Source organism: Pelodiscus sinensis, chromosome 2, assembly GCF_049634645.1.
Source record: "Pelodiscus sinensis isolate JC-2024 chromosome 2, ASM4963464v1, whole genome shotgun sequence".
NCBI lineage: Eukaryota > Metazoa > Chordata > Testudines > Trionychidae > Pelodiscus > Pelodiscus sinensis.
This window is the reverse complement of record NC_134712.1, coordinates 145,566,046-145,679,836: the sequence shown is the minus strand read 5'-3', so window position 1 is coordinate 145,679,836 and position 113,791 is coordinate 145,566,046. Positions and strand designations below refer to the sequence as shown.

The window sequence follows — 113,791 nt, the reverse complement described above, 5'->3', positions numbered from 1 at the left end:
TTGCAACGATGCCAGACAGATTTCAGCTATGTACCTACCGGTAAATGTCCAGGTGAGACATATGGGGACCTTGATATGAGCTGGGATGTGGTCTGCCAGCATCACAGAGGCATAGCAGAGAGCTAGTAATCATACTCCCATCATGATTTTTATTGCAAAACACTTTACTTCTTTTGCAACATATTCTGCAGAACTTTGCTGAGAAGCTAGGATTTTTTCCCCCCTTTAAATGCTTGGAAGTCACTGTTGGCACAATGTTGTTTCATAGCTTTAGTTAATTTTTTGCAACTAAGGAGTATGGATGCACTGAGTGTTTGGCAAACTTGGTTGCCTTTCCTGTCCTGCCTCCCTCCTTTTCAAACTGGCACTGACTGGCAGCCAAGCACAGCACTAGTTCTGTCACTAATGGCATGATATAATATGCTTTCAAGCCAGCTCTGGCATTAATCAAATTTGAGGAAAGAAAAATGTGGTGAGCATTCCTTTCAGAGGTTTGGGCTCAACCTTTCAGCAAGTCCATTGAGGGAATGGAAAAGACAAGACTTTGTAGTCCAGGCACCAGGGTTTAGAGACACTTAATTTTTCAAAGAGCCATCAATTGAGAGCTAAATATGAGATTTCACAAGTTTGAATTCTCCTCTCCTCTGTACAAGCGCAATCTCCAGCAAGAGGGGCAGCTGCACCTACAACATTCAGTAGTAGAGGTACCAGCTCCATAGCAGTATCTACCACCCACTTACCCAGGCACAAATGTTACTGCAGACCCTTAACTGGGAATAAGTGCAAGCTGACAGTTAACAGTCTCAAGTAGTAGGTGGGATTCCCTCCTCTATGGAGACCAACACTGTATTATTCCCTGATGTGTGAAAACAGATTCCTTATGTAGTTAAATCTGAGTTTTGAAGGAGAATAATGAGGTATTTCCCATTCCTTCTGCTGAGTGTCCTAAAGAAGTATCTTTCATCTTTCACACTGAGATCTGCCCTCAGCCTTAATCTTCTGCCTTGTTTAGATGGATTTGTGCTTCCCAGTCTCTCAATTTCTATAAAAAAAAGAGGGCTGATACTTTTCTCTGATTTTGGAGTCAGTCCGATAGCTCCCTTTGTAGCTACAGAGGCAGATGCTCTTACAGAACATTCTTTCCTTTCCTTACTCCTGTGTCTTAAGGGTGAGCTTTTGTCTAGGACCCTGAACTACATATCTACCTGAGCAGATCATTGAGGACTACAGGGTTCTGGGTGTAAGGGGTGCTGGTTTTGTCTTTACCATCCCCACAGTTCAGGGAAAGGCCCCAGATAGGGATATGCCCATCCTGGAGATGAATGCATGCTGGTATTGACAAAAGGGTTTTTGCTTCCTTTACTGTGGGATGCTGTCTTGAGGAGAGATGAGATTCACCTGACCAAGAAAGAGAAGAGCATCTTTGTGCACTGACTCACCAATCTAGCGAGGGGGGCTTTAACGAGGTTCAGAGGGGGAAGGTGACAAAAAGCCACAGGTGAGCATAAATAAGGCTAGATGTTGGTGGGGGGCATGGAAAATTACAGTAGGGTCATAGGGCCGCTGACAAGCGTGGGGGGCAAAGGGCAGTTGCCCTGAGACCCAGAGATTTAAAGGGTCTGGGGTTCCAGGCCGCCACTGCTACCATGGCAACAGTGACTGGAACCAGACCCTTTAAATCACTGCCAGAGCCCCATGCAATGTGGTCTAGGCAGCAGGGAGTGCTGGCAGAGGGAAGACGTGTCACGATCCAGGCAGTTCTGAGGGTTGGCAGGGGGAAGGCTCAGCTCGGTCAAAGTGGCACTGAGAGCTGGCTGCCCCTATCCCTGCCCCAACTGAAGCCCCTGAGCAAAGCTTTTGCCACGCTGCCCAGGGCTTGGCAAAGAGTGCCACCAATCCTATAAAGTCACAGGAGTAACTAGTGGGAAATTGTTGGAGGAATCTGCTCAACGGCTTGAATGTCTATACACAAATGCAAGGCATTTGGGGAATAAGCAGGAAGAACTGGAAGTACTAGTATATAAACTAAATTATGATTTATCGCAAAGACTTGGTGGGATAAAATCTCATGACTGGAATTTTGGTGTAGAGGGTACAGCTTGTTAGGAAGGACAAGCAGCATAAAAAAGGAGGATACATTGCATTATACATCAAGAACACATGCATTTGTAAGCAGAAGGTAAGAGGCAGACTAGTAGAAAGTCTCTAGGTATAGCTAAAAGGGGTAAAAAATAGGGGGGTAATGTTATTATGATGGAAGTCTACTACAGACCCCCAAATGAAGAAGGGGAGGTGGACGAGGCATTTTCAGAATAACAAAATGGAAACATGGACAAATTGCTAAGGAGGAATACAACATAACAACACAAGAATCTAAAGACAAAATTGGAAAGGCTAAAGCAAAAAATCAGTTACACCTTGGGGAAGAGGATAAAAGGCAAGAAGTGTTTTCAAATACATTATGGCTGTGTCTACACTGGCATCCCTTCCGGAAAAGGGATGCTAATGTAGCACTTTGGAATAGGCAAATCCACGGGGGATTTAAATATCCCCCACGGTATTTGCATTAACATGGCTGCCGCTTTTTTCCGGCTTGGAGATAAGCCGGAGAAATCGCCAGTCTAGATGTGATTCTCCGGAAAATAAAGCCTTTTCTGGAGGATCTCTTATTCCTACTTTTTTAACTTCACCCACTCTTCAAAAGCTTTGAGTCCATTTATATCACTACACACACCTATTTTGCGGGGAGGGGGGAGGCGATTTTTGTTTTTTTTCAAATTCTTCCTATGGAGTTAAAACAATTCTGTGGGTTGTAGGCTTTGTAAAATCATATTTACCAAATGTATTTGGCACCAGATTTCACCGGAGTCTTCCACTGAAAAAAATGGTGATTACACATGATTCTGCATTTTTCCCATTTGTGCCTTATGACAATAGAACTTGTAGGCCCAAAGGAAGAGAAAATGTTGCACTCAGCCCTAATCTGCACAAGCCCGAGGCGATGGACCAGATTCCACACTCCTTGTTCAAGCAAAATTCCCATTGACTTCAAAGGAATTTGTATCTGAAAAAGGAGCACAGAATTGGATTCAAAACCATGAATTACTAATTCTGTACTAATTCTCTAACACCTCTGGTTTTGTTTTTTTTTAACTTCTTGACATCCTATTATTCAGTTATGTAGGACAGAGTTGTTTTGATCTGCAATGGTGTTTGCTAATATCCATTTTTCCCTTCCATGGAATGATTTGTTATGAAATACTAAATCCTGATCCTACTGTCCTTCAGCAAAATATCAGATATCATCATCCCATGCATCTGGCTTTCCATGCTTCAAATTCTGATCCTGTCAAGTGTGCAAATTAGAGAAGAGTTTAATATGCAGGAACCTGGAACAACCTATGAGTAGGAAATCTGTGTTGCTACTGGTGATATTTATTGTGCCAATATTTCCCAGTATGTGCAGTTTAATCTGTATAAAGTTTCCTCCACCTTTCCTTTTTATCTCTTGTTCTGTTTGCCTGCCATAAATGAACTTTTGGGAGCGTTCCATGGCTGGTTTTGCCAGGTTATGTTTTCTTAACTTTGCATTCTCTCTTTTGTTTGTGTAAATGAGGTGAAGCAGAAAAAAATCTCTCCTGTTTTCCAGCCCATTATAAATACGCAGATGGCTTATGTGTAAAGTTTGCTCGGTTGCAGTCTCCTGAATAAAGTAATTTTTCTGTGTACAACATGATTGCAGAGAGAAAAAATAGCATAATTTTGTCTTTCAAAATTTGGCATCTTACATGTATGTGGATTGTTTAATTCTACATATTTGTTTTCTAGCCATTTGTGTATCGTCATGAGGTGTGCATACTCTACACTGAGACAGGAGGGGTTAAAACCCTGTGGGCAGAGGAAGTCCCACCCCTTCACCCAGACTGGGCATGCTCCAAGTGCTGGAGCAGTATAAAAAGGAGTAGCTCAGCTCAGTCTGGGTGGGACACTGGAGGAGAAGGACTTGTTGTTGGAGTACCAGAGACATAGGAAGCAACCTTAAGCTGTGAGTGCTGGAGGTGCCCCAGGGAGAGGCTGGTGCTATGGAATTAGAAAACATGCTGAGTAACCCTATCCTGGATCTGGTAGGAAGTGGCCCAGGGAGGGTGTGTGAAAGGCATCTTCCACCTGAGTGAGCTTGGTGTGTTACAGTTGGATCCCCTGCTGAGCATGTGGTGGAGCACTCTGTCACTAACCAAGTCAGGGCCTGGTGGTGCAGGGAGGGCCTGGGCCCCCCTATTGGGGCTACTGCCCCAAACCTGTGACTCTAGCCATTAGGCTATGTTGCCCTGAACCTAGGGCTATTGCTATGGACTCTAGCCACTAAGCTGTGCTGCCTCCTGATCAAAAGGGCTATATTACTGTCCCAGGCCAATAGACCTCAACACCTCAGGATGACAGACTGATGGAGGTTGCTGACTGCCTGACAACGAAACAAGTGGCATCCACACCCCTTAGTACCTATATCCCATGGGATGGGCTGTGCATATGCTGCAACATGTATCTTGCAGTAGTTTATCTAATCCCTGTTTCTCTCCACAGAGCGCCTGGGATCTACAACAGGTTGTTCAGAGGAATGAAGGCTCTGGATAGTACTTGGAAATTTCAACCAGGAGACCAGGGTTTTATTTCCAACTCTGCTAATGAGTCACTGTTTGATCTTCAGTAAATGCACATGATTATCTGCACCTAAATTATTGTGGGAAGCACAGTGAGTTGCACCTTAACTTAAAATAATCTGATACTTCCTACTTAAGATACTGTATTTAATTGCTTATAAAACTTTGCTAAACTTAAATTATTCTGACTGATATTTCCATGCCTGGTGTTTGTCTCAGGCTGAATTCTTTGGAAAATTTTTGACCAAAACAGTTCAGCTGTTTCAAAGATTGAGATTAAGAAAACAAATTCTCACCACCCTTTCTTTTAGAAGCTCTAGCACCTCCATGTTTTTGAGAAGGGGATTGAAATTTGGCAGGTTGCGTGCATGTCAGGATGGTGTATTTGGCTTTGGGTTGTGGTGTGGGTATTTTTTAGGGGGGGGGGGGGAGTTGAGGAAAATATGCTCCCTTGCTCCTTTGAAAAAATACTCGAATTTGGCCAAAAGACTTGTTAGAGTTTAGAAATGATCCAGAGATGATCTGCATTGAGCATGCTCCAATGTAGGGGTGCAGCGTCTGAGCAGCACTGTCCCTGCAATTGCTCCTCCCACTCACTGGGGGAATCCACAATAATGGATATGTTTCTAAATAGCGCTTAGGGTTCGAGAACTCCTCCTATATGGTAAGAGCTAGGACCACCAAATCTGTAATGCAGCTTCCTCACATCATAACTTAAAGCAAGGCCAGGGTTTGGTTGTGCCAGGACAATGGGATGTGTATGGAATGTGATTTTTCTCATCAAACAGACAGAAGGGCTGGGATAGTGGGCACAGTTATAGTTTTGAATGACGAGGGGAGGGGCCTGCAAGCAGGGAACAGCCACAGCCAGGTAGCACAGCTTTTACTGCCGTGGCTTGGCCCTGGGGAGCAGCTGGCAAGTGGGCTGTGTGGCCCAAGCTGGCTCCAGGCAGCAGCTGGCAGGTGGGCAGCATAGCCCCTGCCCTGAGGTTCCCATCCCCACCCCTGAGCTCCACATCTTCTTCTCTGAGCGCCCTTCCACATCTCTCAACCCTCTGACCTGAGTCCTCCACATCCCCAAGCCTCTGCCCTGACCTGAAGGCCGTGAACAAGGCCGGGTAAATCTTTTAGTAATATTATAAATAGTCACCCATATTCCATACAGCATCACAAGCAAATTTTAAAATGGTATTAGAGGCATGCCCTAATTCTTCTGGACCCTTTGGATGTTGATGAACTGAACATTATGGCTACGTCTAGACTGGCAAGATTTAGCGCAAATACTCTAAACGCAAGTGTTTTTGCGTTAGAGTATTTGAGTAAGAGAGCTTCTATACTGGCGTGTGCCTTTGCGCAAAATATTTGCTTTTGTGCAAAAGCATCTATGCCTGTGTAGACGCTCTCTTGCGCAAGAAAGCTCTCATGGCCATTTTAGCCATCAGGCTTTCTTGCGCAAGAAATTGATGTTACCTGTCTACACTGGCCTCTTGTGCAAGAACACTTGCGCAAGAGGACTTATCCCTGAGCGGGAGCGTCAGAGTATTTGCGCAAGAAGCACTGATTTCATACAGTAGAACATCAGTGTTCTTGCGCAAATACTCACAGCCAGTGTAGACAGGCGGCAAGATTTTGTGCAAAAGCGGCCTCTTTTGCACTAAATCTGGCCAATGTAGACACAGCCTATGGGTGTCTTTCACTGGATGGGGTGAAACATGACATAGTGTGCTGGTGTGAAAACTGTCAAATATGCAGTCAGAAGGACAGCAGCTGAGCTAAAGCACGATTAACCTCTCTGGAAAACAATACACCACTCAAACTGGTAGGTCTGGATCACTTGAAATTGCAACCCAATAGAAGTGGACTTCCTGTGTATTCGTGGTAAAAGATCACTGAACCAAATTTGCAGTATGTTAGGGATGTTAAAAAGTAGGTTTTGGTAAATACATAAGTGCTGGGGGGGGGGGGGGGAGGCAGCTCTCAGAGGCAGCAGCATGGTGGGAGAGCAGGCAGTTCCGTGGTAATCCATGCTCCTGGCTCTCTCTTGCTCCCCCCCCTCCTGCTGCCTCTGATACAGGCTCATCAATTAACCATTTAAACAAACACACTAACACATGCCTAGTAGCAATGCAAGTAGAGGATGTGACCATCAGACCTATGGCAAAAGTCTTCTGGAGACATTTTGTGCAGGTCTATAGCTATTCTGTGCAGGTGTAGACTGATTAAGGACCTACTTTGGTGTCACAGTTGTTCCATTAATTGTGCAACCTACATAGGAGTCAAAGCTCAGAACTACTGCATATAATCTCCAAACTAATGGCCTATGTGAATACATGAACCACCTTATCATCCCATCATCATGATCAGAAGTCTGCAAGAGGAGCATAACATGGACTGGCCTGAATTGCTCCCTAGGGGTATGTCTACACTACCCTCCTAGTTCGAACTAGGAGGGTAATGTAGGCATACCGCACTTGCAAATGAAGCCCGGGATTTGAATTTCCCGGGCTTCATTTGCATAAGCGGGGAGCCGCCATTTTTAAAACCCCGCTGGTTCGAACCCCGTGCAGCGTGGCTACACGGGGCTCGAACTAGGTAGTTCGGACTAGGGTTCCACGAGGTGTACCGGTAGTTCGGAATAGGAATCCTAGTCCAAACTACCTAGTTCGAGCCCCGTGTAGCCGCGCTGCACGGGGTTCAAACCAGCGGGGTTTTAAAAATGGCGGCTCCCCGCTTATGCAAATGAAGCCCGGGAAATTCAAATCCCCCCCTCCGCCCGTTTTGTTCAATAAAGAGAGTTTCTATTTTTGAACACACGTGTCCTTTATTTTTTATGTCAGGAAGGAGGGCTAGGGAGGGGTACGTGGAAGGAGATGAGGGAGGAATGGGGTACGAACCCCCGATGGTGAGGACTGGGGTGGCTCTGTGGGCTCCTCGGGATGGAAGCTATCCTGCAGCCCCCCGATTGACCCCCCCGGATGGCAGCCTGCGACAAGTGCAGCCGAGCTGATGGCCGAGTGCTGTGATGAGCTGAGTGTGGGCATTCAGGGCACTCCAAGACAGGACTGCTTAGCTGTCTCTTGTCGAGGTAGACAAGCAAGCGGGGAACCCTGAGAACTGTCTGTCTGGGGTGGGGGTTGGGTCCCTTTAAGTACAGCCCTCGGCTAGCCTGAGGCAGCAGCTCCACGCTCTAAGTCCTAATCTGATGTCCTGCTGGCACTGCTTCCGGCCATCCTTAACCCCGGTTCAGGGTCCACTCAATGTGGACATGCTAGTTCGAATTAGCAAAATGCTAATTCGAACTAGTTTTTAGGTCTAGATGCACTAGTTTGAATTAGCTTAGTTCGAATTAACTAATTCGAATTAAGTTAGTTCGAATGAATGCTGTAGTGTAGACATACCCATAGAGAGCAGCTCTTCTCAGTTGTGGTGGGCAGCCAGAGGGGGGGATGTGCCTGGCCAGCTCCTTGCAAATCCCAGCAATAGTCCAAACTCTGAGATGCTACCACACAGGTCAGAGACCCAATGTGGTTAGAGACTACACAGAATTCAGAAGCAGGTGGCAATAACCAATTCCTAGAGGAAGGGGAGAGACAGAGAGCCACCAGTGCACAGAGACATTGGAAGCAGCCCAGGGATGGCAATGGCCACAGGGTGAGTGAGCCACTCTCAGAGAATCAGTGTGTTGTGGCAGGAATTTTCCTGCTGACTCAGTGGCTAGAGTGAGACACTAATGGGGCCCTGAGCTGGGGTCCAGTGGAGTGAGGGGGCCTGGACCCCTCTGCCAGGGGATGTGAAACTTTCACCTATTTATTACCCCTTTAAAACTGACCTGGACCATTGGGTTGCATTAGAACTATGGACTTGTGCTGCCCTGCTAATAGAGGTGAGGTATAGACTTTGACCCTTTGGTTGCCTTGGGAATACTGAACTGAACTGCCTTGCCAATAAGGGTGAGAGAGAAACTGGGATCTAGGGGCCAGGAGTAATCCGACTTGGGCGTGTGAGATTCTTATAACATGGAACCACTGACTTCTGAGAAGGATATTTTGAGGTAGAAGGAGGACTCAGTTATTAATACTTTGGCTTTCCTCTGCCTTACATTTAATAACAACACACATCACTAAAACAAAATGTCACTGTAGTAAATGAACCAAGCCCATACAGGTTTGTAATGTTGTTGACCTACTTTAAACTCCACTAAGTTACAAATGCTAAAACTTGGTAAAGCCTTCCACATTTGTGGAAGTAAGGGGCAGCTTCATGTCAAGAATGAAATCCTGCCTTCACTGAAATCAATGGCACTACTCCCAGACTTCAATGGGGCCAGGATTTCACCTCCTACCTATCTAGTTTCACTTACAGCAAATGGGTTTATTGTATCAGGATATATTCACACTGAAGGGATGAGCCCTAATAAAGCTCTGTTTGTTTTACCTCAAAGGATGCCTGCCGAAAAGGACATTGAAAGGTGGACAAAAGTACGGAACAACCTAGCTAAGAGTTCTGAAGATGGCTGCATGCGATATTTTAAAAAGGCAAAAAGTAAGATGTGACAAGATAGCTGCTCTCAGAACAATGCATGATTTAGCATAGAAGTACTTCCACCCACTTCAACCCATCTCATAAGAACAAAGAATACTCAATAACAATTGTTACCAAATGTAATATTGAAAGGTTAATAATTTACACAGCATTTAGGAATAGTTGTAGAATTCAGTGCCAAGGAAAATCAGAGATTTGAGAGAGAAATTAGTGGGACTGGAAAGAACACTTATTTTGGTGTAGATCTCTCAAAAACAGATTAATGTAGGCTAAAGTTGAATAAAAAGGCAGTAACCACAGTAATTCACTCTTCTCGTGCTTCAGGATATAGTAGCTAATTGCATACAGTGGGCCAGAAAGACTTCTTTCGTCCTCTGGTATAAATGAGTAAGTGCAATTATTTTCTTTTTTCCCCCACCTTCGTTTGAAGTTTCAAATATATAGGTCACTGTTAGAACAAGGTTACAGAATGAATGTCTCCCCTAAGGCAATTGCTGTGGGAAGCTTGGTTTGCTCGTTTACATATGAATACTCCCCATTCATCCAGGTTTTGTCTATTGTCCTAACACAGGGGTACTTATGTGATGTTTTCCCATCCCCCCCCCCCCCCCCCCAGTTCTCATGGATTTGGCAAATTATAGGCTATTTCCCTTTCCAGGAATAGGACTGCAGGAGCAGACATTTGTGGCTTGCTGCTCTGTAAATAGTGCTAGTTTAAGAACTACAAGGAGTCCTGTGGCACCTTATAGACTAACAGATTTATTGAAGCATAAGTTTTTGTGGGCAAAGACCCACTTCATCAGATGCATGTAGTGGAAATTCCAGAGGCAGGTATAAATACATAGGCATAAGAAAAGAAGTTTAAGAACTGCAAATCATAAACTTGGATGAGAATAAACCAAAACGTAAGGGCACATTTGCAAATGTGTGTAATAAATATGATCTAATTCACCACAAAAAAACTACACTGAAAGATCTTTAAGGTTGCAAAGTGAAGCACTCAGATCAGTACATTACAAAGTTAAGTTAGCTGGTGCAAATGTAACTGCTACCCTTTGTGAAATATGATAAGGTCTGATTTTTCAAAATACCTAAGTGACAGGAATACAAATCCAATGGAAAGATATGTCCTCCTAATTCACTAGGTGCTTGTGTAATTCCACCTACAATCTTTAATTACGTAACCACTTTTTCCACACACACCCTTTTACATCTCTCCCCCCCCCCCCCCCGCTCCAAAGGATGCTTGCCATATTCAGAGCACAAGATGAACAATGTTCAATGAATGAGGGAGCTGTTCAATATTTATTTTTTATTCTCATTATTCAGTAGCTGGTCTCATACTCTGCACAATAGTCAAGTCCTTCCCTGAATGAGAGAATTTTCTCTCTAGGACTAGGTTTTTCTGTAGCATCCATGCTGGTAGTATCTGAGTGCTTCACCAACAATAGTAAAAACATCCTCACCAGATCCAAGGGAGATAGGGGAGCATTATCTTTGTATTACATAGGCAAGATTGAGGTCCAGATCTAACCAGGAGGCAACCAGACAACTCTCCAACACCACATTTTACAAACCTCTCTCCTCTGATCCCACCTCGGAATACCAAAAGAAACTACACTGTCTCCTTAAAAGTCTCCCTACAGCTACTCAGGAACAAATCCACACAGAAACACCTTCTGACCCCCGACCAGGATTGTTCTATCTGCTTCCCAAGATCCATAAACCTGGACACCCCGGACGTCCCATCATCTCTGGTATTGGCACGCTCACTACTGGTCTATCCAGCTATGTAGACTCTCTCCTCAAACCCTACGCAACCAATACCCCCAGCTATCTCCGAGACACTACTGACTTCCTAAGGAAACTACAAAACATCGATAACCTCCCCAACAACACCATCCTTGCCACCATGGATGTAGAAGCTCTATACACCAACATCCCATATGAAGATGGATTACAAGCAATTAGAAACACTATCCCAGAGGACACCACTGCTAACCTGATAGCAGACCTATGTAACTTTGTTCTCACCCACAATTATTTCCACAATTTATACCTCCAGATCAGCGGCACAGCCATGGGTACACGCATGGCCCCACAGTATGCTAATATCTTTATGGCTGACCTAGAACAACACTTCCTCAACTCCCGTCCCCTTTTACCCCTTCTCTACTTATGCTACATCGATGACATCTTTATGATCTGGACGCATGGCCAAGAAACACTGGAGACATTCCACAGAGATTTCAACAACCTACACCCCAGCATCAACCTCAGCCTGGACCATTCTACACAAGAGATCCATTTCCTGGACACCACAGTACAAATCAACAATGGAAAATTAGACACCACCCTCTACAGAAAACCCACTGACTCATACAGTTACCTACATGCTTCCAGCTCCCATCCAGCACACACCATACGATCCATCGTCTATAGCCAAGCCCTTCGATACAACCGCATCTGCTCTAATCCCACTGACAGAGACCAGAAACTTCAGGATCTCTACCAAGCATTTATAAATTTCAACTACCCACCCGGAGAAATAAAAAAGCAAATTGAAAGAGCCAAACGAATACCTAGAAACCATCTACTTCAAGACAGACCCAAGTAAACCAACAATAGAACACCACTTGTCATCACCTACAGCCCCCAACTTAAACCTGTCCAACACATTATCAATAAACTACAGCCTATACTGGAACAGGATACTAAACTCCAAGAGGCTCTGGGAGACAGACCCATAGTCTCCTATAGACAACCACCTAGCCTCAAGATGAATCTTACCAACAACCACAGGACATACCGCACTAGTACCAACCCTGGTGCCTTCCCTTGCAACAAACCCCGTTGCCAGCTTTGTCCACATTTTCACTCTGCTGATACCATTATTGGACCTAACCAAGTGAGTTATAAGATCAAGAACACATATTCCTGTGCATCCAGAAATATAATTTCTGCTATCATGTGCCGAAAGTGTCCGTCTGCTTTGTACATTGGACAAACGTTTCAGACACTTCGCCAAAGGATCAATGCCCACAAAACAGATATTAGACAGGATCACAAAGAAAAAACAGTTTCTTGCCATTTGAACCAGAAAGCACACTGTCTCAACGACTTAATTACCTGCATCCTGCTTCAGAAGCCTTTTAAATCTGCACTTGAAAGGGAATCCTCTGAGCTGTCATTCATGCTAAAATTCAACACTCTACGTGGGGGGGGGGGGGGGCTCAAGAAAGACTCTAGCTATCTCACCCATTACAAAGATAGCTTCCCCAATTATCACCTCTAATACCATTAGCTCACAGATATTTACCTTTCCCTCCCCTCCATCCCCCTTCTGTTCTGAAATTTGATTTGTCCTTTTCATATGTATTCATTTTTTTAATTGTATCCTTTGGTATATATGGTTGTGACTATTTTCTTCCACTATTTGATCTGAGGAAGTGGGTCTGGCCCACGAAAGCTCATCATCTAATAAACCATCTTGTTAGTCTATAAAGTGCTACATAGTCCTGTATTTTGTTTCAGATCTACAAAGGTATTGAGGGGTCTAAAGCCCATATTAGGCACTTAAGTCCCAGTTTGGTTCTACTGCCACAGAAAACTCCCACCTGCACCCTGTGGTACTTAAACTCACACAGCAGCTAAGTTTCCACGGTTAACAGATCCCTCAGTGCCTAGGTTTCTGCCATGTTCAACTATTGTGCTTTGCATTACCATATGGAAGAAACAGAAATTCTTCATGGCTCCATCTCCTTCATATGCACCATAATTATTAATGAAGTAATTACTGAATTGTATTGCAACACAACTAAGGTTCCAATTATGAGCAGGGCCTCTTTGTGTTAGCTGCTACAAAAACATAGGAAGATGTAGTCCCAATATGAATTACTTCAGATACTCCAAATCCCCTTCTTATGAAAACTGCAATTATATTCCATTTTGTTACACATGGACATCTTCTGGAATCTGCAGAAATTATTGAACAGAAATTTCCATTCAGTTTACATGCGTATTGCAAACTGTTAGCTTTGCTATTTTACACAGAGCAGAGCTCATGTTTAAAAACCCTTACAACTTGGCCACAACATACCCAATTTTCACCAGATCAGTAAAAAAAAATGCATAAACCCAGGGATGGCTTCTGATAACTTTCAATTTTCCATCACGATGGCCAGAGTTGATATAAATTTTCAGAAACTGATTGTGACACATTTTCTTAGCAGAAAAACTACAAATTTGTTTTCAGTACCTCTGATTTTAAATCTCAGCCATTTTGATTGAACTTGTACAAAAATATGTGCTTCCTGATTCATTTATAACAAATTTTAACTGTAATTGTAAGACTTGGGAGAAAGTTATAAGCAACTGAAACTTAACTCTTCGGAATAGAAATACTTAAGCAATCTTTACTACAAATTTCCCTAAACGTATTGATATTTCTGAAAGATTATTTAGAAGAAAATAGAATTAAAATACTAGGCCAGATCAACAAATCATTAAGTTCAGGTATCTTGAATTGTGCAAGGGCCAATGAATGGTGAGAGCTAAACACTTTGGCTGTGTCTAGACTGGCAAGTTTTTCCGCAAAATCATCTGCTTTTGCAGAAAAACTTGCCAGCTGTCTACACTGGCCGCTTGAATTTCCGGAAGAGCATTGACGATCTCATGTAAGATTGTCAGTGCTTTTCTGGAAATACTGTGCTGCTCTTGTTTGGGCAAAAGTCTTTTTCCGAAAGACTTTTGCACAAAAGGGCCAGTGTAGACAGCACAGTACTGTTTTCCGCAAAAAAGCCCCGATCGCAAAAATGGCGATCGGGGTTTTTCTGCGGAAAACCGTGTCTAGATTGGCCACGGACGCTTTTCCGCAAAAAGTGCTTTTGTGGAAAAGTATCCTGCCAATCTAGATGTGCTTTTCCGAAAATGCTTTTAACTGAAAACTTTTCCGTTAAAAGCATTTTCGGAAAATCATGCCAGTGTAGACATAGCCTTTTAGTGAGCGGGTATTGCCTATGGAATAGATGTCCAGAGGGGATCAGACTAATCCAGGGTCTGAACACTTTTAGGGCATGTTCCTCTTTGATAAAGCATTTCTACCAAAGTAAGTAAATTCTTTCCTGAACAGGGAAGCATTCTTCCTACCTTGCACAGGAGGGGAAAACAGAAAACTACCTGTTTTAGGGACCTCATCCTGTAGACTTAATTTAGCTGAAAATATTTTGATATTAACATTCTTGGTGCTGCAGGAAACCATAAAATACTTGAATTTGCTGCTGGATGTATCTTATGCTTTGAGTTATTTAAGAAATATCAAAGGCACATAAAATTTAGGATAGCAGCCTCCTTATATTCTAAATTGCAAGGACAAAATAGGAAACTGTTTCCTTTGAAATAGTAATAGAGATGTAGCTGTAACTGTTTTCTTCGACTTTTCTAGATTTAGAAAGAAGGCCTCATCTTCTGGCATCAAGGACAGGAAGAGTTAATCTGTTTAAGATGGAAATTATCCCGAAGGTTACATCACTTATTGTTGCAACAAACTTTAAGATTCCTGAAAATAGATTTTCTGAAGTTTTCTATATGTCTTTGGAGGAGGTAGATGACCAGTGTCCAGATTAATAAATGTGGATTAAAAAAGGAGAATAGAATCTTAACCCTTTCCTAACTATGTTATTAATATTACTTGTAAGATTTCTATCCCTTAAGGGTTAGCTATCTGACTAGATGACAGGAAGAGGAGTGGGGGCTAGCTAGGATTAGACTGGCAGAAAGAATATGTTTGCCCTGAGGTACCCTTAATCACTTTCCTGTTGATGACTCAACTATATTCCTCTCAAAAATTGACTGATGGCACATACTCTTAAAATTTGTTTTGTGAAAGGAAGGAGGTTACCTTGTATGGCATTTTGTAAAATCCTCCCTATTTGGGGTGGGAGTCTTAAAAGTATAGTCATAAAGTAAGCTTATTTTTGTTTTGAAGGATTTGAAGGACAGAGAACTACGCAGCAATGACAAGGTGAAATAAGGTCTGTAATCTTAATGTAGATTCAAAAAGAGAGGCTGGATTAGATTCAGGCCTGTCATTAATTTATGCTAGGCCTTAATCTGTCCTAAGCACTACATTTCTATGGTTGAGTCTTGAAGATGAGGCCCTTAGTCTCTGCATGCTGTGGAAAGTCCTATTAGAGAAATATAGTTTACTAGAACATCAGATATAGTGACACCTGACTAGGGATAGGATCAATCCCAAAGTCAATCAAGTAACAAAAGCTAAAGGACAGAGACTAGCGTGGGGCAAACAAGTTCTTTATCTGGCACAGATATAGGGGATTACTGGCTTGACTTCTATAGCATCACCTTCTCTTGCTGTAACCTTTTTGAAAGCAGGTTCTCATCATTATTAGAATCATAACTTCCCTTTTATTATATAGCTAACATTCCACTTTTTTAGTCTCCTCCAAAAGTGGAAGAAAACTTTTTAGAGCAGAATGAGGGTTTACTGGCTCACTTTATGTTCCAGTTCTAGCAAGCTATATACCCAGCCAGTAAGGCAGATTGAAACAGGAAGGGAATCTTTCACAGTAGCAGATGAAGGGAGCGAAGGACTGTGAGGCTGCATTGCGTACTCAAACCAGGTATTAGTAGAGGGGAGAGCTGTTCTGCAGCTGCCCTCCTCCAACACACCTTACTTCAACTCCTGCCTGATCATTGGTCTATCAAAGGAACTACACTGTAGAGACATTATCAGCCAACTGCCTGGTAGGGAAAAGAGCTTTGATCAGCCTTCTAGCATTTTATTAAGCATTAAGAGATCATCTCCTTCAAGTGGTGATTTCTAGGATGCTTTCTGTATCCCATACCACATTTCTCTGTTATTTAATGGTATTTCTATAGAGACCATATGGTTGAGTGTCCCCTCTATGAAGACTTGCTCTACACTTGCCCTTTTTCTTGCCTTTTCCAAGAGCTCCACCTCTGCAATGCTCCTCCAGTAACTTTATTGTTTAACCATACGTATTATATATGACCTCTTGTTACCCTGAGCTAGTGCCTCTGAGACTAGGTACTTTCTGTTCATAATGTGTGGAAGAGAGGTTCAAGCAAGAGCTATCTAGATCCTGCCAAATTTTGGACCAAAATCCTCAAATTGTAAGGTCAAGAAGAGAAAACAAGGGTAGCCACTTTGTGTTTCAACACAGCAGTACCACAACAGCCAGGATGACACTTGGATCCTGCCTATTTTCAGCCTCAGTCTCATAACTTCCACTGCTTAAACAAAATGTTTAGTGCTGCATTTTAAAAATCCCAATCCCAGGGCCCTAACTCCAAATTAGCCCTTTCGCCCCACCTTCCAGGTACCAAAGTATGCTGGGGAAGGGGGACAGGAGGCAGGCAGTGTTTTCCAGAGCAACAAAAGAAGCAACGCTTGTTCTTGAGACTGCTGGTACCACTTCTGCCATGATTTGTGGCCAAACTCCGCCATGCTGCCAAGGCCAGGTCCCAGATTCAGTGGTGCTGAATTCTAGGAGCATCTAGGGTCAGACGGCCAAGACAAAGCGAGCAGCAGCGCCTCGTCAGGCTCGGGGGGAGGGGGCGTGTGAGTGAAACTGGGGAAAGCTGGAGCAAGAACTGTCCGGCGCTGACTGGCCCCATTGGGGCGGGAGCAGAAGCAGCTCGGCTCGCTGTGGGGCGGGGGCGCCGATGCAACTTGAGGGCTAGGATGCCAAAGGCGACGAGGCACCGAGCTCCAGCCCTCCCGCAGCAGAGCCACCGCCCCTCGGCGCTGTGATTGGCCTCCCGCTCGCTGCCTGCCCCCTACCTGCCCGGGCACCTGCCGCCGGGCCCCGGGCGCCGCGGCAGGGCCAGGGAGGCGCGCAAGGGTATAAATAACAGGCGCGGCGCGGCGGGCACCCGGGCCTGCAACCAGCCATTTAAGGCAGCGGCGCTGGCCGCGCTAATTCATTACCTCACACCCGACGGGAGCCAGGGCGGCGCCCTCCCCCCCACGGGCCCGCGCAGCCTATGGGGGCCGGGGGCGGGCGCGGGCGCCGGGCCGCTCACCAATGCCAGCAGAGCGGGGGCGGGCCGGTGGCGGCGCCCGGCTCCCGTGCCTGGGTTTCCCCTGCTGCGCGCGTCGGCTCCCGGGTGGCTGCCAGGCTGGGCTGGGGGACCCGCGCCCGCTCAGAGCCGAGGGGTAAGTGGGCGCCTGCGCCTCGCGGGTGTGGGGGGCGGCGTCCCCGCGGCGGGCAGGCGGGAGCGCAGGGCGCCGGCCCCGGGGAGCTGCTGGTGCCCCGGGGAGCTGCTGGTGCCCCGGGGGCGCAGCGCGTCCAGCAGCAGGAGCCGCCGCCGTGCTCCGGGGCTGCAGCGCTTGGAAGCTGCCGCGGCGCTTGCGGGGAGCCGGGCGCCTGCAGCAGCGGCAGCCTGTGCGCCCGGGAACTAGCAGGATGCGATGGCTGCGCGCAACCTGCCCGAGGCGCCTGTGCCAGAGTCAGGTGCGCGGGTTGCACGTTCCCTTTATATAATCCTCCCCCCCCCCCCCCTGCCGGGGACAGAAAGCGGCGGGGACCTCTTCCTTATCAACCTCGCAGCCTGGCCTCTTGCCCCCTTTATTTGGGCGACGTTCCCGCTCCCACGGGGGTAGGAGGAGAGAGGCGCAGCGGAAAGCTGTTCCCCTTCGCTGGAGCGGCCATCAGACTGGTGCCAGGCAGCTGGGATCCTTCTCCAGCTGCATCTTGTCTAACAGTGCAGGATGGAGGAGCCCGTGAGCGTTGGCAGCTGCATCCCTGATCAGGACTCCTCCTCCCGCTCCTCTGCTTGGGGGACAAGCAGCAGTACCTGCCCGGGAGCGAGCTGGATTCTTGTGTGGTTGATGTTAGCAAGCGCGCCAGGGGTGGTTAGCAGCAGCCCAGCAAGGTTCCCTTCATTCCACCACTCGGAAGCGAGTGCTGCCTTCACCGGGCGCGTTCACCCAAGTATTTCAGATGATATCTGGCTCCGCATTAATTATGTAAATGTTTTAATTGTATTCCACCGTTCTTAGCCCAAACTACCCATGCCTGTTAACCAGAGCTTGGTTAGTCTCGCCTTAGGAAACCCTATTGTGTTTTGATGTAGAACAGGTAGTCACCTTATACAGCCTTTAGTGGGAAGAAAGGGTTCAGTTATTAAAAGCAGTCCAGTGTTAGAGCTTTGTAATATAAATCTACATAGAGCAGATCTGAACAGCCCTCCAAAAATCCCAGCTTGGGGCAGGCAAGAAGGCAGACTGCCCACTGACTGACTGCAGGTAGAAAAGCAAAATGTAGTATAAAAGGAGGAGAAAAAATGTGAGGAAATGCGCTGTGTTGTGTATTAGCCAACTTTTTTGAGCTAGTTAATTATAAACATAAGTAATTGAAATTATTACTTCATGCTCTGGTAAAACTAGTGGCTTGTGAATGACTGCAGCTCTACCTTGGGCAAATAAGATTTTTTTCCCATTACCATTGCAAAATGTTAGTATTTGAATATTCAGTTATAAAAAACAGATTTTTTTTTGTATTCAGAAATTTGGTACATATTTGGTACAGTGCACAACTTCATAGTTATTCCATGGGAAACCTAGTGTTTCACCACAATCACTGGGAATGTCATTGGGGAAGTTAGTACAAAGGCTTGCCTTTCATTTTCACATAAACCAGGAAAACTTTGAAATGTGATTCCAAAAAAGATTTAATTTTCTCGATCTTGCTGCCAGAGAGAATCTTTTTACATAGCTCTATTTATGTCTTTTATAATATTTGCACATCTCAGCGGGACTTCAAGTTTTTTTATGTTAAAATGAAAAATTGAGAACGGAAGGGGAAGCTTCCATTGTAAGTTGTGTTCTCAGGCTTAAAAGATGTTTGTTAAGAAGAGCACAGGAATGAAAAGATTCCATTTGGTTCTTAAAATTTCAGCAATCTTTTCTTTTTGCCACTAGCCAAATGCCTTTCAAGATTAATTACAGCTATTTTCTCTAATGGTTGTACCGAGCTCTTTTATGTCTGTGGACCACAGCCATATGACTGCAACCAGTGTATCACTTGTGACTGCCTAAATGCAATGTTGCCTGTTAAGTATAAAATAGTGTAAGGTTTTATGGAGCCATACATAGAACAAGTTATAGATAATGTATATCCCCATATTTATTTATTACATTTAAGATTATTGTAACTGGGAAAAGGTCTCTATATCAAAGTTTAAGTATGGCAGTTATTTATACATCTTAATACAAGTTATATATCTTAATACAAGTTTCAGCTGCAGATTGTGCTATTCTGATTTATTGTTTTCTAACTACGCTACTTATAGCCAAATTCACTGTGGCTTTTCCTCAACACTTTTTTGTTAGAGCCCTCAACTTTATACTAAAACAACAAGGACACACTAGTGCTCTTAAGGAGAAGCAATTAATTCTATCTGATGGTTATGTGTGTCACCTCTGCACAGACTAACAAACTTTACTGTATGTCTAGGTATAGAGTGACTAAAGGATAAACCAACTAATATTTTAATTTAGGTAACTATCTGGACTAAAATAAGGGTTCTGAGAGGAAAAGTTAGTGCAGTTCCAAGGTAAAACAGCAGTATGCCATCAAAATTCAAGATGTCTCTTGCATTACATAGTTTACTTATCATACAAGTCTAATTTTTCTTCACTATAATGATGTGCCAATATTTGCAAACTAATTCTGGTTTTCTTTGTGGGGGTTCCCATAACAAGAACATTACTTTCTTCAACGTTATGATTGGCCTAACTTCTCCATCTTACTCATGTATATCTGCTGACCCTATTTAAGGAAGATAGTCTATAATGTTTAGCAAAATATTTTTAATCTCTCTCTCTCTCTCTCTCTCTCTCTCTCTCTCTCTCTCTCTCTCTCTCTCTCTCTCTCTCTCTCTCTCTCTCTCTCTCTCTCTCTCTCTCTCTCTTAAAAGATCTTCTAATGTAGTGGATTTCAGTTAAATTAAACCTGTCTATTTTTCACCTGAAATGCCTCTTGTTTGTAACTATCTTAAATGATGGCATGCTTTTTATATTTTGATGGGTCAGAACAACAGTTAACGTTACTTTTTGCTTGTCATGAATAGACAGTTCTGAGACACTTGTGTTTTAAATGCTTGTTTTAAAAGCCATCAAAAGTGGAGAAAAGGTTAATATTGGCTGAGATGAAGACCTACTGTAAAAACATGTCTGTTACTATTGTTCCTTTTAGAAATATGCACTCAGACATTTTCTCAGCAATTGAAAGTTATCTTGTGCCTCATATTGGCACAGGGCTGGAGTAGACTGTGCAGGGGGCTGAGGAGGAACATTATCAGATTAAAAATGGAAATTATTGCAGTATATCTAGGCAGGAGAGATTCTTAGGCACTTCTTCTAGCCAGTTACAATGCTTGAGTTTTAACAAGATTCATGATGGGGATGTGTGTGCGCTAGTTTCCAAGTGGCTCTAACATCTTGTACTCCATTTTTGTTTTGTATTTGGTCCCACCCTTTTTTTTCTTTGAGATTGTCAGCTACTTTGGTCTTGGAAATGAGATCTGCTGATTTTCTGGGTTGGATGTGTAGCTGAACATTGTAATGCGCAAGTACTAGTAGCCCTTCCCAGACTACAAGAGCCTTTTTTTGCCCAAGTACTAGTGATATATTGTGTGTCAGGCTGATTTTGTGCTGATCTTGTTTTCTTGACATGCAGTAATTTAGGATATTTTAACTAGTGGTGTCCCCCAGGGTTCTTATGAATATTCCCTCTAATTTTTCCATCTGTGTGTGGAATACGTTTTGTTATGTGCACCAAGGCATGCGTAACTGTGGGATGTAAAATCCAAGGCCAGTTTCCCTGAGGGAAGTGCATGGAAACAGCATGCCGGATCTTGACAAGATATTAAAAGAAAATTTAAAGAACAGCCTTGAATGTAGTATTTATCCCAATTAGTGCTTTGAAAGTGCAAGCACTAACAAACTCTGCTGACAAAGGGATACCTATATTGGAATGACCTGAGACTTTTTGGTTTTGAAGTTAAATGTTAAGGACTCTTCATCTTGTAAGGGCTTAAAGGAATACCTAGTAGAGACAGTGTCTGCAATAGGGGTGTTAGATATAATGGTTTTTAGGAATCATGTAGCTGCAACAGTTTTTAACAGTTACACGCTTACTAAAATACTCCTCAGGAGCAGGATTGGCAGCCAGTGTGCTCCCAGCCCCACTCCCAGGGAGCCCTCTTCCACCCTGTGCTGGCTCCTGCCTGCTCCAGCACTGCTGCCTTTGAGAGGCAATGGGGAAGGGGGATGGAAAATAGGTGGCTCTGCAGGAGCTGGCATGTGCACCAGTTCCTACCTCCCCCCACCCTTGATGCCTTTGATACAGAGGCAGCAAGGTGTGTGTGTGTGTGTTAGCACAGGTAATGGTAGCATAGACGCAGTGGCATGGGCTAGCAACCAGAGTACATACCAGTGGTTGCTGGAGGGCTTGTACTTGAATTGTTAGCCTATATTGAAGTCTGTGCCAAAACATCTTCACAATGTTGTTATTCTCACTAGCTAGACTAAAGCTAATACGGGTTATACCTTCTCCTGCCATGATCATGCCTTCACTTGCAGTGCAGACATATACCCTTCACTCTCCTAAGCTAAGACAGGTTGGGATGGACCAGTACTTGAATGGCTGACCTTAAAGGAATTCTCAGTTTCAGAAAGCACTACTGATGATTCAGCAATTGTTTTTTCCCCATGTTATTTGGTTCTGAACTGTTACCTGCACAATATGCTGTTAGATGTACTTGCTCTGGTGGATTAGAGGTAAAACTGATGAGGCCATTAATTTACAGGGTTTAAGTCCAAAAAGGACCATTACGTGTTATAGCCTGTCTTTCTGTATGTCATGGGTAGGGTAACCAGACAACAAGTATGAAAAATCAGTAAAAGGAGTGAGGAAACTGGCACCTATATATGACAAGTCCTATGATTGTCCCCACAAAACCGGGACATCCTCTCACCCTAATCATGGGCCATTAAATTTCACCCACTTACATCTATTTTGAGCCCAGCAACTTGCTTGACTAAAGTACAAAGGCATCCAGTCTTGCTCTGAAAAATCCACTGCTTGCCTCGATAGTTTCAAGGAAGAAACACCCTTGTTATTAAAAATGTGTCCGATTTCTAATTTGAGTTTGTCTAGCTCCATCTTCCAGCCATTCTTATGCCATTCTCCACTAGATTACCAAGACCTTTATTTTTCCTCCAGTGATGGTACTTATACACTGTTGTCAGTCAGATACTCCTTGGATCTTCTTTTTGATAAGTTAAACAGATTGAGCTCTTAGTCTCTCACTGTTGGGCATTTTCTTTAGCCCTCAAATTGTTTTTCTCTCTCTTCTGCAACCAACAGGTTATGACCACTAAAATCCTATAGTGCTTATTGTAATAGGGCTGTTAATTCCATTTTCCTGACCAAATTCCATTTTTGTTAATTACATTCTGATTGATTTCCTGCTAGATTTTTAGTTGTTCACAGTGCCCCTTGTGCGAAATTGTTGTATAAAATTGCAGTATGCTTTTGAACAGCTGCTGTGCTCCTCCCTCATTTTAGTGGTGAGTGAAATGATCTCTTACCTTACCTCTTGGAGTGCTGACTCCGACTCCTTGTTAGGTAATGTTTTGGAAAAGTGCTTTAAGATCCATGGAGGAAAGTGCTATAGAAATTCAAAATAGTACAGAAAAGAGATAATGATTGTCTTAGGCTGGTATGGAAGCTCTACCAAGGTTAGTAGCTTGACTTAATTTGGCCCAGGATTTTATCTGGAGTTAAAGGCTATTTTTTCTGGAACTGTGGAGCTGTTTGTTTAATGCAGTATGAGAGCATTTAAGAGGGTTACCAGGTTAAAACAGAGAAGGAATACTTGAAATTATCATTCTGACTATTTGTCCAGTCACTTCCTCGCAGCATAGCAAGGAAATGACTGGGCTGAACAGTTGTAGCTCCTTTCATGCTGTATTTTAATTCAAGTGAATTTGGACCCAGTCTTTTCATTGCAAAGATTGGAATATTGTTCATACAGCTCTATGAAACCTGTGGTGGGCCTGTTGGCTTGCTTCCTTCTTATGCATCGGCAATTGCAGAATATTGTGCGCTTGATTCTTTATTCCATTACAATCCATTGGCACCACTGTCAGCAAATGGCAATCCAGCAGATCGGGGAATTGATTCAGTATCAAAGGAATCCTTGGGCGGTGTAGAGCTACTAGGTTGGAAAATAACTGTACAATTCAATTGCATACAAATGCATTGATATTGGCAGGTTGAAGTAACCATTTTCTGTGTTACAATGCAGTCGTGAGAGAATGTTGGATATGTGTTATGTAAATGCCAGAGATGTATGAGACTTATTTATAGAGGTGGAGTTTAGCAGTTAATGTGTTTTTGTGTTCAATAAGAGTATCTTAACTGGATATATCCTTGCTTTTAAGGGTTTACATAGGGGTGTGTTCTCAGGTTGTTGAAAGGGGGAGGTTTCTGTTTCTTTGTGATGATACAATAACTGAATTTACTTTGCGTATACTAGCAATCTTGTCATATTTATAAATTATGGAGGCAGTTTTGGTTTTTCAAGATAAACAATAATGACAATTTGGTTCTCAGATCACAACCACCTCTCTTTTTGGTTGCTTTAGTCTAAGGAATTCTTTTGAATGGTATGTATAACTTCAGTGCTATTTTGCAAACTAAAAGAAGCATTATGAAAGGCGTGCAATCATTTTATTTTCATTATTTTATTTCTGTGTATGAGAATTGGTGGCAGTGAGCATTTCAGCAGTGATCTTTATGCCTGGTCCATTGTGCTAGACACAAAAGTACACTTTAGCCACACAGTTTCTCATAAATCCAATGAAATTAATGAATTTTGCATGACTAAATCCCTTACAACTCATTTGAAAACTGTGGAAAAGATCTTTAGTCTTCACTCTGCAGCAAACAGCATATAGTCAACCGATAGCATTGCCACTTGCTGACAAGATGAGTGCTCAGCCTCTTGCAGATTTGGGTCCCAACTGAAAGAGATTCAGGCCAGAGCAGAGCTCAAAAAGGAACTGCATTAACTTTGATTCATACAGATAGCTGTAGTGGCACTACAAGGGAAGCATGCACTGAATTGCCTCAAACAACTACAGCTGAATAAGATTTTATTTCTCCAGTTGCTAAACCCTTTACTATTATGAATGTTGACCCAAAATGGGGAATAAATTCCATCTGAGTTCTGCCCCTACTGCTTTAATATGGCATAGCCACTATAAATGTAATTAAGGAATATTTTTAAAACAGGTAGATCAAATTTTGTGTAAGCAAAACATACACGCATGCTGATGTAATCAAGGAAAAAAATGAAAGGGGTTAGTGTTGTATTCTAATGTTGGGGGTTAGAGAGCATAACCTCCCAGATTTGATCTCTGCTGTTGCCCTTGTATGTGCGGTTCACGCATGGAGGTGCATCATGCCCCCTGAGGGCTACTTTGCATATCAAAGAGATACCTGCCTGATTTTTCTTTCTGTTGGACAAGCAAAGTGAGAGGATTGCTAGAAGACCTGTGCTGAGAGGTATGGATTTCAGAAATCAAGGGGGTGCTGGTGACAGGGTTTCTGGAAGAGTTGGAACCCGGAGAAATCGCGTAGAGTCTAGATGTGGTGAGATATGGTAGACATCTTGTTTGGGAAGCTGTCACCATAATGGTCCCCCTTGTTGTTGTACAAAGGGCTCATGAAGGTCGAGAATTCATGCTGATCACACCAGAGGCTCCACTGGAATGAGTCCCTTACGCTGGCCACAGCTGTAGGAGCCCCCAGATGGGAAAATGTGAGAAGAGAACCCTGTGCTTCAAATGGGCTCTCTCAACCTACATGCCCCTGTTTTCATGCCTTGTCATTTTGCCTTTGTGTTGCATAGTAGCACCTTAGCTGATGCCCAGCCGCCAACCTGGATGTTCCTTCGAGGAAGGGCGGTGCAGGCACATGATGGTGTATGATCATTAGAAGTAACTCCATGACTTATAGACTTCTGGGGTACCGGGGGGAGGGGGTGAGGGAGGAAGAACTGCCTCGTGGGAAGCCTGGAGTGACAGTACCCCGCAGCCCTCTGACTGGCTGAGTAGCCCTACTAACCCTAGAGGTTGCCTCAGGAAGTTGTCTGGGCCATCACACAGACTCAGCCCACTGATACACCAGATTTGCCTTCTCTCCAGTCTCTGGTCCCAGTCTGGCTTCGATCCCAATTCCTGCCTCTCAGTTCTAGCCCAGTACAGCCTCTGATCTCCAGTGCCAGACTGATGCCGACCCTGCCATAGGACCTGGCCTTGCCATTCCTACAATTCCTGCCTGGTGACTCCAATCCCTGGTGGTCAGACCTCAGCCCAGATGAGACTTCTACAACTGGATCTACATACAGGATCCCTATAGCATTATAACCTATTCATGGGACTAGAAGGAACATCAAGAGGTCATCTAGTCCAGTTCTCTGCACTCATGGCAGAACTAGGTACTATATAGACTACCCTTCATAGGTGTTGGTCTAACTTGTTTTTAAAAAAATCTCCATTCCACGACCTCCCTAGGCAATTTATTTCATTGTTTTATCATTCTTAACTATTAAGAAGTTTTTCCTAATGTTCTTTCTGCAGTTTAAACCCATTGCTTCTTGTAGTATCATCATAGGTTAAGGAGAACAATTCTTCTCCCTCCTCTTAGAACAACCTTTTAGGTACTTGAAAATGGTTGTCATGTCCCTTCTCAGTCTTCTCTTTTCTGGTGTAAAAAAATCCAGTTGTTTCAATCTTCCCTCATAGGTCATGTTTTCTAGACCTTTAATCATTTTTGTTGCTCTTCCTGGACCTTCTCTAATTTGTCCACATACTTTCTGAAATGTGGCACCCAGAACAGGATACAGAACTCCAGATGAGGCCGAATCAGAGTAGTGGAAAAATTATTTCTCATGTCTTGCTTACAGTGCTTCTATTAATACATCCCAGAATGATGTTTGCTTTTGTTTTTCAACAGCATCACTCTATTGACTTGTATTTAGCTTGAAATTCATTATGATCTGAGATCCCTTTCCACAGTACTCCTTCCTACATAATAACTTCTTATTTTGTATGTATGCATGTGATTATTTCTTCCTAAATAGAGTACTTTCCACTTATTCTTATTTAATATCACCTTATTTACCTCAGACCATTTCTCCAGTTTGTCCAGGTCACTTTGAATTTTAATCCTATTCTCCAAAGCACTTGCAGTTCTTCTAAGCTTGGTATCAGCAGCAAACTTTAAAAAATACTCTCTCTGCCGTTATCTAAATAATTGTTGAAGATACTGAACAGACCCGTTCCCCAAACTGATCCTTGTGGAACTCCACTCATTATGTCCTTCCAGCATGTCTCTGAACCACAGATGAACTCTGTGGGAATGGTTATCCAACCAGTTATGCACCCACTTTATTGTAGCTAGGGATGTGAATGGTTAACTGGTTCCGGTTAACCAGTAGGGACTGGAGCAGCTTGTCCAGCCCCATGAGGCTAGGGTTACCAGATGGTTTCAAAAAAATACCAGACACACTTGATCTCAGATGCGGGGGGGGGGGGGGGAGGCAGAGGGCTTGGCCGGCAGAAAGCAGGGCTGGCTGGAAGGGAGTGGGGAGGAGCGAGGCTGGCCGGGGGCGCGAACCAACTGGCAGGGAGTGGGCTGACCGGGAGGGGGAAGGAGATAGCGAGTGGGGGTGGGGGAGGAACCGGCTGGCAGGGATTGGGCTGGCCTGAGCGCACGCAGATCCCGGGGTGCTGCCCATCCCGCACATAGGGTCCTGGCAGGGCGCATGGGCGAGTCTGGCCGTGGAGATTCCATCCCAGTCCCACCCCCCTCTTCTTTACTGCGTAGTTGCGTACTGCCTGGCTAGTAGACACGCACAGGCAGTGTGAGCATGTCTACCAGCCAGGCAGTACGCAACTACATACTGATACTCATGATAATAATAAACCTTATTTAATTAGAAAATACCAGACATTTATATGTCCAGTATTTTCTCAGTTTGTTTCCCGGACAGAAGGCTGAAATACTGGATTGTCTGGTTCAAAACTTGACATCTGACAACCCTACATGAGGCTCACTGCAGCCCCTGTCTGTGGCAGGCCCAGCCTGGCTCTCCTGCTGCAGGTTGCAGGCTGTCTCCCCAGGAGTTGGGCCATGGGGGCTGCCAGCTGCGCTCCCAGGGCGTCTTTGCAGCAGGCTCTGCAGTACAACTTTATCCTGGGAGTAGAGCCAGCAGCCTTGGGGAGGCTTCGCTGCAGTATAGGTTTTATGCTGCAGAGCCCATAGTATGTGTAATCACTAGGATTTTTAGCAGTTACTGTTACATTTCTGAATGACTTTTTACATCCCCAATTGTAGCTCCATCTAGGTAGTATTTCCCTAGTTAATTACCGAGACGGTCATGCAAGACTATATCAGATGCTTTACTAAAGTCTAGATATACCACATCTACTGCTTCCCCCTTATCCACAAGGCATGCTGTCTTATCAAAGAAAGATATCGAATTAGCTTGACAGGATTTCTTCTTTACAAATCCATGCTGACTGTTGTCTCATTTTCTGGATGTTTTCAAAAGGATTCCTTAATTATTTGCTCCATTATCTTTCCTGGCACAGAAGTTAAGCTGGCTGGTCTGTATATTCATCCTTATTTTCCTTCGTTCCAGGGCTACTTATTTGTCCCCTGCCCATGCCGGGACCTGTGTGCTCACCATGCCACAGTCCCCCTCTCCTCCTATCCCTCTTTTCCTTCTGCCACTTTTATAACTCCTTTTCTGGGAGTGGAATTTGTCATGGTATTAACATGTTAAACTCCATTGGAAGGTTGGGTAGGTATTGTTGTTCTGGAAAGTGTTGATGGCTGCTATCAACCATTTCTTTGATCTGAGGAGAATTACTGAGGTAGTTGAAACTTCTGGCTTTGGGTGTATGGGTATATTGCAATTAAAAACCTGTGGCTGGCTTGGGCTTGGGGGGCTCAGGCTAAGGGGCTATTTAATGAGTGTGTAGACATTTGGGCTTGTGCTGTAGTTTGGGCTCTAAAAACCATGGAATGTGGAGATAGTCTGTCTATCCTGCAGTTAAACAGACCCTTAGCCTTAGCTCCCACAAGCCAGAGTTATCTGGCATTACTGATGTCTAATTGCAATGTAGATATACCTTATGTCATCCTCCCCATTTCCCGCCTTTTGTTTTTTTCTGATTTCCCCCCCCTCCACTGAAATCAATAAAGAGTTCAGCTCACTGATGCTTAGAATATTCCCTAAATATTTTGAATTGATTGAATGTAGTGTTAAAAAGTTGTCATGCTACAGACAGAGAAATGCCATTAAGTTGCCATTCAGCCAGCCGAACAACTATGCATTTATTTATATTGATCTGCATATAAATATTCCCATTTATCCTGTTTGGCTGCCTTTCCCCATTTCCCTGACTGCTAATCAGATGGGATTTCCCCATAGACTAGTTTCCCTCTGCCCTGCATAAACTTGTAGTAGGGTCTGAAAACTCAAAGGGTTGGCATATATAGAAGCAAGTGCAGACCTATGATCTCAGATGTACAGTTGTTTGGGAGGCATAAATTATAGATGGGAGACGAAGTGAATAGTAGGAATCTGTTGCCTCCCAAATTAGAAATAAAAAGATCACCCTGGGATATGACGCTTGGAGGAATTGTTGCAATCTTGAAGTGAAGATTTCCATTCTGTGGGGCAACAGACTTCATTATGGATGTAATCTTTGCACTGTCAGCTAAAATGTTTCTGTCCCACTCTGCAGGCAGAGAAGAGTCTGAATTCAGTAGAATTGCCACTGTTCTCTCCTTTGGGTGAGAAGCAGGCAATGTGGAAGCCAGTCAAAGGAGCAGTGGCTCACAGTGGTTATCCTTTTCATTGCAATTTAGGGTTTGGAGTAAATAGGGGCTGGAGGTGGTGTGGATAAGCTTATGAGAATTCCTTTGCAAGAGAGTCCGTAGCTGGTATAACTGCTGATTCCTTTCTCTCTACATCAGTGGCGAGTCCTACCAGGATTTGTTAATTTATTAGATATATTTGTGGACGAATCAGTGTTTTTCATATACAAGATACAAGGTCCCTTTTTTTCTGCTTCCTAGTGTAATAAAGGATTTGTACAGATTAAAAATCGTGATTAATTGCACACTTTAAAAATTAATTGCAATTTAAACTGTGATTAAACAGTAGAATAGCAATTGAATTTATTAAAATTTCTAGATTTTTTTTCTACATTTAAAAATGTATTGATTTCAGTTCCAACACAGAATACTAACTGTACCCGGCTCACTTTATATTATCATTTTTACTGCAAATATTTGCACTTTAAAAATATAGAAATAGCTGTTTTCAGGTCACCTAGTGCTATCTCTTATTGTGAAAGTGCAATTTACTTTGTTTTGTTTGAGTGCAGCTATGTAACAATGTAAAATTTAGAACCTACAAGTTCACTTCTCTTTCTTAGTCAGCCAATTGCTAAGATGAAAAGTTTGTTTGCATTTACAGAAGATAATGCTGCCTGTTTCTTATTTACACTGTCATCTGAAAGTGAAAACAGGCATTCACATGTCACTTTTGTAGCCAGCATCACAAGATACTTGTGTTAGATGTGCTAAATATTAATATGTTCTTTCATGCTTCAACCACCATTTCAGATGATTGATTTTGCTCAATAACAATCTAAAGCAGCGTGGACTGATTCAGATTCATTACTATCATCCGAGTCAGATGCTACCTGATAAAGGTTGGTTTTCTTATTTGGTGGTTTGCCTTCTGCAGTAGAAGAACATATGAACGGTCATACAGGGTCAGATCAAAAGTCCATCTAGCCCAGTATCTTTTCTTCCTACAGTGGCCAATGCCAGATGCCCCAAAGTATATTCCACACTTTGTCCCCCTCAGATTTTAGAAGTCACTTCAGCTTCTTCGACGTTGGGCTGAGTTCTGTAACTATATTTAGCCACCTCACATTAATACCTTCTTTGTGTTTTGTCAGATCTGTGGTGAAGGTGGTGTTTAAAACCAACAACATGACCTGGGTCATCATCCATGACTGCTATAACCTGAAATACATGGCAGAATGCGGGTAAAATATCGGGAGACCCATATTTCTCCCCAAAGGAGTTCAGTCACAAATTTAATTATTTTTTAGCATTTGTCATCAATATAGAAGCATATTCTCTGGAATGATGGCTGAAGCCTGAAGGGCCTATTGACATCAAAAAGCAGGTAGCATTATCTTCTGCAAATATAAACAAATTTATTTGTCTGAGCAGCTGGCTGAACAAGAAGTAGGACTGAGTAGACTTGTAGGCACTAAAATTTTCCATTGTTTTTTATTTTTGAATGTAGTTAGTTTTTGTATGTAACTTTACATTTTTAAGTTTATTTTTAATGGTAAAGAGATGACACTACAGTACGTTTATGAAGTCAGTTGAAAATACTATCTGTTTATAATTTTTTCAGTGCAAATCTTACTATATATTTTAGAAATGTGTGTCTGTCAGTAATTTGTCCAAGAGCTCCTCCTAAATGGTAAGAGCTAGGACCACCAAATTTAGTATGCAACTTCCTCTTATCATAACATAAGGCAAGATAAGGGTTTGGTTGATCCAGAACATTGGGATGTGCCTGGAATTACATTTTCTCATGAAAGGGAAGGGTCTGGTAGGAGGGACAGTTGTACTGCATAATGACCACAGGGGCAGCAAGGGGACTGGGACAACTATAAAACCATTGGTTAAGCAGGGGGCAAGTGTGGAGAAAGGCACAGCTATGTGCTATATATTTCTGAGATTTGCCTCTGTCTGTCCCTCAGTTGGGGGACATGCACCCCTCCCTGAGCCGTGCCTGCTGTAGTTGCAGCAGCCATGGACATAGACTTCTCACCTGGCCCCGAGCTGCTGTGGTGAGAGCAGGCTGGGTTGTCTCCTCTTCCTGAGGCAGGCTATGTACTGAACTCCTCATCCCCAGCCAGACCCCAGAACAATGATTTAAACGAAGAAAAACAAATCAGATCCCACCTATACCTGAGCAATGCTGGATAAAACTTGTAGAATTTATAATAAAATATTATAAAGGTGAGCACTGTACACTTGCATTCTGTGTTGTAACTGAAATCAATATATTTGCAAATATAGAAAAACATCCAGAATTGTTTAATACATTTCAATTGGTATTCTATTATTGTTTAACAGTGCAATTAAAACTGCAACTAATTTTAAAATCACTTATTAATTTTTAGTTAATCGTGTGAGTTAACTGTGATTGAGAGCTTGATTTTTGATGCTCTAAGCAGGAAGGGCATTTCCATAGAAATCTCTGACAGCCGTGAGAAAAGGCACAACTCTATAAGATCTTGTGTTTTAGATGGAGTAGTTCTTTGAAGTTGGTTTGCTTTTCATCTGAAATTTGACTTTCTAAGTATGCAATTGGAGCCCTTTTGATAAACTTTCTATAGTCACTGAAAATACTGTGATGTGAGGGTGATTTATTTATGGGTGAGAGGAAAAAGCTCACCTCAAAAAGGAATTATTTTAAGTCCATGGATATTCCTTCATTTAGCTATACCAGTAATGTGTTAATTTATCAGGTATATTTTATCTCCAGTTTGCTCACAGACTAATCCCAAACATGATATTCAAAATAACAGAAGGAATCATTTTTATGACTCATTCTTGGAGCCATGTTCAGAGGGAATGCATAAGTTAGTTTCTGAAATGAGTATGTGTAGATTTACTAGTATATGCAAGAGAGTCTAATAATTGTAATAAATATGTTGAAAAAGGTGAAAGTTAAAGGAACACCATCAACTTTAAAAAATCAGGGTGTTAATATTGATCTATGAAATCCTAATTTGGCATAGTCCTGGCTATCTTTCTCTCAAGGAAACCTTTGTGACAGTTATAGTCAGCTGGGGCACTGGTGTTCATAGCTCTGAGATTAAAAAACTACTTTGAACATGAAGTAGTTCTACCAGGGGGGTCTTCCACTCCAGAATTCATTTTCCCACGGGTTTGACCACACTGGAGTTTGGAAACGTTTGGGCTACGTCTACACTGGCCCCTTCTCCGGAAGAGGCATACTAATTTAGAACTTTGGAATAGGGAAATCTGCGGGGGATTTAAATATCCCCCGCGGGATTTAAATAAACATGGCCTCCGCTTTTTTCTGGCTTGGGGAAAAGCCGGAAAAAAGCATCTAGACTGGCGCAATCCTCCGGAATAAAGCCCTTTTCCGGAGGATCTCTTAGAAAGGAATAAGGATCCTCCGGAAAAGGGCTTTATTCCAGAGGATCGCGCCAGTCTAAAGCCCTTTTCCGGAGGATCCTTATTCCTTTCTAAGAGATCCTCCGGAAAAGGGCTTTATTCCGGAGGATTGCGCCAGTCTAGATGCTTTTTTCCGGCTTTTCCCCAAGCCGGAAAAAAGCGGAGGCCATGTTTATTTAAATCCCGCGGGGGATATTTAAATCCCCCGCAGATTTCCCTATTCCAAAGTTCTAAATTAGTATGCCTCTTCCGGAGAAGGGGCCAGTGTAGACGTAGCCTTGTAGTCTGATTTTACTACCCTGCTCTCTTCTTAGGCTGCACCAACATTGAGGTTTGTTTTAAAATCTGCCACCCCTATTCCAGCATCATTGGGAATGTATAGGCTGGTGTCCAGTGTGTTTTTAACGAAGTGTAACTTAATTCTTTACAGAACACATCTAGGCAGCATGGTGGTAAAGCTGCTTGCAAGTGGTCTAAACTAACACTCCTACACATGGAGCTGCAGTGGTCCGAGAACTTCATTGTAGGAAAGATTTTGTTGTGACTTTTCCAGTTAGATCTCAGTCTGGCTTCTGCCATTTTTCTTACCTTATTTGTGCTCAGATAACTTGTAGTAAGGCACATTTCACAAATCAAAAATGAAATGAGAGTAATTAACTTTTTTTTTTAAGATGTCTGGAATGCATGCTACTAATATGAAGAGCTGTCATTTTTTTTATTGTAACTTATTTGGATCTCTGAGTCTTTGTTTAAACTTAAAATATACAGTCGGCAGAGTATCATTTATGGACACGTTACATGTTCAAGTTTATCATGTAATACCAATACAAAGCTCTTTTGTTGTAATAGTCTTTGTTACAAGATTGCCTGTAATATAGGGCTACAAAAACCTAGCTTCAAGAAGTTCATTATAATCTCTTACAATTGAGTGCGCTCTCAGCTCTCAACAAAGACGCTTACAGAGAGGATGCACTCTGTTGGAAATAGGTATAAATATATGCAGTAGTTGTATATAAATTTGTTAACAGAGCCAAAATGATGTCTGGGAAAACTTGAGGATCTTGAGAGTTGTGTAGAACTAACCTAGGTGCTTTATTAAGATAATTAATTCTGCATTGTTCTGCTGGTGAACATGAAATAATACAGTGACATCTTAAAGTTTTTTGTCTGGGAAGCAAAATTTAAGAATGAGTTTGAGTAGAGAATTCACACAACAGTTACAGTATTGTGTAAACAATAACAAATCTGGAATACTAGAAAAAAGGAAACTTGTACTTCTGTTTTCTCCCCCCTTCTGCCTAAGGGTTAGAGATGTTAATCATTGGCAACATTAAATTTGTGTGCCTATTTGAGTGTGAGAATTCCAGTGGTACAGACTTTAGATGCTTGATGTTACGACCTGTACCCACGCAAGGAGACTGAATACCGCATGGATTCTACTGTGTATCTGATGGGTATTGGGGCAGATTGTCCTTGGCACCCAGGCTCTATTCTGGAAAAGGCCCCAAATAGATCAGCAGCTGTTGCACAACAAATTGAAGATGGGCAGCTGCTGTTGCAGTGTGCAGGGCACAGGCTGAGTAGGAAAAAGACTCAGTCATACCCACTTTCCTTCCTCTGAGGTTGCATTATATAATTTGGGGACTGGCCTGAGAGGCGGCAGAAGTTGAGCCAAAATCTAATTTAGGCATTCTATCACATTCATTGCGGATGTGTGTGAGCACTGGGGTCAACCAACAATGACCTCCCATAATTCAGGAGTAAAATCCGCACTCAAACGTGTGGTAGTCGCTACACAAGCTAACTAAACTGTGTTAAAAGGATGTGGTGTCTTACCCATTTCAGAAGTGAACACAGAGTTCAGACATAGAGCTTTCCAGCCCATATCCAGAGAGGGTTGAACTTGACTGGAGTTGTGTATTTTTCACTTTCCACTGATGAATGCCCTGGATCAGTGGTTCTCAAACTTTTGTGTTGGTGACCTCTTTCTTGCATCAAGCTTCTGAGTGTAACCCCTCCCCTCCATAGATTAAAAACACGTTTTAACATTTTTTTAGCACTATTATAAATGCTGAAGGTGAAGTGGAGTTTGGGTTGAAGATTGACAGCTCATGACCCCAGCATAGTAACTGTGCAACCCCTAGAGGGGAGTCACAACCCCCTATGTGAGAACCCCTGCCAAGTGTTGGAAGATTCTAATGGAAGGAAATTATACTGCGCTTTTGTAGTCTTACTTCCACGTGATGCTACCTGCAAACTGGTGCTATGTTAAATAGCATTATGCTAAAATCTCCCCAGAAGGGCATATCAGACATAGGTGCTGGAATTAAGAATGCTGTGGGTGCTGGCTTGAAGTAGTAATAACAACCTAAATACATGGTTTCCTCCTTCAGTACCACCACTGTACAAATTGTTCTAGCACCACTGTCCTATCAAAATTCTGAGAAGTAAAACAGGCGGACTAATTGAAATCAAATCTGAATAGCATCACCTGGAATAGGAATAAGCTTTTATAGTGCTATTACTTCCTGTAGGTGTTGACTGCAACTTACTGTAGCAGGTCAGGTCTCTGACTTTTGCCTCATAGTTTTGCTAACAGTTTAATGAGAACCCATGGCTGTGTGGACCTTGCTATCAGGCACTGAAAGTTCCATAGTGTGTTTTGGCATAATGCTGTTTCAAACATTTAGTGTGTAGAAGTAGGGTCCATGCTTCCATTTAGTGTGTCGCTAGTGTGCTTTAGAGTTGCACTCTGGATTGCCCCATGTTATCTCCACATAGACAAACCCTAACAGAAAGAATCAAGTTACTAACAGTAGGTGTAAGCTCCTTTCACTGACTACAGCATAGACTGTAGCATGTGGAAAGCATATTTCTCAAGGGACAACCTAACAAAGAGAGGGTAACTATGCAAGTTAATCTGTAGGGAAAGAACTGATTTTTTTTTCCCCTCATCTTTGTAGCATGATGGCTGACAATAAAACAAAGTCCATTAAACCTGCCAACAAGACTCCTCCAAAGTCTCCAGCAGATCCAGCAAAAGAGAGAGCAGCCAAAAGGCTATCTTACGAGTCAAACAGTTCGCATGAGGGTGCTATGGCAGCAGAACTTAGTGCTCTAGAAGAGGCTTTTAGAAAATTTGCCATCCACGGAGATACCAGAGCCACAGGAAAGGAAATGCATGGGAAAAACTGGTCAAAATTGTGTAAGGACTGTCACGTGATAGATGGGAAGAATGTGACGATCACGGATGTTGACATTGTCTTCAGTAAAATCAAGTAAGTTCCTTCTCTTTCCCCGCTCCCTTGTCTTGTTGTAATTTCACCCTTTCCATGTTTATATTACCCCCTCCAAACTGATGTGATTCATAGAATTAACATTTTATGAGCAATAGTAGGTACAGCACGCAACGTGTACCTCTGCCATCATTATGCCCTTTCATGTTTGCTTTATGCACTTTGAAAATGTTCTTTAAACTTCTGAGCAGCTGTCCTTAGCTGAATTGTTTCATGTCTTCAGCTACAGTACATTCAGGACAGATGCATGTTTATCAGAACAAACTGCTAAGTTTAAAAAAAAAAAAAAAAAAGCACTGGGTAAGTGTCATGAACGCTTGTACTAAAGGAACTCTGGCTCTGGCTGTAGTTTTGGTAAGTGAGGGGTAAAGCATGTATAGTTCTTTAGGTTTTAAACACACTTGTAAGCCAGAGGGCAGAATCACCAGCTGGGGCAGTTCAAATAGCAACCACAGGCTCTCTTGTTTTGCCTGTTGAAGGCTAAGAAGCCAATCTGATGGAGGTAATAAATAAGATTTTCCTGGTGGTCCTAATATTGTATGGCATGGGATGCATCTGCATCACAAATATGCCATCTGTGTCTCTCTTTTTGTGGCTGAAGCCTTCTAATTATCAGCTGCAGAAAACTGAATGGTGTACTGGTGGTGTAGATGCATGTCCATGCTGCCCATAGATTGGCACCTCCAAGCAAATCTTATTTTTTACTTCAGTGAAAATTGGAATCCTACCTCCAAAAAGGGGGGCGGGGGAGTGAAGACCTGATCCAAAACCCACTGAAGTCAATGGAAAGAAAGTTAGTTTGGTGGACTTTGTATGAAGCCCTAACATTGCTATCTTGCGTTTCCCCTTCAAACTACTCAAGTTTGACCATTTTTGGGAACTCCAGCGTATCAGTTCTTTAGGCCCTTCACCCTTCATTACATAGAAATTGTTTAAATTGCACAACATTGTGTTCTTTTGGGACAAATTTTCAGCAAGATTCCTTAACTTGCTTATAGTTTGGAGGAGTATATGTTTACACGTGCACTAACCCACAGTTTCATGTGCAAATGCTGGTTTGAGGCCATGCAGATTGATACAGCTGCACGTTCAGATAAATAGGCTTGCTAAAAACATGAACCTTGGAGCCCATCAAAGATAAGCAGTACAGAAAAGAAAGGACCCTTTACAGACTGTCCACTGTACATGAATCATGGGACATCATGTAACTACTACTTGAATGTGTCCATTGTTTGTTTGAACAATCTCATCCACTGGCTTTTTCTTAATGTTTGTTGTTTTCTGAGTGGGGAAAAATGCTGTTTGCAGTGTGTTTCTTCTTTCAGCTATTTGTTTCTTGCTCCGTCTTCAGTTGACAAACCACTGTTGACACTCCAATCCTTTTCTTCTTGGGTCAGTCTCTCACCATCTCTGCTCCCATGACAATATCTTTCTGGAGAGTTTGTTGCCATAACCAGGCTCTGTATTTTAATTAGACTCTGTTCGATGAACTCCCCTGGTGTAATAGATGGTGAAGCTTCGAGATGTTTAGGCTTTAATTTTTGTGAATTTTTAATGAATTTGTGTGTTTAATGAATTTAGATGGATAATGTCAGTGTTTATTTTCAAGTATTCCTTGCTTTTATCAATTTAAAATGTCTGTGGCTAGCCTAACAGGAAATGACAAACCCTCGGGCTACTTTCTCAGGCCTTTTTCCATGCAGTAAATGATGTGATAGGTCTTTATTGTTGAAGAAAAAAATAGTCAGTGCACTATGTTGATGGATCCGGAGGACTCAGACCTGATGCCTACTGGTGTGTAGTGGATTCACTTTTGTTGTGAGGGAGTGTAATGTGGTGCCTTTGGAACATGGGACTAGAGAGAGAATGAACTTATATAAACACAAGACACTTCCACTTCCCAGTGATCCTTATGCCCAAGGAGATAACCGATACGATGTATAAAAATAGCTCAGAAACTTGTGATGTCTCAGCCTTTGTTGGAACTACAGATCTGCAGCTATTACAGGGTTAATTGCTTCCCTCTTTAGGTATGGGGATCACTGAGTCTTCCTTCCTTGGGGTGTTGGCTCTTCTGCCTGAAAGAACCCTGTCTTCTGACTTTTCTCCTGGCTCTCTGCTTCCTTTTGGAGCTATGTGGTATAATTATAGCAATGTCGATTCCAGATCTATTCAGTGTGGGTGAAACCAGGCACTTGCTATGCTCTCAGATGAAACCGCACAGAAAAATAAGACACACACCACATTTCCTGTGGGTGTACGCGTTTCAAAAAACAATCGCTTCCTATTTGATCTCAGTTCTCATCCACAACACTTTCAAAAGACAAACCTGTGAGCTTAAACTTACAACTCTGCTAGACACTAAAAATCATGGACTGAACAGAGGTGCTGGATTTATGGTTTATTACACCAATCTATAACTCACTGCCTCTTTTCATCATACTACTACAGAGGTGTTAATGAGCTAGTCTACCTTGAATGGTCCTTTGGCATATTTGCTAACTAGTTATGCTAAATCATCTCTTCCATCTTGCGTTTTGCTGTGACATTCTTGATTCCTTTTCCAGACTAGAAGGAGAGCTCTGTGTCCTTTGAATACTTGTCTCTCTTCTCCCCCCCGCCCCCCAAACAGAATTTGGCTCAATAAAAGATATTACCTTCTCCATCCTGTCTCCTTGGAGCTGTCAGCCAAGGATAGTGCTGAAACAAAGCAGCTTAGCCTCTTATCCTGTCCCCCACCCCTGGTCAATCAATTGGAGAAACCAGTTTTCCATTATTAATGTGCACACTCGTTGCCTCCTTAATGTCATTCTCCAGTGCCCAAGTATGGTGGAGTCGTAGGACGTAAGTGTTGAGTAGCCACTGCTGGCGGTCTGGTTTTCAGAGTCTTCTACCCAACAGTGCCAGGACCCAGTATTAACCTTCAGGTACTGTTGTTTGTTGATATCTGAAGTCACTGCATTTGTAATAGTTGAAAGATGGAATAATAAGCTTTTCTGTAAATTTTCTGTATAAATTATTATTTTTAGCTATGACACTTCTTTTTTGTATTTTATTGGTGGAAATTTTCAGCTGAAATTTTCAATGAAGACAATTTTCTGACCAGCCATGCTCTTAAGGTATAACTGGAAGTAAGTATGTTAAGAAGCGGCTAACTGACAAATTGTATCGACTAAACGATTAGTTGTTAAGGGCCCCCCTGTGGCTCTGCTGTTTAAATGTAGTAGGAGCTGGGAGTGCAAGTGGTCTGGCTCTTACGCATTTAAAATGCAGAGCCACAGCAGGGGTAGGTACGGGACTGAGCAATCCAAGCCCCATCGGGTCCTAGACTGCTGCGCCTCTGCCTCCCCTGCCCCCACCCCCTGCATCATGGAGAGGGTGCTGGGAGGAACCGGCTTTTAAGCCTGTTCCCTGAAGCACCAGTTCCGGCTTCCCCTCCGATCCCCTGTGCTGCCTCTGATACAGAGGCAGTAAGGAGGGCAGGGAGTGAGAAGTCAAGTAATTAGAAGCCTGTGGAATCTGGAAACAATTTAAGCTTAGTGAAATCAGTTTTCAGTCAGAATCACTGTGTCTATATGTATGTGGCTGCTAGTCTGGGATGCAGGATAGCTTCTGAAAATAAGGAATAGATGATCACTGCTGACTCCTTTTGTTCAAAGTCATCTGAATGATGGAGTTAGTTCAGTTGTTCCGAGATACCCTTTTATGCTACAGGAAATAATTCTCTTCCTTCTCCCCCCCCCCCCCCGCCTCCGCAGAGTGCTGGTACTGGTCGGACACACTGGAACTTTCCTTAGGAGGTGCTGAACACCTTGCAGGCTCTGGCAATCTTTCTCAACATGAACAGTATTTATTGGACTAAGCAAACATAATCTATGAAGATTCTAGTGAATCTGCATGGTTTGAAAGGCAAGTTTCCTTGCGACTTTTTAAGGAAGTCCAGCTAAGGTTTATTATAATACACAACATTGATGATGAAATCATGTGATAGCTTAGTTACTGTTAAAATGTAAAATTCAGAGTCACTGTCAGTCTCCAGGTGAATACTTGAATTCAGACTGGATTGTACTTATGTTGGTGGTTTTGTGGGAGGAAGATATACAGGACAGAATATGAATTTAACAGATCTGGGAGTGTCTAGCTTCTGAATGTAAATTAGAGTAAGAGGAACACACAAAAATAGAGATGATTAGAAAAATATGAAAGTGTGTTTTTTTTTTTTTTTTTTTTTTTTTTTTATGGGGAATGTGTGTTTTTTGTTTGATAATCATCTGGATATTTGAAGACACTTAAGACACCACCCATAAATCCCAGATGTTTGATGGATTTGAGTACAAATTACTATAATCTAATATTTAACTCTAGAAATGCATTATTTGCAAGGTCCAACTTACTTTGTGATCATGCAGAAATTGCAGATTCCTCAAAATTTAATTGGCATACTTTTCAGTTTATGGTTTTGCATACACATTGAGATTTTAAACATACTTTTTCCCCATTTGTGCGGTAGAACCCCATTAATCCAAACTGATAGGGGCTGAGGCTTGCACTGTCAGCCCTGTGCACTAATGATGAAATACAGTTGCAGCAAAATGTCTAGTTTCTAAAAAAAATTGCAGGCAGGAAATAATACTTGAGTGTTTATATTGTTCCAGCAAATTTTTCTTAAATAGGCTTTCTCTGGCTTTACCAAATTACTGCAGTTAATAAAATTACATTATTACTTTTCTGCAATTTTTCCATGTCCTGTGTACAACTCAGTTGCAATTATTTGACAGTCATCTTGTGATTCAAGTAGGGCCTTTATTATTTTCTATTTGATCCCTGTTCATTGCTCTTCACTTTAAAAACTTTGTCACCCAGTCATAGAATATAAGCAGAGATTACTAGTTACAGACTGCAGATAGTTGCAGGGTATTTATGCATGAAGCATGCAATTTGGTAGAAATTGGGATTATCAACAAGAAAAAGGACTAAATTAACAACAAATAATTAAACCAGCTCTAGTTTAAAAAGGTTAAATTAACCAGTCTGAGACAAACTGGGAAACCAATTTCTGATTTATGTTCTATGTACTGCAAAAAGCTCATAAAGACACATTTCTCAATACTGTATTGGCAATATCATATGAATATTGAACACTGTTATTTCATTCTTTCTTGCCTGTATAGGCAAGTGGAATTATTCTAAATGAAAATTTTACAATATAGTATGGGATAAAATAATATACTAAATGCAGTAAGCAAAGACTGTGAAACCATTCCTTGCCCCCCACACTTTCACAGACAGAACTGTTAGGTGGAAAGGCTCATTGCCTCCCTGAAGCTACCAGTAAACTATTTAAATGATTGTTTATCAGATGAACATGTTCAACTCGTCATGTAGTCTCAGTTTTGTCATCACAGCCTGCAGTCTTCACCCCCACCCCCCACATTCCTATAGATGGTATACTATGGTATATTGCCTGTGCACTTATTTATATTGCCAGATAATCCTGGTTTTAAAAGTAGCTTTGTATTTCAGCTTCCTTATGTGTGATTTTTATTATTGTTTTACTGTCTTGTATAAAATCAGCAAAAGCAGACCAGTACATACCACTGATAAGCAGGAAAAGTTTACCTTCTGGGAAGCATAATTTTTCAAAAGGTCATCAATCACTCTTTGCATTTTTGATATTATAAGTCAAAGCCAGGCGCAACCGCAGTTAGGGATGTTAAAAATTGAATAATAGGCTAACCATGTAACTACTGAACATTTCATTTACACGGTTACCCATGCTGCGGATTCAGGGTTATCCCGCCCCAGTTACCCTGCAGCAAAGGCTCCCTGGGAACAGGGCCACCAGCCCCTGCTGGCCTGGCTCCCGAGGAGGTGGCTTCGCTGCTGCAGCGAAATGACCTCCCTGGGAGAGTAGCCAGCAGTGAAGCCTGCTCCCCTGGAGTGCAGCAGTGCAGCCCTTGCCCACTTGGCTCCCAGGGAGGAGGCTTCAACGAGTGTAACTGACTGTCAACCGATAAACATGAAACAGGTAGTCGTTTGCACTTCAACAGAGAGTAGTTATTAATGGTTTACAATCCTGCTGGAAAGGTATAACAAGTGGGGTTCTGCAGGGGTCTGTTCAGGGACCGGCTCTGTTAAATATCTTCATCAACGATTTAGATATTGGTATAGAAAGTACGCTTATTAAGTTTGCAGATGATACCAAGCTGGGAGGGGTTGCGACTAATCTGCAGGATAGGGTCATAATTCAAAATGATCTGGACAAATTGGAGAAATGGTCTGAGGTAAACAGGATGAAGTTTAATAAAGACATATGCAAAGTGCTCCACTTAGGAAGGAACAATCAGTTTCACACATACAGAATGGGAAGTGACGGTCCTGGAAGGAGTACGGCAGAAAGGGATCTAGGGGTTATAGTGGACCACAAGCTGAATATGAGTCAGCAGTGTGATGCTGTGGCAAAAAAAGCAAACATGATTCTGGGATGCATTAACAGGTGTGTTGTGAGCAAGTCACAAGAAGTCATTCTTCCACTCTACTCTGCGCTGTTTAGGCCTCAGTTGGAGTATTGTGTCCAGCTCTGGGCACCACATTTCAAGAAATATGTGGAGAAATTGGAGAGGGTCCAGAGAAGAGCAACAAGAATGATTAAAGGTCTAGAGAACATGACCTATGAAGGAAGGCTGAAAGAATTGAGGTTGTTTAGTTTGGTAAAGAGAAGATTGAGGGGGGACATGATAGCCGTTTTCAGGTATCTAAAAGGGTGTCATAAGGAGAAGGGAGAAAAGTAGTTCGTCTTGGCCTCTGAGGATAGAACATGAAGCAATGGGCTTAAACTGCAGCAAGGGAGGTTTAGATTGCACATTAGGAAAAAGTTCCTAACTGTCAGGGTAGTCAAACACTGGAATAAATTACCCAGGGACGTTGTGGAATCTCCATCTCTGGAGATATTTAAGAGTAGGTTAGATAAATGTCTATCAGGGATGGTCTAGACAGTATTTGGTCCTGCCATGAGGGCAGGGGACTGGACTTGATGACCTCTCAAGGTCCCTTCCAGTCCTAGTATTCTATGATTCTATGATCCCTAGTCCCAATAGCACCCCATCAGAAGACAGACACATTTTTTCAATATATTGGATGGTGACTTTTGATGGGAGGACCTCAAAGTAATTTATTTAGCGTGGATGTTCCTGTAATTATGGAAACCGTATGTCTGCCTGTATGCTAGGCTAGTGCTAAAACGCTTTGCTTTAATAGTAGATATTTCACAATATTAGCTCACTTGATTGCTGCTATTTTTTCTTGCATCCTCTATGCTTTATTTTGGAGGCATATTTATTTTATGGTTGCCATACCAAAAAGAGCAGGCTGGATAGTATTGTAAATTTTTTTTTTTTAAAGAAATACATGAAGCTAACGTTCAGTAAAGTTTGGACTGTAAGGTTCCTTAGGCATTTTTCAGCATTGGGGGTCAGCTGCCTTCCTTTTTAGAAGGGTGTTTCTTCAAGTGCTTGCATGTATCCACTCCAGTATAGGTGTTTGCATGCACCATGCACAGCTGCTGGATTTTTTTTCCTCCTTAGTGGTATGCAGTAGGTGGGTTCTAGCCCCTCCCTCCGGTGTTGTGCATTCAAAGCATTGCTATAAAGGACTCTGCCAACCCTGCTTCCCTTCATTTCCGTCTTACCGCTCGTGACCGTTTCTGGAACCCTCATTGCCTAGGCAATTCTTCTCTTAGCGGATTGTCTCTCAATTTTAGTGTGCATAGTGTCATTTCAGTAGTTTCTAGATCGTTTGGTCTCATCCGCTGTTAGATAGTGGAGTTGTTCCTCATCCTAGTGCTAAGCCTTGGTCATTAGGTTTCAAGCCTCGTGCTTTGTGCAGTAAGTCTGTGCCTTTGAGTGAGCCATACTAGAGCGCCTCAAGTGCTATGGGGAAGCTCCCAGAGGAGACAGCTGCCAAATTTGCATGGAGTCGAAGCCCCCGCCTTAGAAGGACCAAGCTGGTCCATTTAAAGGTCCTCCTCATGGAGGCGGCCCTAAGGCTGGCCTTAGAGCCATGCTTGGATTTGCACCAAGCACTTTGGCCTTGGCCCAGATCACGCCTCTATTGACCCAAGTGTCTCAGTGCTGATCCTCTTCCCAGTGTCCAAGAAACACTGCAAGTACCAGGAGAAGAGCAGATCTCTAGTGCCAAGGGAGATCAAGAACAAAACCTATGCTGAGCTGCTCTCTGGTATCTTACCATGAGGTGCCTGCACCTACTACCACCACCATCCTATGATGCTTTCTCAGAGTTAGTGCACTAGCCAGTTGTCAGTGTCATTGACACCTGAAGCCGCCTTTGCAGCAAGAGACCTTCTAACCCTGCTGGTGCTGGGCTCACTGGAGGTTGTCCCCAAGTGGAAGAGCATCTCTGCCAGTTTCGTGCTGGGTGCTGTAACAGCTGGGAAAAGGGAAACTGTTGCTTACAGCTGCAAGATCTCCTTGGCAACCCTCTCCGGTACTGAGTGGCACAGCCATGGCTTCTGCAGCTTAGCTCATTGTCTTTGGATTTGGAAGTGGGATCATAGCCCCCAGTTGATGCAGCGAACCCTGTTGCTCCCTGGGCCATTTTTACCCCCACCTTGGCTCTGAATTCATCAGTAATACTGGGAGCCAGGCCATCGTATCTATGGGTTCAAGGCAACCTTGAAAATCCTAAGACTTTATGTAATGGCAACTTTTATTCTGCAGACTGGCAGGCAGGAACAACAGAGGAGGTGGTGTGAGTCCCTTCCCCGTCTTCCCAGTTTTGACAGGGTCTTCCAAAGGCTCATTTTGACAAGACTCTTGAGGTTGACATTGTGGTTCCTTGCATGTTGGATCCAGCTACTCCTTCCCCCTGTTCTCCAGCTGCCTGGATCCATATCACCTCAAACCACGGCGTTCTGAGCACAATAGAACTGGGTTACATTAGCCAATTCCTTCCTACCATGCCTTTTCCCCCGCCATCTCTCTTCAGGGACCCTTCTGTCAGGGCTGTTATCCGCTCACTCTGAGTACAGAAGGTGGGGCCCGCAAGAGACCTTAAAAATACCTTGCCTCTATAGGCTTCTGCTTAAAAGCTCCCCAAGGTCACAGATTTCCTTGCCTTGGGAGCTAGCTGCTGCCATCAAGTGATTTAATCCCTGATAACCAGGAAGAACTCTTGAATTTCTTCCCAAGGTATATTCCCAAGCTCTTTTGCCATAAGAGAGCTTGGGGAAAAAAAAAAAGAAACAAAAAAGACAGAAAATTAACTACGTCTCTCTGATACCCTGAGTGTGCCTGCTTAGCCTGAGAAGTCAGCTATGTCTACACATCAGATTTATTTTGGGATACCAGAGGTATCCTGACATAGCGACCCTGCGTCTTCACAAGCTATTTGTTACTTCAAAATACTTTGCAAAGTAACAGACATGCTATTTCAGCATGCTGGTAACCTTCGTTTCACGAGGGTTAAGGGATGTCTTGAAATAGCACTTTATTTTGAAATAGGTACGCAATGTGCGTAGCGCAAATTGCGTACTTATTTCGAGTTTAGAGTACAGTGTAGACATAGCCTCACAGGCCTGTTATTTTCAAGGACACAGAATCAAATAATCGCCTTAAAGGTGATTTTATTAACACAACAAAAAGGTGTACTTTATAAAGCATGCTTGGTTGCTAGGTATTAGAGCGACTAAAGAAAGAGCAGATTAAAACACAGAAGGAAAAAAATGGCATGTTTGGCATAGCTCAGATGTGATGAATAGGGGAGGGAAGGTATGGATTCACAGAGAAGTTTAACCAGACAACCAAAACAAAGAAAAATACCCTGATTGTGACTAAATATACACTTTTCCCTTATTTGCTCATGATCCCTTCATGGTCCAGTCTACTTCCATGCCCCTAATTCCTTGGAGGCATGGTAGTCTTGCCTGGGTTTAAATCATTCTCTTTCTCCCAACTCCTGGCTTAAAACTCACACAGAGAAATGGCAGCCGGTATATACTTAAGATTTAAATTTCAGCACTGTATCCCATTGGTGGTTCTTGCTCCCTGCCAACAATACCCTTAGCTACTTTTTAAATGACAGTTTACATCTCTAATTCAGCATGGCATGTTGTCTTTTCTTTCTTTTTTAACAACCAACCAAACTATTCCAAGTTCTACTCAGCTGTTCATAGTGACAATGGAAAGAATGAAATGTTTTGCACAGAGAATCTCATTGTGGATTACTTGCTGTATCAGAGCATGTTAGGAGCTCATTGATACTCTGCCCCTGGCTAACCTTGTGGCGCATTCTACGAGATCTCAAGCCTCCTCTGATGCCTCTTGCCATCTGCAGGGTGGTAACTTAGTCATTAGTACACCAGTGCATGACACACTATGCCATTATGCAACAGGCCAGAGACTGTGCCAGATTTGGCCAGGCTGTTGTATTATAGTTGGTTGGTCCTTAATTTCTGAACCCACCTTCAATGTGGAATGGACATGTGCAAGCACTTGAAGAAAAAACTGTTACTAAGCTTTCTGCAACTGTTATTCTTCAAGATGTGTTGCACATGTCCATTCCAAAAGCCACCCTTTGTCATCTCTCTCCAGAGGTGGTTGGCAAGAAGAAACTGAAGGGGGAACAGGGTCATCCAGGCTCTTTTATACCAACATTGAGTGTGGTGCAAGGGGGCGCTAGAGCTGACCTAACAGCTATCATTAAGGGAAAAATGTTGGCATCTGTGCTTAGGGCATGCTCAGCCCTACATTGGAGTGGACATGTACAAAATATCTCCAAGAACAACATTACAGAAATGTTAGTAAACATTTTTTTCATTTTTTTTCTAGTTTTTTATGTCACTTCCTTGATGCTGACAGCTGATTTTGTAAAATCTATTCATTTGCATTTCTTGTAATGGCTAAACATGTAACTGCAGGGAAAGTGGGATGAGTTGAGTGAATCTTGTGGCCCTAGAGAAAGCTGCCCAATTGACTAGCTAGAAAAGGAAAAATACAAATTGTCTGAATTTTCATGTTAATCCACCAAAACATTGAGGCTTGTGTCCAAGCAGGTCTGGGAATGTTGCCTTTTCATTCTAAGGAAAGCAAAATATCTAAGAAGAATAGATGTGATTGCCCTCTGACCAGCATTCCGACGTGTTGCTTTGGGAACATAAATTTCTTTGTTTATTGGGGTCAGCAACTGCTCAAGGGAATTTGATACAGTAGATATGCCATACACATGCTCCACTTGTTGGATGCAGTTAATGTGGTGGTAATAATAGCCTTGATATAAATATCTTTGCTCTTATTTTAGAAGTGCAAGCACTAAACACTGTAAGAAAATGGTTTATGGATTGCCATAAAAATGCTAATTCTATGACATTACTTTATAGAAAATTCAAAATATTTCTGTTTATACTGGCACGTTACTATGGATGCAGGCAGGCCTGGGTGACGTCATGCCTTGGATCTCTTGTGAGCATTTATTTAGGTAGTTGTCTCCATGGAAACATTTGTTTGTTTTGATGTTACTATGTGTTAAATTTTAAACAATTTTTTTGGTGGTTCTATACCGGTTTGTTACTGAAGACTCCTGTTTAAACTAATGAAATCCTGTAAATAGACTTTACCTCTTCTGCCCTCCAAAAATAGTCTGGCAAAAAAATCAATCAAAGGCATAATTGTACTCTTAAATTCCAGTAATAGCTTCTTGCGTTGCATTAACATGTTTCATTGTTGTTGAGGAAGCTGTGTATGATAAAGGCCAGAAAACTCTCCTCCATGTTTTTGAGAGGGATTTTTTTTCTTCTCATGGAGAACCCTTACAATATTCCTGACCTGAATAGATCAATCCATGTTCTAACATACTTGCAAGTCAACTGTTTAGCCTAATTCTCACAGTCAGGGTCAACTAAGTCTCATAGGGAATGCTTCTACCTGAGGCCAACTGGGTTTTAATTCAGCAGTAGCTTACTGCTGTGGTAAGGTTATGGAAGAATTAAACCAGAAGTGATCAGCCTGCATGGCTACTTAGTTCAACTTCTGGCAAGGATGAGAATATGCTTGTCCCACTTAACAGTCTGAATACAACCCCAGCTGTCATATATTTGCATTGAAAAGCATTACTTCAAACACTTGTAAAAGAGCAGCACTTTAAAACTTGTGCTTATTTAAAAGTCCACCCAAGAAGTTGGACTGGAAGGCATCATGTTTAATAAGCGCTTTCTGATGCCTCTTGTGGGTTTTTTATTAATACATTGTGCAAGGCAGCGAGACTTCCAAATCAACTTTCTTAAATAAATGAAGCATATTATGGTAATACACAATTTAAAATTATCATCTTTCCTATTTGAGAAGAATTCCACATCCTCCAAGTGGCATTAGTATTTTGATTTTTAGAATCCCACTTGATAACTATTCTACCTGCTTTATGGGATTTTTGCTCACTGTTTCTGACTATATGGGGGAATGAATACTAATTGGATTTGGAATGATACCTAAGGAATTACCTGTGTTAATATTGGTCTTTCAGGCTAACCAAGAATTGGCACAACATAAGCCTGAAAAAGCAGGTAAATGACAGTAGGAAGTGATTTAACATAGTCATTTCTTCCTTTAGTACACATCATATATTTGCTTATTAATTGAAACTACAATTCAGATAGGGCTGCTCAATTCACCTTAGTGTCCAAGAAGCCACGGACCTGAATAAAAGTTGGTATTATGTATGTGCGCCAACAAATAGTGAGGTGGGAGGGAGATGGTTGTTCTTTCAAATAGAAACCCAAACAACCGAAGTATTTATAAGTGTAGAAGTGGGAAATTCTGGGAAGGCAGACTAATAATTCAGATATACTCTAATTTGTGCAGATGTGAAATTTACAGATCAATAAAATAGGTTAGAGGATCAACCTGTATTTTTAAAAACCTATTAACTGAGACTTTCTGGTCCAGCAACATCTGTGGTCTGGCCCAGATGATGCAGGACCAGAGGGTCTTGGTGGAGAACTGGTGGCCAGGGATTCTTGCGTGCTGGGAAGCCTGGTGAGCTGCAGTGGGGCTGCCCGGTGAGATTGGGCCATCTGGCAAGCGGCTGTGGGGCAGAGAGAGAGAGGGGTAGGCCTCCGGCCAGTAGCATAACCAGAGGTAGGAGGGACCAGTGGCAGAGGGAGGACAGAAAGACCTCCACTGGTCCACCTAAATCCCTCATTGAACAAACGGACTCCTAGATAGATGCACATTTCTAAAGTATATAGTAAGAAGATTATCTAACAACTTTACTATCCAGTACAGTTTGCATGAAGTCATTGTGGATTATCAGGGCTTTTTTTTAAATAAGAATAGGGCTCTGATATCAGTCTCTCATGTGGCTCTCATCACTTCAAGTAGAACTGCATTTTCATATTATTCCATATAAACTGTAACTTTTTCTTATCTATTTAATCAACCAAATGTTTTTAACTATGAAAACTAAAATTGGCACCCTGTTTACTGATAACAAATATGTATTTTTCTAGATCAATAACAAGGATTGTGCCCCTCCTCTTCTCCATGGAAACAAAACCAAAACAAAATAAGGTATTGGCCAATCTATAAGGAACCGAGCAGGATTAGTCTACCTGTAAGGAATTTGGCAAAACAAACTCCGCCTGGATAGCCTGTCTGTAACATTTTGCTCCTTTCTTAACCACCCTTTCCAGAAAAATGTTGGTTGTTTTATGGATAAAAGTAGGTAGTATTTGTATACCTAGAAAAGAAAAATCCTCAAACTCATTGCTCCTGACTTCAGGTCAGTCTTAATAAGAATGTTTTTTGCTAAGATCCTTACAGATGACTTACTGAGGACCTCAAAAGGTATGACTGTAAGTGGTGAGATTTATTATTATCCAGATTAATGTCTTGCATTTATACTATAATACAGGACCGCTTCATACAACATAGTTGAAACAAAGTTGTTGTGCAATATTTTATTGCCTGTGCAGCCAAAGTTGCAAGTATTCCTGGTTATATACTTGTTCTGAAGGTTTGTACTAAAGACTTAGTATGAAATACTGTATTGAAGTTATAGGAGCAAATTTTTAGAGGGAAAACATTGGTATAAGAAAGAGGTAGCCAATGTTTATACACTACAAAATAACTGGATCAACTAGGAAAGCTTATTACAACCACCTGAAATAGATACAATAATACCATTTAGATCAGTAACGTGGAATTTTATTTAATCTGTCTCTGGCCAGATAATCACTAAAAAAAATTTTTAAAACGTGATTCCTCACTGAGGAGGAAAAGTATATTTACTGTACTAAGGGGAAAATGTACATGTTAATGTGAGTCCGTGGCATAGCTGGTGTTCTGTTCCTGTTATCCAGAGTTGCTTAGAGTGATTATAATAGAATCAGGACAAGCTGCATGGCCAAACTTTGTGAGAGGCTGCGTTTCACCTGTATTTTAAACTATATTTCTGAACCCATCTTTAGATATTGATAGCATTAGTAAAAATCTAGCTTCAGTGATTGCTGATGCTTCTGTGTTGCATGGTCTCCCACTTCCGTTTCTGTCACCAGTGAATGTTAGGTTGTCTTGTGGAAATAGGTTGGGACTTTCAGCTGTATGTAAGCTCACACTAATCATGCTATTGGATCCCTTAGTTGGGATCTTGGGATGCTTGAGAGCAGGAATCTGGAGCTAGTATTACAGAAGAGGAATGGAAAAGTTCATTTGTAAATGCTAACTGTGCAGCATATGATCCAGCCGTTAGTTGCACACTACATAATCTTACATTGGTGGTGTTGGATCCAAGCCAAATGAGTACAGTGTAATTTATAGATTTCAGCATGTTACTGGAAGTGATGCCATCAAGAAAGCACCTTCTTTTCATACCTTAATCATGTCCTAGCTTGGCTATCTATTGGTGAGAGATTTTGGAGGCTGTATATAGAATTACTTGCCGTTCTGAAACACCAAAATGAATGTTACTTGACACCATTCTTCTGAGGGTGTTTGCACTGACTTCAGTAAAAATTGATCATTCTTACCTCTTCCAAGTAATTTTCAAGACTTAACCCTTATGTAGCTGAGGTTTATTTTGAAAAAAGCACGTACATCTTTTGCATGGGGCCCTGATAGAGCTGGTCAGAAATGGAAAACTTCAAAAAGTTTCCTTGGACAAAACTTTCCTCATTTTTGACCAACTCTAGGTCCTAGTCATTCCTAAAGACTCTTAGGTGGTGGTGTAATATATTAAAATGCATATGAGTCTCCATGGCAGCCTCTTCTAGGGTAAAATACAACAGCTGCTAAACAATAGGTTAGGGCAGCAAATGGAGGAAGCTATTGAATTGAAGTTTAATGAGGAATTTAGATAGGTGGGATAAACATAATGATTAGTGTAGTTAAAGTGTAGCCGGGACATCTGGATTAACATCCCTCCTCTTATGGGAAAAAAATGCTATTCATTTTTTTTAATTACTACATTATCAAAAAAACCCAGCATTTTCAGCAGAGTCCTTCCTAGCACTGAGAGATTGTTGTTTAATAAAGCACTGTTCCTGGGTTCAGAGTCATTTTGGGTACATCTACACGGTGCATGGCAGTAGTGATTCTCTCAGCCAAGCTTGGCAGACTTGAGCATACACATCTTAGACTGTTGTACTAAAAATAGCGCAGTATATAGTGCTTTGAAGTTGGGGCTCAAAGCTCACCCTCTTTCTTGGTCTTCAAGCTTGAGCTCCAGCCAAATCTGAAACCTCTATACCAATGGTGGGCAACCTTTGACCTGAGGGCCATATGCAGCCCACTGGGGTTTTGTGTGTCCCATGAGACACTGTTTACCATTGCCCATGCCACAGGATTGCTAGAGTCCACTGGTTTGTCATAGGTGTGTTTTGGTTCTTTCTACAAGCATTACTAAAGTGGCACACACGTGAAGCGAGGTGCATGCTGATTGCACACAACATTGACTGAGAGAGCCATGCACTCCCTCTGCATCCAATCAAAGCGCTACTTTGGTTTGGTTGGCACACCCTGCAAATTCTAAGTACACAAGTGCAGTTAGCAAAACTACCATATCCCGAGAGACCATCTTGGTTACAGCAATCTTGAGGGCCTCTGATGCGGCTCGCTGCTATGGGCTGCATAAATGTACCCTTACAGGAATAAAACCACGTATTGAATAACTAGCATTGCATCCTGCAGCTCTCCTATTCAAATTCTAATTTAGCCAACACTCTTTATACTATGATCATTTTTAATTTATTTTTTTTTGTTCTATCCCACAAGCTAACATTTAAGAAGCCTTTATGCAGTCTACTACTTTGGTCTGACTCATTCTTGCCTCTGCTACCACATTTAGTTTCATTCCTTGAGATTAAAATTACATTAATGGGGGTGGGGTGTGTGATGTCCTGCTTAATTTATGCCAGAGAATGTCTTTTAGTAATCTGTGCATCAAGCCCATAGCTTCTGTTTGAGCTTTGGATTGCTTTGAAAAAGTTTTCTGTCTGGACTTAGACTGCATGACCAAATCTATACACAAGCAACCCCCAAATCCCTTACTAATAGTATTTTATCTGTCACCCAATAGCCATATTTTCTGTTATGTTCATAATCCTGGATGCCCCATCATCTCAGGCATTGGTATACTTCCATTAGGATTATCTGGTTACATTGACTCTTTTCAAACCCTAGGCTACCAGCACTTCTAGGTACCTTCGAGACACCACTGACTTCCTGAGGAAACTATAGAGCATCAATAATCTTTCTGAAAATACCATCCTGACGACCCTGGATATAGAAGCTCTTTACACCAACATTCCACATGAGCTTGGACTACAAGCTGTCAGGAACACTATCTCTGATGATGCCATAGCACACCTGGTGACTGAGCTATGTGACTTTTGTTCTCACCCACTATTATTTCCAATTTGGGAACAATTTATACCTTCAAGTCAGTAGTACAGCTATGGGCACCTCCATGGCCCCGCAATATGCCAACATCTTTATGGCTGATCTCAAAAAAATGTTTCCTCAGCTCTGATCCCCTAGCACCCTTCCTGTATTTGCACTTCATTGATGACATCTTCATCATCTGGATGCATGGGAAGGAGACAGTTGAAGAATTCCACAGAGATTTCAACAACTTTCATCCCACTATCAATCTTCGCCTGGATCAGTCCACACAAGAGATCCACTTCCTTGAACTACAGTACAGTTAAATGATGGTCATACTAACACCACCTTATATTGGAAGCCTATCGACCATTATTCTTACCTACATGGTTCTAGCTTCCATCTAGGACACATTACTTGATCAGTTGCTTACAGCCAGGCCCTAAGATACAACCCAATTCGCTCCAATCCCATAGAGACATACGCAGGATCTTTATCTGGCATTCTTAAAACTTAAATACCCACCTGGGGAAGTGAAGAAACAGATTGACAGAGTCAGATGAGTACCCAGGAATCTGCTTCTTCAGGACAGACCCAACAAGGAAAATAACAGAACACCATTAACCATCACCTACAGCTCCCATCTTAAACCCCTCCAGCATGTCACTGACCGTCTACAACTTATTCTGAAAAATAATGCTTCACTCCCAGGCCTTGGGAGAAAGGCCAGTCCTCACCTACAGACAACCCCCTAACCTGAAGCATAGTCTTTCCAACAGCCACGTGTCACACCTCCGACATATTCACCCAGGAACCTACCCCTGCAATAAACCCTGTTGCTAACTCTGTCTATAGAAGCAACACTATCATGGGACCTAACCACACAAGCCACAACATTACAGGCTCATACAACTGCACATCCTCTAATATGATGCATGTCCTCAAGTTGCAGCAATGCCCCTCTGCCATGTACATTGGCCAAACTGGACAGTCTCTATGACAAAAGATGAATACAAGTCAGTTATCAGACATGGTAATACACAGAAACATGTAGGCAAACATTTTAACCTACCTGGCACTCATTAATGGATTTAAAAGTAGCCATTCTTCTACAAAGAAATTTCAAAAACCAACTATAGAGAGACCTGCAGAATTACACTTCATATACAAATTTGACACTCTATCATGGCTTGAACAGAGACATGACATATTGGATGGGCCATTATAAAACCTACTTCCTTACATTCAACATCCAGTTGATATCAAAAGCTAAGTGTGTGACACTTCCAGCCTACTCTGTTAGCCTCATTAGCACCAGCACTACAATTGACAGGTACTTCCTCTCCCCCCTCTTTTTCTGTTATAAGTTGTGAGGGTTCCCCCCCTTTTCTCTCAACTCTGCTCATCTGAGGAAGTGGGTTGTGCTCATGATAATTATATATATATTTTGTTAGTCTCTAAGGTGCGACAGGACTACTCATTTTTTTAAATTTACAGACTAACATGGCTAGTCCTCTGAGATTTTTCTAATAATCAGTGCATTGCTGATAGGGTGGGGAGCCCATCTTGGAACCCTCAAGGTTCAGGGCAAGTGGACACCCTACACCAGTCTCCATATCAACCTGTCAGAGCTCACGGTGTTTAGGAATGCTTGCCTCCTTTTCCTGCCCTTCATGGGGGAGAAAATGATCAGGGTTATGACTGATGTGTCCTGCATGTTTTACATAAGCAAACGAGAAGCAGGATTCTCATAAAACTCTGGAACTGGAGCATCGAGACTTCAGCAACCTACCTGCCAGATGTCTAGAATACCACTACTGGTGTCCTCATCACACAGTTCTCCCACAGCTACACAGCTGGACTCTCAGGTGCTCCAAGTCATATCCCAATGATAGAAATGGCCAGAGTCCAATCTTTTTGCTATAAACAAGAACAGGAAGTTCAATGAGGGGACCTCGTTCACCAATCCCTGGGAAAGCCTTCCTTCTACCATAGATAAAGTCTGCCTGTAATTCTAAGGGTGATGAATTAGATCAGACAGTAGAATCGCATGGTTATTTATATAATACTTGCTGTGCTAATACAAGCTTGGTTTATCTGCTACACCTCTGGGTTAGGAATGTAAAATCCCCTGTTTAATTGGTTAAGGAGTTTAATGTAATATTTAACCGTTAGCCAATTAGCAGGGTTGGGGGGGGGGGAGAGGAGTGGCAGGCAGGCCTGCCTCGGTGGGTGGGGAGCTGCTCACGTCCCCACCAATTAATCAAGGGCAAGCATCACTGGAACAGGTAAGCATTAAGGGTGATGCTTACTGGTTAACCTTTGACACCACTACTCAGCATGTAACTGCTGGTCAAGCACTTGACCTTTCCTCAACTCCTGCTTTGGGATGCAGATTGTGCTCTTCACCCCAGCTTGGAAGCAGTACCTCTCAAAGCTTACCTCCTGGGTAGAGCTCAGGAATAGAGGTTTCCTGGTCTGCAGTGGTGCTGCAGGTGGTGTTAAATGGTAGAAAAACACCAACCTGTACTGCTTTAGCTGAAGAAATGGAAAAGATTCATCCACTGGTGTGGGTGTCACTATCTCCAGCCTGAATTGGTTCCTTTTTCTTTCATCCTAGATTATTTTTCTAGATCTGATGATATCCACGTTATCCATCAGTTTAGCCAAGGGTCACTTGGCTGCCATATCAACCTTTCATCGCCCAGTTGAGAAATTCTCCATTTTCACTCACTTGGTATCCTCAGACCTATTAGGAATCTGTTTGACCCTAATTTGTCCTGGGTCTTCAGTCTGGTTCACAACCACCTCATAAGACTTTCATTTGAACTACTGACTTCCTGCTCCCTACTTCATTTACCTAGAAGATGGTCTTCCTAGTGGTTGTCATGTTGGCCCATAGGATCAGGGATATTGGAACCTTGATAGCAGATCCCCTCTCTAGCATGTTCTTTCTTTTTACATCCATATACTTTTTCATCTTAGCCAGTCTACCCATCTACCAGTATTCTTTTTTTTTTTTTCTGAATCCACACATTTTTTAGCAGGAATTCTAATTTCCATACCCTGGACATGGGAATGGTCTTTGCCTTCTACTTGGATAGGACTAAGCAGTTTAGGAGATTGCCTGGGCTCTTCATATCAAATTGGAGAGGCTCTCTGAAGTGGTACCTAGCTGTTTTCTCAGCCCCAGCCCCAGCTGTGTATATTCAGAAAAGGGCTCTGAAGAGCTTCCCTGAACAAGAGCATGGGGATACCTATAGGAGGACACAGATTTATTATGAGTGAGAGAGAAATTAATCTTCCAAAGCCATTTATTTATTTCTCTTGGCCAAGACTGTGAACAAGGATGCCAGCAAGTGCCATTTGCGATGGTTAGCAGCACACTGAGGTACACAGGCATCAGTGACCATCGTGCAAGGCTGTGCATCTCATTGCAGCTGTTCATTGCACCCTCCAGTGTTCTAACAAAACAGCTTTATTCTTGTGTTCTACATCTGCCAATATTGTATTTCAAAATAATGTAGGCCAATAAGAGTAGTTGTTGTGCAGTCAATGGATGTATTTTTCCATAAGCGTTATGGATCTTATCAAGGAAGATGGAGATTTCTGACATCAGAGCGAAGTTTGTCACCGCATAATGGTTTCTTGCAGCAAGCAAAAGCAAAGATGAATCTGTGGAGTGGTACTGTAATGCGACAGCTGCTCATTGTGCCATGATTGAAAAATCTGAGTTCTGATTGGTTTAGAAAGCAGACTGGCTGTATGGTTAATAAACAGAAGCAAGATTATGTATGCAAATACAATGGCTTTAGACATATTTATCATGGAAGCACAACTGCACTTTTCACTAATAAATGAATGTGAAATTATTACTTGGAGAGACCCAGCGTGATGTGTGGTGTGAGGTGACCTGGCATGAGTGTAGTGACCAGAGACATTTGGCCTGTGGAGGGCAGATATGGGCGGATGGCTCCAGGAACTATAGGAGAGTGTCGGATTGTGTTCTGTACTGTTAAAATATAGCTGAGTAGTCTCTCCTCCCTGAGTGCAGCTTCTTCACATTGTATGTGTGTTCTGGGTGGACAGCGACCTACCTGCCTGATCACTGCCCAGTTAGAGTGCTGAGTGTTCTTACCGTGCTTGTGGAACGTATCCACCCCATTCTGGCTCCTTTGCATGGTAGTGGGGAAGAGGGGGGACTGGGGAAAAGCCCCTCAAGGTCTAACTTCATCCGTAACCAGTCAGGACAGTGAATACATAGCCTCTCTGCCAGCTGTGCATTCTCAAGTTTGCTGCAATTTCAGAGTGGATCCTGGGACCATGAGTGATGCTGGAAGCACATGGCAGCTAGGAGAGGAGTGGTACATGGGGTAGGTGGATAGGTAAGTGGGACTGGTAGCTGAGGATATCTACTTGGGATAGGGTTGAGGAAAGGTTTGGCAGCTGGGAGGATGTGGTATATTAATATTGATTACTTTAAAGAGTCTCTATTGAGAAATGATTGGCTAAAACAGTAATCACAAATGAGGATTTTAGATCTATTTAAAATGTACTCTTTTGGAGAGGCTGTTTCCTTCAACTTTGCCAAGTTGTTAATCTTGGACCAGTGAAGACTAATTTAATTGAAGACACTGATTTCACTGAGAAGAATCATAACTGCACCCATCCTCCCTTTGAATTACAAACCACTTGCTTGTATCCATTACCGAGGGTAATACCTGTGTAGTGGCTGCTCTTAAGCTTTCTCTCAGCACATCCCAAAGCTGTGATTGTGTGTGTGAAATCAGTCCGTATGCATTGCACAGAAAAGAATACATTTTAAGGAATAAAATCTGTTGTGTGGGGAGCTTCTTGATGATCAGTCCAACAGGGATGGCACAGTATCTTAGAGGAACTAGGAACGTTAAAGAACCAAGTGGAGGAGGATCACTGTTGTTTGGGGTAAGGATGGAAGCCTGCAGTGGGATGCTTGTTCCCTATGCACCTGATTCTGCATTTCTTTGCGCTTTACATGGGAGTAGATCACTTCAAAGTGTATGCAAAATGCTGCTGAAAGAGTGTTACACAATTAGATTAGGCTTCAAGCTAATAAAATGATAAAAATAGTGAGAAGTAGAGCTAATAAAAAGTCTAATAAATTAACAATAAAAAGTCACTTTTCATTTTTTGCCAAAAACATTCTAAATGAAATTTGTAGAAATAAGAAACATCATTTCAAGTTTTGTTTCCCTTTCTTTCTTTTTTCATTTAATAATTTTGGGGGGAAATCACACTTTTTTTAAAAATTTATTTTTATATTTCCATCCCCATTTTTCAAGTGAAAAAGTATGTACATGTATGTGAAGTCTCAAAATACAAGTGGCAAGAGAAAGTAACACACTCTCTCTCTTCCCATTTGGAAATCATTTTTTTAAAAAGCGTGGAGAAATTTTGCACAATTTTCAGAAAATTTCATCCCAACACTTCACAGGAATCTATAAATTAGTAGTAATTTCTTTTTCCTGAGGTGAAAGAATTTTTTTTTTTTTCAACAGAAGTGTTTCATGTGCCTGAATACAAAGAAATCCATTGCTTCAGCAAGGTGGAAACCTTGCTGAAATATTTCTAGTAGGGGAGTTAGTGAAAAGAAAACTTAGAAATGAACTTGCAATACGATATCATAGTTAATTTTAAAATAATTTTTAAAAAGTTAATTATGGAGTTTATACAAAGCTGCCCCTACTAGCCTGGTGAGATTCTAGCTGGAATTTTAGTTATTTCTTGGAACTGCAATATTACACAGAAATTGTAAATTAGAAGGCTGTTAGAGAAGACCAACAAAAAACTGTTGGTGTCTTGAGAGGACCTGAGTTATGAGAATGAAAAGGCTAAGCCGTGGTATTTAGCTAAGGAGATGACTGACTGAAGAGGGGGTGGTTTGGCATTTCAAGACATGTTATACCAATGGTGACCGACCGACGCCGGGCCGCAAACCACTGGTTGCCAGGCCATGGCATGCTGCCAGGACATGCCCATGCTGGCTGCTGCAGGGTTCATGGCTGGTGGCTGCCAGAGCTGAAGCCGGCAGTTCTTCGTTGCTCTGGGGGCCGGGCTTCAGGTACGTACTGGTAACATTTTATTTGCAAATTCAGTTTTCATAATGAATATGTAAATGTGCAAACAAAATGTTGCCAGTTCACCAAAAGTTTTTGTGTATGGGTTTGCTGGTCCACGATATAAAAAAGGTTGGGAACCACTGTTACGTTATCAAGGACGGTATGTAAATTGGTGATACAGAATCACTTTTGTCAAAGAAGACCCATGATCAGATTTGTAAATTGGATTGGGATGAGTGGGTATTATAAAGTAGATCAGATGGAAGGAAATTAATACCCCATAGTTGATAACTGTTTTGGATAATATTCCTGAATGCATCCAAAGATTAACAGGTAACTTTTCAGACACTGTGGGGGGGGGAAACTTTTTTTTAAAAAATAGTGATTTTATGTAAAGGCAGGTGGTGATTTGTCTGTGGATTGGATTTATGGCTTTTTGCTTTGTTAGTTAAAGGCATTAAGGACATTGAATGAATGAATGTGCAAATCTGTGAGGGATGCCAATTAAGTGGTTAAGTAGATGGCAGTCTGCCTGCTACTCACATTAGGAAATGGAAGTGCTGGTATTAGTTGAGAATGTATTGTAGTGTGTGTTTAGTTTGATAACTGATGGGATTTTGATAAAACCAACCAAACATTCTGTTCCAGTAGGTCAGTTTTTACTAGTGTGACCATAAATGGCTTGGGTCTCCAAGCTGTCAGATAGTTTTATCATAATGAATAGAATTGTTGACAATACAAATTACTACTTTACATAAGCAATCAAGGGGGAAATGTCAGATCCTCTTCCAAACTCACATCTCCCTATCATCGCATCTTAAAACAATTCTGAGTAATCAACAAAAGATATCATCTAGTCTATTGAGAAGGCACAGTTGCCAATATGGGGATAACTGCTTTTACCTAGTAATTGCTACTGCAAATACTGATATACTAATCCACCCATCTTCACAGAAGAATGACATGGGAGAAGTTGAATTTGTTAGGAGAATTACACTTCACATCATAAGTATGATGAAGGAGCTGGCGTTTATTAAAGCTTAATATACCCAGTGCAAAATTTGCTTGCTCCTAGGTTCTGCCAAGACAGCCATCTGACTTATTGGCTGTCCTTTAGCCTAGTCAAGAAGGTGATGGCTCTGAGGCCTTTCTACAAAAAGAAGCATCTTTGCTCTGACCTGTCACACTACTCGGAAGAAGTCAGTGTGCCAGTGCTTTGATTTTTCAGCCTGTGTGTCAAGTTTGGCCTCCTAACTTCTTTGGCTCCATCCACAAATTACAACTTGGTCGCTTTTAAACAAAATCATTTTGCCTCCATCAAATCATTCCTGTTAGAATTTGATACTTTAGAATAAAGTGAACCACACAGATGTCCAGCCACTACAGGCAGGTCAGTCATTGTTTGGCTTTTCCCTAGTTCTAGGGATAAGAAGTATTAACATTGAAAGGTTTGGTGAAAAGGACCACCTGGAGAGAGAGGGCAACCTGAATTTTGTTTGTTTTTGGTGTTGCTTTTATGTTTCTGCTATGGGGGGGGGGGGAAGAGTTCACCATAGCTTCGTTAACTGTCCAGGGTATAAAGGTTGCCTGTGAAGAATGGGTTTTCTTTAGGAGGAAGGAGTTCAACATCAGTGAAGCAGCTATAAACTTAGGAGTTGAACAATGATTTTATTTTATAAACATGTCATTAGTGAATGGTCTTATATACAAAATATTTTCATTTTATCAGTTTGACTTTGTGCTTTGTATATGTCATGGCTTTTGCATTTTTAAAGTGCTTTCATCTGCATTTGTCTGGGCTGAGGCACTAAAATGATGGTTTGAAGTGTTAGGGTACACTTCTCAAATGCTTTCTTGTGTGATAATCTTAAATATTGTGTCATTTCCTCCATGCAATTGCTACATGTACTTGCTTTTAATCCTAGAAAAACATGGGCACATTTACTGAACAGCACAGCTTCCCCGTGACAGGATAGGAAATTCAGATAGATATTTTTGGTGGCTAGCTATTCTTTTGACAGGTTGTTGGGTTTCTCTTTAACTTAATTTAAAACTTTATAATTTAAAGTAAACTAGGTGCTGTGCCCCCTACTCACTGTGTGCATCCTCCTTCCCCTCCCCACTCCGAGCCACTATGCCCTACCACCAGCCTGCTTCTGCACCCTCCCTCCTGGACAGACTCTGCACCCTCACCCCCTCCTGTACCCCCACCTCTGGCCCAGATTCTGCACCTCTATCCCACTCACTGACAGGCATGGAAGGGGGAGGCCACATGGCTCCTGTCTCCCAGGAGCACTGGGGAGGGGAGTGGAGGCTGCACAGCTGAGGATGAAAGTGGAGGTGGGTGGTGACGGCATGAGGATGTAGATGATGTTATGACGTCACTGTTATCCTGCAGGAAAAAAATGTTAATACATGAGAGAAATGAGGAAAGTAATGCATGCTTGATTTGTCCTTCCAAAAATATCACTTTGAAAAAATTCTGTTTTGAATTCTTCCACACCCATGTTAGCTAGTACAGGTAACAACTGTAGTGAAAAAGGGGCATCATGGACTTCAGTGTGGGCTACCAGTCCACGTATCTACGCGGGAGCCCTGACTGGCTTGCGTTTGGGTGGTTAGTATAAGTACCAGCCCATAGCACCACATCCGTTCTAGCTAAAGTGAACATTGGTGTGTCTACCTTTGCTACACACATTGCTGTGTAGACCTACCCTGAGAGGGCAGGCAATTTGCCCATATTACAAGTAAATAAAGAGATACAGAGTGTGACTTAGTGATCTAGCCAGGGCCACAGAGGGTGAAATTCATCCATGGTACAAAAGGCCAGAATTAGGTCCCCTGCAACCCTTCATGCTTGCACTGGGGACACATGATGACGATACCAGGGCAGCAGCCACATGAGCGCACTTGTCTACCTCCTGTCTCCATGCAAAGGGATTCTGTATTAGCCTTGCATAGTCTGATCTTGATTCAGGTTTTGCATATGCACTGAACCTAGCCTTCTGCACAACTGGGAAGGTTTGTGGTTGCCACTTTGGCCCTCTAGGTTAGATTGGTACCTCTAGGGGAGGGTGCCTAGAAACATATATAGTCTGGTCCTGGTCTTGCAGGTGTGGGGATTTTATCTTCTTGGGTTGTTTGAGTTCCACCCATGAGTGGCCAACTTACTGAAGCTGTTCAAGAGTTGATATCTCTCCGGGAGCCATAGCAGAGTTGGGATGCTAGATCAGACTTTCAGCCTCCTAAAATGAAGTGACCCACCTTACAATAAATGCTACCAGAGTGAGTGAGTGACCAGTCCAGAATTAGAGTTCAAACTAAAAGAATCGGGAGGTTTGCCATTCAGATAATTTAAATAAATCAGATATTCAAATATGTAAGAATAAAGGGCCATATTCTACTGTCAGTGACACTGGAATAAATACAGAACACTCCACTGATGACAGAGAAGTAATTTCAGACTTACTGCAGTGTAATTGACAGTTTGGCCCAATGTATTCAGTCATTCCACTGGCTATCATTTTATCTCTGACACTCATGTACACAAAGTGAGAATGACTCAACTGAAAAGTGTTCAACTCCGAACAGATATATAATATTAAATGGAATGAAGTTGTAGTGGAAAACTACTGGCCCATAGACTTAAGTGAACCAGACGACTATGGAGTCACTACCTTGGTTAAAAAAGATGCAATGTTTGCAATCTAAAATGAAGTTGGGTGCATTTGGAGTTTATTTTATTAGTGAAAGAAAATGTGTAGGCTTTGATTTTTACTAAACCCAGCTCCCATAATTCCCTGCAAGAGTCAATTCTCAGTCTTGCTCTCCAGTATGTATCTGTATCCATAGACCTTTGCCTTATATCAAAGATCAGATAGCAGTTCACATATTTAGTATCTTTGGATAGAGTGTCTTTTTTCAATTTTTTTTAAAGCTTTTCTTTCTGATTTTTCCTGATGAGGAAGCAACCAAACATTGTTGAATATTGCTTATAGCTCTATGGCAACCAAACAGGAAGTGCCCTTTCTGAAAGCCACAAGTGGAAAGGGCACTCAAATATTCTGTCCAGTTTGGACTAAAAATGTTCTCTTATGGGGGTGGAAACCTGAAGGACAGTTAGTGCTCTTCTTCCATTTTGTTCCTTTGAGCTGAGTAATTCCTGTCTAGTTACCAGGGTTTTTAGTGCTGTTCAGGCCCTAAGAACACTTAATGGGAATGACAATGTAACAAAATGTCTGGGGGGATAAGTGCTCAATTTGAGTCTTGAAGCCTCTGCTTCAAGTCTACCCTGTCTCTCAATAGATTTGACAACAGATGTAACAAGGGAGGCTAAGCTGGTCGGAAATTTCCCATAATAGTGCAGTAACCCTAGCTGCTTCCCAGTGAAGTCACTGAGGTTGTTAGATGCTTCCAAAATTGCTGGAGTCTTTTCTGACATTGACTTGATACCTTCCTTTGATTGCTGGCGTTCTAAATAAGTCACAGAATCCCACAAGAATGTACACTTGTCCTTCTGCAGTCTCACCCCTACTTCCAGAATGCATTCCAGCATCTTCTTGGAGACTTCCAGGTGTTCCATGTCATTTTAGCTCATGATGATGATGTCATAAGTAGATGGCTACATGGATTAATCTTTGTTATCCTTTCATATGCTTTCATGTTCTTCTCAGAGGCTGTATGGTATAAATATGTCTGTGTTTTTAGTTGTGAATTTCCTCAATTCTGTGTCCAACTTTCCTTACAACTGTTCATAGTTCATCTCCAGATGGAATGGTAAACAAGCACTTAATCTAGTGGAAGTGAATTTAGAAATGGAACTAGACCAGAGTGCATTACTGAACTATTAATGCATGTCAGCAGGGTCTATGTTACTGGTGGGCAGCCTCTGGCTCATCGAGGTTCTGTGTGCGGCCTACAAGACGTTTTGTTTACTTTTGCTCACCCATAGGGTTGCCAGATTTAGTTGGTTTCTCTCTGTGTAGGCTTTTTCTTACTGTTATTACTTAAGTGACATGCACAGGGAGTTAGGTACATGCTGATTGCACACAGCATTAACTGGGAGAGCTGGGTGCTCCCTCTACAGCCAATCAAAGAACTGCTACAGTTCAGTCAGTGCACTCCACGTTTTCTAGGTACACCTGTGCAGTTAGCAAAACTACTCTATCCCAGAAGACTGTCCTGGTTACAAAAATCCTGCAGCCCTCTGAGATGAAGGGGGGACACTCATGTGCCCTACTTACTAGTGTAGGTTGCCCATCACTGGTCTGCATAGTTAATCTCCAGTAAACTAGTTCCCACAAACTGTCATTTGCCTCTTTATCTGTATCTGATAAAGTCTGTCATGTCTCACTTTAACTATGCCCAACCAAACACTGTTTGCTCCTAATGAGTAAAAATGACTTGGGGCGGGGAGGGGAATCTTTGAAAGCAGCACTATCCAGGTAATGGTTCTGGTGTGGCAGCAGTAGAGGAGTTTACAGAAAACTATCACAGTTTTGTCTTCATTGAATTGTCAGTCTTATCACTCAAACACCTATTCTTGAAGCGTGTGGGCTAGGTTATACACCATAAGGAAGTGCACCCCGAATATAATAGGATCTGTTTCAGTTGAAGTGTTCATTGTCATCTTTTTATCATTACATTATTTGAAGGTGAAATGTCCATATAAATGAGCAGCTGAATGCTGAAATAAATGTTGTAACTAAGTGGGCAACTTTGTAAAAAGAAATTAGCTAAGTGTTTCAGGAGAAGTGGGCGTCTTGAGAGATTTAAATATGTTGATGACATTGTGGAGTGACTCAGACGGTCATCTGCTCATGCTGCGATGATGGATGAAAGTGTTCAGACAGTACTGGGAGAAGTGGGCAAATGGGAAAATAAGAGCAGCATCATTAGCAGAGTAGAAAGCTATGTGGTAAGTGATACCGACAGATGAATTTGTTAATTTGTTGCATATATGATTGAGAGAGACTGGAAATGCCTCAGTATGAAATCTAAGCAAGTGCTCATTGCTACTTTTAAGGACTCAGTCTTCCACATCCAAAGCCACATGCCTTCCAACTATCCCAAGATCACAGTCATGGGGTTTATACTATTGCCTCTGCAGACAAAAGGTGGGGTTTTTCAAAATCACTTAGAATGACTTCATGCTGTTGTCATCAATGGAGTTGTATCCTCGGTTTTAGTAGAAGCCTTTCGTTGGAAAAGTCCACCCTACATGTGTGTACTGATATTTTGTAATATGGTTCAGTTAAGGTTTTGCAATGAGTACAGAATGTGTCTGAGCTCAAAACAAAGCCAAATTTGCTTTTGACCCAGAAAAGAAAACTGCTGTTTAATGTCTAAATAAACCTTCATTTGACATCAAGACCTTTTTTTTTAATATATATATTATCATTTGATTTGAATGGAAGCAGCCTTGCAGTTTTTATAGACTTCTCTTTTGACAGAATCTTTCAAAGAGATGTGATTTTAACTATATTTGATTGTCCTTTGGTTTGAGATTGTGCAGGTATTATATGATCTTGCTTGAGAAGAATTTGACCTGGCTATTCTGAAAACCTACTTGCTCATCTGTAGTGGTAGCAATGCATTATTCATTATGGTTAGGACTCTTTACACAGCTGATTACAATATCAGTTTAAAGTAAACTCACAGGGAAGAGTTTACAATATGACCTCTCAACTTGGACCACAGCATTACTTACACAGGCTTTGGGGTGCTCAGTGATTAATAGCAAAATTTCACTTATTCCAAAATGTGGAAGTACAGGCAGTCCCCGAGTTACGCGGATCCGACTTATGTCGGATCCGCAGTTACGAACGGGGCTCTCCCTCTCCCTGGTCTCCAGCAGACCAGGGAGAGGAAGCAAAGCGGCGGAACACGCGGGCAGCAGACAGCCCAGACGCGTCTGGGCTGTCCGCTGCCCACGTGCTCCGCGGCTTTGCTCTGCTTTGCTCCCCGTCCCCCTGGTCTGCCCCTGTGCCCCCACTTCCCGCTCCCCTCACCACCCCTTCCTGTCACCCTTCCCCCACTTCTCAATAAATACTATGCACTTGCTATACATAAGGCACTTTTTTATTTACATGGGGAAGGGCATACACTGGGGGTAGGCGGGAGGAGGGGACCCAGAACTGGGAGGGCCTCATGATGGATAATAGAGGCCTCTCCCACTCCCATGGGGGCACCTCTGCCCCTCATGCTGGATTGGGGCAGGCTTCACCAGGAGGTGCCGAGGGTGGGGGACCTCAGGAGGGGGCATGGGCAAGGCAGGGGGAGAAGCGGGCGGAGAGTTGGGGGTGGCAGAGGGGGCCCTGGCATCATTGGGCTGCTGCACAGGGCCCATCTAGTTGGCAATGGTGCCCAGGAGAGTGCAGACATGGTTGCAGTGCTCCAGGTACTGGCCCCACACCCGCTCCCGCCACTCCGCATCTGCGCGGATCTTCTCTCTCTGAGCACGCTCCATGTGCTCAATCGTGCAGATGTGGCGGCGGAGCAGGTGGTGGCGGTCCCGGGGGCGCTGCGACAGGCCCTGGATCCTTTGCACCGGCGGGATGGGGCTGGAAGGTCCCTCAGTGGCAGGGGGTCCCACTGCATGAGAAGCAGAGGAGAGCAACATGGTCAGTGAGCCTGCCCCAAATGGTGTTCCAGAGCCCCATGCCCTCCTCCCAGCACGTCACGATGCCCTGGGGCAGGTGTGGCTGGTGAGGGGGAATTCCCCTGGGGCAGCGGGAGGGGGGTGTCCCAAAGTGGCCCAGGAGCCCCTGGGGGGGCCGCATGTGCTTGGGGGGGCCTGTTGTGCTCTACAGTGTCCCAGAGGTGGCCATGGATGTGTGCTGTGTGCAGCACCCTTTAGGCTGTGTGGGGTTAGGCCTGCAACCTTGGGGCTGACCTACTCCTGGCCAACCCCCCCCCCCCCAAGTCTGGTCGAGCGGAATCCCTGGGGTCCCAGGCGTGTGCTGGGGCTAGCTGCCACTTCTCTGTGCCACTTGGTCTGGATGCATGTAGGGTTGCCAGATGGTTTCAACAAAAATACCGGACACACTTGACATTACATGACAGTCTACATTACATCTTAGTTAAAAAATATCAGACGTGTATATTCTCATTTTTATCCTCTCAATTTGTTTCCCGAACAGAAAGCTCAAAGACTGGACTGTCTGGTTCTAAACTGGACCCTAGCTGCACGAGGTTGCATGTGCTGCATGCCTCTGCGCAGCATGTGGCCAGGTTGTGCCATGTGCCGCTACCTCTCCCCTCCCCCCCTTCTCCAGCACACTTGCGAATGGTAGCCACTGCACTCACCAGACAATCCGTCGCTGGCTTCAGAGGATGCCCGGGACACCTCCTGACTGGTGCTGGGCCGGGATGGTGAGGTCTGGCTGCTGTCCTCTGCCGCCTCCTCCTCGTCCGAGGACCGGACTCCTTCCTCCTCCTCCTCCGGTAGCCTGGGTTGGACCACTAGGCTGGCCACCACAGTGTCCACCTGGGCCAGCAGGGGAGTGGCCCCTTTGTCCCCCAGGATCTGGTGCAGACGGTGATACTGGGGACAGGCAGTGGCTCTGCCGCCCCCACGCTCGCTGGCCCACTTGTAGGTGAGGCGCAGGTCCTTCACTTTGGCCCGGACCTGTTCCAGGGTCTGGGCCGGGTGTCCTTTTGCAGCCAGCTCCTGGGCCAACTGGGCAAAAATATGCACATTTCTCCTCCAGGACTTGAGGTCCTGGAGGGCAGTCACCTCAGCGGCCTCTTTGGGCCTGCTGGGTGCTCTGGGGTGGTTCCTCCGTGGGGTCTGAGGGACCTGGCTGAGGCTGGGCAGCTGCCATTCTTCCCTCTGGCTGCTACCTGGGCTGCACGTGGCAAATGGCTATGCTCCGTGCCTGTGCCTTTAAGGGGGGGCCAATTAGGGGGAACCAACAAGTGGTGATTGCCTGTACGGCGTGTCGGAGAGGCCACCTGTGGCTTTTCACTGGAGGCCCATTCTTGCGCAAGTACGCGCTTGCCGAACGTCCACACTGCCCTCTTGCGCAAGAGCGCCTGCGCAAGAGAGCTTAAGCCTGATAGAAAACAGCGTAGCTCTTGTACAAGGAGTCATCTCTTATCACACCATACTGTACATTTACTTGTGCAAGAAGCCGCGAGTGTAGACATAGCCTAGGAGACTTACCCAGTGTTGCTCAGGTCTTTAACTCAATTTTTGTCTTAATGAAAATGTACATGCCTCACTTAAATCATTACTCTGAGGTGGGGCTGGTGGTGAGGGCTTCTGTATGCAGATTGCCCTGGGGGGAGAGGACTATCCCTGACATCTCTCAGCACAGCAGATTGTGGCCGGGCGAGAAGTGTCTCTCCGTGGCTGCAGCTGCTCCAGTGATCACAGCCCAGGGAGAGGTGCATATGCCCTGTCTAGGGTAGGTCCATGTTTGTCTGCCCCCTGCACTCCCCATCCAGAGTGAGGAATGCAGCAACCTGTGCACTTTTCTCTTGCTCCCTGACACAGAGGAACAGCCAGTAATATTCCCATGTGCTTTGGGGGGCTGGAGAAGCACGGCTTCACCACCTGCTCTTCATGAAAGGAGTCTGGGGGGTGGAAGGTGCAGTCCTGGATAGGAGGGAAAAGGGGGACACCTCCAGTCAGCTCCTTTCACCTGTCTGGTGATTGTCTCTTTTCTGTATGGTTTTGAGAAGCAATCCCATTCCAGACACATGCCATTTTCCTAGCACAACCAAATCCTTACCTTACTTTAAGGTTTGAGATAAGAGGAAACTGAATATCAAATACGGTGGTCCTAGCTCACATATATACACATACACACAGTAATTCCTCATTTAACACTATAGATATGTTTCAGAAAATGATCGTGTTAAGTGAAAACGTGTTATGCAGGGTCAATTTTTCCCATTGAAAATAATGGAAAAGGTGGGGGTTGCGTTTCCAGCAGTGGTGTCTATTGGGACTGGGACATAAGGTTGGAGGGAGAAAGGTGACTGGATTACAGCAGGGCAGGAAGGTGTTTGGCTCTGGGGAAGGAAAGAGGAGGAGAGGGGAGGGGGATTGGGTTGGGAATATGACCGTGTGACAGGTCTTCTGGGACCTGCACTGTGTCCGTTGAGGAGGGATCGCCGGGGAACGGTGCAGCGAGCGGCGAACCCTCCGCCGCTTTGCAGGGAGGTGGGGGAAGCCCTGTGCAGCCGCCGGCAATGGGCCAGCGGGGGAAATCGTGTTATTCCGGGGACTGTTGTGTAATTCAAAAAATGTCCCCTAAAACCAAAATCGTGTTATCGCGAAAACGTGTTAAGCAGACACGTGTTAAATGAGGAATTACTGTATATGGGATGTTAGGTATTGGTTAATTGAATAGTCGAGTAACCACATTAATTCCTATCTGTTACTTGACTATTCTATAGACCCCGGACACTCCCGCCCTGCTATCCTGCACTGCTGCCTCTCTGTTAGAGGCAGCAGCTCGGGGTGGCAGGTGGGAGCTCATCTGAGAGGAGCCAGTTAAAAACCAGCTCCCTGCACAGACCGGCTGCCTTGCACAGGCAGCAGCACAGGATGGCAGCAGCCCGTGTCTGCAGAGATTCAAGCTCCCCACGGACAGAGGCTCCTGCGGGGAGGCTTCCACAAAGCAGCTTGTCTTCAGTGAATAATTTATTTTCTTTACATCAAACAATGTGATTTCAGAGTCAAAATTGGAGTTTTGTTAAAGGCCATGCTGGAAAGGGTTCCAGACACTTCCCCCGAGAGAATGAACTTTGCTTTCTTTCTTTGTGTTGAACTTGACCAGTAAAGCGTTCAAATTGACCTTGCAGTTGTATTTGTCAGGATTAGAAATAAAATAAATTCAATTCAAAATAAATAAATCCTGGCCTTACTTTTCATGTCACTAATTTGGGGAATGGGTTAACACAGTTACAGGCATAATCACCAGTATGACAGAGTCTACATTCTTGTCTCTACTAGATGGGCTGCAGCAATGCAGCTGCAGCTATGTAGCTGTGCCACTGTAGCGTGTATGGGAAGATGCTCTAAGCCAAGGACAAAGAGCTCACCTGTCAATTTAATTACTCCACCTCTGTGAGTGCTAGTAGGTATGTCAGAGGGAGAAGTTCTCCCACCAACACAGCGCTGTCTTCATCAGTGCTTCAGACGATGTAACCTACATCGCTCAGGGTGGATTATTCACACCCCTATGTGATCTAAATTATACTGAAGTAAGTGGTAGTATAAGTAAGCCGTAAGGATCCTTCATGGGGATGTCAGGCTCTTCTGTTGAGTAGCCTGATGTTACATGCTTGAACCTTGTATAGTGACATGAGCCATTTTTGCCGAGACCCTGAAGTTAGATCATCTATCCAAATAGCTCCAAGCAAGGACTTCTGTACAGAAGTGCTGGGAATGCCTCTCTGAAACAGAAGGAGCTCCAGATAAAGATGATGTTCATTAGGGAAAATGCTAGAAAGATCCAGGTTTGGGGAGAAAGAATAGGGTGATGTCTGGGAAGAGGGAGGAAATACTGACTTTGCTGTGAGTGAGTCAGACAGACAGACAGGAATCCCCCTGGTACAGTGCAAAGCAGAATTTCATTACGGGGTGGTTAACACTTATGGATATTACATTGACAGTTTTGTGAGTCCCAAAGTAGACTAATTTGCTGGTGTCTGCTGTTTCCCATGCATTTATGCATGCTCTAACCCCGTGCTTTTTTTCTACCACCTGAAAGCTTGAGGCACACTGGGAAAAGTAAGCTAATGACCAGCTCTTCCTTCCTAGTTCTTAGTTACTTCTCTGAGCTGTATACTCTTCAGCAGGTGCCTGCAAGTGCTGTGATGAATGCATGCTGCCCTTTGAGAAACACTGATTGAACCCTAAGACTGTAGCAGTCCAAGCTGTCCCAAGCCATAGGTGACAGCTTCTTCATTTCCCTAGGAGTGCTCAACCCCATTTTCCCCGGTTCTATTTCAATTCCAACCCTTCTCCTGAGGCCCTGCCCTGCCACTTCCTGCTGCTGCTCTGCTCCCATGCTGGCCCTTCCAGCTTCATTCTGCTCTTTTCCCTGAGCATTTCTTGCCTTCGCTCCACACCATCCCCTCCCCAGCACCTCTTCCCCCCCCCCCCCCCCCCCCCCCCCGGATGCTGCTGAACAGCGCCAGAGGCTAAGGGGAAAGGGCAGGAGCTGATCTATGGAGTTGCTGGAGGGTGCAAAGCACCCACTTTATTTTCCTGTGGGTGCTCCAGTCCCAGAGCTGAAACCTGGCTGAAGTTGGTGGTTGTAATAGCCGCCCTTCCTGCTTCATGATAAACGTGAAAAGCCAATAACCTTGCCTGAAACAGCAGAAGCTGCCACACAATAGGAGCCATGAAAGGCTGGTTAAGAATCTGAGCTATATGGAGGGAGGGTATCATTGTGGGGCACTGAAGGCAAACAGAGATCTGGATATTGTTTGCAGGAACTGTGCCTGTGAGAGAAAAAGATAGAAATACCATAGAAGCATACAGGGAAGAAAGTGCGCAAGCCAGCCTTCTGAACAGACAGCGCTTCTTGCATGGTTTGGAGGAAAAGCTGGGTGGAGAAGATTTTTGGGCAGTGCATTTACTAAAATGAGGTTTTGAATTGTGAGCAAGGGAACCACCTTCTGTTTGATTCCTACTGTGTTGAGAGCAACAGGACTTCTGCACATTCTTTTAAATAGGATTGAATGAGAGAAACACTTAATCCTCAATTTCTCCTTCCTATGCAAAGATCCACTTCAAGACCTCAAATATTAGATAACTGGGGTAAAACAAGCTTTACTGATTGGGACATGGGCAGTTGAAGCATGTAGGTGCTCAGCAAAGAAGCTCTGCATTAAGGTAGATAAGTTCTAATCATTAAAAGCCTGAAGTACTGATATTAGTGGCTGGGGACCAATGAGCTAGGTCTCTTCCAACTCTGACTTCCATTATCTATGAAATACAGAGGTTGATAAAAACAGACGTTATGAAAAACAGCTGATGATCATACTTTTGTGTTCTGGGAATTTTCTTTTCTTTTTTTGTTTGTTTTAAGCTGTTTTCTGTACTCTGTTTATTTGATAGTTGACTGTTACTTGGGGCAAAATGCATTCCTTGTAACTGGAGCACTCAGTTTGATTATTCAGAGTTGGCCTTAGTCAGCCTGTGATGGTATTCTAGCTTCTTTCCATCGCTTTTTGTGTTGAACATATTTTCACTAATATGTCGACTGGGCTCCTTTTTAAACAAATGTTTTCACACTGTTATGGAGAGTGAATCAAAAGGCACTTATTAGCCTGTCTTTATTTTTCACAAGGCTGTGGTTTATCAACTCACATTGAACTGCTCATTAATGCTTAGACAGGGTCCTTATTTGTGGCTACCTACCTTCTGTCCCTAGGCATTCAGTGTTGGAATGCATCTGCTATTTGATTGGCAGACAATGTGCAGATGTTGGGTCTTTAGTCTGTCATCTGCACTGGGATTTCAGTGATTATATGGGGAATGATATCTTCTGCCATGATTTGCTTTGTAGCTCTCCAATCACAGAAAGAGCAGCCAAGTGCATGGAAACTACTAATTTCTGAACTAACTAGTTAGCACAACACTTTGAACTGTAAAGTGCTATATATCAGAGTTTTAGAGTATCTGCATCTGTGGTTCTCCACCATAGTCCCTCAAGGGACACTTAGTGTCCAGCTCCTTGCCATCATCTCTCTTGGGCAGACACCCCTATCTCCTCCTCTTCTGCTGGCGTTTTAAGGCTGCACAGCTCCGCTTACACTGTGAAGTCCCCAGCAAGCCAATCTGTCTACGGCGCAATGCCTGTGTTGTACTTTCTCTCTCCAAGGGCAGTGACCAGTGTTTTGCCAGCAGTTATGAGTTATCACACAGCTCTGCCTAAGCACACCCAGGTGTTCTTAAGGTAAAAGCATTACCGATTAAAAAAAATCATAAAAACAATGAAGATGTAAATCAACACTACACACATCCAGAACTGCCCACTAGTCTTTTAGGGTATAGCATTATTCCAACTCTGACTTCCATTATCTATGAAATACAGAGGCTGATGAAAACAGAAGTTATGAAAAACAGCTGATGATCATACTTCTGTGTTCTGGGAATTTTCTTTTCTTTTCTTTTTTTTGTTTGTTTTAAGCTGTTTTCTGTAGTCTGTTTATTTAATAGTTGACTGTTACTTGGGGCATTATTTCGAAATAACATAGTCTGCATCCGCACAGCAGGCAGTTATTTCAAAATCGTGTTGAAATACTGTCAAGCTGGAGGACGACTTCTTACTCCAACTCCTGTAACCCTCATTGTATGAAGAGTGAGGGGAAGTCGGAGGAAGAGCGCTCTATTTTGAAATAAGTTCTGTGTAGACGCTCCTAATTTTGAAATAAGCTATGCAATTGATGTAGCAGGCCCCGGTCTTTCCAAACCTTCTGCAAGGATGAGGTCTCCCTTGCACAGAAGATCCTATCCCATTTGCTGGGTCAGAATCTTCTTTCTATGTCAGCTCAACCTTGTCATTTTATACCAAAAGCCCTTTCTTTGTGTCCTAGTCTCTGGAAAACAGAGTGAGCTTCTCAGGGGTTAGTACTTTCTAGAGTTATTTAGTCTCGGTGACTTGCCTTAATCACCCCCAGCAATGTTCAATTCCTGGGAGGAACTGTGACAACTCTCCCCCAGAGCAGAACATAATCAGACGTAATTCATATATTCACTCCCAAAGTTACTGAGATTGCAATATCTAAGCACTTAAATAGTATGACATTATTATTGTTAATAATAATAATAAGAAGAAACTAATAACTATTATTATCACTAACGTATGCAGGATCTAGTCAGAACGTGGCTATTGTTTGGCACACCAAATAGTAAAACGATTAGCTGTTGAAAGCAGTCTACCGCTGTCGTTTGTCTGCATAGGGCACTATGACTTCACCCGTTTGGACTTTCATATTTTTGGTGTGTTTAAAGATGTCTCTGGCAGCTGTCACTATGTTAGGTTATTGAGTGTCTGCAGTCTACTAATGTTGCCCTATTTGCATGCAGTTGACATGTGTGTTCCAGGCGTCATGGAGGCCAGTAAAAGTGCAGGTTTTTTTTCTTGATAATAATGAAGGATGACTGTGCTTTTCTCTGCAGTGGGACACAACAAATGTCTGTTTGGCCCCACCCTTCTCCAACCCTGAAGGACCCACCTAGTAGCCCCCATCCCATGGCAAGGTCCTGCTTTGAATTCTCTCTCTCCTTTGTTTAAATCTGTCTCCTTGACAAATGACCCTACCAGACTCTTAGAACTATCAGCCCCTTGGCATGCACACTGATCTAACTGCTCTCCCATTTTCACCAGTGAGCTGTCCCAACCCTCCTTGCACCCACCTGCCAAAGTTCCCGCTCTTGGGCTATGTCTGCACTCGCGGCTTCTTGCGCAAGTAATATGCAAATGAGGCTACGCGTGGAATATTGCCGAGCCTCATTTGCATACCTAATGAGCCACCATTTTTTTTTAGAAGAGGCTCTTGCGCAAGAAGGAGCGTCTACACTGCCCCTTCTTGCGCAAGAAAAACCCTCTTGCGCAATGTCGTTACACCTATTACTTTTCAGGAAGAATGGCATTGCACAAGAGGGTTTTTCTTGCGCAAGAAGGGGCAGTGTAGACGTTCCTTCTTGCGCAAGAGCCTCTTCTAAAAAAAAAAAAAAAAAAAGGTGGCTCATTAGGTATGCAAAAGAGGCTCAGCAATATTCCACGCTTAGCCTCATTTGCATATTACTCGTGCAAGAAGCCGCGAGTGCAGACATAGCCCTGATGTGCCCGAAAGAACATGCTGTTTCCAGGACTCATGCACCAGATACTAGGCGGCGTTTTGCAGATTCAAGTGTTGTGCCTTGACAGTGTTTTGTAATGTTTAGTCTTACAGCTTCCTTATTGTACATGTCCCTCTTGTTGTTCACAAACATGTTTGTTTCTTTGTTTTGGTGCAATTCTTGCATTTCTCCCTCTGGGGTGGCAATTCATGGGAGAGACGCCAAAGTGATGGCAGCCAAACGGTCTTCTCTTCGCTTTTTTTATTTGCTTAAAGATTGATGCCAGGTTTTCTTTTCTTCTCCTCCAACCCCTCTCTCTCCAGCCTTTTGGTACTATCTCAGGTCAACATCTCTTTCCAAATGTAAGTTAGGATTGAGTACAAAACTGGTGCACTAAATTAATTAGCAAATCTCTTTAGCAGCAGAGCTGCATGTATATTCTCTAGGCTGCTTTACATTTAGATATTCCAGTTTTCCAAGTATTCCTTTTCCTCCTATTTATTAATAGCAATCATTACATGATTCCGGCTTCTTAAATTCCTACATTTCTTTTCTGTAATTAACACGAAAAAAAAAAAGATTTCAGCTGGTTTGGAGTCATGAATTTCATTTCCCACCCCCATCTCAGTCATTTATTAACTGTCCTACTTTTCGCATAGGCTTCCTTTTCACTTGATAAGCCCTCCTGGTTCCCATTAATCCTTTTCAGTGGGCACATTCTGTATTTTTTCCCCCGTGTTTCTTAACTGACTGTAGTTTTGTTGCTGCCTTCCCCTTCAGCCTTTCCACTTCCCAACTCTGGTGAACATTTATTTTTAACTTTTCATTTTAATGAAAATTAATTTTGATGGGAGCAAAGCACTAGGGAGGGAAACAGCAGAAAAGTGAGGCAGAGGATGGAATATAGTAGAATCTTCTGAGGAAACATTCACCTCCTGGTTTCCCAGTTGGCATGAGAAGAACATAAAGATCCCTAGAGCTATTGCTTGGGGGACCTGCTTCAACTGTTTCCAAGCTCTTTCACTTCTGCTCTGAGCCTGTGCATGGCAATCCACAAGCCTAAAGAAGTTTTTAACACTACTAAAAGGAGTTAAAATATATGGATTAGTTTGGAATGGGTCTTGTAGCCTTACCATTAGAATGATGCCATCCTGGGAAACTTAACATGTCCAGAGGCACAGTGCTTTTCCTGGATTCAGATGGCGAGGGCAAAACAGTGCTTCAATGTTCTTTGCCTTGCTATATGAAACCTGTTCTCCTGCTTGTACTGCTCAGGCACTGACCACAAAGATTTCTGCATCACTGATTCTATCATTGTAGTGTCTCTCAAGAGCCCTTTGCATCTAAGTCAGGAATTCAATAGATGGAGAAACTTCTTAGTGTACCTGCTGACACCTTTGTTAAAAATACAAATGAGGATTCCCAATCCCTTTGTTATCAGGGATGAGCATTGGACATTTCTCCCACCTTCTACAAAAAGAATGAGTCGTCTTGTGGCACCTTGAAGACTAACGGATTCATTTGGGTGGATAAAAACCACTTTGTCAGAGACATTTCACAGTTTTTACCCAAAAAAGCCCAAATAAAGCTGTTAGCCTTCAAGGCTCCACAAGATAACTCATTGTTTTTGCAGATGCAGACTATCACAGCTACCCCTCTGAGTCTTGCCACATTCTGCAGTTCATTTGGATGCCTCTCTCCTCCAGTACGATTTGAGAGCTGATGGAACTGCACGTGATAATGAATGCAGCCTTTTTATTTCCCTTCCAGGTCACAGCACCTTATCTCTGACTTGGCAGAGAGGCTGGAGCCACAGAGGTGACGTGTACAAAAAAGCAATAAAGGCCTTCTGTATTTTTGGCCAGGTCTTCTGTTTGGCTGCTGTAGGCCAGGCTGTTACTTGTAAAGAACTATACACTTGAGGCAGCTTCTTCATCTTCAGTGACTCATTTTAGTGACTTCACTGGTCCTGGCTTTGTGTACCCAAGCCTGCTCCTGGAATCAATTGTTGCAGGTGCCTAAAGGATGATACCCATGTGTCCCTCCCTCCCCCCAGTCCTGACACTTCTAGACTTCACAAGCCTCAGTGTCCAGGTGCCCAGCGTCAGGAATCCAGGTCTCCAACGCTAGACTGTAGGCAGAGGCTTTTAGGTAGGGGCAATCAATTGGGTTTTGTTTTTATCCTTTTGGATTTCTTTATATTGTCTTCACTGACTTGTTCCTGCCTGCTGATCTGTCTGATGGCCTTGTCCAATCTTTCTAGGAGCAATAAAGAATATTACTAACAGGAGCAAGTCACTGGAACCTTTTCTTCTTTTTACTTTTCTGTTTTTTGTTTTATTGACATTCTTGCTTAGAATGACGCCTGCTCTGATCAGTTTGAACACAGGAGGTGTACAATGTTACTCTCTTTTTCCTTTGGAAATGTTCAGCTTTTATGACTGTGGCCTTTGTACTTCTTTGTAATTTACTTTTTGGTGGAAATACAACATGCAGCTTCATGGGACAGGTAAATAGAGCCGGTTGAGTTAAGTTAATGGAACTCTGCCAAAGCAGCGCATCTGCCTCAACAATCGAACTAGCTAGCAGGAAGTGTGTCCTTGATTCTAGCACTCATAGTTGTTGACCCCACGGGCTGTAAAAGTTCTGAACTACTGACCCCAAAAGAGTTGAAAATGGAATGTGTAAGGCCCACAATGAAAAGAGGAACAAAACGAAGCAGGTCATTGTGTAATCTATTTACTTCTACACAGACAGATTAACCTTGGACTTTCTGCCAGTGCCACTAAAACAAATATCCCCAACATTATCCACTCAGCTGTATGAACCTTTTCTTTCTATTCCATTTTGGTGCCATTCAGTCCAGAGCACTTGCTATGAAGTACTGGTTCTAATGTATTTTGTGTTATAGATGACTTCAAGAAGACTCATTGCACTTGGCGTTTGCAAGCTGGAAACTACCTGAAAAAGGCGCAGTACCAATGAATGAACAGGAGTTAGAGCAGGGGTCAGCAAACCAAAGAGCCAAACTACATCAAAATTCAGAACAAGTGGTCAACAAAGAACCGTATAAGAATGCCCATTTGCATGACTGAAAATATACAACCTAATATTATTGATAATTGACATAATGATTAATAATAGCATAAATGAAACACTGTACTCACAGACTTTACTTAATGGAACTTCTGCTGCTGCATCTTTTTGCCCATTTCTTTGACATTTACATCATAACTGGTCAAATCCAGTTTCATGCATGCATTCAGGCTGTCTTCGGTCAATCTTATTGCAGGGGGCTAGGCTGTGGGAGTGCAGGAGTCTGGGTTGGGCGTATGAGGGACTCAGGGCAGGGAGGTTGGGTGTATGATGGACTTAGGGCACAATCTTGGGGTGGAGGGTGCAGTAGTGTTATGGCAGGGGACCGGGGATGTGGGGCTGTAGGAGTCTAGGGATGTGAGAGTATGAGGGGCTCAGGGCAGGGGGATTGGGTGTACAATGGGCTCAAGGTTGATGGGGGGGGGGTGCAGGAGTGTTATGATGCAGGAGGAAGGGGGCCCGGAGCAGGCTGGGGGCAGGGTGTTTGGCCAAGTGGGGTGGGGGCAGGAGCAGGTGGAGGTGCTGGGTCTCTGGAAGTTTTGAGAAAAATCTCTTCAGCTATTTAGGTGTGTGTTGGTTTGTTTTTTGAGGATGGAAAAGAAAAGCTGCAATTCACTTTTTAAAAAAAAAGGGGGAGGCTCAACTAATAACAATAAAAATAACCCCCTCCAAAAAGCCCCCACTTTTTTTTTAGATGAGGCAAAAACAAAAAGAGCTGAAGTTTTGAATTGGGCTTTAATATTATTGTCCTCACTGCGGACTTGTGCCACTGTTAGTTGTCGTAAGAAACAAAACCAGATATCACTACCTAGAAGTTATACACAATGAGTGCACAGACTGAAAAACAAATGCATACAATTTCCTCGTGGCTAGAATTTCATTAATTGCTGTTAAACTTGCCAATTGCCTTGGATAACTAAATAAAATTACCTAGGCTCTCATTTTGATAAATCCAGGGAATATTCCAAATATTGATGTACCTGGTAGTATGCACAAGGAGGAGGGTAAGCAGGAGCATCCTTCCCCTCACCCCCAGATAATCATCAGGCATACAGAACTTCTCCAGCCCCAGGGCCGTGGCAAAGTCACAGCGCTCCACTGGCCTCAGCTCTAGGGATCATGGGAGTTCTGTGCCCATGATGCAACCCTGGGGCTAGAGGAGCTGTTTCTCTTCTCTTGTGCTATAATGAACTCCTGGCTATAATGGCCAAATGGCTTGTATCCCCAGCGGGTTGTTGTAGGGAGGGTGTGTTGTATTTCCTCATCACATTGTGTGTTGAAGTGCCACCCCAAAAGCAGTCAGATTTAAATGTGTGCATGTCCCCTAAATGAACCTGTATCCGTTTGTTTATTTAGTTACGGCAACACTGACAAAGTTTTAAGAGTGATTACAGAACAGACTTGCAGGGTCAACCACAGTGGTGGATTTAGATTAAATAGGCCTGCATCCAGTCCAAACAAAACTCCCTCCCCACTTGCAAAAGTGACCTCCCAGCTCAACTAATGCTGCTTCCTGGTCCCCAATCTCCATGTCAGACTTTGGTGGTGGTTCCCTCAGAACCACACTTTGTGGGTCAGTGAGTCCCTAATTTTTTGTGGATCCTGACTTTGTAAACAGTGAATTCCTGTTTAAGGGTGTACACAGGTCACCAAATGTAAAAGCTTTGCAGGTTTTGACAGAGAAACTTGTGAACTGTGCAATATAGAAAGTTACAGACTAATGGGATGCTTCTCTGATCCCTGTTTTTCTTTTCCCTCTTAAAAGTAGGAAATTTAAATGCAAAAATTACCATGTATGAAACATTAAATTTTCTAGATCAGACACTTAGGAAATTTTAAAGCTGAGGTTGCACTGGAAAGTGTTTATGCCAATGCAAAATGTATCTATTGGCTTAATTTCTCTCATCTATTGAATTGAACCCTCAAGTAACTGAAATCAGGTTCTTTACTGCAAGAGTTGAGCAGAGAGTAGCAATCCTGTATGAATATTTACAAAAGTTTGAGTAAAAATCTCAGGAAACTTGGAGTGCTCAGGCAGTACTAGTGCAGATACAAGAATTGAATGTTAATCTTGAATAATCACTAAAATACAATGTGCAATTGCAATCTTCCCTCTGCCAGTTCTTGGTCAGAGACTCTGCACTAATGTTAGAGAGCTGAAATAAGATTTTCACTGGTATAAAAAATTTAGATCCTAGAAAACCAGGTGAAGAATCAGGCCTAAATTAAAAGTATGTCCTTCTGAGCTCACTAATGTAGTTCAACCAGTAGGGGATAGGAAAATTTAATGAATAATTTTGAATAACCAGTTTTAAGAATGCATAATCTATTCACAAGGGGATAGAACCCACATTTATCAAATGTATTGTGAATTATGCGCTTAACTATACTTACTATGCACCAGGGTGATATATTTCAGTAATTCAGCTTGTGTAAGAAGCACAGCTTAAAATAGAATGGTATGTAAGAATGTATCCTTCCTAAATATAAAGATTTCCTCATGTCATAAACAAGTGCAGAGAGGTTTTTAAGTTGATAATATTCATGTTCCCTTTCATGACTCTTGTTTTCTGAATTGAACACACCATCCTTACTGTTTCAATATTTTTATTAAAACCTTTGTGTTTTACACACCCTATTGTAAAGATTTTCCTGTTTGTTTCATTTTCTGGTCAGTGAGTTTTAATTTGCATTTCCTCTATCTGATTTTTGTCATTGTGTTTATATTGTAATGGATTGTTTAGATTTTCATTTCAGTAAGTATTTTATCTTCTTCTCCAGACTTTCATTAACCTCTTTGAAGTAAGAAACCAAAGAGAAGAGAGACTGAATAGTTCAGATCTCTTCTTTGGGATACTTAATTGGACTCAGACCATTTGGAGTGGGAAGAGCTGGTCCTATGAACTTGTAACACATGGAAGTTAATACATTTGTTTTGTTATTCCCATGGAAACAAGATAGTTATTTTACAATGGGCTCCTAAAAACAAGTTACAAACACACACAGGGAGTCTAATTCTTTATAACAGTTGCTTAATGGAAACTTTCTATTTTTGTATATTAACTCCTTGGCCCTTGTGCATGGTATGGATGTAAATGGTTTCAACTGTATTGTGAATGGGGCCTTTGAGAAAGAAGGAACCACCCAAAGGCCCTGATTATTTTGTACATCGTGCAGTACTTAACAGCCTCAGAAAACAATTTTTTGAGACTTCAGAACTAAGACTCAGTAGAAAGACAGCCAGTTCTGCTGGGTCATCATGAACATCCTCTGAAATATAAACCTGCAGATTGGGATGACTCATCAGTGTATATGCAATAAGTCCTGTCCAAGATTGTTGGGAGATCTGTTGACCATTCGAGTCTGACTGGTTCTGCTTGATTGGTACACTTTGTATTTCACTCTCTGTGTGTGTGTGTGTGCGGGGGGGGGGGGGGGGGGGGGGGGGGAGGTTGGATCGGGCACACTTGAGCTCCTACCACCTGGTATGATTGGAACCTTTATCTGTAAGGCCCAGAATCAAGTGTTCAGCTTTCTTCTCCCCCCGACTTTCACAAATCAGCATGCCATGGCCGCTAGAGGAGGCTTAGTTCTATAGGATGCATCAAAATAAAAAGTAGCTTGGGTGTTATGTTTGGGAATGAGGGAAACACTATACAAAAGTGTCCTGTTAAACAGAGGATGGGGAGAGTACACCTGGGGTGTGTTTAGCCAACACTAGGATAAAGGAAATGATATTCTGATTCTCAAGGAGCTCAAGTTATTAGGCTGCAGTCATCCCTGGGATAATGCTGTCATGCCTCGATTGAATTTAGACTTTACCACCAGAGACCTCACAATAGCATGAAGCGGCTCCTGCTCAACACTGCCACTGTCATAGTCACTGGTCCATGAGCAGTAACCTTAGCACTGATCTTGTCCTTCTAACACACGGGTGGGGAGCCTGCAGCCCCTGGGTTTCCTGGATCCAGCCCCCAAGGCTTGGGGCCCCCCTAGCACAGAGGAGCCTGTGCCTGCACTCCAGCTTCTCCATTCTTCCACCATGGGGCTGGAGCACACAAAATCTACTTGCCTGGAGGTCAGCAGTCCTGCCCCAAAAAAGGGTCCCCACCCCTTTTCTGACCCATAAACCAGGAGCTGTCCTTGCAGCTATAAGGGCTGCCTGCTGCCACATTACTTGTTGCTTCTGGATGAGAAACGATCTCACAGTTTAAGGACTCAGACTTGCTTTTATTGAAATCAGTGACACAACTCTCACTGAAGCCAATGAGGATAGAAATAAATTAAGCCCTAAATCAGTAAAGAAAAATAACATGTTTAATTTGTTTCTGTTTTCTGAGTGTAAAAATGAGCAAATTTCATGTTAGATCCCATATGTATTTTATTTACAGGCATTGCACAAAGCACCCTAAGATTACCACACTTGAAAAAGATGAGGCTTTTTTGAGGGTTTTCTCCCGCCTGCTTTGAGCATTTGACAACAGTCTGCATTGTCTGCAGGGACTGTTTTTTTGTTCTGTGTTTGTCCCACACTCAGCACAGTGCAGTCCTTATTTATGACTAGGGCTTTATGATGCTACCACCTCACAGATAATGATAATGACACTCTTTCCTCTGTACAGTTGATCCAGTTCACAGAAGTTCAGATTTTTCTAGTCTAAAGTGTTCAGATCTCACTGGGCATCTAATTCCTTTATTTTCCTTTGAAAATACCATCCAGAGTTGTGTTAGCCAAGCTAGTAGCTATAACTGAATGATATTGGGAGTGGTTGTGGGGGGCAGGGGATGGTTTTGCACTGGATGCTACCACTGATCAGCCTTTTTGCCAACTTACGAAAATGTAGAGGAAGCACAAAATGCCTTTCAGAATGAGAAGAAAGCATCATGAATTCAGCCCAGAAGTTAATTTGGTGGGGAGTTCTCTAAAATGGCATCATATCTTCCAGTATTACATAGACAAGGTGGGTGAGGTCATACCTTTAATTGAATCAGGTGAGAGAGACAAGCTTTTGAGCTCAACTGAGTTCTTCCTCAGATCTGTGTACCTCAAAAGCTTGTCCCTTTCACCAACAGAAGTTGGTCCAATAGAAGATATAACGTCACCCATCTTCTTTCCCTAATTGCGTGGGAATAACCTGGCTACAATGCTGTATACAGCATAGTGCGTCATGCCAATCTTGCATTAATTTCTTCACCGTTTATATATCTCTCTAAATTAAACTGTTTGTTTTCAGGACACCAGTTAGTGATGACTCCTGCATGCATTTGGTAGTGAATTAGAATGTATGTTGCGGTTATGTTCAGGTGAATCTTGTTTTGTAATGTGACAGTGAACAGTGTGGCTGGACTTTCTAAGATAGGGTTGTCAATTTCATTGATTGGAAGGAGTCAGATCCGCATATCCCTCTCCCCACCATTCTCCTTTTAAGAAAACAAAGCAAAAATGGTAAATTGGTGTCACACCCTTATCAGCCAAGTGCAGCTGTGAAAACCTGTGATTGATAAGTTTTATTCTGGCATGAAAATAAATTTTGTTTGGCGGAGAATCAACATTATTAATTCCATGGATTATACTGAATGTGTTCAGTCATTCCAGCACAGACTGTGGTTCTGTCAGACCTGATGAGCTAAATAGTATTAGCACGGGTGGATGGGAGTCCTCCAGGTATAAGCCATGTCTAAAAAGTTGTGATGGAAATTCTCTGCGCAGCCTCTTTTGTTGCAAGTCAGTGCCTTACTGTGGCATTATGATGGGACATGCCATCGTTGCATGTGCTGCATTTTTGGATGAGTCACAAGAGAAGGTGCTGACCTCTTGTGCTCATTAAAGGTCCCTTGGCATGTCTGATAAGAATAGAGATGTTAATCCCATTAACGATCTTCGTGGCCAAATTCCGATGGATAATTACAGCACACTCTGCCTGCCTTATTCCCCGCAGTTTTAGTTAGAGATCATATTCTTCACTTCTTGTCTTTTAAAAAAACATGCTGACTAGTGTTGCTGTGTTCTTTTAGCATGTCAGTGGCCACAAACAGCTACTGTGTTCTGTTACAAAGAGGGAGACATTTAAGTACTGCCTGAAGTCATTGAGTGTGTGTGTGTGTACACGTACGTACATACAGCAGTACTTGGCCAATATTAAGTGATTTGAGGTTCTCTTGAGATGATAGGTGCTCTGTAGAAAGCATATGTAAAATATTGCGGCAGCATACATTTATTTGCTCTTTGTGAACAATTTACTTCTTTTTGCTAGAAAACCCTAAGAGTTTTATATGTAGTCAGCAGATAATGATTGGAAGACAGTGTTTAGTCTTTCAGCCTGTCTTTGCTCCTTGCTCTTCTTTCCTTCCTCTACCTCCCTTTTGGAATCTCATGCACAAATCCCGTCATAGACGCTCCTCTTTGGTGACCTCCAGAGGAAGAGCCTCTTGAATATGACCGGATAAGTGAATCATGCTTGACAGATTCTTTTTTTACATGCTTATGCCAGCTACCAACACCTGTTCCTCCAAACACAAATACATTTGAAGGAGACATGTGACATGAAAAGCCAGCTGTCTGCATAGGGAGAGTCAGGCCCAGATGTATAAAGGGGCATACCCAAATCCAGTGTCTAGGTGCCATCAAGCTCAGTCCTCCTGTTCAGCACATGGAGGCTGTGAAGGCTCCTAGCTATGGAGGCTCCTAAAATCCCTGAGTGCCTAAATACCATTAAAGTTTCAGGGGCACGTAAGTGTCTGCCTGTCAGTATGTGCACAACACTTAAGCTCAGGCACCTGGACACCTGTCTCCTGCCTCAGCTCCAGCAAGATCCTCAAGCCATGTGAAACGTAAGCATTGCTCCAAGTTCCCCAGCTCCCAGGTGAGAACTCCAGCCGTTGGGCTGTAGAGTTGTTCTCTCTATCCCAGTGACTGTTTAATTGCTTCTGCACAGATGCACAACATAGCTCGAGGGAGCCCCATGCTTGAATATTCCCGTGCACAATAGGTAAGGCTCTTACCTAAGAGGTGGCTGTTCCCCATTCACATCCCCTCTCATCAGGAAGAGTGGGGAATCTGGCCCACATCCCAGATGAGTTCCCTAATCACTGAGCTAAGGGCTATAAGGGGGGAGTCATTGTCCTCCCTCTGCTATTTTGAGACTGTTGCTGCCTCCTTACAAGAAACTGCTTTGATGCCTCACCCCAAGTGAGGGATACCACATGTGGATCTTAAGCGAATATAGGTGCCTAACTACCTGAGAGGAGGGGACTCCTCAGCTTCTGCTATTAGCTAGCTCAGGTGGCTCCCCATCTAGCATGCTGCCTTTTCTGGATCTCTTTCTCGGGTACCTCTGACTCTCTCCGTGAATTGTATGGACAGTCTGGGCACCTAACTTAGGCCCCACAAACTCTTTGGCCAGGCCCACTGAGAATTTCAAATCCATTTTGTGTCAAATAGTACTAAAGTGCACACACCTGGAATGAGAGTTCTTGGAGTTTGCTGTTTTAACTCCCTTCCAGTGCCCTGAATCTTAGACACTCACCATTTGGGGCGGGGGCGGTAGGGAGGTGTTTTTTGTGTGTTGCTTTGAGAATGTTAGCAGACTGCCTTCCTTCAGTGTCTTTCCTTCTGATGAGAGGTAATTGGAGTGCATGTTTACAAACCTGCTTATGTACTGTCCTCATTCTACTATGTCTGTGACAGGCATGTTGCATAGCAGGATAGTTGCATAGCAAATGACATTTGCAGTTGAGTCTGATATTTTTGCCAACATCTTTTTGAGGTCCTGAAAGAACTAGCATTATTGTTTGATTATGATAACAATGATATCTAGACTAAGTCAAATTAGGTTTCTGTATGCAGCTTCTCTAGCCTGATTTTTCTGTTGCCAGCACACACTTTCCCTGTCCTCACCATCCATCACCTACACCTGTATAAACAGTTGTCATCACTGAAAGGACTTGTCTGGTTTTTTGCTAATTATGTCAAGGCACTTCTTTAAATTGGCACAAAAGAAACACTTGGGCTGCAAACTGGACTAATGCAGTCTGTGTTGCTGGGCAACATGCTACTACATTAAACAGTTCTTTTGACTTTGAGAGCTCCCTAACTTTGTAAGTACTGGAGTGGATCCCTCTGTATTAGAGATGCTGCTTTTTGAGATTAACCTCCCTGAATTTATTTAACAAGATTCAAAAAAGAACTAAAGTCCTAGCCTTCACCCCATCCTCTGTCAAAGAGTTCCATTTCCTTTTGTTGGTTTTAAACCTGCTATCATTTGATGACCCTTAGTTCTTATGTTATGGGAATAAGTAAAAAAACCTTTTCTTTATTCACTTTCTCCACACCAGTCATGATTTTATAGACCTCTATCATATCTCCCCCTAGACTCCTCTTTTCTATGCTGGAAAGTCCCAGTCTTTTTAATCTCTCTTCATATGAGACCCTTTCCAAACTCCTAATCATTTTTGTTGCCTTTTTCTGAACCTCTTCCAGTGCCAATATATCTTTTTGAGATGAGGTGACCACATCTGTATGCAGTATTGAAGATGAGAGCATACCGTGGATTTATATAGATGCAATAAGATATTCTCTATCCCCTCTTAAATGATGCCTAACATTCTGTTTGCTTTTTTGACTGCTGCTGTACAGTGAGTGGAAGTTTTCAGAGAACTATCCGGAATGATGCCAAGATCTCTCTTGAGTGGTTATAACATAAATTAGCCCTCATTTTGAATGTATATTTGAAATTATTTTTTTCCAATGTGAATTCCTTTGCATTTATCAACATTAAATTTCATTTGCCATTTTGTTGCCCAATCACTTAGTTTTGTGAGATCTTTTTGAAGCTCTTCAGTCTGTTTGGGTCTTAACTATCTTGAGCAGTTTAGAACCATCTGAAAATTTTGCCACCTCACTGTTTATCCCTTTCTCCATATCATTTATAAATAGGTTGAATAGGATTGGTCCCAGTATGGACCCTTGGGGGACACCAGTAGTTACCTCTCTCCATTCTGAAAACTTACCATTTATTCCTACCCTTTGTTTCCTGTCTTTCAACCAGTTATCAGTCCATGAGAGGACTTTTCCTCTTATCCCATGACAACTAACTTTATTTAAGAGCCTTTGGTGAGGGACATTGTCAAAGGCTTTCTAGAAATCTAAGTACATTATATCCACTGGATAGCCTTGTCCACATGTTTGTTGATCACCTCAAAGAACTCTAGCAGATTAGTAAGACATGATTTTCCTTTACAGAAAACATGTTGACTTTTCCCCAACAAATTATGTCCATCTATGTGTCTGATAATTTATTCTTTACTATAGTTTTAAGTAATTTGCCCAGTACTGATGTTAGACTTATTGGTCTAATTGCCAGGTTCACCTCTAGAGCCCTTTTTAAATAATGGCATCCTGTTAGCTATCTTCCAGTCAATAGGTAGAGAAGCCAATTTAAAGGATAAGTTACAAACCACAGTTTATAGTTCCGCAATTTCACATTTGAGTTCTTTCAGAACTCATGGATGAATGCCATCTGGTTCTGGTGACTTGTTAACTGTTATCAATTTGTTCCAATATGTCCTCTAATGATACCTCAATCTGGGACAATTCCTCAGATTTGTCACCTAAAAAGAATGGCTCATGTTTGGGAATCTCCCTCACATGCTTACCCATGAAGACTAAAGCAAAGAATTCATTTAGTTTCTCTGCAATGACCTTATCATCTTTGAGTGCTCCTTTTGTCACGGTACCTTTTAATTTCTGTTTAACTAACCTCCTTGTTTTTGTGTAGTTCCCTTTCTGAAATTAAATTGCCATGATGTTGGGCAGTTCATCTGTTGATTGAGTTACTGCCTCTAGAAGGGGTGGATTACCTGCATAGACAGAACAATCTCTTCTGTTGATGTAGGAAAAGTCTGTACTACAGTGCTGCTGCAACACCGATGCGGGGCTGCTCTGCTGTAGGATAGAGATACCTTCATTGCATTTAGTTTTAATATGCGATATGGCTGTCTGACAAAATTCAAAGGCAAGAAGTGTATATTTTGGTCCTAATGTTTGGCAGTATTAAATTAGGCAAGTTGAAAGATGTGTGTCTGTATCCACTTTAAGGTATAGTTTTTGTTATTAGCAAAATTCAAACTTCCATACAAATTAAGCTCTGACAAGTCATTTCCCCTTCCTATGTTAGAATCATTGAATCAGAGAATACTAGAACTGGAAGGGACCTCAAGAGGTCATTGAGTCTAATCCCCTGCCCTCACAGCAGGACCAAGCACTGCATGATCACTCTGATAGGTGTCTGTCTAACCTGCTCTTAAATATCTCCAGTGATGGAGATTCCACAACCTCCCATGGCAATTTATTCCAGTGTTTAACCACCCCGACAGTTAGGAAGTTTTTCCTAATGTCCAACCTAAACCTCCCTTGCTGCAATTTAAGCCCATTGCTGCTTCTCCTCTCCTCAAAGGCCAGGAAGAACAATTTTTCTCCCTCCTCCATGTGACACCCTTTTAGATACTTGAAAACCACTCTCGTGTCCCATCTCGGTCTTCTCTTTTCTAAACCAAACAAGCCCGGTATTCTGATTGAAGTTCTCTGTCTAAAACGTACTTTTCTTAAACTGCCAAAAGTCATTTACATTGTCTAAACACATCTTCACAGTGATTATTCAGATGTACTTGTTAGGAGCATTGAGAGCTCTTCTAAATGGGTTATTATGGTCTGTATGATCTGTCAGGTCTATAATGCACAAAAGTGCCTAAATATATACTGACTCTTTCTTAAAAAAGATATATTCAGAAACCATCATCTGTCCAAGTCTATCCTTAGGCATCTTTGCTGCACACTTTTTCCACTCTAGCAAATAAAAACCAACAAGCAACCATTCTGGAAATGTGGCACAGCTTTCATTTTCACTTTTTATCATGTCTCAAGAGAACACAAAGAATTAACGATAGAGTTTCTGCCTCAGCTATGAATTTCTGTGCTTTTTGTGAATGTCTAGCCCTTAAATAAACTTTTCTATAAATTATTCTTTGTGAATATTGTCTCATAAATGGAACAGAGGGGTGAAGTCCTATTTTAAAATGCTCGTTTAACTTAATAGGACATATCACACATGCATTGCTAGTGGGATATAAGCTTTTTTTTTTTTTTTTTTTTTAAGGAGGAGTTAAAAATGTTTTCTTTATGGTTGGTTTAAGCTTGATGTGCACAATTCTCATATCACAAAACAAATGTATCACTGCAATATTATCTAAAATCATGTTTTGTATTTAGTATGAATGCTATGTTTGTTTAAACCACTGCAGCTGTGCTTCTGTTGCACTTGAGTGTAAATGCCACTACAGTGATTGAAGGGGTTGTGTCCCATCACTGTTTTTAATCTACTTTCCTGAGAGGCATTAGCTAGGCTGATGGAAAAATTCTCTGTTGACATAGTGCTGTCTGTTAGGGGTGAGAACAGTTAACTGGGAGCAGCCCCCCACTTGCAGCTAGTGGTGGTGGGCTGCTCCAGCCAGGCCAAAGTGGGCAGGGAGGCAGCTCCAGTCCAGACAATCTGGAGTGCCCCCTCCCCATCTTAATTGGTTAACCAGTTAAATGCTACATTTTAGGCATTGGTTTAGACAGGTGCAGTTTTAGACCTTGGGTTAGACCGGTCCAAGCATTTTGACAGAAGTATGAGCAATACCTAATTCCTGAAGTTTCTCCTTCATTTTGAAATCTAGCCAAGCAAGCTTCATTACTGCTAGTGACTTTCAAGAAAGAAAGATGAGGCTATTCTGAGGACACACTGCACCAAGGCCTTTTCTACTCTAAAGGGGAAAGTTGACTTAGATACGCAACTCCAGCTACGTTGATTCTGTCACTGGAGTTGAAGTATCTTAAATCGTATTTTGGCTCCAACCACGCAGCAGGTTAATAGGAGCTTGTGCTCCTGTCGACTTCCTTTACTCCTCACGAGGAGAAAAGGCACTCCCATCAGTGCTGATAGTCTCTGTTTGAATTAGTGTGTCTTCACTAGACCCACTAATTCAAACCCCAGAAGATTGACAATGGCAGCTATAATCTTCTCTGTAGTGTAGACAAGCCCTACAAGTCTTAGTGGGATGAAGGGCAATCCCTTTTATGTAGTATTCGTATGTTGGCTTGTTCTTCGCTACTGCACACTGCATCTGTTATCCTTCTCCTGGAGTTCTGTGTATCCTTTTGGTAATTTCTTCTGATTTTTGTGTATGTTTTGCCAGGGGAAAATCTTCTAGGACGATTACTTTTGATCAGTTTAAAGAAGCTCTTCAAGAACTCTCCAAGAAACGATTTAAAGACAAGAGCAATGAGGAAGCAGTTCAAGAAATACATAAGCTAATTGAAGGAAAAGCCCCGATCATATCTGGAGTAACGGTACAGTACTGTTTTAGTAGTGACAGACAGTAAATCTCACCCTTCTTTTCAAAACAGTTTCCTTTTATGAGCCTAAAGACTGATCCATAGACATCAGAGTCAGGAAGGACCACTGTGATCATCTACTTTGACCTCTGAACATTGCAGACCTGTGAACTTCATCCACCCACTCCTCAAATAGACCCCTATCCTTTGGCTGAGTCACTGAAGTCCTCTCATTATGGTTTAAAGACTTCACACGTTATGGAGGATCTATCATTGACTTCCATTTAAACCAGCAAGTAACCATGCCCCATGCTGCACAGGAAAGTGAAACCCCCTAGGGCCTCTGACATTCTGACCTGGGGGGGGAAATTCTTTCCCAACCCCAACTGTAGCAGTCAGTCAGACCTTGATCATGCAGACAAGATCCATTAGTCAGATACTTGAGAGAGAATTCTCTGTAGTAACTCTGAGCCCTCCTGTGTAGTGTCCCTTCTCTGGCCATTGCAGAGATTTGCTGCTGAGGTGAACTAGGCACTAGCAATGAGCCTGCTTGAAATGTTTGTGCTGAAATAAACAGCAACAAAGCTCATGCCATATCTCATTATTGCACTATTGCAAAGGCTGTTACATAGTCCTGCTAGCAGAGCTCTGCTACTCAGTACCACCCACTAAAATGGAAAGTAAAAATCGTTGAGAGAGCAGTAGCATGTGATCTGAGAAGATAAATATTAGTTATAAATTATGCTGCAAGAAAAATGGGAGTTAAATACAAGACTTGATAAACAACTTTAAAAGGTTTTGATTAAACCCACAAAACCAAAAGAAAGCAAGGACTTGGGTATTAAAGTAAACTTAGTGCAGTATATGAGCAATGTGGACAAGGAGATGTTAAAGGCACAATTCTCAATTATTTTTTTTTTATTACCTGTTCTTAAATCTTTCCCCCCCACTTAAGTCTATCAGACCCATAATGTTGTTGGTAAAGATACTGTTAGATTTTGTGCAATAACAAGTTTTAGAAAGCCTAGTGCTGATAGACTTGTTTATTTTTAATGTCAAGTTTGGTTGCTTTCCTCCTCTTCATCCAAAATATTAGCATTTCCCTTCCGTTGTTACCCAAACAATGGAGCAGCGTGTCTAGTTACACTGGCTCATTTATTTTCACTATCAGAGCTGAGTGAAATGGAAAAATTAAATAGACAGTGCACATGGCGAAAAGTAACGTACGTCCTGTTTCTGAAAGAATCTTAAAAACATGGCTAAATTTAAATACCTGAGTACTTCCGCTGAAGTTAAGCCAATGGGACAATTCACTTGCTTTAACATTAGGCATATGTTCAGCTAGCTTACTGAATCTAAGCCTAGGTCTTTTAATTAAACCTTTAATTGTAAAGTCTTTCCAAGAAGAGGTTCTGGGACAAATGCCAGTACACAGTGGGAGTTTCTGGAGAAGAGAGACAGATACAGAGAGAGCAATCTTCATAATCCTTATGATTAGCAGGTTTTTACTGGGTCTTTGAAATCTGTAATAGTTATAATGACACAGCAGTTCTAAGGTTGGGTTTGCTTAATTAAGGGCCAAATCTTGTTTGTTTGAAACCAGTAGTAACTCTGCAATTGACTTTAATAGGATAAGTGTTTCACCTTTGATCATATTTGACGTCTGCCAAATTAAATCCAGCCTTGCTGGAGTTCTTACATTGTGAACTATATTCACTAATTCATTTCTTCATGCAGGGATTCATACTTTGATTTGTACACATTCTATAAAGCTTACTCCTCCATGCCCATTCTAATCTTTGGTGTTGTCAGTAATTGGGTACTTAAATGAGCAATGGCTAATAGTGCAAACATGCCTGCTTCCTGCATGTGTTGAGGGGCAGAGTGATTTGCAGATGTATAGTGTAGCACTATGTAAGTGCTTAGTGTTCTCAACGAGATATGCCAACGTAGCGATGGTGGTAGCAATGGTGGTATGCAGACAGAATGACTCTTCCCTTTATTGCTCCTGCGTGTATCTGCAAGCCATAGCATAGATGGTATGCAGAAGGGAATTCGGGTGAGGAGGGGTTTGGAAAGAAAATCAAACAGCGGGAAATGAGGTCCGATTTGAATTGGAAGAGGTAGACCTGAGTAGTTTTCATTCCTTGCACAGGACTTCTAAATTGATTCATTTAACAGCTATGATCTTATAATTGATGCTCGGATATGTTGTGAGGAGCTCTTCCTCATTGAGTCCACCTTCACCTAAATGAGGGGGACAGAATAAAACTGGGGTTATAGTATGTCTGTTGTTGCTGACCCTAAGGGGTTAATAGATGCAATGCAACAACCTATAATATCTTGTAAACCTTTGTGTAGTAATATTAATTAACTGCAGGTACTTTCCTCAAACATCAAGTGTCTAGAAGAAAAGCTTATTCTGAGAGCTTGTAGCCAGAATGTCATTTAATTGAGATGCAGAGTTGTTGGCAGCGGTATTAAAAAAGCCATTTGGTCCAACTGTCTTTTCATGCCAGGCTAGTTTAATTTGAAACTTATCATGGTGCAGAGAGGAGCAATACATTTTAAGATGTTAGTCAAGAGGGAGGCCAGTGAAATACTTTCCAGTGGCTATTTTTGTTTTGTTTTAGTTTTCTGATACATTTGGCTGTTCGTGTTTTAGTTGATTTTGTGTTTGCTAGCAGCACTGTGCACTCAGTTTTGCTGAAAACAGAATCAGTCTGTATTTCTTGGTATCTGTTTTTTATGGCCCTTTGGGGGCCATTTTTGGGACCCAATATTTTAGGCATATCCCACTATTTACTGGATGATGTAAATAATATGAAATGCATCTTAGCTGTTTGTAGACTTCAGGGGAAGATCAAAGGCTTTTTTATGACTTGCCTTCTTGGGTTGAGTTTTGGCTGAGGATTTTTACGGTGGGGCACATCTCTTTTAAAGGACTATCCATTCTTGCCTAGGGGAATCTCTGCTTCAGCAGTGAGATCTGCAAGTCCTATTATTGTGATTGGAGGGTGCTGGGCACTGGAACTCTTACTATAGGGGATTTGTATCTGTTTTTCTTCTGAATGTTTTTAGAATTGCAGAATTATCTGTTGTTTGATATGATTGGAAAGACAACAGTTAGGCAAACAGATACTAAAATTAGTGGAAATGTTGATCTGTAATCTGGAATGAGAGATGCTTCAGCTTTCTTGCAAAAGATTATAAAATGGTTATGCATTGCAAACAGATGTGTTGGAACATTGATTTTTGTACAGGGGGATTCCCTCATGTTGGCAGAAACACAGAAACTGAAATTGCAACTAATGGCTCAGATGTTTGAGAGAATGAAGAAAACTGAGTGGGGGGGGGGGAGAAAATTCTTGGTAGTCCGACGAATCCCTTACATTAATTCTGTTCTAATTTGGGGGATGAAAGAGGTAACAGGTATTTTGAAGAAGTGCCTGTGACAAATCAAGATGACCCAGACTTTGTCATGGGTATTTGGTGGCTCTCAGTGCTCTAGTGACTCATTCTACCAGCTCTTGATATTTCAGAAAAGGCCTTGGGCAGCTTAATTTGGTAATGCAGAATGGATCCTATCTAGAAGGATTAGGAGTTTAATTCTGTTCTGCTGGAAAATGCAGTATTCAATAACTTGATCAATTTAAAAAAAAACAGAGCTGTATTCAGCTTTGTGGCCATTCCGAGTTGGGGTAATGACCTGGGCAAATAGACATTTACCAGATATAGCCCAGATAAATAACTATGGGTGCGCACATGCTTTTTTGTGATTGAAAATGTTCATTATGGAATGGATAAAATGGGGTCTTGACAACAAACAGTCAATTGTATTGAGAATAATTTGGTTAGAGGCAATGTATACATACAATTCGGGCTGTTGGAGGGGTTGCTAAATTAAAGAGCAGAACTGTTTGCTTGCTCTTCAGCTAAAAACATCCTCTTGGAGGAGAAGATAGACAGGTGCTTGCTAAATGAGTTAAGTAGCACTGTATTTAAAGTAACCACAAAGTTAATTAAAACACAGTGCTGCTACTTGGATTTTTTAGGCACAAGCACAACTTAATATTTCTCTTCAAATGTTATAAGATGTTGTTTACATTGGAAACAAGCATTGACCCAGAGGCTCTTCAACAAGAAGTAAAACTCCTTGAACTTTAGCTAGATGAGGAGATCATTCAGGTGCTGAGGAGATCATTCAGAGGGAAATTGTGATGCTTTGGTTTAAGGGTTGGCTTCTCTTCCAAGTTCTATCACTGATATAAAGTTATTCTCAATACCTTCAGCTACAATCAGAAAAAAAGCGGGGTTTCTCTCAATACCTTCAGCTACAATTAGAGAAAGGGCCTATGGCATTATTCAGCTAAGAGTTTCGAGACCCTCTGTCAGTGTCTATGGATGCTACTTTTGTGTTCCTTACATCTACTTTTTGACTTGCCTGGCACTAGAACTGTTCTCAGTAGAGGGCTCCAGCTTTTAATGGAAATGTTCTAAGATTGTGAAATTTGAAGGGTGGCTTTGAAGCGTTATGGCCTGATTTTTCAGAGAGGATGACCAACTTCATTTTCCAGAGGTTTCACTAGCATCTTCATTGCTTGGTTACTTTTGCACTACAAATGTTTAAAATCATTAGCAAGTTGATGAGAGAGCCATTATAAAGTCCACATACCTGAATTTACTAGAAAACTAGATCATTAGAAACAAGGAAGGGTTGCTAAATTATAGGCTGATGCTGTTTTATTACATCTCCTGCTATCTAGAACACTTAAGATAGCATATTGCTTATGGCACTGAAAGTGGGTAAGTCAGCTAATCCTATATTTATTACTACTAATGATGGGGGGGGGGGAGAAGATGGGAGTTAAAGGAAGAGAAAAAGTTGGAGTATATTTTTATCCATCCAGCTCGTTGAGATGTGTCCTTGCAATGCATCAGAGCTGAATTCTGTCCTGCAGACTAATCTGCTGAGGTTTAAGCAAATTGCCTAAAATGCAGAGGGTGTCTCATAACATGAGAATGTATAACGTGGAAATCTGAATTTCAGCAAAGTTAGCAGAGCTGAAGTTGCAATGAACGCGACACAGCATGTGTTCAAAATAGGGATAGTGATCTTAAATAACTTCACACTGAAAAGATTGTCTTTTGCATGTGGATTAGTTCTCTGTTTACAAAACAAACAATCTTAATCGTTGGTAGCATCCTGTGGAGTGTGGGTAAAGAACTATTTTAGCAACATTACATAAACACATATGGGAAAAAACCTATGTTCACAAGCCTTTCTTTTTGCACATTTCCAGCCCTTGCTTCCAGTGTTGGGGGAGATTGAAGGATACTTTGGCAAGCAGCAGCTTGATTCACTTTTTTCTGCATACTTGGGGTCATTCACTCATCCCATAGACCATACAATCTGCTTTGGCTTTTTTTTTTTTTTTAATGAATGTAATGAGTCAGCACTGTCCAAATGATCAGGAGATGCTTGTAGCAGGAACCTCCTGGTTCTTTCTTAATGAGAGGGACTTAGGCACCTATAAATAAACCTAATTAGTAAATGTCCCAAATGCATTATGTCTTTCAACCTGTCATTTGCTGATATGCTGCTGCAAGGGTTGTTCTACGCTGCCAAGGCAGCGAGATGAAGGGTTCTCCCTTCCGCATCTAGCCTGTGTAACAGATGGGGACACATGCCGTTGCTCCCGGTTGCCTAATTTAGCTGTTCTTTATACAGCAATGTGTCTGTAGGCGGTGGAAGATAGAAAGGAAAGGGCCGTGTGTTTTTGCACCAAAGCCCTGACTAACCCTTTACTCACACCTGTTGAAAGCTCCATACTCTGTAATGATATTGGCATTTACAATTATTTTTTGGCAATTATCAGTAGTTTTTGGCCCTCTGAAATCTTCACAGCAAGTGACATGGGTGGTGTAGGGGAGACTTGACTGTACATAGGAGGCCTGGGTACTCTATAGTAAATTGGTCTTAAACTTGGGAGCAAGAATCTCTTTTCCAGCTGCGACTGACAGGCATACCCTGCTTGAGCATGCTGCATTTGCAGTAGGTGGAATGCATTATGTATGTGCTGAAACACATGCAAACATTCTGCACACAGTGAAAAGGTGAATATGGACACCAGCCTAAAGCTGTAGCCCACATGATCATCTTGTTCTTACAGTCCAATTTCAGAAATACCATGTGTGTTCTGCTTGGAAGAATGCAGAACGAGGTAATTTGCTCCAAAAAAATTAACAAGCTAACTCAGTGCCTGAGGTCTAGTGTCTCTCACACCAGTCAGCTGTGAATTAGGACAGCTGCAGCAGTGGACAGTTGTGCTCAGCATTACTTAATATGAGTAGCTGTAGAGTTTCTAAGCTGCCCACACTCCAGCATGTGATGGTCTATATACAGAGTACATGTCTTGTTCACTACTGCTTTGTGTACATAGTAAGAACCTTTTTGGCATTAGGCCAGGAGTCCAACTTTGTTATCCGAGCTTATTCGTTTTATTACACTTTGGTTTTGTCTAGCTGTGCAAATATGCAAGTGCTGTAGGGGGTATATTTCTAACTGTCACTATAGCTGCAGTGTCCTAGTGATCGGTGATAAATAAGGACAAACAAAATAAAGCACCTTATAAAGTACTGCCACACTAAAACAAAGCAATAAAATATACATATTTGTGAGATTGGCCAGGGGGAGGGTGCAGGAGCAGGCTGTGGGTATGGGTAGGGTTGCCAGGTGGTTTAACCAAAAATACTGAACATCTTCTCCCCCCCCCCCCCGCCTCAAAAAAACCCCAAAAACCCACCGGGGGGGAGAGGGGAGAGTGTGATGTGCCTTTAAATGGCCCCACACTTCTCACTCCCTCACCCCTGCCAGACGCAGCAGGGGAAAATTGATGTATCTGGTGTGTTTTGTTTTTTTACTGGATGGCAGACCCAAATAACAGACAGTCCGGGCGAAAACCGGACACCTGGCAACCCTAGGTGTGGGGTGTCAGTGGGGAGGGTGCATGGGGGGGGCTGAGGGTGTGGGGGGGCTGGGCATGGAGGGGCACTTATTTGCTTTCATGCCTCGTGCCAGTCCCAGGCACGGCCTCCCGCTGCTCCCATTAGCTGGATTCCAGCCAATGGGAGCAGTGGGGAAAGCCTTCTGGCAGCATGTCTGGGCGCTGGTGTCCCCCGGCCGGGGGAGGAGGGTGCAGTGATGCTTGGGGCTTTCTCCCCGCCCCTCAGTGGGAAGCCGAACCTGGCGCTTCAGCCTTGAGGCAGGGCGGCAAGATTGAAGCACCAGCACGAGCTCCCCTGCTGGAAGGAGAGGGGGGCTTAGCTCAAGCCGTGGAGCCTCCCCTCATGCTTACTTGGGGAAGCATGGGGGGGGGGGGTGCATTTGCAATATTCACACACACACCTCTGCATACAGGCCTGGGACTGAGACCTTGAACTTTATTAGAAATTCTCTGGAAGGCCAGTATAGAGGACAAGTGTGACATGCTCTCAATCATCTGAGGCTATGCACTGCAGTGTCCTGTGGTAGCTGAAGTTTTCATGCGTAAGCAAGGCCAGCTTCAAAAAGGGAATTTAGGGGCTCAAGCCCAGGGCCCCAGGCTGGGTGGGGAAGGAGGCTGCAAAAAGATCTCTGGTCTGCCTAAAGTGAAGATCTTTTTGAGGGGGCCCCCTTAGCTCAGGGCTGCAGCCACTAAAGCCCCTGAGTTACAGCCCTGCCTGGCCAGGGCAGGGGGCACAGCACTGCTGTCTCCCCCCTGCTGGGCGGAAGCTGCAAGTGTTGGGAGCTCCAGCCACGTGCTTTCCACACCTGCAGGCTTCACCCCCGTGGAGGGTGGTGCCTGCAGGCGAGGCTAGGGCAGCATGCAGAGCCTACCTGCCCCTTCTCCTCCCCAGTGCTTGTGCCACCGAAGGAGAGCTGCCTCAGGTAAGTGCCCCACAACACTTGCCCAAGCCCTGAGCCTCCTTCTGCCCTCTACTTTTTGCCCAGACCCCACACTCCAGTTTTATTCCCAGTGTTATCAACATTATTCTCAATGTTGGTATGCTAGAAACTGGGTTTAGATAAAAACCAACAACAATTTTTTTTTTTTTTTTTAAAAGTCTTTCAAAAACTGAACAGAAACAACTTTGAAATTATGGAATCTGCAAATTTTTGTTTTGTTTTTAGAATTTTTTGTTACCAACTGTTCCTAGTACAAAGGATAAATCAAGAAAGAAACATAAGACCGCAAACAACTGCATGATAGCTATTACATTTTGAAGGTGCTTTGTCTCCAAATAAAGCCCATTCTTTCCCGTAGCATGCATTGGAATGCACAAAAGTAATATTGGCACTTTAAAATATGGTATAAACAATTCCTAATACTGCAGCACTCCCAGGAGATGAACACTGGCCAAAAATAACTAGTTTATCTTAGTGTCAGGTATATCAACTGACAGCACCAAAGATGTCACCCTCTTTGTCTTCTACCATAAAGTAAAAATCACAAAGCTGTAAATTATGTGCTTATGTTTCATCTCTTGTCCTCTGCCTTAACTACAAATCTACAAAACGGTTAGCAATGAAGTTCTCATGATTGCATTTAGCTTTATGAAACATCTTTTTCTCTCAGCCATGCTATTCAGTAAAAGCCAGGCTACCCATTTCTTGCAACAGCAACAAAAAGTGATTTTGGTGGTACCTCCACCAGTTGTTAGAGCACTTATCCAGGGTGTGGAAGACTGAGGCTTTCCTAGCGAGTCTCGGGTGGTGTAGGGATGGGTCAACCATTTCTCAGGGGACCACTCTGACCATTGGATTATGAGGTGTTCTGGGGCAGGTCTCCCTACATGTGTTCTGCTGAAGGTGTTACACTTTTTATAATTATGTTTTGGGCCAGAAAGTTTGAGACACCTGATGATGAGGGGCACTTACTGGATATTCACTGTAGTAGCGATGTGACTCCAGGCATTCCACCCAAAACTTGGACCCACTTTTGAAAAATTTGGCTTTCATGCCCCAAACCATCCCAGACTCTGTTTTGTAACTAGTGAAGTCATTACATTTAGTGCCACAAAACTAAAATTTCTCATTTTCAGTCTTTTAAAAGGTATCACTACTCTACAGTTCTGATATCAACAGTAATTAACGATGTTTAATGTTACAAGTAGTTTTTAATGAAAAGTATTTTTCTTGTCTTCTTTCTCCCAATAGAAAACCATTTCATCTCCAACTGTATCACGACTTACAGACACATCAAAATTCACTGGTTCCCACAAAGAGAGGTTTGATCCAAGTGGGAAAGGAAGAGGCAAAGCAGGACGAGAAGACCTGGTTGATGCATCGGGCTATGTGCCTGGGTACAAGCACGCAGGCACATATGATCATAAAGTACAAGGAAGCAAGTAAGCCTGGGGGGGTTACAGAGAGAGAGAGAATATACCTGTAAGAATGTTGTAGATGAATCCCACATGTTTCTGTTACCATGAATGCGAAGACTATGTTGGCGAGAAGTGTTTTCAGGAACTGGAACTGATTTCAACATCTGCTGAGATATTTGCAGCACAGCAACACTTCATTACATTCCTCATGTTTCCATTGGCAAAAATATAAAATACAAAGTTGTTGCGCTTTAGACAAGAAACCAAATGCAAGGACTGTTCTACCATACTTTGTCAATACTTGTAAAAGATCTCAAACATTCCTATATGTCCAGTTCTTTCTTGGGCGTAGAAGAAAACTGGTCTCCTGGTAGTTGAAAAGAGGGTTATTGTAAAGCTTCCTGAAATAGCAGCCTTTCCGAAGAGCACCCCAATATTTATATAATTTGATTTGACTACTTATTTATTTAACGGATGTCTTAAAAAGGACCCAGCTGTACCCTCAAAGACAAACAATTCAGCATTGTACTAGTGGGCAGTAAATTGGTGTAATGTAACAGGTTGCCATCCTGAAAAGAAAAATTTCCCTACAGCATGTGTTCACAACAGAAGACTCACTCCTTGCAGAGACTAGGTTCCAGCAAAAAGACGGAAGATATTAGCAGCCCTTCTATCCCTACCTTCCAAAGCCCAGGAATTCTCAAAACCAATACCATACTGCCTGCACGTTGTCATGGATACTGGGTACCATGGTTCTAACAGAATGTAAGATGCGCTAACATACTAATGTGAAATACAAAGGAACTAGATGGTGCTAAGGAAGTATTGATGGAAATGTTAGTCTTGGTTGCAAACTGGTTTTAGGATTGCACTGCCTCACAGTGGAAGTGAAGCGGGCACTAAGATGAGGATTATACTTTTTCATCATTAAGTATGAACTAAACACCACTGATCAGAGCTAGGCACACAGTCTCATGCATATGTATACACATACACCAGCACATGCTTCTTTTAAGTTATGACTGAATTGAGGAAGGTCTGTGAAGCACTGAAATATGTAAGTTCAAGTAAGTAAAACTAAATGATCACCATGAAATAGTAATCTGTTTGTGCTTTATTTAAAATTTGGTGTATCCTACCCCTTCTAAAGGTATATTATTAAAGTTTATATGATTTAAGTGCTCTGTGTTTGAAGCTAGAGGCTCGATTCTCCTCTTATCTGGACTGTCCAATGTAAGTTAGGAGTAATTCATTGATGGCAAGGCATTTCCACTGGCTTAGAACAGCTGTAACAGGAGAATCAGGACCACAGTTCTAACAAACTGGCCACTAAGTACCATCGCTTAAATAGTCAATGTAACAAGTGACATTAATAAATAATTGAAAACTCCCACTCATCTGATGTAGCTTAAAAAGTAAGGAAAATATCCATGTAGGAAAAGTGTAGAGGCTCATTAGTTGATCTCTATATTCTACATGTGGTTACTGATACTCCACAAAGCAGAATAAGCACCATAATGTATAACAAAAAAATGAAAAAGGAGGATTTGTAGTTGGGTATTTGAAAACAGCTGTTTAAAATTCTGCTTTGCTTTCTTTAAATGGAATTCAGGCATTAACTTTAACTTTAATTTCAGATCGTAAAGGTTAATCACCTCTGGGGCCTATCATTGTCTGATTTAGGATTCTAATGTGTGCAGAATAGCTAGGTTTAGTGAGCTATTTACATACAGGATGTTGACCTGCATGTTAATGTTTACTGTATTTGGCACATGTCCAGACACTGAACACAGATCTCACTACCTTTTTTGTTTTCTGCTAGCTTTCTATAGAAGCCTTTTTTGTAACTTTGCCATCACTGACCTTTCAAACCAATACATGAACATGAAACCAAAATAACAATAATAAACAAAAGGAAGAATTTGACTTTTGGCTCTGAGGAGAGAGGGAAGTCTGCCCAACTTAGTGCATGCTTTTAAAAGGTCTTGTTTGGGCTTTGTCCTCTGGTTACCTGACACAATTTTAGAGATAGCCAGGATTGTCCATAGCTACATCTACACGACAGCTAAGATCAGTAGAATGGAGATCACTACACCAGCGGTTGATTTAGTGGGTCTAGAGAATACCCACCAAATAGACCGTAGACTACTCTACTCTGAACAAAAAGAATAAGGTAAATCAACTAGAGAGTGTCTCTACCCTGAGTGGTGTAGACACCACGACTAGTCAGTCTGAGTTACCTTGGCTCCAACTACGTTATTTATGTAGCTGGAGTTGCTCACATTGGGTTGACTTACTGTGGTAGTGTAGTTGTAGTATTAGTGTGTGTTATCCACTTTCCCAAATAACGCAGTTCCTGGAAAGGAAGAGTTAGCTTTCCATTTACATATCCTACTAGCTATCTGCCTTCTCCTTCAAGCAGAGATAACAGCACAAGTACATTTTCAGATGTGTTAGGCCAAATTACTCCCAAAAAGCCATGGAACACAGAGTAAGTGGTAAAGTGTAGAGAATACATTCCTTCCTGAACTGTCCCATAAAGCTACAATTCTGGACAGTGCTCAAGGACAGTCATTTTACTATAACAAACAGATGTATAACAAGCCTTGAACTGTATTATTTGTAAAACATCATCAAAGCTAAATATCACTAATGTTCACATGAATGTTCAGAAACTGACCTGAAGTCAAGTTCAAGTTGAAGGCCAAATACGTCAAGTTGCCGCGTCCCATCAATACCTGTTGACTTCACTGTTCATCACTAGGATGTTTCCTCAGCTAGTATGATAGGCTGTACTTACCTCCTGTAGGGTGAGGTGTAGTATTCTTTGACATGCTAGCAATCCCAGAGTGTGCCAAGTTTCGAAGAATGATGCTGTGCTCTACTGCCACACTGATGTGGCATGGCACAGCCATGACGAGATTAAAAGTTATAGCCCTGGATGTGTGAAAAGCCTTATAACAAAAGAATCTGTCTCTGTTTAGGAGTTCTATGTTTGGAGTGTGTGCAGGTCCGGACCCGAAGGCTAGTCGGTACAGGTCATAGTTACGTGCTGGCAAGGAACAGAAATATTAAAGCATAGACAAGCTTGATAGGAGCAACAGCACTAATAACAGTGTTACCAATACTACTAGTTCGCTACTAGTATTGCTGCTTCTAGCTTACAAATTGGCTTGTCAGAATTAGATTTTTTTTCTAATTTTATCAGATAATATCAATGTTTATTTTAAAACTTTTTCCCAATTTTTATTTATTTTAAATTTTCCCAGTTGTGCAAAATGCTGGGGTGGTCAAGATCATTTTTTAATGACAGTTGATGTTGCAAGTCGAAAACATTAGCTTTGTAAGTGGTAACACACAAATTGTAAACATCATATGTTATAATACACAAAGTAAATATCCTTAAATCAAACTTTAGTACGTTCTCAAATAGCACTTTTCGTATGTTGCCTATTGATAAATTTAAATTATCAATGGAAATATTTTCGTTGGTCTCGGTGTGTAAATGGACCTTTATCAACATTTACAGATAAAACTGTAATCCTTCCCAGCCTAATTATAAAGTTCCTACTAACATGCTCTAAAAGGGCGTTACCCAAAGAGCATTGAAGTCAATGGAAAGTCTCCTATTGACTTTATAACGTTCTTATGGATCAAGCCCTAAGAGAATAACACAAATGCTTCTGTCATCCTATAGTGCTATAAAATATTAAATGCATTTTTAATATTTATTTCAATTGACAACTTTTAAAAAACAAATAGCTCATGTGACTAAAAGTTGCTTTGAAATGAGGGTGAAGAGGGGAGAGGGTAGGAGAGAGAATCTTTTGTGATGAGTCTTTTCTATGCTGCTAATTGGTTGTAAGAATACAACAAAACAGTGACGCTTTGAGATTGACAACCTTTGTAAGCGACAGACAGACAGTGTGGGAAGGAGGCAAAGAGCCTGCCCTTCATGTAGCCTGCATGACATCCCCGCATAGTTGCAGTCCCTGCACTTGGAGAAGAGCAGGATGTGCAGAGGGACAGGATCACAGACGTATGTGTAGAAGGCAACAGCCTGTGCCCCCACTTAATGGTATAGAGGAAGCTATGCTGCTATTGTACACCATTACTGGATAAATAACATGGTCCCTTGTCAGGATTTGTGTACATTGCAGGGCTTGTGCTTGTGATCTTTTTCTGTGCACCTCTATCTGTTCCATCTCACTGCATTTATGTCAGTCTGATTTGAAGCACCCAATGCTTCTCAGTCACACACAAAAGTCACTGTAAAAATTGTGACATAAAAGTCACTGTAAACATCTATTTTCTTTTATAATTTGATATTGCATCCTTTGAAGCTCATGGTATTGAAACATGACAAGATACTTCAAATGTAATATGGTAGAGATCACAGCTTATGTTAATTTTAATATAAATTTCATTCATGAGTGTAGTTTGGAGGGGAATTTGGGGGAATTGCTCCCCTCATCCTGCAAGACTAGGGCAGGCATGGGTGGCCTGACTGGAGCAGCTCTCCCCAAATACGGAAATCCTAGTACGCCTATGAGTCCATTAACACTAAGGCAGGGCCAAGTCTTGCAAAGCCTCACACATGTGCTTATCTTTATGCCCTGTGTGCAGTGTTAAGCACATGCATTATTAGTCTTTGCAGGATCAGGGCCCAAGAAATTAAATGCTGATCTGGGGGGAGGTGGAGGACAAAACAGTGGACTTTTTAAAAAGAGAAGTATCACAAAATCAGATCTGATGCTTGCTTTGGGAAAGTCTGATAAATTATTCTGAGCACATGATGTGCTTTAATGTTTAGTCAGGGTAGGACTCACTCTCTCTAGGATTTTTTCCCCAGTAATTACATTAGAACCTTCAGTAATAAAAGGTTTTTTTTTCCTTTTTATTTATGGCATAGAAGCGATAACAACCTTACTACATCGCATGCATTTGAAGGGGCAATTTTACTTTAACAACTCTTCTGTATGAGCAATTACATGATGAATTGCAATCAAATATTTTTACAAGTCCAGAATAAGTAAATATTTTACGCAGAGTAGACTGGTCAGAATAAAGTCACCAGATTTAATATTTGCAGTTCTCCAATGTTTCCTAGTAACTGCAGCTTCAGTAAGAGTTTTATTGTTGGTTTTCTGTTTGGTATCTGCAGATTCAAAGCCTCTTCAAAGTTCATAGTTTTCAGCAGGTTAGGGATTCCCAACCGAAGATATTTTTGGCTAGAGCATGGCACCAGTGCATTTTATTGACTTGACATGGACAAGAAAAACTGCTGGGGTTATTAAAAGCTTCAACCCTGAATAAACACTTTGAACAATGCTTGGGTTTTTTTTTCCTGCAGTAGCTCTATTTTTTTTTAATTTACAGCATTGGACATTTTAATTTCATGTTTCAGATCAAGAAGTAATTTCTACTGAGTTTTCAGCGCTAGGTGTACCTCATATTTAATTCTAAAGACATATTATCTTTCCCAAAACATCTTAAAACTATAACTTGAACATTTTTTATTTTTAGGCTATTAACTGTTACAAAATAAAGTTTGATATTTTGTGTGCAATGCCATATTGCTTGTGGTTTAAACCATAACTCTGCCTTACAGTGATGCATGCATTTTTTTGTACATCTATCTGTGTCCTTTTTGTAATAAGTGTTCTGTATCCCTACATTGGCCAAGAAACAAACCATTTTGACCTCATAATAAGTAGAAAATGTAATGTGTTGCATGATTTAGCATCTGCCCTCCAAACTATTAGCCTTGAATGTGTGCCAAAGTAACTACACCTTTTTGTACATTGTTTGTCATGCAAATGATAAGTACCTTGTTTACCATGTCATTTACTGTGGAGTAACATAATATATAAGAATTGTATATGTTTGTAAGTGGGCATGTATGTGTATGTATGCACACTTTAGATATAACCAGTATTTGTGCTATATGAGAGGTGATCCAAAACTTAAAGCTATCAGGCCAAATTCTGGCCCTCCCACAAAGCCAGACCAAAGACCTATAGCTTGGTCTGGTTCTGATGCTATAAAGCCCTCTCCATCTAATGGAGGACAAATCCCTCTCAGGGCAGCTCTACAGCACTTACAGAGATGTTTAACCTGTTCCTAGTTCTAGAGGGCTATCTAGAGTGTTCACAACTCTGTCTCTCATGGCAATACAATGTAGGCCAGCTGGAGAGCAAACAGGGTCATATCACAGGAGTACTTCCTCATTGATGTTCCAGTAGGAAAGGAAACAGCTATCAGTCAGGGTGAGGACAGTAAGCCAACTGACTGGATGCCCACACATGCCCCCTCTCCTTACCCCCTCAGCAGTACTTTCAGTTATCTGTGGCAGGGAGCCCCAATTCATTCTCTGAGCTATTTGGCCTCACATACATTTGTATCTCTTTGTTAAGCATGTATGAAGTTACTGTATAGAACACTACACCAGGCCAGCCTGCCTCAGCAACAACCTGGTCAGTGCAGAGCCCATGTATTCTGGGGAAAAAAGGGCTAATTATGTACCCTTTTAGTCCTATGAAACTGGACCAAGGGCGTTGGCCCATAATTATTACACAAAGCCCAAAAGTCAAAATATGAAGCATAAAGGCAGCAAAATCAAATTTGCAGTCATATCCTAATTAGTGCTACAACCCACATTTTCAAAATGGGTGCCTTAATTGGGAAACCTAACAATCTCACATTTAGGCTTGGCACCTATATTGGCAGTTGGTACCTACATGTACATTGGAGCACCTAAATATCTGAAAATAGGGCTTATGTTTTCATTCTTTTAATCCATAAAGAAGCAAGAGATACTCACCTACCATCACAATCACTTGCTAGATCCCCAAAGCAATGGCAATATACGAAGGAAGCTTGAAACTTTAACGTTTCAAACTAGTGATGGATCAGCCTTTGAAGTTTCAGATACGTGGCATTGCCCAAAAACTAATCATATTAGGTGTGATAAGAATACTGAAAGAACCACAATTTTTCACAGTTTTCAGTATTTCCTCATCTATATTGCTCCAAAGCCAGAGAGATGATATAAGGTAAAAAAATAAGTCTAATTTAATTTTTTTGTTAACCTTGTAAAAAGATTTGAATAAGTTTGAGTTTTGGATTAGCTCTTGTTTCATTCAATTTACCTTCCCCCTTTCCTGCTTATGTAGGATAAGACACAAATCACTTGGATTAAAAATGAGGCAAATAGACATGAGTGCATTTGCTGGATATTGACACATTCATGGTATTACTGAAGTGTTCTGAAATGGCTATTGTACTGTACCATCTTTTTTTATGGATACAGATCTTTTTGAGGCAAGTGTGAACAGTATATGAACAAATGCCAAGATTATCCAGTTGGTGTCTAAAGTTAAGCTCCTCAATTCCTATTTAAGTATCCAAATAACTAGTCTGATTTTGAAAAATGCTGATCATCCAGCTTTGTACACAAGTCAGTCACTCATCAGGTGATTAATTTTTAAATATATATGTAAGCATGAATTATTGAAAAATACATGGCACTTGAAGAAAGTTTTCATTAATTTTTTTCTGAATATGTTTTAAAGAAACTCCTCACTTAGTGGTTATTTCTGCCAGTGTTCTTAATAATGTATGCGCAAGATTCAGTTACTCTTGATTTTCAATACCACATGTAAAGTTATATTCAAGTTAAATTAAAAAGCCTTAAAATATATTCACATGCCTCACATAACTCTCCATTATAATTAGGACTTAGTCTCTGGATGTCTTAAAAAATGAAAAGATGGAAAGGTGATCTACTCCCAGATGATGGTGCATTATTTTAGGTTCCAGTTTTCAGTAGAAAAGTTTGTGTTGGTACCTTCCCAAGTGCCATTTTAAACAAAAATATTTTTAAAATATGAAATAGCTCAGCCTGGGCTTTGTTAGAGACCATTAGTGATAATGGAGCCATAAACTACAACATTTTATTTTTCTGTAGTAAATTATTCTTGCTAACAACATACACATCTTTTATAAAAGCCTTGTGTGAAAGCCTGGCCACACACAGAAGACCCTAAAGCTGTTGATAAAGTGCATGGACTAAGCAATAAATAACATGAAGTCACAAAGTCAAAAGACAACACCACGTAGTGTGTAGAATGAGTGTGTATTTTTCTCATTGCTAATTTCAGAATACATTAGCCTCAGCAGACACCACTGCTGCAAGGTTTTCCCCCATAATGCCAACAGCATAAAGTGCTTTGTTTGTCTCTAAATAATATTTAAAGAAATGGGTGATGGGTAATATTGGTTAAGGTTTATTCTTACCAAGATTTAATCACTTCAGAAATTTAAACATATTAAAAATAAATATTTATACAGAAGAATATATTTTGAATTCAGTTTCTGGGTGTATTTTTAAATTCATTTTCATCCATGACCATTTATTTTATATTGTCTTTGGCTTTTTAATTATAACTTTTATTCTTTTCTTCCTGTTCCAATATACACGTCTGATTTGGCTTATAGTACCTCAGATCTTACATACATCTGGATCTGCTGTCCATTGGAGTAGAAAGAGAATTGCTTTGGCTTCGATTACCTAGAGCAGTAGCTGCAATCTGTATCAGATAGTTCAGGGTTTCCCAACCTATGGGTTGGGACCCAAATATGGGTTGCCATTACATTTCAAAAGGGTCGCCACGTGTCTTCCCAGGCGGCACTGCCCTCTCTCCTGCCCCTGTTTTTGAATCGTCTTGGGTCACCAGTTCTTCCTGAATTGTCAAAATGGGTCCCCATCTGGAAAAGGTTGGGAACCGCTGAGATAGTTGAGACATGGAGATGAGTCTTATTCTCGTCTCTTTTTGGAGTCCTGTACAGCCTGATAAATAGCTAAAGCTAATCTGATCATTTCTGTTTTGTTTTGCCTTTCATCTTGGCCCAGAAAACCAGGAAGCTGCTGTGTGCTTGTGATTACCTTATACTCAGTGTTTAATATTGCAAACATTTAACATTCATCTGTACTAGCATATTGTGTCTACTGTGAAATCTTCAACATTGTAAAACCCTAAGATCATTTAACCTTACAAGTTTATTTTTTTCTAACCAATTTGTCACTGATTTTTTACTATTGCAAATGAACAGTATGAGTGTCACATCTCTTAATTTTTATTGTAGAGGTTAATAGTGAAGTATTTAACCTCTTAATGAAGGGAGCCAGGAATTTTTCATTGCAGAACACACAGGGTGGAATGCTGGCACCAACTGAAGTCAATGGACCATTGACTTCTGCACATCAGTGATTCTCTGTTCCCATATCTTAGTTTCATTTAAACTATTATTTGATCTAACAAAACAAAAAAAAGAAAGAAAAAAACTTGAAAGGGAATCGTATACTACTAGTTTTTACTAGGGTGTTTTTTTCAGGAATAAGGAATCAAATATATATATATGCAATATATTTTTACACTGTTTAATAATGCTAGAAAGTATTAAATATATCACTATCGGTGTGAATGTTAAAGTAATGACAATGTTATGGATGTTTAAACCTTCTAAAGTGGTCTTGCTAACATCTAAAACCACATTAACCATGGACAAGTTAAAGTAAACATTATTCCTGATGTTTAGGGAAAAAGTTCAAGTATGGCAGTAGTCTGCTTAGCACTGTAAAGCTTGGCTTGAAAATTTTTAGTAAAATTTATATTGTATATGCCATTGTTTCTTAGAAATATAGCTTCTCATAATGTATATTGCTGAAGATTTGTATAAAATTGTATCTTAAGTCAGTAAAGTGATGAATAAAGATCTTAATACATGTTAGTGTCTTGCTTTAATAAAGTAAATAGTTAAATTGTCACAAATCATTTTGTAATTTAGCTGTAAAGGTTGCTGGTAATTACTGCATAATCTGCTGTTAACATTTAACTGATTGATACCTCCCTCACTAGCTTTGAGACCCAGACTTTTCAGTTGAGCCTTATTTACCCCATTTGTCAAATTATTCTTATCTATTTATCTTACTCGGGGTGATGGGAGGACTAGTTGATGATTGCCAAGTGCTGTGAAGATGAAAACCGATGCTTAGTGTAAGAGCTAAGCAGTATTATGACACTAGAACTGTGTAACAAGCATTCTAGTACACTGAAAATATAAAGATGAATACAACTTCATTGTGAATAAAAGTTTGGATATTCACAGTACTTAAAGTGGTCTCTGACCTCAAGCTCCTAGGCCGTTACTCTGCCATTTACAGAAAGTGTGACAATAAATGCTTTATTCCCAGGAAAGAACAGTCAATACTGTAATCCCTTCTCAAAAAGCAAACATTATTTTCTTGGTAGAGCAAATAGACTTCGGTGAGAATCACTACCTTGCCTGTTTGGATGAATAAGGCATTTGTTTGCCCTCAATGACTTTTTAATGCTGCAACACAATATTGTTATTTTAAACAAAGAAAGTGACTCCGCACAACAAGGCTTAACTTAATCACAGGCACTTCATCCATAAAGATCAATATTCCTCAGCTCGCAGTTGTATGATAAAATAATAGAATGAAGTTTATTTTATCTGGGCTTCCACTAGAATAATACTATCATATATAATAATAATAATACTATCATAACATTGCTGTGTTGTTTAAGAGTTGTAGACGTACTATGTTTGAAGCTGTACATGGTACTTATCACAATATGGGTTGAACCTCTAAAATCTAGGACTCTCTGGTCCCGCAACATCCATTGTTGGACCAGAGCCCCCTGGTTGGCCAGGTTCAGAAGCACAGCCTGGGCTGGGCTGGCAGTGGGAAACCCAGGGCCAGCAAGGTGGAGAGCATGCCCCTGGCCAGGACCAGGATCGCAGCCTCAGCTGGGTCTGGTGCAGTGCAGCAGCACACTCCCAGCCAGGCTGGTGCAGTGAGGGAATGCAGGTCTAGCCAGGTCTGGCAAATTGAAGGGTTCAAGGAGGCAGCAGGGAAAGCAGTCCCACCTAGGAGCAGAGCCTATAGCAAGATAGGGAGCCTTGACCTGCCCTTATCCAGCAAACTCCACTTTTTGGGACCACTCAGGTCCCAAGGGTGCCAGACAGGGGAGGTCCAACCTATGCTAATATCAAACTCTGAACATGCATAACATACCATTGAATTGTTCCATATGTACCCCTGGAATTAATGTTATTTTTACAATCACCTACCTGATAAACACCCTATGGAAATGTCTTTGGCTAAAATCTGACAAGTAGAATTGAAAGCCTCAGGTGACCTTCATATCTCCATAGAAGCCTCACACTGTACCCAACATAACTGTCATGTTTGAAGTTATGGTCCCTAAGCATGCATGGGCAATCACCCAAACAGCAGAAATCAAATAAAACATCTTTTAGAGCGTTCTTTGCTGTGAAGGTCAGTTTAACTAAAAAACTCTAAAGAAAAGATAGACTCAATGGCTACACTGATATAGGTGAGAGGATTATTCTAGGAGGAGTGGGTGAGATTCTGTGGTCTGCACTGTGCAGGGGGTCAGACTAGATGATCATAATGGTCCCTTCTGACCTTAAAGTCTATGGCTACGTCTACACTGGCCCCTTCTCCGGAAGAGGCATGCTAATTTCGAACTTTGGAATAGTGAGATCCACGGGGGATTTAAATATTGAAAGGAATAAGAGATCCTCTGGAAAAGGGCTTTATTCCGAAGGATCGCGCCAGTCTAGACGCTCTTTTCCGGCTTTTCCCCAAGCCGGAAAAAAAGCGGTGGCCATGTTTATTTAAATCCCGCGGGGGATATTTAAATCCCCTGCGGATTTCCCTATTCCAAAGTTCGAAATTAGCATGCCTCTTCCGGAGAAGGGGCCAGTGTAGACGTAGCCATAGACTTTAAGGTCAGAAGGGACCATTATGATCATCTAGTCTGACCCCCTGCACAGTGCAGACCACAGAATCTCACCCACTCCTCCTAGAATAATCCTCTCACCTATATCTCAGATATTGAAGCCTTCAAATACTTTGAAGACCCCAAGATGCAGCGAATCCTCCAGCTGTGGTCTGTGCCCCATGCTACAGAGGAAGGCGAAAAACCTCCACGGCCTCATGATGTTTTACATACCATGATGGCGGTTTACTGGGAAACTAGAAAATTAGGCTAGGGTTTTCAAAGGAACCCAACTGAGCTCAGTGCCCCTTTCCCACAGAATTTCGAGGGGATGGCTTGCACCTATTTCCCTTAGGGCATGTCTATGCTACTGGCCAGATCAACAGGCAGTGATTGAGTCAATGGAGGTTGATTCTTCATGTCTAGTATAGACATACTAAATCCACCACCAAGCACTCGCCTGTTAACTCTGGTACTCCAACAGAACAAGAAGTGGAGATGGAGTTGAAGGGAAAGCATTTGCCATCAACTCACTGCAACAAAGACACTGCAGTGAGTAGCTCTAAATGTCAATTTCAGCTATGCTATTCATGTATATCGACTAAGCCTTTGACATAATTAGCTTGTGATTTTCAGTGACTCATTTTAAAAGGTGGTATTTGTGTAAGTCCATATATAGATACGTATACACACACACTGCATGCTGTGTACTTGATGCTATTATTTAATGGAAAATATTTTGCTCTCTAGATTCTATTACATCTGGGAGGGCAATCTATCGGAGCTGATTATGGCTCCACTATTATCCTTTTGAGCAAGCTGGGGCGTTAAGCCAAACTACACTTGCTGGAGCCAATACCTGAAGGTCCATATGCCAAATTCATTTTCGGAGCTTGTTATGATCTGCCTACCTCACCAACCATCCCTCCCCTCCCCTGCACCAATGAAAGAAAGACAGAGGCTCTAGCTGTGCTGGATCTGGGGCGGGGGAGTAGATGAATTCATTTACTGTTGAGAACATCTAGTGGTTCCCTCTAGGGCTAGGCCCACCCCTGTAATAAAGTAACCACAGCCCCAATTCACCAGTGTGCATATGTGCGTACCATAAACCATGTTCTATCCATCCCTATTGAGCAAAACATTTAAGTAGTATATATGCTTAAAAGCAATAGAACAGCAGGTTGCAGAGCTCAGGAGGGAAGGGGTGTGAAACAGCAGTTCAGTGCCTTGAGACTGAGGAATGATTGGACTCCAGGGGAATACCTGGAAATCCAGTGGCTGGGTTCCATCACAGCAGGTTGGTGGTTAGCCAGCAAAGGAAGCCTGCTTTGGTCTGTGACAAAAGCAGTAAGCCCATATCCTGCCCTCGTACAGCTTTATAACCACCATGACTTCAATTGGATTGCACAGGTGTAACCGAGAATTTGGCCAGCACAGAATATTTCCCTAACTACCATGCACATAAATATTTGTTTAACTCATTTGATTAAATACTGATAAAGCAATACTAGCATTCATTGTTTATGTAGCCACAGCAATATGGCAATAGACAAATGAGATCATTTCAGTGCTAAATGGCCTTCATATGTGGAGCATTTTTATATGGTACAAAGCAAATAAGCACAAACAAAGTCCATACTGCCACTTGTAGTCAAAGGGCATTTGGGGCCAAAATGTGCTTGTATTATGTCCTAAAATAAACGAATGTTCTATTTATCTGAAAGCTGATTTAGCAAATTAACTCCTTTACTAGATCCCATTCACCTACTGGGCTGCTTTATAGTCATCTTAGCATACCTAGAACATGTCAGATTTGCACTATTGGGCTATGTCTACACTCGCGGCTTCTTACACAAGTACAGCCGTTCTTGCGCAAGAATCTGCAGAGCGTCCACACTGCCCGCCTGCTCTTGCTCAAGTACATTTACAGCACGGCGTGGTAAGAGGGGGCTCCTTGTGCAAGAGCTACGCTCTTTTTTGACAGGCGGAAGCCCTCTTGCGCAGGAGCTCTTGCGCAATAGGGTAGTGTGGACGCTCAACAGGGATTTCTTGCGCAAGAAAGCCCTATGGCTAAAATGGCTAAGAAATCCCTATGGCTAAAATGGCTATCAGAGCTTTCTTGCGCAAGAAAGCATTCACACTGCCATGGGCGCTCTTGCGCAAAAGCACATCTCGCACATGGCAGTGTGGACATTTTCTTGAACAAGACTTCTTGCACAAGAACACTTGCGCAAGATGTTCTTGCGCAAGAAGCCACGAGTGTAGACATAGCCCCGGTGTATTGGAACACAATCATTTTAAAGGAGGCTGGGACTGTAATACACCTGTCTCCATTTCCAAACAATTTCTGACCATTCAGTGGAACTGTATGTCAGAAACATACTTTGGACTTGTGAGTTTCTGCATCCAAGAAAACATTATTCATTAACATATTGTTGGCTGTCTGTATTTCACAA

General features: G+C 42.2%; 1 protein-coding gene and 1 long non-coding RNA gene across 5 annotated transcripts; both read left to right on the top strand.

Annotated features, from left to right (window-relative positions):
- The first annotated feature begins 3,982 nt into the window (after positions 1-3,982).
- LOC142826789 (uncharacterized) lies at positions 3,983-9,607 on the top strand. Its single transcript, XR_012901033.1, has 3 exons — positions 3,983-4,045; positions 4,582-4,750; positions 9,100-9,607. It is a non-coding gene; the product is annotated as an uncharacterized LOC142826789 (long non-coding RNA).
- A 7,516-nt stretch (positions 9,608-17,123) lies between these two features.
- Positions 17,124-110,949, top strand: TPPP (tubulin polymerization promoting protein). Of its 4 annotated transcripts, XR_012901825.1 has the most exons (5): positions 17,124-17,400; positions 35,539-35,853; positions 89,997-90,150; positions 99,335-100,568; positions 104,666-110,949. XR_012901825.1 is itself a non-coding variant. In XM_006113044.4 (4 exons), the coding sequence occupies exons 1-4, from the start codon at positions 17,270-17,272 to the stop codon at positions 99,527-99,529; spliced, it is 795 nt and encodes a 264-aa protein (XP_006113106.2). In that variant the 5' UTR covers positions 17,124-17,269; the 3' UTR covers positions 99,530-104,386. The 4 variants fall into 4 exon arrangements, 3 of the variants coding, with proteins under 3 accessions (XP_006113106.2, XP_006113107.2, XP_075777674.1); XM_006113044.4 differs by lacking the exon at positions 104,666-110,949 and having other exon boundaries at positions 99,335-104,386; XM_006113045.4 differs by lacking the exons at positions 17,124-17,400; positions 104,666-110,949 and adding an exon at positions 17,565-17,698 and having other exon boundaries at positions 99,335-104,386.
- Positions 110,950-113,791: the final 2,842 nt, after the last annotated feature.

Excerpts from the sequence above, each read along its gene's own strand:
- TPPP (XM_006113044.4), top strand. The coding sequence starts at position 17,270 with ATGCCAGCAGAGCGGGGGCGGGCCGGTGGCGGCGCCCGGCTCCCGTGC. Across the intron at positions 17,401-35,538 it reads CGCCCGCTCAGAGCCGAGGG|CATGATGGCTGACAATAAAA; the intron begins GTAAGTGGGCGC and ends TCATCTTTGTAG. Across the intron at positions 35,854-89,996 it reads ATTGTCTTCAGTAAAATCAA|GGGAAAATCTTCTAGGACGA; the intron begins GTAAGTTCCTTC and ends ATGTTTTGCCAG.